The 144,179-nt window shown below is 41.3% G+C and overlaps 3 protein-coding genes across 6 annotated transcripts; 2 read left to right on the top strand and 1 right to left on the bottom strand.

Annotated features, from left to right (window-relative positions):
* Positions 1 to 36,971: 36,971 nt before the first annotated feature.
* Positions 36,972 to 70,279, top strand: snx16 (sorting nexin 16). 2 transcript variants are annotated; one of them, XM_080194338.1, is made up of 8 exons: positions 36,972 to 37,044; positions 39,229 to 39,678; positions 49,871 to 49,957; positions 51,712 to 51,860; positions 53,149 to 53,218; positions 65,026 to 65,162; positions 66,841 to 66,957; positions 68,726 to 70,279. In XM_080194338.1, the coding sequence occupies exons 2-8, from the start codon at positions 39,307 to 39,309 to the stop codon at positions 68,829 to 68,831; spliced, it is 1,038 nt and encodes a 345-aa protein (XP_080050464.1). In that variant the 5' UTR covers positions 36,972 to 37,044; positions 39,229 to 39,306; the 3' UTR covers positions 68,832 to 70,279. The 2 variants fall into 2 exon arrangements, with proteins under 2 accessions (XP_080050464.1, XP_080050463.1); XM_080194337.1 differs by having other exon boundaries at positions 36,972 to 37,089.
* Positions 70,280 to 80,984: 10,705 nt separating this feature from the next.
* Positions 80,985 to 115,061, bottom strand: LOC145346711 (charged multivesicular body protein 4b-like). Its single transcript, XM_080194339.1, has 5 exons — positions 114,787 to 115,061; positions 94,572 to 94,749; positions 92,106 to 92,220; positions 89,698 to 89,803; positions 80,985 to 85,722 (listed from the first exon to the last, which is right to left on the bottom strand). The coding sequence occupies exons 1-5, from the start codon at positions 114,998 to 115,000 to the stop codon at positions 85,655 to 85,657; spliced, it is 681 nt and encodes a 226-aa protein (XP_080050465.1). The 5' UTR covers positions 115,001 to 115,061; the 3' UTR covers positions 80,985 to 85,654.
* Positions 115,062 to 115,279: 218 nt separating this feature from the next.
* zfand1 (zinc finger, AN1-type domain 1) lies at positions 115,280 to 140,651 on the top strand. Of its 3 annotated transcripts, XR_013887727.1 has the most exons (9): positions 115,280 to 115,345; positions 119,594 to 119,636; positions 119,764 to 119,803; positions 122,285 to 122,409; positions 122,491 to 122,582; positions 124,317 to 124,435; positions 134,047 to 134,202; positions 139,767 to 139,990; positions 140,105 to 140,651. XR_013887727.1 is itself a non-coding variant. In XM_080194336.1 (8 exons), exons 1-8 carry the CDS (start codon positions 115,291 to 115,293, stop codon positions 139,920 to 139,922), a joined length of 786 nt encoding a protein of 261 aa, XP_080050462.1. In that variant the 5' UTR covers positions 115,280 to 115,290; the 3' UTR covers positions 139,923 to 140,651. The 3 variants fall into 3 exon arrangements, 2 of the variants coding, with proteins under 2 accessions (XP_080050462.1, XP_080050461.1); XM_080194336.1 differs by having other exon boundaries at positions 139,767 to 140,651; XM_080194335.1 differs by lacking the exons at positions 139,767 to 139,990; positions 140,105 to 140,651 and adding an exon at positions 135,498 to 135,821.
* The last annotated feature ends 3,528 nt before the right edge of the window (positions 140,652 to 144,179 follow it).

Genomic DNA, 144,179 nt, shown 5'->3' with positions numbered 1-144,179 from the left:
TTATATGGCCACGGTATCTGGCGGCTGTCACACACCTGTGTCATTTCCTTCAACAAGATCTGCAGCCACAGGTAACATTGCATTACCTCTTGCAGTCAAGGTTACCTCAGTCCATAAATTCTTTGCCCCTGGTTATTTCTAGACTACAGCGAATATCAGCAACATCACTCTGCCATTCATGCTTGCATTAAGCATAGGCTGATGGAATATTTAGAAAATCAAACAATTATAACATGATTCTGATGAACAACCAGAAACAGCAAGGAAGGACTCTACATTTTCTTGCAAATTTCAGGTTTCTCCAAGCATCAGGGTGTAATTTACTGTTCACAGTCTTGCAAATGAATGTGCTGCCTTTGTGGATGACAATAGGTCTCATTCCATTGAAGTGCAACTTCCATTAATGTGTAATCATCATCTCCAGTCTCCAATGCTCCATTATCCACCCTCTATTAACTATAACCTGTCAAAAATGTAGCTTGTTCCACATGAAGTCCAGTTTGTCATTGTTCCTCACTAACTGACATTGGCTTCCTTTTCTCAAAATATCTAATTTCAAGTTTGTGTCTTTGTCTTCAAAGCCCTCCACAATCTTTAAGTTCTCTATCTTCATGGCCTTTTCCAGTCATCTTTCTTCTGAATCCTGTGGTTCTTTGACTCTAACCTCTTCTCAACACACAATTGCTGACAGAACTTTCAGTCATGTCAACATTACGCAGTGAAAGATGTCTCTGCCTCTTTATCATCTGTGCACCATTAAAATTTTTGTCAAAACACATCTTTTCAACATACCCTTCTGTCATCTCTCTGAGCTTTCTTCCATGGCTCTGTGACCTTTCCAGATACTATTTTTCAATAAAGTGCCTTCAGACATCTTGTTCATTCAATATGCTACATAAATTGTTATGATCTCAAGGGACACCATTAAGTTTTAAAAAGAAATTCAAACTCCCAATTATTAAATGAAAGAATCATAGTACAAGATTTCACAATTTAAATGAAAACTCAGGTGGCCCAGTGGCACAGTGGTTAGCACTGCTGCCTCACAGCGCCAGGAACCCAGGTTCAATTCCGGCCTTGGGTCCGGCCACACTGTCTGTGTGGAGTTTGCACATTATCCCTGTGTTTGCGTGGATTTCCTCTGGGTGCTCCAGTTTCCTCCCACACTCCAAAGATGTGTGGATTACGTGGATTGGCCATACCAAATTGCTCCTTTGCAACAGAGGGATTCGCAGGGTAAGCACATGGGGTTATGGGGGTAGGGCCTGGCTGAGATTGTAGTTGGTGAAGGCTCAATGGGCTGAATGGCCTCCTTCTGCACTGTTGGGATTCTATAATTCTACGACCACGTAAGAATTAAACAAAGCAAGTACTACAAACTGAATACTATATTTCAAAACCCATTATTATTTAAGGCCAAAACTAAACAGACCACTTCTTGTTCCATTTATAATTCAACCCAAAATTTCCACTGTAGATTACAGGATCTTAAGGATTCCCTCATTTCTCCAGAACTCAAATCAAGCTGTGCCACGGGCCTTAGGAATTCATTTGGGCTCTCCTCAGTTTACCAAAATGGCACTTGGACTTAGAGCTGTCTCCTTCTGCCGATATCTCCACTAGCTTTGCCAGGCAGACTGATAATGTTACTCTCTGATGAACTTGGACTTCTTCATTTTGCGCACGGGTCCCAGTCACAATTTCTGCTTAGTGGCTCCAGATCAGGAACATTCTTAATCCCTAGTGCCCTCTGCACTCCTTGTTCTGACTACTGTCAGATACACAGCTGCCTGCTCACAATCTTCCAAGTTGGCTAACTTTTTATGAGAAAACACAGATGAACCCAAAACAAAAGACTGAATCCATCCAATTTATCGCCATGGGAATATGCCACATTTGAGATGTAACAAATAAAAATTTAAGCTAATTATCTCCAATAACATTCAGGAAGCTCAACACCATCCAAGACAAAGCAGCTTGTTTGAATGGCATCCCATTCATCAGTTTCAACATTCACTCCCTCTAACACAGTAGCAACATTGTGTACCATCTACAAGATTCACTGCAGTAATTCACCAAGGTTCCTTCACCAGCATCCTCCACCTAGAAGTACAAAGGTAGCAGATGTATGGGAATACTAAGACCTACAAATTCCCTTCCAAGCCACAAACCATCCTGATTTGGAATTATAAATCCATTTCTTCATCGCTCCATGAGATTGTTTAGTCTGTGGGTTAAGAAATAAAGCAATCCAGCGATGCTTGCTCTCCAAGCACACCTTAAGACTAAGAACAACTCTGGAAATTGCAGTCTCGATGGAATTCACAGCGAGATGAACTTCACAATTGGGAACCGGCGTGAGAGACCATAGGTTGCTCTCCATCCAAAGGAAGCTTACCCAACCTCAGGAGTGTCATTGATGTAACGGAACAGGGCATTCACTGGCTGACTGTTGGAGCAAGGACATCCAATGCAAGAATTGTGGCAATGTTAGCCACATTGCAAGAGTTTGTTGGAAGGGATCAGGATTCACTGAATAGAATGGTTTGGAAAAGAATCCAGACACACATAAAAAGAGGAATAAGACAAATTCAGCAAAAGGAATCGATATCATGCCTGATGAGAACAATAGCAAACAGGAAGAGACATTAAAGGAGTCTAAAGAGGAGCTAAGGTTGAACATGTTATGCATCCAAGGAGAATCACTCCAATTTTGAGTAATCCTTATGCTGAATAGGCAACCAATCAAAATGGAAATTGACACAAGATCTGCCAAGTTTTTAGTCTCAATGCTAGATCTCAACAGAAATTAAAGCATCCTCCCTTAAAGCCAGCAAATGTGATCTTAAGAACATATACGAAAGAAATGTGCCACTGAAAGGCTGCATCATCATCAATAAGAACATAAGAACAAGGTGAAACAAATGACGGCATTGCCTCTCCACATGGTCCAAGGTGAATTTCCGGCTCTCTTTGGTCGATTTTGGCTGGGGAAGATCAAGCTGGGCTGAAGCACTGTAAACAAATATCAGAGAGCCATGCTAACGTGAATGTATTACCATGGTAGTCCTTGCCTGCTGGCCACATACCATTGAGAAGCGTTCCCAACATTTTTCATTTTTCCCGAATAGATAATGTATCAGTGATATCATCACAAGTCCAACGACATACCAGGAATAATTCCATGATGTGGGAAGTCCCAGGTATGGTGTTAAAAAGGGAGGATAAACGGGAATGCACCCTGATCTAAAACCATGCATGCCACAGAGGCTAGAATTGACAGCCATAGAACATAGAATATAGAACACTACAGCACAAACAGGCCCTTCGGCCCACAAGTTGCACCGATCACATCCATACCTACCAAGCCATAGAACTATCTGTAACTCCCAATCCCATTAAATCCCATATACTCATCCAGAAGTCTTTTAAAAGACCCCAGTGAATTCGCCTCCACCACCACTGACGGCAGCCGATTCCACTCACTCACCACCCTCTGAGTGAAAAACTTACCCCAACATCTCCTCTGTACTTGCTTCCCAGTACCTTAAACCTGTGTCCTCTTGTAGCAACCGTTTCAGCCCTGGGAAATAGCCTCCGAGAATCCACCCTATCTATACATTTTATAAACCTCTATCAGGTCACTTCTCAACCTTCGTCTCTCCAGGGAGAAGAGACCTAGCTCCCTCAACCTATCTTCATAAGGCATACCTCCCAATCCAGGCAACATCCTTGTAAATCTCCTCTGCACCCTCTCAATAGCCTCCACATCCTTCCTGTAGTGAGGTGACCAGAACTGCGCACAGTACTCCAAGTGGGGTCTGACAAGGGTCTTATAAAGTTGCAGCATTACCTCTCGACTCCTAAACTCAATCCCTCGATTAATGAAGGCCGGTACACCATACGCCTTCTTGACCACATCTTCCAGCTGCAAGGCCGATTTGAGCGTCCTATGGACCCGGGCCCCAAGATCCTTCTGCTCCTAACACTGCTAAGACTCCTACCCTTGATATTGTACTCCTTCATCCCATTGGTCCTGACAAAATGGACCACTACACATTTATCCGCGTTGAAGTCCATCTGTCACTTCTCCGCCCAGTCATGCATCCTATCTATGTCACGATGCAACTTCTGACATCCCTCCAGACTATCCACAACACCACCAACCTTCGTATCGTCAGCGAACTTACTAACCCATCCCTCCACTTCCTCATCCAGGTCATTTATGAAAATGACAAACAGCAAGGGTCCTAGAACAGATCCCTGGGGCTCTCCATTTGTGACCGACCTCCATGCAGAAGAAGACCCATTCACAACCACACTCTGCCTTCTGCAGGCAAGCCAGTTCTGGATCCACAAGGCCAAAGCCCCTTGGATACCATGCCCTCTCACCTTCTCAAGAAGTCTTGCACCGGGGACCTTATCAAACGCCTTGCTAAAGTCCATGTAAACCACATCCGCCGTTCTTCCTTCATCAATGTGTTCAGTCACATTTTCAAAGAACTCAACTAGGCTCGTAAGGCACGACCTGCCCTTGACAAAGCCATGTTGACACTTTCTGATCATTCTAAACTTCTCTAAATGCTCATAAATCTTGTCCCTCAGAATCCTCTCCATCAACTTACCAACGACTGAGATCAGACTCATCAGTCAGTAATTTCCCAGGCTATCCCTGTTCCCTTTCTTGAAAATAGGAACCACATCCGCAATCCTCCCATCCTCCGGAACCTCTCCCGTCTCCATCAACGATACAAAGATCATCGCCAGGGGCTCTGCAATCACTCCCTCACCTCCCACAGTCCAAGGTGGGATGCTTGTAGGAGTGATCATCACTCCTAATGTGTGACACAAACTGTTGAAGCAGTTACACAAAAGACATCTACACAAAAGACACCTACACAAAAGACATCCTGGCAGAGTCCAAATGAAGGAACTTGCTTGGAGTTACTTTTGGTGGCCACGTCTGGATGCCCAGATGGAAGAAAAAGTGGGACAATGCCAGTCAGGTGCTCAGGTGAGAAACCCACCAATGTTGCCATCCTTACATCCATGGGAATGAAATAAAACACAATTTTGATTTTGTTAGTCCAGTCATGGGGTACATGCTGTTTGTTGAAGCTGATGCACACTCTAAGTGGCCAGAAGAGGCTTTGATGAAATCCATCAACAGAGAGAAAACCATTGAGAAACTGAAGGGGAAGCTCACAAGGTTTGGCAGGCTGGAACAAATTGCTACGGGCAATGGGCCACAGTTTACATCACAAGAATTTGAAGATTACTCAAGAGGAATGGTATCCAATATATCAAATTAATGCCCTATCACCCAACTAAAGGATTAGCTGAAAGATTTATGCAATCCCTGAAACACACATTTAAAGCTTTTTGAGACCAATGTTCATTACCTGATATCTTAATACCTTTGGGGCATTCTACAGGAATACTAGTGCCCAGGCAAGAGTTCGCCCACACTATCACTCACGAAGAGGAAGCTGAGAATAGCATTTGATCTTTTAATATCCCAAGAGACATCAGTGATAATAGAATGAAACAAACAGTTGCAAGGAGCCAGGAGACAAGAGAATGGTAAACAAAGCTTGTTTCAGCAAAGGGAGGGGATGTTGCCACATAGCTATACTACCCAAACAAGTGGGTACCTGCAATCGTATTGACTCAAACTGGCCCCATATCATACAGTCTAAACCAAGGATGAACTGCTTTGCTAACCAGTTGCTGGGTGCCCACAGTGGCTTGCCAGCATCACCTCAGGATGAATGCCCTCTCTCATTCCTGATATTGGGCTTGCTACTATAGGTGCATCAGTAAAGCCCAAAACCACTAGCAATCCTTTTGCTGATGCCAATTCCCCTATTATGAACAATACCAGGACTCCTCCAAGGGAGGTAATATTTACTAACATGCCTGACTGATGAATACAACCAGTGAGGGCTTGGCAGCCTCCCGATTGCCTCTTCTATTGATTGTGTTTCTTTCAGTCATGTTGCATTGCCTAATGTGTATCAAGTATTTGTGATGCTATGTGTGAACACCTTAGCAATTTGCCATGGGGCCTTAAATGTAAAAAGGAATGCTGTTATGTATTTGGGGTGTTACCATGCTGTGGCATGGCCCTCTTAAGAGAATGGTCATGTGATCACTGTGACATCATCAGGGTCGCCACACCTTAAAACAAAACTATCTGCTGTTCCTACAAAAGACCCTTTGTTGGCTTTCTCTCTAGAATCGGTTACTGCATCCCCAGCAACAATAAATGCTAGTCTAGCCAGCAATGCCCACATTCCCATGAAAGAGTTTTTAAAAATCTCTCATTTTAAACCAGCCCTTTGATCTGAAAAGTACATGGATGCTTTAGGGTCTTTGCTTTGAAACCGTTCTTTGATCTGGGACCCACACTGGGGGGGATACCTCCATCCAACCTAATATGTAAAAGTTTTTTTCAGTTTTTCCTCAGTAATTAATACTAGAGATTGCCATTGTGCCTCTTTTCTGTGCAGACTCCAACATTTGATTGCCTCCCATGTTTCTAAAAAAACTCCTATTTATAAAACACCTTTCATAACCACTAGATGGCCAAAGCACTTATAGCTAATGAAGTACTTTTGAAGTGTAGTCACTGTTGTGATATAGAAAATACAGCAGCAGCTGGTTTGCCTAGAATAAAACGCTCACAAACAGTGATTTGGTAATGACCAAGACCTATTTGTTTATGTGACACTGTAGAGGGCTAAGTATTGTCCAGAACATAAATTTGAAATTATCTGAAATAGTGCTGTGGAATCTTTTACACCCACCTGAGAGGGCAGCTAAAAGACAACACTTTGACGGTGCACTATTAGCTAAGTACTGCATTGTCAGCCCAGATTGTTGCGTTCAACTGCTGGAGTGGGACTTGAACCCACAACCTTTACTCATAGGTAGAAATACTATTATCGGAGACTCAAATGTATTTTTTTTAAATCACCAGAACGGGTCTTCATATTCAAGGTGTGGTCTGACAAGGGTTTGACTTTCTATTGTTTTTTCTTTGTCATTCTTATTGATTTTGTTGATTGCAGCTCTGCTTTGAATAAACATGTTGAAAATTAAGTCAACTGAGCCTCCTAGTTTTCTTTTAATTTCATCCTTAGATAGGTCAATACCATTCTTGAAGTAAATTAGTTATGTTTTTTCCCCCCCTTAACTAATTTATTTAACATCTGTTGAATTAAATTGCATCTGTCATTGTTCAACGCATTTGCCCCAGCTGCCAAGGAGGTAGAATGAAGTTGAAAATGGTAGGGCCAAAGATAGACCTTACAGATTCACCAGAGCTAATAATTTGAAAGCAGAAATAGAAGGCTTTTCAGATTATTCACTGGCTATGATGAGATGGATAAGAAAGAAACCAGCTGGACCACTGTGGAGAGGTGTTGAAGAAGAATTTTGTGATGAACTATGTCAAAGGCTGCAGAAAGTTTGTAAAAGACAAATGGGAATAGTTTACCTTTGTCACAGTCACAGTAATTTGTAACTTTGATAGCAAGATTTCAGAACTGTAGCAGGATGGAAACCTGATTGGAGGAACACAGAGTTCAGGGAAAGATAGGCACGGATTTAACAGGTGACAACAAATTCAAGGACATGGCGATATGAAAGGGAAACCGGAAATGGAACAGTAGTTTCAAGCTCAGAGGTGAGAAGTGTGAGTTACGAAGCTAAGCGAAGTGGCTAACTGGATGTTCTCAATCAAGAACAAAGAAGTAAAATCATTCAAACATTTGGGGGATATGAGGCAGATTTCAGTGGGAGATAGAAGAATATGGGGGAAAATTCACAATCTACTCCAATTAGTATGAGTTGTGCATTCAACTGATATGTTCCATTAACAGTTATCATGATTCTGAAGTGTAATTTTGAACTGAGAAAATGCTGTTTCTTTTTATTTCATGGGTGTGCCACTGGCAAAACCAGCATTTGTTGCCCACTCCTAATTGCTGTGGCTTGCTAGGCCATTTGACAGGGCAGTTGAGAGTCAACCAAGTTATTGTGGATCTGGAGTCATATGTAAGCCAGATCAGGTAAAAGTCAGCAGGTTTCATTCTCTAAAAGCACAGTAAGAAGTCTCACAACATCAGATTAAAGTCCAACGGGTTTATTTGGAATCGCGAGCTTTTGGTGCTCTGCTCCTTCATAAGGTGACTGGCGCTACTCACATGATGAAGGAGCAGCATTCCGAAAGCTCGATGTGCCTAATAAACCTGTTGGACTTTAACTTGGTGTGGTGAGACTTCTTACTGTGCCCACCCTAGCTCCAACGCCGGCATCTCCATATCATTCCCTGAAGAGTATTAGGGCATGAATGAATCAGATGAGTTTTTAAACTGCAGTTGATGATAGTTTCATGGTCACTATTACTAACAATAGCTTTCAATTCCATATGTATTAAATACATTCAAATTCTACCAGCTGCCATAGTGGAATTTGAACTCATGCCCCAGGGAATTACTTACTTTTCAATAATATACTTCATCATGGATTCATTTGTTCTTTTGTTAAATATTTTGATTACACAAAAATATAATGGTAAATTACCCTTTATTTGTGGAGAACACAGATTTGAAAGAATGCATCCATTCAAATAAATCCGATGGGTTTCCATTTTTATGGCTTTCACGTGAGTGTTTTTCACATACAATATAAGACTTGTTTGAAATGAGTACGATTTTCATTTTTATTACTAGGTGAGAAATAAATGATAGTGAATCAATTGCCTGTTTTATATAGGGCCTCATCTTTTCCACTGAAGCTAGGGCAATCCACTAGCACTTGTTTTTAGCAAGGCAGTAAAAGGTAGCATGAACTCCCAACACTTCCTCCACATCTTGAATGTGCTAAAAGTACCCTCTGACAGCTATTAATGGTGAATGTTAGTGATGAATGGCTGCAGTTACACAAGCTTTTGTGTTTTCTAATGACCCCGACTCAGCTTCAGTAAGTTAAATCTGTTGGGAAAGCTGTAAGTTTGACTTCGAGCTCAACTTCAATTAAATTTAAGTGTTTCAGACCTTAACGCTATTAATGCAACAACCAGCAAAATGCTTATTGCTAGTTATACATAAAAGGAAACATTTCATTTTCATTACTACCTTCAGATTCAATGAACATTTCAAATTTGCAAATGTCTTTCGGAATATTGCAAAGCATTATCACAACATCGAAGAATTTAAATTTAAAAAAAATACATATTTAACTCTTTTTTGCTAGCTGTATGATTAGTGGTTGTATCTGTTTTCTAGTTCACAATATGAGTTGTGAGTGATTGACTTAGATGTTTTGTGCAGCAAAGAATAATGCATGTAAAGCTATTTCATATCTTCAGCTTAGTTGCCTGTTCTGTAACTGACCCAGCTCATGGCATTAATCCAGTTTTTAAAAGTTAAATACTGCCATCTACTGTTCCATTTGATTCCTCCACTGATCCAGAAACTCTTCGTGTAACTGGAAAGAAATAGTTCAGATGGTCATAAGTTCTCCTCCATTATGATTTGAAAAACTGGATTTGGACACATTTTTGTCCATTCCAGACACTGAATCCAATATCAAGAAAGGTAGAATTATTTTCCAATTTACCCAACAATTAGAGTGGAATTAGTTAAACCACGTGTAGAGACGGTGTAGCCACTAGGCAAACCAGTAATCACCTAGAGGGGCAACATTTGGGAGGTGGTTGCAAAAAACAGAATTAACTATTTGTGAAATTATATAAGTAAACAAACAAGTCACGTGGCATCATGGCAAGTAGAAAGAAATTGTCTGGGGCAACATATTGTAAACGGAAGGCTGTAAAGGAAAATAAACTAGCAAAGCAAGAAGTTTCCTTTCTTAAAATCTGTCCATCCACAACATAAAGATGAAGATACGTTAAAGAATGAACCTGAAGTCAAAACAGAGGCAACCGTTTTGCCAACAGTTTCACAAGTTGAGGTAGAGATTGAGAAACATAATTTGAATGTAGAAGATGAACCAGACAGAGCCTGCCAGGATCAAGGCTTGAGAGGACATGAAAGTGAATATGCCACCAGTTTGAACAATGGTGACCCTACTACTTGGTCCAAATGTGATGATCGTGTGTGACAAATATTGGTGGAACATTGGCCAGAACATTTTAACAGTTCCATTTTGCTCATAATAGTAATTAAAGAATATTCCTAACAAATCATGACAAAAGGATATTTGCCAATGGAGAAGAAATGCATTGTCAGTGGCTAAAGTTTTCAATGTCAAAGGACTTTGTGTTTTACGTCTGTTGCAAGCTGTTTACAAGCCATTGCAGAAAGATTGCAGTGAGGTTTTCAGTAGAGAAAACATACTAAAATCTGAGTGTTCTCTCTCTCTTTTGGAACAAGTGCATCATTACCTGGATCAGGGGACAACTTTACTACAAATTTACCAGGTGAACCAAGATCTTGAATAATTGCGACATCTTCAGCATCTGACTGCATCCAAGAAAGCAGCCTACCAAATCAGCTGCAACATTTAAATATCTACACCTCATGGACAATCAAAAGACACTTAATCAAATAATAGTTTAACTTTTTTTACTGGACTCTAATACTTGCTTATTTGTGAAACCTGCATGCGTGTTGTCAATTTTTGATTACTTTTTTCCCTCAGGTTTAGTAGTTAATAAATTTGATCATTCCTTGACTCAAGAAAACAATGTTTGATTGGTTCCTTATTATTCACAGCTAAGATAGTTAAATCGATTTGGATTTGGAAAAGACATATCCTCGTGAAAAAGAAACTTAACCCTTTGCTGTGACTAAGTGAGGCAGTTGAATAGAGGGGAGCCCATTCACCCCTTCTCACCTGGTTGTAAGATCTGCTTCAATGGAACTTGGCAAAGGTAGTTTGGAAGTTAAAACCCATGCATCCAAAAATGGGTGTGAATGAATCTTTAGTATGTTATGTACATGTTTTTATTTTTGTCCAGAGATTAACAATTAATTCAATTACAGTACTGCTACTGGATTAAATGCAACTGCATGCTTCACGCCTATTTACATATCAGATAGATGGAAAACATTACACACATCAAAAATTCTAAAACATTTACAACGTATTTACAAAATCAAGTCATGAATCTTAGAAGATTAGACAAGCACTTGACAGTCTAATTTATAACACAGAGTTCATCAAAGCTCTTATCTGCACTCAGGTAATGTGTAGAGCAGTGTCTTGGAAAAAGCCAAGTCATTACTACTGACATACTAAATAACATCATGCTCTCCTCATGCCCTTTGGTAACAGGAAAAACCTTTTGAAGCATTTCTGTCAGAATTTAAGTGAAATTTCTAAATGGTCAGCAAGTTATTGGATCTGAATGGACTCTAAATTCCAACCAGAACTAAAAAAATGCAGATAGGCACTGCTTTAATTCACTGAATTTTTCTGAGTAAGGAAAATCAGCAGAATCCATTGAAATAACTTTGTAGCCGTAGAACATTCCATGGCCACTTTAGTATATGCCAAATAGTAATTTTGACACACACTCTCATTTTTTCTAACATAACACAACAATGGAATTCATATAATTCCTGAATCAAACATTTTAGGGACAATTAATGGAAACTCAATAAGGTTTCTGCCCATGCCACAGTACAAAAATACTTTTACCAATGTCACAAATTACATCCAATGTAATTGTGACAAAGATAAACTATCCATGTGTGTCTTTCTCGACCTGTTTTCAGTCTTCGGCATGTCCAATCAGATCATCCCTCTCAGATACCTCTCCACTGGCATCTAGCTGACTGAATCTGTATTCACCAATTTTCTCCATCTTTTTGTAAGCAGAGAATGACCATCAATGTTTTCTATTTCCACTCCTGTACTGTTAATTCAGGTGTTCCACTAGTATCTGTCCTTGGATCCCTCCTACTTCTCATCTACATGCTGCTCATAGATGACACCATCAGAAAATGCAATGCCAGTTTCCATCTGCATGCTGATGACACCCATCATTACCTCACCACCACCTCTCTTAAGCCCCCTTATTGCATCTATCAGTCTGCTTATCTGACATCCAGTTCTGGATAAGCAGAATTTTCCACCAATTAAATATTGGGAAGTCTGAAGCCAGTGTCTTTGGCTGCCATTGTAGACTCCACTCCCTTGCACTGAATCCATCCCTCTGCCTGACTACTGTCTGAAACTGATCAGATTGTTTGCATTGGTATCCTATTTGACTCTAGATGAGCTTTCAGCCACATCTTTGTGTCATTAATAAGATAGCCTATTTCCATCTCCAGAACACTGGCCAACTCCATACTTACCTCAGCTTTGCTATGCTGAAACCCTCATCCATGTCTTTGTGACGTCCCAAATTCACTATTAAAACACTCTCTAGTTGACCTCCCACATTCTGCCCACTATAAGCTTGTGGACATCCTCTTTCCTTATTCAGACCAAATCCTGTTCACCCATCGCCCTTGTTCTCTCAGACTTACACTGGCTTCTGGTTAAGCAATGTCTCAATTTTTCCATCCTTGTTTTCAAATCTTTCCATGGCCTGGCCCCTCCCTATCTCCGTAATATCTTCCGAATCTACAACGTCTGAGATATCTGAGCTCTACTAATTCTTGAGCCTCTTCACGACCTTAATCACTCCACCAAAAGTAGACATGGGTATCAGCTCCTAGGTCCTAAGCACTGGAATTCCCTCCATAAACCTGTCTGACTCTAAACATCACTTTCCTCCTTTAGGACATTCTTTAAAGCCTATCTCTTTCATCAAGTTTTGGTTGCCTGATCTAATATCTCCTTGCGTAGCTTGATTCTATGACTGATTCTTTTGGCTTTGTTCTATAATGCCTCTGTCAAGCATGTTGGGATGTTTTACTAGGTTAAAGGAGCTTTATAAGCACAGATTTCTGCCCCTCCTTTCTCTCATTCTATTCCATTAACATCTTCTGTCTCAATAAGTGTTGAGAGTAGACTGATTTTAAATCATAGAATCCCTACAGTGCAAAAGGAGGCCATTCGGTCCATCAGGCCTACACCAACAACAATCCCACCCAGGCCCTATCCCCGTAGTCCCATGTATTTACTCTACTAATCCCCCTGACACTGAGGGTCAATTTAGTATGGGCAATCAATTTAACCTGCACACATTTGAACTGTGGGTGGAAATTGGTGCACCCAAAGGAAACCCATGCAGACATGGGGAGAACATGCAAATTCCACACAGACAATCACCTGAGGCTGGAATTGAACCTGAGGGACTGCGAAGATCCTTTCAACAAACTTTAACACCGTTCAAAGACGATCATGCATTCACAGCAAGGCTTTTGTTTGGAGCGCTACTCCTTCATCAGGTGACTCCCCTGATGAAGGAACAGCACTCCGAAAGCTCGTGCCACCAAATAAACCCATTGGACTTTAACCTGGTGTTGTAAGACTACTTATTGTGCATCCTCACAGGAAGGAAGATACAGGAATATAGATAGATAGGTAAGTGAGTGGGCAAAACTTTGGCAAGTGGATGGGTTATAATGTTAGATAATGTTAAGTTGCTCACTTTGGCAAGAAAAATAGTAAAGCAAAGTATGGAGTAATGGAGAAACATGCTGGTTGCTGTAGTACATAGGGAGCTGAGTGCCCTTATCCATGAGTCAAAAAAAGTTAGTATGCAGGCCCAGCAAATAATTACGAAGGCCTCTATTTCAAGGGGATGGAGTATAAAAGTAGGGAAATCTTGCTGCAACTGTACATTGATGGGACTGCATCTGGGGTAGTGTGTACAGTCCCAATCTTCTTAGTTAAGAGAGGCACTGCTGCCTCACAGCACCAGGCACCTGGGTGCAATTCCCAGCTTGCACATTCTCCCCATGGCTGTGTGGGTTTTGCTCCAGTTTCCTCCCACAGTCCAAAGACGTGTGGGTTAGGTTAATTGGCCATACTAAAGTTTTGAGGGGTAAGTAAAGTGTGAAGGGTTACGGGGATAGGGTTAGATTGCTGTTGGTGCAGGCTTGATGGGCTGAATAGCCTCCTTCTGTAATGCAGGGATTCTATGAATATACTTGCAGTGGAAGCAGTTCAAAATTGCTATCAGATATGTTTGCTCTTTTGCCTGCACAAAATTCTTGTACCTTTCCCCTTGCTAACTTTACCAGATCCCATTTTCCTGAACTCTCCCCAAACTCCCTCTTTCCTCCTGTCTATTCCTCTCTCCAATCTTACTCTGTCTTTTTCCTCTTTCCCCCAAGCTCACTTCAATCAGAGGACCACCGTTCATCACCCCTCTCCATATGTAACACCATGGCATATTGATTAGTGAAATAAAATCAAAATGCTGTAGACAGAATATATGTCTTTAAAATAGGGGATTGAACTAAATCTGCTCATCAGATTTACCAGTTACTTCTTACCATCTAATCCTGCTTTATCTGCACACCATACTTGGTCTTGAGTACTCATCTGAAGTATCATGGGCTATTAACTGTCATATACTAAACACTTTCTGGCTTTTGTTCTGAAAATTTCCAAAGTTCCACAGTGGAAGTGAAATTTGAACTTTTTATTTGCATACAGCTGGCTTTGTTTCTTGACAGTAAATAACAATTTGAATTCAGGGGCAAAAAACAGGGTTCAGTAACATATGTAAAGAAAATGTGTAATACTCATGTTAAACCCATCAACAGATTCTTCAGTATATCCAAGATGAAAAGAATATCCACAGTTTTAAGCCATTAAGTATAATTAAGTAAAAGCTATGAGGTACGGTGACTGTAAATTGTGTTTATTCTGAAAATACAATAAATAATTTACTCCTTTTAAAAAGCACATTAATCATCTTGACAAGTTAATTAGCTTATTTTCCCACATTATATGATCTCTTATTTGCTGTTTGTGTTTTACTCAAGATTATATTTTTCCTTCTAATAGCTGAGAGGGCATTGCTAAATGAGATTAAACAACTGCACATTGTTTTGCCTCCTGGCTGGATTGAAGAAATACAAAAAAAGTGCAAAACATTGAAATGTTTCCAGTTATTTCACTGTTATATATGGGTGTATAAAAATTTAATTTGCAGGCATGTTTTTAATTGGTTGGTCATAGGCTCTTGCCCTGAAGCATTCAAAGATCTTTAGATTATGTTATTCTACTAAGAACATAAGAAATAGGAGCAGGAGTAGGCCAAATAGCCCTTCGAGCCTGCCCCGCCATTCAACAAGATCATGGCTAATCTTAAGTAGATCAGGTCCACTTTCCCACTTTCTCCCCATAACCCTTAATTCCCTGGTCTATCAGAAACCTATGTACCCGTGACTTAAATATATTCAGCGAGGTAGCCTCCACCACTTCAACGGGCAGAGAATTCCAGAGACTCACCACCCTCTGAGTGAAGAATTATTCTATTACTCTACTGAGTGCCCTATTAAAGCTGTATGGTAGTTTCTTAGTTTCTCAAGTCAGTACTAACTTAGGTATGTGAATCAGATATACAAGGAAACATTTATGGCACACAAGGAAGTCATTTGGCCTTTCTTATGCATGCCAGTTTAAAAAGTGATATCCAGTCTTATTCCACCTTCCACCTCTTGGTCTATAGTCCTATAGATTACAGCACTCTAATGCATGACTAAATGTTTATGACTTTGAGAAGTTTTGCATTAAAGTACACAATTCAGATTTATTTATTCATTCCCATGTAAAATGTTTTTTTCTCTTTCACTTCATTCCCACCTTTGAATAAAGTTTTGTTTAAAAATATTAGAGAACAGAAACGCAATACATGATAGGAAAATAAGATTCAGAGGGAGTAACAACAAATGATCTTCAAAATGATGAGAGGTATGGATTAGGTCAATTTTAGTAAAACAGAATTTGGTTTGATTTGATTTGAGTTTGATTTATTATTGTCACACATATTGGAGATGGTGAAAAATATTGGCTTGTAACTTCTGATCACTGGTGGAAATGTATGTACCGCCCAAAATATAAAGAAACTTTTGTGAATTTACCTTTCATGAGAAATTCTGCCGGAACTCCCGATGGGTACAGCAGCCTTCGATTTTCAGCGCAGCCATCTCCCCAGGCCCCAACGTGACACAAGCAAATCCTAACCATGCCCATTGAGGTCCAGGTTCCAAAAGGCAGTTTTGCATTGAAAATGGAAGGTATGTATTTGTATTTCTTTTGTTTTTGCTATTTATTTTAAATAGTTAGTCTGCCATTATTGGCTCACTAAAACTATAATTTTTGTTATTTTAATGCTTGAATATGAACATTATTTAATAAATAAACATATGTCTTATTTTATTTTGAATTTGTGAAAGTACTATTTAGAATCATGGCAAACCTAGAGTGCAGGAGGCCATTCCACCACCAAGTCTGCACCAACAACAATTCCACCCAACCTTACCCCTGTAACCCCATGAATTTATGTTGCTAATCCCCCGATACTAAGGGGCAATTTAGCATGGCCAATCAACATAACCCGTATATCTTTGGAGTGTGGAAGGAAACCCAAGCAGGCAAGGGGAGAACGTGCAAACTCCACACAGTCACTCCAAGGCTGCAATTAAGCATGGATCCCTATAGCTGTGAGGCAGCAATGCTAACAACTGTGCCACCATGTCACCCTAAATCTGCACTGTATTGTTATGTAACTTTTTAGTATGTGCTGCATGCTTATAAGTGTTTGTGTGCTATAATTTAGAATATGGGCACTGAAAGGCTTGCTGAGAAAAAAAGAGAACTCAATTTCTCTGACCATGATTTAGAAAACTTAATGTATGCAGTGAAATAGAGGAAAGTTCAAATTTTGGGCCATGGAAAATTACTATTTAAATCTGCATTATACATGCGTATAAATGGTCATATGTTTTAGTTTAGAATATTCTAAATGTGGAAAACGATTTAAATGTGCATTCTATTATTATAAAAGTTATATAAGTTTTTGTGTGTTTTAATTTAGATGATGGAAATTGAAAAGTTAATGGGAAGATGAGAGGTCTGAATGTCTTGAATCATTATTTGGACACCTGCATGAGATTGATCAAAGGAGAGTTTACATTTTGGGCCATGGAAAATCTAGATGTCTTTATCATTAGTAGTTCTCTGCCTTGATTACTTCATGTACAATTCCAATATTTAACTGTTCTGTATATTTCAATAAGGCATTCATATAATTTCATATTTAAGTCTTTAGTTTCAATAAAGCATTAGTAGAATTTTATAGTTTAATGGAAAATATTTATTAACAAAAATAATGTTAATCAAAACCTTGATACAATGTTAACATTTAATAAACATTGTACTTTAGCAGCTGAACTAACATGTTTATTGGCCTCGTCTTTTCAAATTTCTTACAAAATATATATTTCTCTAACAACAATCAATAAAACACCTATACGTTAACAATTCGTTAACAATCATGGTCAGAGAAATTGAGTTCTCTTTTTTTCTCAGCAAGCCTTTCAGTGCCCATATTCTAAATTATAGCACACAAACACTTATAAGCATGCAGCACATACTAAAAAGTTACATAACAATACAGTTGATTCTAAACTGGGAGGTGAGGGGGGGATGAGGAGGGGAAGAGATGAAAGGAAGGGGGGGAGAAGCATGGCGGAAAGCATGGGGGAAAGAGAGGGAAGGATTTGGATTTTACACATAACCTGACTCTTCTATGCCTATATCAAAGTCTGAAAAAGAACTTCAATTAAGAATTAGGCAAAAAGCATGATGTTCCAGCGATGGTGGTATATGGCTCCTGATTTTCAAGCTGCACTGGATTCTGTAAAACCTGTCAGAGAGGTAGTTCACATCATCTTAGAGAAGACTTGCAAAAATGTCACCTTAAGGGAAATGCTTTCTTAAAGCATTTGAACTAGTCAAGTTGCATAGAAATCAATGTTACATCAGGAAGACTCTTAAAATTGGGGTAAACATTACAGGAGAATTGTATATGCTATCTTAAGGGATACACTTTCCTGAAGCATTTAAACTAGTGAAGTTACACAAGGATCAACATTGCATCAGGGAGACTCGTAAAATAGGGTTAAAAACTCCTTAAAATATATTGCAAAATCCAAATGCTGAAATTAAATCCAGAACTAAAATCCACTTTGTTATATATGAACAAACTTTTTTTTACTGGAATTAGTTGTCATAACAAAGTTGTAAAGCAATTTTTTTTTAAATTCTTTCACTTTCTGTGCTTTACATATATGTTAAACATTTTTTAAAAATATGTACAAAAAGATTCACCCAAAGAATATCTGCTGTCTCTGTGCGCTGTAGCTAGCCCAAAAAATGAAAGTGCAAATAAATGAGGGCAAAAACTCACCTAACAACGCAAGTGACAGAGGTTTTGGCACAATTGCAGCTCAGCACTTCAATACCAACAGCTTTCAGAACCTCGATCAGAGGTTCCCATGTACACGTGTAGCGCACAATGAATTAATCCGGCATTCAGATTGGAAATTACATCCCATTGTTTCTTGCGCACTATACAGTCAAAACATGCCATTCATATGGGAGAAGGAAAGAATAGTGTTGCAGTTACAGGTAGGGTGAAGAGAAAGATCAACTTAACGTGTGTTAGAATCATTCAAAAGTCTAATGACAGCAAGGGAGAAGCTGGTGTGTATTTTGAGTTTTGCATCTTTTTGCTGACAGAAGAAGGTGAAAGAGAGTATGTCCAGGGTACGTGGGGTCCTTGATTACGCTGGCTGCTTTCCCAAGGCAGCGGGAACATAAGAACATAAGAAATAGGAGCAGGAGTAGGCCAACTAGCCCTTCGAGCCTGCCCTGCCATTCAATAAGATCATGGCTGATCTGTCATGGCTCAGTTCCACATTCCCGCCCTCTCCCCATAACCCTTAATCCCCTCTCTCATCAAAAACCCATCAACCCGCGTCTTAAAAATATTTAGCGAGGCAGCCTCCACCACTTCAACAGGCAGAGAATTCCAGAGATTCACCACCCTTTGAGTGAAGAAGTTCTTCCTCAACTCTGTTCTAAACCGCCCCCCCTTTATCTTGAGGCTATGCCCCCTAGTCCTACTATCCTTTCTGAGCTGGAAGAGTCTCTCCACCTCTATCCTATCCATCCCATTCATCATCTTATACGTCTCAATGAGATCTCCCCTCATTCTTCTAAACTCTAACGAGTACAAGCCTAATCTATTCAGCCTCTCCTCATAGCTCAACCCCCTCAACTCCGGCATCAGCCTAGTAAACCTCCTCTGCACTCCCTCCAAGGATAAAATATCCTTGCGTAAGTACGGCGCCCAAAACTGCACACAGTACTCCAGCTGCGGCCTCACCAATGCCCTATACAGCCGCAGCAAGACCTCCCTACTTTTATATTCAATCCCCCTCGCGATGAAAGCCAGCATCCCATTCGCCTTCCTGACCACCTGCAAGCTGGGTTTTTGCGACTCATGCACAAGGACCCCGAGGTCCCTCTGCACCGTCGCCTGCTGCAGTTTTTCTCCACGTAAGTAATAATCCTTCCTACATTATTCCTACCAAAGTGGACCACCTCGCACTTACCAACATTAAATTCCATTTGCCATTTCCTGGCCCATTCGCCCAGCCTATCTAGATCCTTCAGTAGACTCTCCCCACCCTCCGCACAATTTGCCTTTCCACCAATTTTGGTGTCATCAGCAAATTTCGACACCCTACACTCGGTTCCCTCCTCCAGATCATCTATATAAATGGTAAATAGCTGAGGCCCCAGCACCGACCCCTGGGGCACTCCACTAGTCACCATCCACCAATCCGAATAGCACCCATTGACCCCCCACTCTCTGCCTCCTATTTGACAGCCAGTCCTCTATCCACGCTAACACCCTACCCCCAACTCCATGCCCCCTGACCTTCTGTAATAACCTCTTGTGAGGTACCTTGTCAAACGCCTTCTGAAAATCCAGGAAGACCACATCCACCGGCTCTCCTCTATCCACCGCCCTAGACACATCCTCATAGAACTCCAGTAAATTTGTCAGACACGACTTCCCTTTAAGGAAACCGTGCTGCGTCTGCTCTATCAAGCAGTTCCCCTCAAGATGCCTCACTATTTCCTCCTTGATGACGGATTCTAACATTTTACCTACAACAGACGTTAAACTAACAGGCCTATAATTCCCCGCCTTTTGCCTGGCACCCTTCTTAAACAACGGCATAACATTAGCCATTTTCCAATCTTCCGGCACTTCCCCGGAATCCAGCGACGTCTGGAAAATAACCACCAAGGCATCCATTATCACCTCCGTCATTTCTTTCAGGACCCTCGGATGCATTCCATCCGGTCCTGGGGACTTGTCCACAATCAGCCCCTCCAGTTAGTGTAAACTGAGTCAATGGATGGGAGGCTGATTTGTGCGATGGGCTCGGCGACATTCAGAACCCTTTGTAGTTTCCTGCGGACTTGGCCAGGAGCCATACCAAACAGTGATACATCTGGATAGGTGCATCTGTAAAAATTGGTGGGAGTGGTAGTGGACATGTCCAATTTCCTTAGTCTTCTGAGAAAGTAGAGGCATTAGTGAGCTTTCTTGACTGTAGCATCAGCATGGAGGGTCCAGGACAGACTGTTGGTGACCTGAATACCTAGAAATGTGAAGCTCTCAACTATCTGCACTGTTTAAATTCTGAATTAAATTAATTAAGCTGTGAGCAGAACTCTAAATGTTACAAGCCTAATATGAGCAAACTTCAAACAAGATTAAAGATTAGGGGACTATTTTCCACAGCATAGACAAGCAAAAACAATACAACCTTTCTCGTCTCCCTCTATCCTGCAGCACAACTAGATTCTAATCTACTCTAAATTTTCTTGTTCTTACTTCTAACCTCCAAGTATCATCTTGAACATGTGCACTTATTTTGTAAATTCAGTCTTTCCCAGGATCTCAAACTATTGCAATTTTTTAAATTCCTTCAGTTTTTCCTTCCTCCTAAAATCTTCTATTTTTTAAAGCCCAAACTGTGGACTGTTTAATCACAGTCTACTATACCCCACCGCCACACTCACCCACCTCCCCCAGCTCATCTATGCTCCTCATTATTTTCTAGACCTCTATAAGAACACCCCTCAGCCTCCTATGCTCCAAAGAAAAAAGTCCCAGTCTATCCAGCCTTTCTTTATAACTCAAACCATCAAGTCCCGGTAGCATCCTAGTAAATCTTTTCTGCATTCTTTCTAGTTTAATAATATCCTTTCTATACTTCACATAGATCTGTGAAGGTCTTTGTGTTGCATGATGTACTGGAGTATATCTGACTGTTCATTGGATATTCTCCCCGTAGTCATTGTTGTAACAGTCACTATTTGTAAGCTATGGACCTGACTGACCCACCCTGTTCTATTGTGTATAATTCTTTATCAGGCTCATCTACTGATGTCTCTCCTATTGCCATCTATATAGCCTTGTTTTGTTTCTTTCTAAACAAACATGGGCACAAAATGATTTTGCTTCTAGTCATTAAAACAGTGCTTTCCCCACATTAAGCAATCCTTCTTTTCCTGTGTATGTTGTTCTCTGCAGTATCTGCACATTGTTTTTGTCTGTATTTGGTCTATGCTTTTGGCTTGGACTGTCACTTAGCAGATGTATCTCCTGGTCTGCCTGCCATATATGTGCTCCAGTTGACTTTTCACAACTTCCGTATTTCAACACGTCAGTTTTTCATCATTCAGTAGAACTTGCTGTCAGCAAGGGGTCTCTCACACCTAAGACGAATCGGTGCAGAGGGACCTCGGGGTCCTTGTGCATGAGTCGCAAAAACCCAGCTTGCAGGTGCAGCAGGTGGTCAGGAAGGCGAATGGGATGCTGGCCTTCATAGCAAGGGGGATTGAATATAAAAGTAGGGAGGTCTTGCTGCAGCTGTATAGGGCATTGGTGAGGCCGCAGCTGGAGTACTGTGTGCAGTTTTGGGCGCTGCACCTGCGCAAGGATATTTTGGCCCTGGAGGGAGTGCAGAGGAGGTTTACTAGGCTGATACCGGAGTTGAGGGGATTGAGCTATGAGGAGAGGCTGAATAAACTAGGCTTGTACTCGTTAGAGTTTAGAAGAATGAGGGGAGATCTCATTGAGACGTATAAGATGATGAATGGGATGGATAGGATAGAGGTGGAGAGACTCTTCCCGCTCAAAAAAGACAGTAGGACTAGGGGGGGCACAGCCTCAAGATAAAGGGGAGGCGGTTTAGAACAGAGTTGAGGAGGAACTTCTTCACTCAAAGGGTGGTGAATCTCTGGAATTCTCTGCCCGTTGAAGTGGTGGAGGCTGCCTCGCTAAATATTTTTAAGAAGCGGGTTGATGGGTTCTTGATAAGAGAGGGGATTAAGGGTTATGGGGAGAGGGCGGGAAAGTGGAACTGAGCCACAACAGATCAGCCATGATCTTATTGAATGGCGGGGCAGGCTCGAAGGGCTAGATGGCCTACTCCTGCTCCTATTTCTTATGTTCTTATGTTCTTATCTTTAATCAGATCACCTTTTAGCTGTCCAAATTTGTGTGATTTTGCCAACTGTATTACTGCTGTCATGTACTGTTCAATGCTCTTTTTTACTCAGAGTTCTAGTGTTGAACATATGTTGTTCATATGTAACATTCACTCAGCATGCATTTTTTTAAAGTAAAGTTTATTTATTAGTCACAAATAAGGCTTACATTAACACTGCAATGAAGTTACTGTGAAATTCCCCTAGTTGCCACACTCTGACACCTGTTTGGGTCAAGACACCTAACCAATGTGCACTCAAGGTTTTCAAAATCTTTGTTTTTTTTTGCTCACCTGTTAGATTTAGAGTGGTATGCACTTTGTAACAGTCCCTCCACAGCAGTGATAAAAATGTGGCTACTCATGCAGATTGCTCATTAAGTCTGTTGCAATCTCAGTTTTGCCATCGTATGTGGGAAAACAATCAATTTTGCCACGAATCACTTTTCATTTTTACTGGAGAGTAGATTGTAACATTTACAGAGTTTGCCATATTCACTCATCCACCATTTTTGCAGATTTGTATTTTTCTGTGCGTCTTTCTGAACAGGGTCTCACTTGCAGCCTTCGGCTGTTTTCTTTTCTCCTTTTCAGCAGCTTGTTTACATATTTTACATATTTCCTGAGTTCTCTTTGTTGCACCTTTTCGAAGGTTCAAAAATCTCTCTTCTCTCTACTTCTGTACATCATGTTTCATGTATAAATACAGCTTTACTTTTTCAGTGTGCACTCAGTGAGAGTACTGAACTGGTCATAAATGGTATCCTGCAGGCAGTCTGGCTCATGGCAGAGTCCCATGGCAATGGCAAAACAGTAGTACACTGATAATATACTGAGTAAGGTTGCATTTCCAAAACAGTGAATAACATATTTATCAATGATAAGGAGCACACATTAGCTGCATGATAACCAAGAGCAGCAAAAGGAATCCTTGAGAACCATATGGAAAACCCATATGAAATTTAAACTATATAAATTATATCAATTTGAAAGTTGAAAAAGGCTCAGATAATGTTCATAGATGACTTGTGTTTTATTCTCATGTTTTGTGACAGCATCTGCGCCCCCTGATTACTGTTTTATAACCATTCACTGGTATTTGCTATTCATGGAACAAGAAAAAAATAACAATTAGACATTGATAAACAAGTAAAAACGACTACTGGAATGCTACCCATAGGATATGCCATTACATTCATAAACATATACCCATTTGAGAAATAGAGCAGCTTAACAAATATAACTTAAAAGATTAAATAAAAATAGACAATGCTGAAAAAAATCAGCTGGTCTGAATTCAGTCACAAACTTGAAATGTTAACTTTGTTTCTCTCTCTCTGCAAATACTGCCAGACATGCTGAGTATTTTCTATATTTATTCAAGTTTCCAGCATAAGCAGTATTTTGCTATAAAGATGAAGCCACTAGCAGAGGATGGTGAGGTTAGGACACTGGTTTGCATATTCTAATACAAAACACATATCTACAGGTAAAATTTCTAGATTCTACTTTGTCAATTTTGCTCACAGACTAAGCCGCTGATTATTAACAGTACCCTGCAAATTGCTCCTGAACCACATTTCATAAGCATTGCAATCTTCTCCCATTACACAGCTGCCTGAAAGTTCACGTGGAACATTCTATACTTCCAAAGAATGCCATCATGTAATTTGTTCTGGGAATAGTGACACTGGTGCTTTACAGTTGTGCTATAACACTTCCCACAGAATCATAGATCATGAAACCACACGTGTCTTCTTACGTAGAATTATGGTGAAACCTTTGAAATGGATATAATGCATCCCTCAAAGAATATACCATCAACTTAAGCCTTCAATTTGCTCCTTGCAACACCAACTTATGTCTTATTCTAAAAGAACATATGTTCAGAAGACATAATAAAACCTGCATGCTCAATATGACAAGAAGGGATTTGGAGAAACTGAATGAGGTTAGGCGTAGGAATCACGTAGTTTGACCAGGAATCAATATAGGTCAATAAACATGGGGGTGAAAGGTGAATAGGACTTGGTGTGAGTTAAGATATGAGCAACAGAATTTGGAATAACCTCAATGGAATCTGGGAGTGCTTTTGAATAGTTGAGTCTAGACATAAAGACATGATAGAGAGCTTCAGCAACAGATGCGCAGAGACAGGATTAAACCCAATCAATGTTATCAAAATGGAAATTTTGAACGAAATGGTCATTGTGGCACATGTGGGTGCCAACGACGTAAGCAAAATGCAGACTGAGGATCTGGGGAGGGAGTATGAAAAGCTGGGAATGGAATTAAAAAGTAGAACCGACAAGGTGGTCATCTCTGGGCTACTACCTGAACCGAGTGCAGATGGGTGTAGGGTTGACAGGATTAAGGAAGTGAATGGGTGGCTCAGGGATTGGTGTGGGAGGAATGGGTTTGAATTTATGGGGCATTGGCACCAGTATTGGGGTAGGTGGGACCTGTTTGGGCGGGATGGGGTTGGTCTGAACCGTGCTGGGACCAGAGTGCTGGCGAATCGACTAAAGAGGACTGTAGACAGGGCTTTAAACTAATTAGGGGGGGGCAGGGTGCGAGGGTAGGTGATGTTATGAGGTCTAAAGTTAAGGAGAGGGTACAGGTAAGGGAAGAGGCCGAGGATGTCCCAATAATAGAGGGAGTAGGGGGCGTGAGTATGGTTGGTGGCGTTACGGCAAATAGGGTCCAGGTGAAGGCTGGGATGAAAGCGCTTTATCTGAATGCACGAAGCATTCGGAATAAAGTGGATGAGCTGGTGGCGCAGATCGACACAAATGGATACGATCTGGTGGCCATTACAGAGACGTGGCTGCAGGGTGACAGGGACTGGGAGCTGAATGTACAGGGCTATCAAGTGTTTAGGAAGGATAGGCAGGAGGGAAAAGGGGGGGCGCGTAGCTCTGCTGATTAAGGATAGCATCACGGTGGTAGCAAGGGATGATATTGGAGCCAAGGAGCAGAGGGTGGAATCGTTGTGGGTGGAGATTAGGAACAGCAAAGGGAGGAAGACGCTGGTGGGTGTCATCTATAGGCCCCCGAATAATGATCTGGAGGTGGGGCAGGCTGTTAACGCGCAAATAAGTGCGGCGTGCAGGAATGGGACGGCCGTAGTTATGGGGGATTTCAATCTGCATATTGATTGGTCGACCCAAGTTGGACGCGGGGGGCTCAAGGAAGAGTTCTTGGAATGCTGCCGGGATAGTTTCCTCGAACAGTGTGTGTTGGAGCCGACGAGGGAGCGAGCTATCTTGGATCTGGTGCTATGTAATGAGGCGGGTAGAATTAGGGACCTTGTGGTGAAGGATCCTCTTGGGGAGAGTGATCATTGTATGGTGGAGTTTCTGGTGCAGATGGAGGAGGAGAAAGTGGGTTCCCGGACACGCGTCCTCTGTTTGAATAGAGGGGAGTACGGTAGGATGAGAGAAGAATTGGCGAATGTGGACTGGGGGAGCGCGTTGGAGGGAGGGTCTGCTGAGGAGCAGTGGAGGATCTTTAAGGAGATCTTTCTTGGTGCTCAGCGGAAATTTATTCCGATGGTCAAAAAGGATAGTGGGAAGAGAGGTAATAAGCTGTGGATAACGAAGGAGGTGAAGGAAAGTGTTAAATTAAAAGCGGAGGAATTTAGAGTAGCTAAGAGTAGTGGGCGAGATGAGGATTGGGAGAGGTTTAAATGTCAACAAAGATTGACAAAGAAGTTGATAAAGAAGGGTAGGAGAAACTATGAAGCTGGGCTTGCGCTTAATATAAAAAAGGATAGCAAGAGTTTTTATAAATATATAAAAAGGAAGAGGCTGGCTAGGGTGAATGTTGGTCCTTTAGAGGATGAGAAAGGGGACCTAGTGGTAGGGGATGAGGATATGGCTAAGGTATTGAATAACTTTTTTGTTTCTGTCTTCACGGAGGAGGACGTGAATAATTTGCCGGGTGTTAGCGATGGAAAGGTGGTAGGACTGGAGGGTCTTAATGACATTACTGTTACTAGAGAGGCGGTGCTCGACAGACTGGAGGGGCTGATTGTGGACAAGTCCCCAGGACCGGATGGAATGCATCCGAGGGTTCTGAAAGAAATGGCGGAGGTGATAGTGGATGCCTTGGTGGTTATTTTCCAGACGTCGCTGGATTCCGGGGAAGTGCCGGATGATTGGAAAACGGCTAATGTTACGCCTTTGTTTAAGAAGGGTGCCAGGCAAAAGGCGGGGAATTATAGGCCTGTTAGTTTAACGTCTGTGGTGGATAAAATGTTAGAATCTGTCATTAAGGAGGAAATTGCGAGGCATCTTGAAGGGAATTGCTTGATAGAGCAGACGCAGCACGGTTTCATTAAAGGGAAGTCGTGTCTGACAAATTTACTGGAGTTCTATGAGGATGTGTCTAGGGCAGTGGATAGAGGAGAGCCGGTGGATGTGGTCTTTCTTGATTTTCAGAAGGCGTTTGACAAAGTACCTCACAAGAGGTTATTGCAGAAGGTCGAGGGACATGGAGTTGGGGGTAGGGTGTTAGCGTGGATAGAGGATTGGTTGTCAAATAGGAGGCAGAGAGTGGGGGTCAACAGGTGCTATTCGGATTGGCGGATGGTGACTAGTGGAGTGCCCCAGGGGTCGGTGCTGGGGCCTCAGCTTTTTACCATTTATATAGATGATCTGGAGGAGGGAACCGAGTGTAGGGTGTCGAAATTTGCTGATGACACCAAGATTGGGGGAACGGCAAATTGTGCAGAGGGTGTGGAGAGTCTGCAGAAGGATCTAGATAGGCTGGGCGAATGGGCCAGGAAATGGCAAATGGAATTTAATGTTGGCAAGTGTGAGGTGGTCCACTTTGGTAGGAAGAATGGTAGGAAGGACTATTACTTACGGGGCGAAAAACTGCAGCAGGCGACGGTGCAGAGGGACCTCGGGGTCCTTGTGCATGAGTCGCAAAAACCCAGCTTGCAGGTGCAGCAGGTGGTCAGGAAGGCGAATGGGATGCTGGCCTTCATAGCGAGGGGGATTGAATATAAAAGTAGGGAGGTCTTGCTGCAGCTGTATAGGGCATTGGTGAGGCCGCAGCTGGAGTACTGTGTGCAGTTTTGGGCACCGCACCTGCGCAAAGATATTTTGGCCCTGGAGGGAGTGCAGAGGAGGTCTACTAGGCTGATACCGGAGTTGAGGGGGTTGAGCTATGAGGAGAGGCTGAATAAACTGGGCTTGTACTCGTTAGAGTTTAGAAGAATGAGGGAAGATCTCATTGAGACTTATAAGATGATGAATGGGATGGATAGGATAGAGGTGGAGAGACTCTTCCCGCTCAAAAAAGACAGTAGGACTAGGGGGCACAGCCTCAAGATAAAGGGGGGGTGGTTTAGATTGGAGTTGAGGAGGAACTTCTTCACTCAAAGGGTGGTGAATCTCTGAAATTCTCTGCCCGTTGAAGTGGTGGAGGCTGCCTCGCTAAATATTTTTAAGACACGGGTTGATGGGTTTTTGATAAGAGAGGGGATTAAGGGTTATGGGGAGAAAGCGGGAAAGTGGAACTGAGCAGCGACAGATCAGCCATGATCTTATTGAATGGCGGGGCAGGCTCGAAGGGCTGGATGGCCTACTCCTGCTCCTATTTCTTATGTTCTTATGTTCTAAATAGATGGTCTGAATGATGGTGCATACATGAGGTTGAAAATTCATTTCCAGGTCAAATATGATATCAAAATTGTGAATTCACAGTTGTCAGGGAGAGGAATGGAAATGGTAGCTAGGGAATGGAATTTGGAGGATAATCGAAAACAATGATTTCAGTCTTCCCAATATTTACTTGGAGGAAATTTTTTACTCATCCAGTACCGATGTTGGATAAGCAATCTGATGATATAGCAATAGTGGAGGAACTGAGAGATCTGATGGTGCAACAGACTTGGATGCCATGATGCAAAAACTAACACTGGCTTTCAAATGATGTCACCACAGGAATAGATGAGAAATAGGAGGGTTAGATCATAGGGCTTTGGGAGACACTCAAGTAACAATGCAGGAATAGGAAGAGAAGACATTGCAAGTGATTCTCTGGTTACAATTGGATAAATAAGAATGGAATTGGGTGGGAGCAGTCCCATCCAGCTGAACAACACTGGAGAGATCTTGGAAGATGATATGGTCAACTATATCAAAGGCTGCAGGCATGACAAGAAGAATGAGGAGGGATAGTTTATCCTTGTCACATTTACACAGGATGTCATTTGTGACTTTAATCAGAGCTGTTTCCATATTGTTACAGGGATAGAAACTTGATTGGAGGAATTAAACTAGGGAATTCCAGGAAAATGGACATATATTTGGGAGGCCTGGAACATCAAAGGCCTAGAAAGGAAAGAGAAGTTGAAAATTTGAAGGTAGTTTGCACAATGGTGAGTCAATTATTTTTAGGGAGATGACAGCAGATTTAAAGGAGAGAGAAAGTCAACACTGAGGACATCCATTAACAATATCAGCTTTTGTTTACATGGGGAAGTTAGCTCAGTCGGTGCAAATTGGAGTAAAGGAACAAGAGGTGGGTCACATGAACAAGATGAGCTCAGACAGGGCATAAGAGAACATAGGGGAGTAACTAGAGAAAAAATGTGAGGTAAGGGTTAAGGGCAAGGAATTCAGGAAGTTTGGTCAAATCTACTAGTAAAAAGGAATACATCAGAAGCAGCTGATTGTATGGTCTCAATCTTAGTGAGAAGGAAATCCATCAAGTCCTAGAGATCAAACATATTGTTAGAGCTAAGGATGGAAGAGACAAGGGCGAGAGATATAAGGTGGCAATTTTCAGTGAAGATAAAAAACCCGGAGTTATCTTTGATTTCCAGTGTTATCCTAGAATAGTGAGAAGTTTCAGTAGACATGTTATATTCCCAATAGAGACTGATATCTTTTAAAAAAATGAGGTATTTCTCATTTCTCATATGATTTTTCTGTGACCAAAGTATTGCACTACAAGACTTCAGATTTAAGAATTTTATTATAACAAACCAACGAAAATCAACACTAACTTTACTTAGTAAGCTACACTAAACTACAGGAAAGGTATTAAAAAGCAGAACACTAAGGATTCTGATAATCTGAAGTAAAAGCAGAAAATGCTGGAAATACTCAGCAGATCACAGATGTATCTGTGGAGAGAGACATTTCTGGGAGACAGGTGGCAGTGAATTAGGCATTAATCACAGTACTTAAAGTGCTGGAAATCTGAAATAAAAACCAAAAAAAAATTAAGAAGCAATTGCTGCTTTTCAATTAGTGTATTGGTTGTAACTGAGTCTTTTGGTTTCAAATCAATGTTTTTCTTTTTTCCATCATCTGCTTTGAGTACTTCTGCTATCTGCACTGACAACCGTCTTGCTTTCATTCTGACTGCATATATATTTCAGACAGCCGTTAACCTTTTGTTGTTGCTCCAATGTCCCTTTAACATTGGCAGTTCAAGCTTTTGAGGCTTTGGACACTTCTTTAGCAGAAACAGTCATTTCCACACCAGGATTGCAGATAATTACAGATTTTTGTACATTTCTTGATTTCATCTCCATTTTTTCAGTTTTAACAACTTCAGTGGGCTTTTCTAACATCACTAGAGATGGCAGTACCTTAACTCCAACTGGGTAATTTCCGAATACAAAGTCAACACTTTAATAGGTGACGTTGGTACAATCCCTACAATAACTAATTGAAACTAAACCACATTTTAAATGAACTCTATGTAACAGAGTGGATTAACAACCTCCATTAATACCCTGTATCACTACACTTTTACGTAGCAAATTTTCTGGAGAGAAATTCCCGACATTAATCACCATCATAATTTCAGCTGACTTCATATATCTTCAACAGATGGAGTTAGAGTCAATCTTTATCAGGGAAGCAACAATCCCTATTTGTGTGCTTGGCCACGACTAGAAAAGTTACCTTGACAGTGGGTGGAAAAGGATTTGGAGGGTTAGCAGGGGAAGGGTAGGGGCAAATGGTTAAGTAAGGCAATGGTGCCTGGATTTGTTGCCCTCAAACTCGAATCAACTGGCATCATGGACAAAGGCACTCAAATTATTGTACAACAAATCTCCTTCATTGTACATCAAGTTACCACAAAATTACATCAGGCATCGATCTTCATTATGCACGAAGTATTTAACATCTGACTTATATCGTTACACGCTCTGTAACCAACATTTGACCTACCCTGTTATACACAAGAATATTCAAAAGGTATCAAAAGTTCACAAAATAACCAAAGGTTTGTGAATTTGATTAAGAAATAGTACCCATGGCAAGGCTAACTGATCAGATTCTCTGCTGAATGGTTTTGCTCCAATTTCTCCAAGTCCCAGACTCAGGGGACCCTATTTTACTATTTTGATTTTAGGTGCCGGGCGGACTTGAATCTAGGAGTGTTTCAGATCTGGCTTTTAGACCCGTTCTCTGGCATCCCCATACACACTCTGCCTGCAAAAATATCAGCACGTCCGAATCGCACCGCACAAGCCTGTGAGCAGGGCTTAACGCGCCCGAAACATTGCAACTCCTATCGGCGCCTCCGACTGCACATGTGCAGAACAAAAAAAGATAGAATAACACTTGCCTACCACTTCATTCCCGGGCTAGATAACAACTCCCCTGGCCCCCACAGACATTGCCACACTTCCACAACACTACTGGCCCCCTTATAACCCCATCCACCCACCATCCAGCACGATCCTGGGCCCCTCCTCCCATCTTGATCAATTGGGCCAGTGGGCTGACGAATGGCAGATAATGCATTTTGGCAGATTGAACCAGGGCAGGACTTACTCAGGTAATAGTAGGGCATTGGGGAGAGTTACAGAACAAAGAGATGTAGGGGTACATGTTCACAGTTTCTTGAAAGTGGAATCACAGGTGAACAAAGTGGTGAACAAGGCATTTGGAATGCTTGGTTTCATTGGTCAGAACATTGAATACAGGAGTTGGGGCATCTTGTTGAAGTTGTACAAGACATTGATAAGGCCACACTTGGAGTATTGTGTGCAATTCTGGCCACGCTATTAAAGATATTATTAAACTAGAAAGAGTGCAGAAAATATATAGCATTTTTGGTGCTTCATTCTATGTTCAATGGAGAAATGTGAATCATGTGTTTGGCATCCCAGATTCCTCTCCCTCCCTTGCACTGAACCTTGTGTCCTGTGTTGCAGGGACAGATCCGGATGCCCTAGGGCCTTCTGCCTACTGCAGCTCCTGCCCATCCTGATCAAGACAGCTCAGATGAGTCCTCGGAGGATATGGAGTGAAGGGACTTCCAAGAGTGGAACAGTTTTGCATCAGCTTCCACCTCACAACTCACCATCCCAGGTACTGACATACTGGTGGGTCCAGGTAGTGGTGAGGCATCTGGGTCACTCTCTAGCGAGCACAACATATCTCATAGTGTACATCGGGTGGAGGAGGGAATGTCCAAGACCTCTGGCATGTGGGGGCCTGCTGGAGGTGAAGACTCAGCTGGCCCCAGGCTACATGCTGAGCCTCTGAGTTCACTTATCCCTCAGCTGCTGGAGATGCAGCAGAGCCAGAGAATGCAGGAGGGGCTGACGACCACGCTGGCCCAACTGCGAGGCTGTTGGGAGGAGTCGCAAAGCTTTCAGGTGGACCAGCTACTGCCTGAATGCATATTTCCCAAGCCAACACTACAAGGGTGGCATCTGCAGTGCAAAGACTGGGGCAGGGGATCATCACAATGACTGGCAGGCTCCAAGCAATGGCCAAGTCACAGCAGGCCATAGCTGAAGGACTGAACAGTCTTCTTGAGATTCTGTGGCCCATGGCTGGGAGGCTTGAGAACTTGCAGGAGGCCCAGCTGGACAGGGCTGAGACAAAGCAGGCTGTAGCAGCAGCCACTGAGAATGTGGCCCAGTCTCAGAGGGTCATGGCTGAAAACTTGCAGAGTGTGGCCCAGTCTCAGAGGGCATTTGCTGCAGCCATTGAGAGGTGGCCCCCGACTCAAGTGGCCATTTCAGAGGGCTTGTCCACCATGGGTAAGACGCAGGTGGTCCTCCAGGACTGGCAGTGCCAGCTGGCACCACAGCTTCTGGAGCTCACTGCAGAAGCACCACTGTCCCATGGAGTGACCCAGGGGCCCACAAGAACTCCAAGGGAGAAGGAAGGGCTCAAGTCCATGCCAGGCCTTTCAGCCAGGAGACTGTGGCTGTGACTATACCTTCTGATTCCGCCCTTCTTGATACCAGGTCGGGGCAGCGGGTTGAAAAGGGTGTTATGGAAACATCCCAGACACCTGGAAGCAGGCCAGGACCCTCAAGGTGCAGAGCTTCCAGAGGATGCCCGCCACATGCATCACAAGCCACAGGGCATGTTGGGCAGTTGGTCCCCTCCACTTCCGATGTACATTCTGGGAAGTCAGTGAGACGTAGTAGTAGTAGGCCACATAAGATTAGGAAGTTGTAGTTGCACTGAAATGGCACGGGTGAAGGGCCACACTAGTTGGAAAGATATTTACATACCTTAACTTTTTCTGTTTCTCCTGTTCACGAGTTTTTATGTTAGAACGTCTTAGTTAAACACCTTTATTGCAATTAAATGTTTTTTCACCACCCACCCATGACTAATTTGTCTCAAATAGGAATCCTCTTCCATTGATATTCACCAGAGGATGCTTCATGTTGATGTAAGTTGGGGAGCCCCCCAACACTGTTCACTGAGAAAACGAAGGTTTTGGTAAAGGGGGAACTGTTGTGGACGCAGGCATGGATCGCGCTACTCGCCTCATGCCCGACTTTACCAAGTTTTCGCACCGCAATTTGATGGTAAAATTGAGTCCAGGGTCTTGCTTCTACAGTGGTTAATCCCAAGTTACGGCTGCCAACATCTTTGTATCTCCTCATTTTAGAGATTCTGCTGGCACTGATCATGCTTCCAGTCACGTACTCCAAGAACAAGCACTAATCAATCACTGTCTTTTTGGTCACAAATATTGAGAGTTGTGCCTCTGTTGAGGGATTGTAATTCTCTCAGGAACATGACACAGAGGGATCTGAGTTCAATCATTATCGTTCAAGACATAGCAACAGCCACTGTCCAATCAATTCCTGTGTTTGTTCTATTGCTGTACATCCTGTCCTTTACTGCTCCCACAGTCCTTAGCCTATATAGAGTTAGCCCATTTAACTATCAGGCTTTGCTGATGTCTTTATGAATACCCATCAAGGTATATGTTCATTTCTTCTTCAATGCGCTTACCTGAATATCATATACTTCTGCAGTCAGTTACTATTGTCAGTTCCTGTTTGTTCTTTCCATAATCTTGATCCTGATGGTTTTAATAATAGTTGTGTTTTCAGGTCTTCAATTCATTGTTGTTGTTTGATGGGGGTGTATTCACTTATTAAACTGTGCTTTTCAGCAAAGTTGTGACCATGTGGTCACACGAATAAAACTGACCGTAACTAATGCCTGTTTTTACCCCAAGAACCAGGGAGAAACAAGTCTATCTGTAAACAACACAGCAAGAAATAGCAGCAAACATCTATGTCTTAAAACTAGAAACTGTAACCTTGTAAGGTATCTAAGGCTGTGCATTTTCAAGGACACCGATACAAAATGTTGACCCCCTAATAATAAGACTACAACCAACCAAATTAATGAATGGAAAAAAACTCCCTTTTCCCCAGGCCTGCACTGGAGATGAACCAATCATAAAACTTAGAAATTACTCATTTGTTTGTAACTTGTAAAACTTCACTATTCTTGTTTAACTGTATTTTCCTCACATGTGTATATGTGGCTTGTGAATGATGCAGCATTATATTTTCAGTGTGAACATGTGAATAAATAATTCTTTTATTTGAACCCACAGAAAGCATGCTGCTGGTTATGTAAACTGACCATACACTCAATGGGTAAGAAGCACCACATCTTCCTTTTCAAAACCACACTAATTACAAACAGTAAGAAAAGGGAACAGGGGTTTTAGTTCTCTTTCATCCCTGTTCTTAGCACTATATATAAAAACGAGACAGACCAAGTCTAGGAAACTATAGGCCAACTAATTTTGGTAAGTGTAAGAAAAATAACACAATGTTTACTCAAAGATGTAATAGAACAATATCTAGAAATCTAAAATATTATAAAGAATAATCAGCATGGATTTCAAAAAAGGAAGGTCATGCTTAACCACACTTATTAAACTATTTGAAGTGAATAGAAAGAATAGATAAGTGTAATGCAGTACATGTAATACATTTGAGTTTCAAAAAACCTTCACAAAGGTACCACATAATAGATTCAAGACTAAGGTCAAAACATGAAAAATCAGTGGACAGTAGCAGAATGGATAGCAAACTGAGTACATAAAGCCAGAAAAAAAACAGAAGGTTGGAGTATTCAATGTATTCAAGAGGCAGCTCGAATAGCACTTGGAGCTAATGGGATCAAACGTTTTGGGGGGGGGGGGGGGGACGGGCGGGTGAAACAAGGATTAGGCTTTTGAATTGGACGATCAGCCATGATCGTGATGAATGGCAGAGCAGGCTTGAAGGGCCAAATGGCCTCCTCCTGCCCCGATCTTCTATGTTTCTATGTTTTAGGTTTGAATTGATAAATGATAGGAAATAGTATTCCACAAGGACCAGTGCTAGGATCCCTTTTGTTCACCATTTGGTTAAGTAATTTGGGCTTGGGAATCTGAAACACAATTTCAAAATCTATCAGCGATGCCAAATTGAGGGGGGCAGGGAAGGACAGTTAATACAAAAAATGACCATGACTAAATAGAGGAACATATAAACACTTTTGCAGAATGGAGTGTAAATATCAAATAAATTTCAAGGCAAGTGTGAGGCTATACTGTCACAAAGAAAGAATAAGGAGGCTATTGTTATGTTGTGACACATTGACATGATCAAAAGGTACTTATTAATAAGAGAAACTTGGTACAGAGGTTTGCAGCTCTCGACTGCCTTGGAGTCTAGAGCTGCAAACCCTGGAGTCCTTATATGTCTGCTCAATGATCCTGCCTCAGAGAGGACTCCAGCCTCTGGAGTAATCACTCATTCTCAATTAGTCCCTCAAGTCAAGTGATTCATTTCTGCTGTACTGTCTTAAAGAGACAAATACCACATACACAACAGCTACATACTGCTTAGGTAATAAAAGTCTAACTGTCGTAAAGAAATAAAGCAGTATGCAGACAGAAATCACTAAAAGTATTGATGCAAGGTTAATAAAACCAGTTAAAAGCAAACAAATCATATGGGCTGGGGGGATATAATTGAAAAACAGAGAAGTTATGTGAACTTACAAAGAATCTTGAATAGACTACACTTGGAACATAACGCACAGTTCTATTTTCCATCTTAAAACAGAAACACTGGAAAAAGTTGCACAAAGATTCACATGGTTGTTACCAGAACTGAAAGAATACATTTATCAGGAAACACTAAACAAGCTAGGGCTTGTTTCTGGAGTAAAGATTGAGGAGTCACTGGAGCAGCTTTTAATATGATGATAGGATTTTTTTCAAGTAGACATTGGAGAGTCCAAAACCAAATGTTGGTAAGGTAGCAATTCAGCAGGAAAATCAAGTAAAATTTATTTACTGAAAGAATGGTAAGGCCTTGGAACTCAAAACCACATGGAACAGTTGAAACAAATAGCATATGCATTTAAAGGGAATTTAGATAAGCACTTGAGAAAGGAATGAATGGATACATTATGTTAGAGAAAGAGTGGGGACGAAGAGAGGGAGTGGTTAATGTAGATCATCAGATTGTATCAGTGGTACCAAATGGCTCATTTATGTGCTGTAGATTCTAACTGACTATATATAGTTATTTGTATAGCTGCTTGGCAGCAAAGTTAGGCATCACCACGGCACAATCCAACCCCAGTATAACCATAATTTATTATGGATTTTTGTTTGTTAATTAGAATCCCCAACATTCTGGCGCTTTAACTACAGGATCTTTTACCTCCAAGCACCTAACTCAGACAATACCTGTTTCCCCCAAATATCTTTATGCATTTCCAACAATTTTTAAAAAGTTACATGGGTAAGATATGTATAGCAGGACAAGGGGCAAACACAGGCAATTGGGACTAACTTAGGGGCTGGAAAAAGGGACGGCATAAACAAGTTGGGCCGAAGAGCCTGTATCCATGTTGTAGACCTCTATGACATTCTTCCTATTTTTTTGATATCCTCGTGATGCTATTCGCAGCTGGTGTCCAGGTTAATCTTCAATTTCTGGGGACGCCAAGGAGAGTGAACAGTTGGGCAATACTACCGTGTGGTTAATAAACACTTTTCTCCAAAAAGCAATCAGCACTAATCCTTCGGGCATGAGTTCAGCATTTCATCACCAATTGGTTGGTTCGTGTGGACCTACCTACGGGTCACATGGGTGACTGGATCCGCCCGCTTTCCCAGTGCACTGTCTGTGGAGCGGCGGCTGGCGACGTGTTGACGTTGAGAGGAGTGAGGAGCACGGTGCTGTGGGGTTTATTGCTCTGAAGGGGTATGTGTGATAGGGTTGCTGCTTGTCTCGCAGTGCTGGACTGAGGTAAGAGAGGGTGTCGCCTGCTGCTTGGGGGGGGGGGGGGGTGTCGCAGTGATTCGCCGTTGCTGAGGATCGCGCTCAGGCTGCAGCCTCGACCAGCGCGTGATCCTGTTTGCTTCCACCGAAGGCTGCTGGCCGGGGGAGCGCCGCGCGCTGTTGTTGTTGCCCCCGGGTGCCGCGCGCCGCTGCCGTTACCCGAGTCCGGGTGCCTCGCGCCGCTGCCGTTACCCGAGTTCGGGAGCCTCGCGCCGCTGTAATCATCCTCACTCCAGGGGTCTCAGGCGCAGCTACTGCTGCTGCTGTGGACACCCCTGCCGCGCCCGGGAGGGGGGAGCGCTTCGCTGCAGTTAACATTGTGTCCTTGCTTGGGGGTGGCCATTTGAAGCCGGTTGCTCGTTGAGCGAGGGCAGGGGGTAGGAGGGAGCCGCAATGTTTCCAAACACGCCAGTAAGTTGGAGGTGGACTCGGAAGAAAAGAAACTGGTTTGCTTCAGGGAATGAATCCAGTTTATAATGTCTGTCCGCCTGGCCTCCATTACCGCAGGACGGCATCCAAGCGCCTGCGATGTGAAGCAATCGGCATATAACACTGAGAGATGCTGTGTGTTGTATACTAAATACCCGCGGCTTTTAATGTGTTACCTAAATGGCTTAAATTTCATGTAGGTACATTTCACGAACAGCTCTAACTGCCCCAAGTTTCACAAGTTTGCATAAGCCATTTGGACGGGAACGAAATTAATCAGTCCCTTTACTGGCAGGAAGAAAAGTTGAATTTTCCGTACTGAGACTTGAGAAGTGTCAGGTTTTGGCGAGTGTGGAAATATCTACACAACTGTGTCAGGGCTTAATGCAGTGGTGGAGGTGATGGATGGTTTATAGTATTTGGTGCTTAGAGCTTCTCTGCTGGACAGCATGGTGAGAAATGCACCTGGTGCTGAATCATTGGATTGGTTGGATACGTTGGTTTGGGGTGGTCGTCAACATAAATATCGCTGGCAGGTGGACTTGCGTCTGCTTTTTGACCCTGTGGCTCGATTTATGGATTTAAGATGTCAGTCTTTGCTCAATAATAGCATGCTCACATTTGAGTCAAAAGGGTTCAAGTCCCACTCCCAGGTCTTGAGCACAGAATCAAAACAGACACCATTGAAGGACTGGGCACAATCTTACCACAGTAAGAAGTCTCAGAACACCAGGTTAAGAGTCCAACCAGTTTACTTAATAGTAATCCCACAAGCTTTCAGAAATGGTGTTCCTTCATCAGGTGTGGAATAAATAATGACGAACTGGCAGCAAAAATGCAGATGGCACCATTAATGTTAGTGAAAATTATTGCAAGTCATGTGATATAAAGTAGTCCATTATCTCTTGAAATCACAACCCTTCACTATTGTCTTGCTTTACCTGCATAAGTTTATAATGACAATTAGTGCATATGCATCTGTATTGAGCTCCAATTCAGTCACCACTTTAATGAACAACAATATTTATGTTTTACCATTATATATAACAACATAGACAACCAACCCACCCACCTCTTTTGCCTTTCTCCGATTGTCTATTTAATGAATCCGACGCTCTAATTTTAAACTGCCAAGCCCAGTAGCTACTTGAAGCAGTGTAATGCTACTTGCATGATACTTCCTGGTATTTGCTCTAAAGTGGCACATTCACCTCCTCATCTTGCTTGGGTTGTGCCCAAGAGAGTAGTTTCAAATTTGTTTTCAACTCTTAAAGAACAAAGAAAATTACAGCGCAAGAATAGGCCCTCCAAGCTGGCACTGACCATGCTGCCCGACTGAACTAAAACCCCTTAGCCCTCTGGGGACAATATCCCTCCATTCCCATCCTATTCATGTAAAACTTCTATAACCTATGAGACAAAGGAGACCTTTCAGCCTTGAAAAATCTTTGTTCCTCAGCTCACTAACACTTGTTTCTGTTTCACTTCTAGTCATGTTCCTATATGAAAAATGCCAAAATAACTTTGTTAATTTTAAGGGGTTATGTATGTTTGGTGGTTTAATCATGAATTGTTTTAGCTCTCCATGAAATCAGTTCTGTTCCAGCGTATTCTGTTTGCCTTTCAGGTGTAATATTTCACTTTTTTAAAAAATTTGCGTATCTTTATGTTTTATAGTTTGTAAGGCAAAATTGATTTGCCACCTCTTATGCCTGACGGGAAGAAACTAGTTCCAGCAAGTGTGCCAATCGAAGGATGACCACTTCATTTGTTCCTGTGCCTATACCAGTAGGAAATTCCTCTTCTGGAACAGCTACAAGTAGAAGTCGGAGAAGTTCTTCACTTCAGTCTTTGGACAGTGTATCCAGTTCAAATTCATCAAAAGGTCAAGTTGGTAATTCTAATGGATTTAGAAAGACAGTTACCTCTGAGCACCTAGCTTCTACAGACTTGACAAATAATAGTCCTTTACTACGAACTAAGCTCAATGGTGCAAATTCATCGATTGAGTACTCTTCCAAACCTGTGGAGTCTGAGAAAGAGACTGAATCAGCAAACTGGGAAGAGAGACCTGCTACACCTACAATGTTGGGATATGAAGTTATGGAAGAAAGGGCGAAATTCACTGTAAGCTAACTTTGACTTTTGTACCTGGGTGCTGATCTGATCTGATCCTTGTGTCATTTGTGTACTTTGCATGAAGTGATTCAATTCATTTGGATTCACTGGGTTACTGTTGTCCCTTTTCCTGCTGACTTGTAAAACCTGCTTGTTTTGTTTTTGCTAGAGTGTCTTCAAAAATAATTAGCATTGCTCTGACTTTATAGTTGGTATTCATCCAACACAGCAAGTCCTAGGACTCCCCACCTACTTTGACCTCTAAGTGAGACATATCAAAGAAATAGGAACTGAAAGTACTGCTTGCTTGGGCAGAGCAAAAACTTCTGCAGCTATTGTGTATCTGTTTCTAATCTTTTGATTTCTTATGGTGGGTATGGGAAATTACTATCAGTGGATGAACCAAGTATGGGGGATTGATGAAGGGTGCTATGGAATACATGTTTGTTCTTCTCTTTTTGAAAGGATTCTAATACTGTTACCCACTTACAACTATAAAGTTACCTCTTGTGCAACCATCATGTAAGTTGCTTAGCATGCTTGTCATTAGAGGAACTCCTGAGAGGATTTTCACTCACTGCCATCAACTAAAAATGCCTGCAAAGGCAAAATAAATACAGCATGTAGCAGAATGCAGTTTGACTTGTGTTCTCTAAATAATGTCTAACCATGTAGATCAGTGCTTCTCGAACTTTTTCCCAATATGACCCCAATTTAATGCTTGAAAACTGGTACAATCCCAGAAAGAGCGAGAACGGAGCGGTGCCAGTGGCACTTATTGAGCAGGAAGATGGCAGCAAATTTGACTCTAACAGGGCCTAGGAGCTGAGGGATGTGCGTGTAGTGAAGCCTGGACACCAGTCCAGAATTGTCCCTGCAGAGTCGTTGCTTGAAAGTAACCATTGTTGCCTATGAGCTTGCAATCCTAAATGACTGTCCCATCCAATGTGGTCCCAGCATTTAGGAACCACATATAGACCTTCACTAGTCATTTGAAACTAAAGAAATCACAGATGGAAATTTCCTGCTTGCACAACTTGCCCTACACTTTCTTAATTCACTCTGTTGTATAAATCGTACACTTTTATGACTGCAGTTAATAATGTTGAGGAAGTCTTGGCTGAAAATTTTGAAAATGTATTGTAGAATATAGGATGGATAGCGACAATGTAACAGCGTAGCTCATTGATAACTTTTAGAATTTGACAAATTAATTTTTTATTAAAAAATGATAGTTTAGAAAATCTTACAAAACAACCCCAAACGTGCTTCACCAAAGGCGCACAAAGCTATATTTTCCGGCAACCGTTCTGATAGATTCTTAAAATCCAGGAAATATTACCAAAGCTAAGAAATTGCTTTTGCTTTAAACAGAAGTACAGTTCACAACTTAAGAATAAATCCATGCTGATGTGGTTTTCATGATGTGGAGATGCTGGCGTCGGACTGGGGAAAAAACAGTAAGAAGTCTGGCAACACCAGGTTTAAGTCCAACCGATTTATTTGATAGTAAACTCACAAATATCAAATAAATCAGTTGGACTTAAACCTGGTGTTGTCAGACTTCTTACGATGTGGTTTTCCACAGCGAAACTCAAAGCCAACTGTTTCTGTGGACAAACATCTTCCTGGCTGAAATCTAAATTGGTTTTCTTCAATTAAAAGATTTTAACTGCACATTCCAAACACAGGAGGTGGTTTTCAGCAGGACTCTGCACACCACTTGCTACAGCTGAAACCCTATTCCCATAAATACCCATTTTACCCATTTCATCTTAGTTCTTCTTTATCTTCAGATGTCCCTTTGAAAACTCAGGTTCCCAAATATTGAAACCTTGTTTTCAACACTATTTTTGGGTCTGTAAATTTTTAAAACACTTGCTCATATTTACTCATGAATCTCCTATAAAACACCACCATTCTTTGGCATCTTAGAAACTCCTGTGAAATACAATTGCTGCAGATCATTTCACATTTTTATGTCCAAATGCAAACGGAGAAAGTTCAAAACGGAGGACAGAGATCACAGTCTGCAGTTGAGTCCAGAATGCTGTAAAGTGCCTAATCAGAAGTTGAGGTGCTATTCCTTGAGCTTGCATTGGGCTTCACTGGAACATTGCAGCAGGCTGAGGATAAAAGCGCAGTTATGAATTGAAAAGTGACCTGGAAGTTCTGGGTCATGCTGGTGTTCTGCAAAGTGGTCACCCAATCAGCTTTGAAAAGGAGACCACATTGTAAATAGTGAATACAGTACATTAAATTGAAGGAATGTAAGAATGTGACTTGGATGTAGGAGTAGGCCATCCAAATTTGCTCTGACATTCGGCAAGGTCAAGACTTCCGGTTATGGTCTTAACTATACTCTTGCCTGCTCTCCATTACCCTGGATTTTCTTTTGTCTACCAAAAATTTGTCTAACTCTACATTGACTAAATTCAATGACTCACCCTTTGTTGTTCTCTGAGGAAGAGAATTCCACATCATAATGACCCTCAAGAAAAAAGCCCTTCATCTCAGATCTCTTTATTTTTAAACTGTGTCACTTAGTTGTAGTCTTTCCCACAACTAGAAACGTCCTTCCAATATCCATCCTGTCAAGTCCCCTCTGGTTCTTACATGTTTCAATAAGGATCACCTCTCATTCTTCCAAATTTTAATAGGTATTGTCCCAACATGTTCAAACTTTTGTTTAAACAGATTCCTTAGATTAAATGCGAATTGGAGATTTGCTAGAAAAAAATTAAAATGTTGCAGGGAATGAGCAGAAGACTGGAATTAGACTAGGTTTGTGTAGAAAAATGCCACTGCGGACTTGATATGTCCATCGATCTGTTTCTGAGGCATAATGTTTCAGTTCTATATTTCAGAAATCTGAAATTCATTTTTTTCTCTTTTCTACTCTAATATGCAGACCAGCTTTAAAAATAATTGTGTGGTTAAGGTCTGAAACCTTTGGAAAGTAAGCAGACTAGGTAGCAGTGCCACTGTGCATGCAGATGTATCCTGTTATGTAAATCTTTCTTGGTTTCAGTTACTGTTCAGGTTTTAATTTGAACTGTTTTTAATAAAAGTATTTTTGAGTGTCTCATGGCCCATCATTTGTCATGATCCCAGCCAAAACTACTGGACAATCGGGTCGAAGAGCTCAATAGGTCATAACTTTTTTGTTTAGAAACATGCATGAACAGAGTTGCATGACTGCTGATTAACTTTTAACAAAATAATAAAACATTATTAAACAGGAAAAAATTAACTAGAATGCACTACTCCCCATTTCCACTGCACCTTTTATAGATATGTACAGATTTCTAAGGATTACACAAGTTACAAAAAATATTAAACTCTAACATTCTCGGTAGGTACACAATCCATGTAAACCAACAGGCGAAATGTGGTCAGATACACCACACTCTGAAACCAAGTGACAGATGCCAGTACAACTTTCCCTTTTCCAAAGATGCTTAGCGCACTTTGAGCCAACTGGTCTCGCTGGAATCTGATACTACATAAATGTTTCTCAAGTCCACTCTTGAGGGGGAAAAAAACCTTTAGAATCTTCTCCCAAGCAACACTTTCTCTTGGATGCTTTCACCAAATAACTACTTCAGGATTTCAGTGTCTCCTTTCAGTATTCCTCTCCCTAGGATTGCACATACATTCAAGCTTCATTGCTATCTCCCCAGTATTCAGCCATGCCACCAGAAACCACTACTTCAAAGGGTATATTAAGACCATAGAATCCCTACAGTGCAGAAGAAGCCATTCACTCCATCAAGCCTGCACTAATTCTTTGACAGACTACCTTACCTAGGCCCTCTTCTCCTGCCCTAGCCCATATTTTCCCATGGCTCATCCATCTAACTGTATATTTGGACACGAAAAGCCAATCCACCTAACCTGCACATCTTTAGACTGTGGGGGAAACCAGTGGAAATCATGCAGACATTGGAAGAATGTGCAAGTGCCACACAGTCACCCAAAGTTGGAATTATACTCAAGTCCCTGGAGCTGTGAGGCAGTAGTGCTAACCATCGTGTCACCAAACTTTTGACTGACCTCGCATCTGATTTCTGAACTTTCTTTTATTCATTTGGGAAGTCTGCTCCCTGCAGCACTTCTTGTCCTGCCCAGCTCATCCTGGCTCCAGGTTAAAAACTAAACTCAAGTTCTTTGTAACCTGGAATCTTCCATGGTTGCTAAGCAGCAATCTAGTTTACCTTCAAAGTCTGCTTACTTTCAGAATGCAGGCACAGTTTAAAGTGATTAAAACTGACAGACATGCAGGAATCTTTTGATCCTTGTACAGAACACAAACTTGTTTACACTGCACATTGTTTCTAAAGCCACAAATACAAATATGGATTATTTAAAACTGTTTTCTGACTGTAGTTCTGAATTTTTAATTTTTGGTTTTAATTTCAGTTGAAGTTATGTACATATGTTTTCAGGTAACCAGTGTTGCATATCAACTTGATATGGACATGGTGCTGCTAACTCCTTTCCAATTTGGAGATATTGGGAACTGGAGAAACCACTGTTGAATTTGAATGACTGGAAGATAAAACCAGTAAAGTCATTTGAGAAACTTTGCAACTTTAGCATCATTTTTAATATTCTCTTAGAAATTAGTGATAATGTAGAGACAATTGTATGTGATTTTAAAATGGCATATGGTTTGATCTAATGACAATAGGTTTTGTCATGGAATAAATGGGACTTTTTCCAATTGGCAAACAGTGATTTATGAGGTACCGCAGGGATTTGTCAGGACCCCAACTGCTAACATTATCTCCCAATTGGCAGATGACAAAGTTGGATGGAGTGGTGAGCTGTGAAGAGAATGCAGAAATGCTTCAGCGTGATTTCAACAGGTTGAGTGAGCAGGCATATGCATAACAGATGTAGTATAATGTGGATAAATGTGAGGTAACCCACTTCAGTAGCAAAAGTAAGAAGGCAGATTATTATTATTTGGGTGTAAATTGAGAGAGGTGGATACTCAGCAACACCTTGGTGTCCTCGTGCTGAAAGTAAGCGCACAGTTGCAGCAGACAGTAAAGAAGGCAAATGGTATGTTGGCCTTTATGGTGTGAGAATTTGAGTATAGGAATAGAGATGCTTTATTGCAAATGGATAGGACATTGGTGAGGTCACAGCTGGAATATTGTGTGCATTTTTCTGTCGTTATCCTGAGGAAGAACGATCTTGCTACAGAGGAAGTGCAGCAAAGGTTTATCAGGCTGATTACTGGGATGGCAGGATTGTTATATGAGGAGAGATTTAAATCGATTAGAATTATATTTATTGGCATTTAGAAGAGTGAGAGGAGATTTCATAAAAACTTGTAAAATTCTAACAGGATTAAACAGGGTATATTCGGGAAAAAATGTTTCCAGTGGTGGGGAGTCCAAAACTGGGGGTCATAGTTTGATAAGGGGTAAACATTTTAGGACTAAGGTGAAGAGAATTTTTTTTTCACCCAGAGATGGTGAATTTGCTAATCACAAAGTAGTTGAGGCTAAAACATTGTAAGATTTTAAGAAGGAATTAGATCTAGCTCTTGGGGCTAAAGGGATCAAAGGATATGAGAGAATGGTAGGATCACAATATTGAATTTGATGATCAGCCATGAACATAATGAAGGGCAAAGCAAGCTAGAAAGCCAAATGACCTCTGCCTGTTTCTATATTCAATGTATGTGTGTCATCTTTACAATTGTATGAATTTGTATTTTTTTCAATAATAGTAACTTTATATTGTACCTTGAATATGGAATAAGTCCCAGGATGGTTCATAGAAAAATGAGGAAGTTTGTTGATTTAAAAAGTTAGAAAGTCAATGAAAATTGGTATTAAGAAAGGTCTTGAGGAGAGGTGGGGCTAGCAATTCTAAGGAGTGAGACCTAGGTGGCTGAAGGCATAATGAATAATATGCAAGAAGAGATGTCAGTCAGTGGAACTCAGCTCAGCAGGGGCTAGTGGAGGTTTTACAAAAAGGTGTAAAGAAATTTAAACATAAAAATTTTATATTTGATACATTTGGAGATAGACAAAAAGGGAAAGAATGGTTTGATTTGTGATGAATATGAAGCACCTGAAAGCCACTTACGATGTTCCGATGTGAACTGCATTGGTGTGTTATATACTTGTACTGACATAAGTAGCAGGTGAAATTGAGGTGATAATCAGAAATGAGTCCACATTGTAAATAAGGCAAGGAAATTGTTAATTTCAGTTTCTGGCAATCTAAGAAAAAGGTACAAATGATGTGAAATATTTTTGAAACATTTCCAGAGGGTAGGTGCAGATGTGGGAATCTCAATGTTTTTGTGTCAGTTGTGTAATTTTCAGCTGCTGGAAGCAAAGGGCAGTAGTAAACAGCTTGAATACTGGGAGAAAACATTAAAAATAGGAGTAGGATAGTGAAGTCTCTCCTCATTTCAGTCCTAAATAGCCTATCCAGTATCCTGAGACTGTGACCATTCATTCTAAAATCCTCTTCCCAGTCAGTTCTGCATCTAATCTGTCCACTCTTGTCAGAATTTTATGTTTCAATGAGGCCATGACTCCTCTTCTGAGTTCTCGTAAATACAGGATTAGTCGACCCAATCTCATGTGACAATCCTGCCATCCTGGGAGTCAGTCTGGGGAGTCTTTGCTACACTCCCTCTATGCAAGTATATCCTCCCTTGGGTAAGGAGACTAAAACTGTGCATGATATACTGAAACTGTAGTTTTTGTCAGCTGTTGAGCAAGGCAACTCAGTTTGTCCTAATGATGATGCTGGTATTCAGTGCTTGGTTTCTGAGTTTTGTTACTTATGGATAGCTGATATTGGTGCTGGCATTCACTACTCTTCTGCAAACCTGTGATGTAGAACATAGAACACTACAGCACAAACAGGCCCTTCGGCCCACGAGTTGCGCCGATCACATCAACACCTACCAACGTACAGACCTATCTATAACCCTCAATCTCATTAAACCCCATATACTCATCCAGAAGTCTCTTAAAAGACCCCAGCGAGTTCGCCTCCACCACCACTGACGGCAGCCGATTCCATTCACTCACCACCCTCTGAGTGAAAAACTTACCCCTAACATCACTTCTGAACTTCCCTCCTTGCACCTTAAATCTGTGTCCTCTCGTAGCAACCATTTCAACCCGGGGAAATAGGGTGGACTCTCAGAGGCTATCTATTCCTCTCAACATTTTGTAAACTTCTATCAGGTCGCCTCTCGACCTTTGTCTCTCCAGGGAAAAGAGTCCCAGCTCCCTCAACCTAACTTCATAAGGCATGCCTCCCAGTCCAGGCAACATCCTTGTAAATCTCCTCTGTACCCTCTCAATAGCTTCTACATCTTTCCTATAGTGAGGCGACCAGAACTGCGCACAATACTCTAAATGAGGCCTGACAAGGGTCTTATAATGTGATAAAGCACTGATCATGACAATGGTCTAATGCAGTAGAATGTGCCCAGCATTGCATTTACAGTTGTGCTGTAATTCTGTCTGTATATTCAGCATATCTTTGCAAGTGGTGATCTATTGAAAGTGTTAATTTATAGAAAAATATATATTATGATCTCAGAAAATTAGTCCAAGTTTTTAATCATAGAAATATTGCACTTTGAAAAGCTTACTAATTAAATCCTACAGTGGTGATTTCAGTCTCAGGTTAAAAGAGAAATCAATCAGAGTTGTGTTTCCAATATTGGTGGGATTGCATTATGCCTATGTAATAATCAAATAGTTCTTTGTGAGCTCTGACAAAGGTTTATCCAGACTTGAAACATTAGCTCTATTCCCTCTCCACAGATGGTGTCAGACCTGCTGAGATTATCCAGTAGTTTCTGTTTTAGTTCAGCTGTTAATGGATTTTGATTTGCATATGGTATTGCTACTTGGATAAGTTGCCAGACAGCCTCCAGCAAGAGTCTTCATCTTTGGGACAGAAAGACCACATGGAAAGGGAAAAAATATTTGTCTTATTAAGAATGAAAGTTCAAGATCTTTTTGTCTCAGGTTTAACTAGCTGACTCAAATTTTAACTAGGTACGACAATGAAGCAAACAGACCAGGAAGTTTCAAAGATTAGATTCCTTGACTTAGTCTGTTTGCTTAACATGGTCATGGCAACATTAGAAACGTTGTACAATTTTTTTTTGACTGAATATTTCAACAGGTCCGGCTCCACATCAGTGTTCATCCATCAATTCTTTCTGGAGTTTGATTATCTGGATCTCAGCTGAGGACAGGCTTGGATGTGGCTGTTCTTAAAGTCAATTTATTTATTAGTCTCACAAGTAGGCTTATGTTAACATTGCAATTAAGTTACTGAGAAGGCCCCCTTGTTGCCACACTTCGGCACCTGTTTGGGCATGCTGAGGGAGAATTTAGCATGGCCAATGCATCTAACCAACACATCTTTCGGATTGTCAGAGGAAACCCATGCAGACAAAGGGAGAACGTGTAGACTCCACACAAACAGTGACCCAAGCCAGGAATCCAACTGGGGTCCCCAGCATTGTGAGGCAGCAGTGCTAATCACCATGCCACCCTTACTGTTTTGTCATAGTCAAAGATGACATTTGGCTTACAAACAAATAGAAATAAATTACTTCAGAATGCTGGAATCCATAGAAACATAAAATCATTAAATCAACATATTTCAGACTATGGCTAGGCAAAGATTGCTAAAACAAAATTGGGAACATAGAGTCTTTATATGCTATTCTCTTTTTCCTGTAAATAAAAAGGAATATGACCAAAAGTTTCTCTTTAAGGACAGTTAACTGTTCGGCTGTAAAATATGTCCTTGTAACCTCTAGAAATGACCGTGGACATTACTTCTCTCATTGAACCAGATATATCGTGGAGCTTAAAATTCAGGCTTAAAGCTTGCTCTTAGTACTTTTGCTCTGACCAACTCAATTGCTGTAGAAATAATTGCAAGAATAAAACGCAGTAGACCGAATTCAGATCGCATAACAATTAGGACAATATTTATTTTAGATCCCTGTTTAAATGTAAGCATACATTTGGCCAAGTGTATAATATTCTTTTTCTGTAAGCAATCTTCATTGGATGGGAGAGGGGAGAAAGGCAAATTTATAGCTGTTTGAAATTGTGGATGGCTTTGATAGAGTAATAAGGAGAAATTTGTTTCTGGTGGCAGAAGAATTAATGACAAAAGGGCACAGATTCAAGCTGATTAAGCCATGGAAAAACAGTTTTACTGAGTTGTTGAGGTCTGGAACCCTGAAAGGGTGCAGAGCCTTTGCTACACTCCCTCTATGCAAGTATATTCTCTCTTGGGTAAGGAAACTAAAACTGCGCACAATACTCTAGGTGTGATCGCACCAAGACCCTGTACAATCCCTCCTTCCTCGCATTGCTGTGTGCACCTGCCTCCCCCTCGCGGTCGCGTGTGTGCAAGAGGGAAGCGGTGTTATTCTACAAGGCCACCCATGTATATACACGCCATGGTGAAGGTGGCATGCACAGGCGTGAGGGAGGAGTGTGTATTTGTGTTGCTTTTGGGTATGAGTCTGTGTGTATGCATGGCTGAAATGAGAATCCAGCTCTCTAGCAGTACTTCCAGTAATAAATAAATTTTCTGAGTACGAGGTCAGCATTACTCCTTCCTTGAAAAGTGACAAAAAGGTAAAACTTGGATGTGTTTGTTGAATACGAGAACTTTTTAATTATAATAAATGTGTGTATATTTAAAAGAGATAGAAAAGACTTATAGATTTGGCATGTTTGTGCCTTTGTACAATAATAACTTTTTTTGTGCTTTAACCCTTAAGTATAAGAATATTTCTTAAGATTCCATCTTTATTCTTGGGAGGTCACAAGTGTTCCATGGCTGGAAATGTTTGGGAAGCCCTGTTCTAGTATGGCACACAAGTTACTCATTTCACCCTAAGTGGAAGATAGCTGATCCAGACTCTGCTCAAGATTCAGGTGTGCACCTCACAGAGCAGGAACTCTTCTTCAATTCCTTTCCCACTTTGTCTCTCCAGTATAACAGAGCACACAAGATTGAAAAATGTTTGCTTTGGAGGAGAAGTTTGATTTCCGTTTTCAAATCAGCTTTAGTTTGTATTGAATATCTAAATATTAAACAGTTAAATTAAACATTTTTTAAAAACCTACACAATTTTTTATGCATACTATTGTTATCTTGTTAATCATAGGTTTACAAGATACTTGTTAAAAATCATCTAGATGAGAGCTGGGTGGTTTTTAGGAGATACACAGACTTTTCACGCCTGAATGACAAGGTTTGTAACTTTTTATTGTTAATAGAAAAATGATGTTAAAGTAGTACTAAAGACAAACTTATTATTGTAAAAATGGAGATGAAACATTTCTGCATATGTGCATACACTCAAACCTGTACGTCTCACCTGCAAAAGCATCACCCTAACTGAATAGCTGGCATATGAAATGCCTGGGCAAACATCAAAAAAAATCCCAAAATTGAAACTTTGTTTTTCAGCTGCACTCATGAGGTTTTTTTAATGATTTGAATTTTGACAGCTCATTCAGTATATGTACTGTCTGGTATGTTACTGAGCCAAACAAACTGTACAGCCATATGTACAGTCTGCTGAGTTTGGCTTCCATTAGGGCCAGTGAGCAGGTTATTGCTGAGTAAGTATTGTTTGATAGTAGTGTCAGCTACACTTTGTTGCTTTACTGCTGCAACACCAATAAATGCGTAGCATCAGACTAGGCTGAATATTTATCCATTGAGCTAGATGAATAAGGATGGGCAATAAAAATCACCCAGCAGCATTGCCCACCTGCTGGAAATACATATTTTATAAATCAGATGTTCTAAAGTTTTTTGCCCTAGATTTTCAAAATGATTCTATTGATTAAAGATAAATTGTTCTCTTGCAAATGATTAGGACATAATTAGGAAGGTAAATGTAATGTTGTCATCTATTGCAAGGGGAACGAAATATAAAAGCAAAGAAGTTTTGCTACAGTTGTGTTGCTGAGATCACATCTGGAGTAGTGTGCAGTTTTGGCCTCCTTATGAAAGGATATAAAAGCAGTAAAAACAGTTTGAAGACAATTCACTTGACCGGTTTTTCTCTCTTATGAGGAAAGGTTAGACACGTTGGGCCTGCACCTGTTCGAGTTTGGAAAAATGAGATGTGATCCTATTAAAACATATAAATTCCCAAGAAGAATTAACAGGATGGACACTAAGTGGATTTTTTTAAATTCTTTCACTGGATGTGGGGCTTGGTTTTAGGCAAGCATTTACAGTCCATCTCTAATTTCCCTTGACAAGATGGTGGTGAACTGCCTTCTTGAACCACTAGTCCATGTGGTATAGGTACACTCACGGTTCTGTTGGGAAGTGAGTCCCAGGATTTTGATCCAGCGACAGACTCTCACTTGGGGATAGTTTAAAAATAAGGGCTATCCCATTTAAGACAGATGATGAGAATTTCATGAGTTGTTCAATGAACTCTCTTTCCCAGGAAGCACTGGAGGCCAGTTCATTGAATGTTTTGATGGCTGAGTTAGTAAGATCCTTGGCTAACTAGGGAGTCAAAGGGTATAGGCTGTAGACAGGATAGTGGAGTCGAGATTACATTTGGTTCTTCCATGATTTTATCAGATGGTAGAACTGGCTCGAAGGGCCAAATGGCCTACTCTTAATTCATATTTTTGTATAAATGGTTCCTTTTTGACATGAATTGATTACATTTTCATTTTTATTAAGTGATATGATCTTACTGTGGCTCTAGCATGGTCAATGCACTTATCCTACATAGTTGTGGGCACCTTGAAGAAACCCACGCAGACATGGGGAGAACGTGCAAACTCCACAAAGACTGTCACCCAAGACCAGAATTGAACCTGGATCCCTGATGCTGTGAGATAACAATGCTTGCCACAGTGCTGTCCTACAAAAAAATTATTAAGGCTGATGTACTAGCGAGGATATGTTGCTGCCAAGGAAATTCCATTTTAACCAGTAAAGCAAAAAATGACATTCTTCAAATTTTTCCAGTTAAAGGAGATGTTTCCTGGTTTTCGTCTGGCACTTCCCCCAAAACGTTGGTTCAAGGACAATTATGACCCTAACTTTCTGGAAGACAGACAACTAGGACTGCAGGCATTTCTGCAAAATCTCGTAGCGCACAAAGATATTGCTAACAGGTATGTAAGCTTTCCAGGCATCATGCCTAATGTGCATAGTTTGTCCAACATCACAACAGTGACTAGATTACAAAAGTACTTTGCAACTTATATTTATATTGGTTGTGTTTTTCTTTAAGTAAGCGTTTTCCTGAGTAATCAGGAGATTAATTTATTTGTATTTATCTCCAGGAAAACTAATTGTCGAGAAGCCCAATTTTAATTAAGCAACTGAAGATGTTTTCCTGTAGGGCCATTTTTTTTAAAAGATGTCAAAAATATTCTACAGACTCGTAGAATATTTTGAAGGGAACACTAATTCCCTTAAATGTCGGGCTATGAATGTGAATATTTGTCCCATGAAAGCATGGTGATTAAAAACAGTGAGTTCAATTTCTTTGGAATTTGCTGAATAATAAGACATGCATGGCATATTCTGTTGTTATAAACACAGTGCCAATGCCGTTTGTAGCACCACAGTTGTTGATTCAAATTTTAACAGTGGCTAACATTTTAATTTGAGTTTTTATTTGGTTATAGCATTTTCGTCTTCTGTGACGAAATTGTGGGAACCTTAAGATAAAGGCAAAATACTGCAGATGCTATAATTTGAAACAAAAGCAGAAAATGCTGGAAAATCTTAGGTCTGACAGCATCTGTGGAGAAAGAATAGTTTTGAGTCTGGATAATCCTGTCAAACCTGCTGAGATTTTCCAGCATTTTCTTTTTGATTGTGGCAACCTTGGTTTTCTTTCAGGCCCAGTTGTAAGAGATGGATGCACCTTACTTTTGCATTCTATGCTTGCCAATGAGAAGTTATGGGAGTGGAAATCATCATGCTTTGCAATTAATTAATATTGACACTAAGCTGCTAAATAGCTTTAAGTAGATCTATACATTTTCTATTTTCCATGGAATTTCTTAATTGTTCATGATATTCTAAGCAAGTAGAAATTTTAATATATATTACCATGAGTTCTTACTGACTAAACATACATCAGAAATAAAAATGAAGCTCAGAATGAAAAAAATTGGTGCTGAGAAAGCGTCATTGTAGAGATTGAAATGGAGAATATCAAGCGGGGAAACTAGCAATGCTGAGTGAAAATGTAAATAATCATTTTTAACAAAACAGAATTTAAGAGGGATCCATTTGAAGGAATTGAGCCCACAGTAATACTTCTGAGGTTACTATTCCTTTTAAATGAGTCTTGGTGTCCAATTTCTCTGTACAAAATGTATGGAACTTCTTGGAAACTGATCTGCATCAAAATCCATCTTCTCTCCTAAAGTAACCTTGTCTTTTCAGCACTTCAGTGAGAGAGTTTTTATGTCTGGATGATCCACCAGGCCCCTTTGACAGCCTGGAAGAGAGTAGGGTAAGTTTTTACTTTCATTTTACTGCATAGAAAATTAATACAGCAAAAGAACAAATAGTTATATGCACAGTAGCCTCATTGTTTTTGTGGACGTTGAAACATTTGCTGAAGAAAGCAGGAATGCAAGGCATGGGTGAAGTTAATTAATGCAATTTAATGTTCAATATGTTTACACAAGATGACCTTTTTATGTTGTTGAACGTACATTTTTTTTCAGATGTTGCTTGACATTATTGAGCCTGGACCAGTAGTTAATCTTTTATTTGTAATTCCACCTATAACATTTTGTAGATGCTGTGTGAGCTGGATGAATATAATGCATTTGTGTTCTGGAAGAATAATCTTTACTTTATATCTCTAAATCTATCTTTCCACGCATGGTCCTCTTTACTGTTGTCACAGAATTGTTGCAACACAGAGCTGATTGTTTTCTGGTGCTAACTTGTATTGGTTTTGACTTGCGTTTTATATCTAAAAGTTGGGATAGATTCTTGGTCTTAATTTTCAAAATTTTAAACAATTCAGAACTTCACAATTGCAATTGTTGTCCTTTATGCCATTTTCTATATTTGAAAGAATGTAAAACTAATTTACTCAAGAATTTGAAGAATGCTCAATTGGATTCAGCATGACCTTTAATTTTGTCAATTTGGTATTTCCGATCACGTTATCTACATCCTCCTATTACTACAAAGGATACCACTTCATTGCCATATCCTTGAAAGAAGTATATGTAGCCTAATTGAGTTAACGGTTTCTAGGGATGCTATGTGCTGGATAAGCATGAGAATGTCATAATGTTGCAATTAAGTGGTGCCACACTTTCTGATCTCTTTCCACGTTGTATAAAACCCTGAGGTATGTAGCATTTCTTCAGTTTATTTTTGTTAAGTAGGTTTTCTTTGCTCCTTAAATACTTCATTGTTAAAGTTTGGGAAATGTTCTCCAGCCAAGCATATGGAAGAAATTTGTGCTCTTTAGGCCAAATGCTAAAACTAACAATCCTCTGCTTCTTAGGTAGCCATACAGAGAGCATGTAAAGCAGATAAAACCACCAAGCAAGGATATACAGCATAGAGATTGGAATGCTCGCATTTAACAATTTCCTGAGAAACCTACTAACTCTGGGGAGAAGCAAAAGAGAATATAGCATTCTTTGCTTTTCTTCATCATAGTTTTCATGCTGAGAAAGGATTGTCTGAACACTCTATTCTATGTCTTTGCTGAATCTGTAAGACATGATCACATCTGTAATTGGACGAGCCAGTACTGCACTGGAATTGGGAAATCTGTTCATCTGTTTTACTTCTGTCTAGCAATGGAAAGAAATGATTTGACACAACTGGATGGGGGATAAAAATAATTAAATAGTGCCTTTCATGACCTCCAGACATCCCAAAACACTTCGTAAGTCAATGAAGAACTTTTGAAATGGTTACTGTTGTACTTTGGGAAACATGGTAGCCAATTTGTACAGCTAGGTCCCACACAAAGTGATTGTCAATTTTTCTTTGAAATAATGCTACAAGATCTTTCACGTTCACCTGAGAGGCAGACAGAACTCGATCACATCCGAAGTATAGAACTCGTGTTCGCTGACTTACGTTGTCCTCGGCTCAGAAGTATCTTAGATGTTAAAATTCTAATCAAAACAAAATACTGCAGATGCTGGAAAACTGAAATACAAACAAAATGCTGGATAAACGCAGCCAGGTCTGGTAGCATTTGTGGAGAGAGAAACATAGTTAATGTTTTGAATCTGTAAGACCATTCTACAGAACAAATTTTTAATCTATTTTCAAGTCCCACCAAGGCTTTGTCCCTCCCTATCCCTGATCTTCTCCAGCACTATATTTCTCTACTTCTGACCTCTTGCATATCTCTGATTTTCGTCATTCCACCAGCATTCAGTACATTCAGCTGTTTAGTTCATAAACTTGCATTCTTTCCCTAAAACCCTGTTCTGTCAAGATGCTGCTTAAATCCAATTCCTTCCTTGATTTGAATTCAGCCTTCTAACTGCGACAAGATTGCTACCACTGATCCACTTCCAACCTTAAAATTGACCAAGTCAGAAGGGTTCAGTGAGACCATAGGATTTTTGAATTGTATATCACTCCTCATCTTGATTTTTTTTATTTGCTCATGTCTTACTCCATTCCCTTTTACTTGTGAGCAACTGCGCATCTTTCTGCATTATACTAAATTTGCCAATCATTTAATCAATATCTATATTTCTTTGCGGACTCTTGGTATTCTCGCAACTTTCTTTCCAATCTATCTTCTTATTGTCAGAAAATGTAGCTCCAATAGTCAGTCCTTTCATCCAAGTCAATAATATCATTCAAGCCGCTGCACTAATCCCTATTCTACTCCACTAGCTACAGATAATTATTGCCATCTGAAAAAAGATTAATTTATCCCAGTTCTGTTTCCTCTGTAACCAATTCTCTATTCATTCTAACATATCCCCATATTCTCTTGAACAGTAACCTTTTATATCACAGGTTACTGAATGCCATTTAGAAATCTAAATTCAATGTTTTCTGCTTCCTCATTATCTACCCTGTTACATCCTCAAAGAACTCAAATTTGGCAACACAAGATCCCTTTCACAAAACCATGTTGACTCTGTATAGGGTGGCATGGTGGCAAGTGGTTAGCACTGCTGTCTCACAGCACTGGGGGCCCGGGTTCAATTCTGGCCTAGGGTCACTGCTGTGCGCAGTTTGCACATTCTCTATGTCTGAGGGTTTCGTCCGAATGCCGGTTTCTCCCCACACTCCAAAGGTGTGTGGGTTAAGTTAATTGGCCATGCTAAATTGCCACTTAGTGTTAAGGGAACTTGAGGTTTTGTTTGAGTGTCCTGTTACTACCTCTTTAATAATGGATTCTCTCATTTCTCCAATGAGAGACATGAAGCTAACCAGCTTATGATTTGCTGCAGTACAAATGGGTATGATTTAGTGGCCGTTACAGAAACGTGGTTGCAGGGTGACCAGGACTGGGAACTAAATATCCAAGGGTATCAGACAATTCGGAAGGATAGACAGGAAGGAAAAGGATGTGAGGTAGCTCTGTTAATTAAGGATAACATCAGGACAGTAGTGAGAGAGAGATATGCTCTAAGGAGCAAAATATGGAATCAATGTGGGTGGAGATAAGGAATAGTAAGGGGAAAAAGTCACTGGTGGGTGCAGTCTATAGGCCCCCAAATAATAACTTCAAGGTGAGTGGGCTATAAACAAACAAATAACAGATGCATGTAAAAATGGAATAGCAATAATCATGGGGGATTTTAACCTCCATATTGATTGGACAACTCAAGTCAGATGTGGTGGACTTAAGAGTTCTTAAAATGCTGTCGAGATAGTTTCCTCAAACAGTATGTTACAGAACCTACGAGGAGCAAGCTGTCTTGGGTTTGGTCCTGTGTAATGAGACAGGTAAAATTAACGATTTCCTTGTAAGGGATCCTCTTGGAATGAGTGATCACAATATGGTTGAATTTCTAATACAGATGGAGGGTGAGAAAGTAGGGTCCCAAATCAGTGCCCTGTGCTTGAACAAGGGGGATTACAATAGAATAAGGGTGGAGTTGGCTAATGTAGACTGGGAATACAGACTAATTGGTGGGACAGTTGAGGATTTTTAAGGAGAATTTTCTCAATACTCAGCAAAAATATATTCCAGTGAAAAAGAAGGAACGTAAGAAATGGGATAACCAGCCATGGATAAAAGAGTATCAAATTAAAAACCAATGCATACTGAGTGGCCAAAATTAGTGGGGAACTAGAAGATTGGGAAAGCTTTAAAAAGTAACAAAGAACAACTAAGAAAACAATAAAGACAGGAAAGATTATGAATGTAAACTAGCATAAAATATATAAAATAGAAAAGAGTGGCTAAAGTAAATGTTGGTCCCTTAGAAGATACGGGGGATTTAATAATGGGAAACGAGGAAATGGCCGAGGTCTTAAACAAGTTTTTTTGTGTCAGTCTTCACAGTGGAGGACACAAATAGCATAACAATAATTGACAGTCATGGGACTGTAGAGGGTGAGGACCTTAAAATGATTACTGTTACTAAAGAGGTAGTGCTGGGTAGTCTAATGGGACTAAAGAGCACAGGACTAGAGGGCACAGCCTCAAGATAAGGGGGGGGCGGGGTGCAGTTTAGATCAGAGTTGAGGAGGAACTTAATCACTCAAAGAGTTGAATCTCTGGAATTCTCTGCCCGTTGAAGTGGTGGAGGCTACCTCGCTAAATATATTTAAGTCACGGGTAGATAGGTTTTTGATAGACAAGGGAATTAAGGGTTATGGGGAGAAAATGGGAAAGTGGAACTGATCCACTTCAGATCAGCCATGATCTTATTGAATGGCGGGGCAGGCTCGAAGGGCTAGATGGCTTACTCCTGCTCCTATTTCTTACGTTCTGGAAGGTAGACAAATACCCTGGTCCGGATGGAATGCATCCCAGGGTACTAAAAGAAATGGCAGAAGTAATTTATCAAAATTTGCTGGATTCTGGGAAGTGCCACCTGATTGGAAAACAGCTAATGTAACCCCACTGTTTTTAAAAAAGGAGGTAGACAAAAGGCAGGTAACTACAGGCTGGTTAGCTTAACATCCGTAGTTGGGAAAATGCTGGAATCTATCATTTAAGGAAAAAATAGCAGTACACCTGGAACATAATGGTTCAGTCAAAGACACAGCATGGATTCATTGAAGGGAAAGTCACATTTGACTACCTTACTGGAATTTTGAGGATATAATGAGTGAGGTTGACAGAGGGGAACCGGTGGATGTGGTGTATTTAGATTTCCAGAAGGCATTCGATAAGGTGCCTCACAAAAGGTTGCTGCATAAGATAAAGGAGTTGGGGGTAAAGTGTAAGCGTGGATTTGAGGATTGGCTACCTAACAAAGCAGAGAGTCGGAATAAATGGGTGCTTTTCCGCTTGGCAATCAGTGACTAGTGGCGTGCTGGGGCCTCGGCTATTTACCCTTTACATAGATGACCTGGAGGAGGGGACCGAGTGTAGGGTAACAAAGTTTGCGGATGACACAAAGATAAGTGGGAAGGCAAATAGCGTGGAGGACACAAAGTCTGCGCAGAAATTTAGATAAGCTAAGTGAGTGGGCAAGGATCTGGCAGAGATGCAGTATAACGTTGTTAAGTGTGAGGTTATCCACTTTGGAAGGAATAATAGTAAAATAGATTATTATTTAAAGGGTGAAAAATTACGACGTGCTATTGTGCAGAGGGACCTGGGGGTCCTTGTGCATGAATCACAAAAAACTAAGTTTGCGGGTGCAGCAGGTAATCAAGGCAAATGGAATCTTGGCCTTTATCGCGAGAGGGATGGAGTATAAAAGCAGGCAGGTCGTGCTGCAACTGTACAAGGTACTGGTGAGGCCGCACCTAGAGTACTGTGTATAATTTTGGTCCTTTTATTTAAGAAAGGATATATTAGCTGGATTCTGGGGAAGGGCCGGAAGGCTGGAAAACGGCTAATGTTACGCCACTGTTCAAAAAAGGTAGCAGACAAAAGGCAGGGAATTATAGGCTGGTTAGTTTAACGTCTGTTGTTGGAAAAGTGCTGTAATCCGTCATCAAAGAAGAAATAGGCACCTAGAGAAGAATTGTTTGATAGAGCAGACGCAGCACGGATTCGTTAAGGGGAAGTTGTGTTCAACAAATTTATTGGATTTCTATGAGGATGTGACTAGTGCGGTAGACAGAGGGGAACCGGTGAATGTGGTGTTTCTCAATTTTCAGAAGGTGTTTGATAAGGTGCCGCACAAAAAGTTGCTTCAGAAGGTTAGGGGGCATGGAGTTGGGGGTAAGGTGTTAGTGTGGATAGAGGATTGGCTGTCTAATAGGAGGCAGAGAGTTGGCATCGATGGGTGCTATTCTGATAGGCGGGGTTGGACTATGAAGAGAGACTAAATAGACTGGGTCTGTACTCGTTGGCGTTTAGAAGGATGAGGGGGGATCTTATAGAGACATATAAGATAATGAAGGGGATGGATAGGGTAGAGGTAGAGAGATTCTTCCCGCTCAGAAAGGACAGCAGGACTAGAGGGCACAGCCTCAAGATAAGGCGGGGACAGTTTAGATCAGAGGTGAGGAGGAACTTCTTCACTCAAACGGTGGTGAATCTCTGGAATTCTCTGCCCGTTGAAGTGGTGGAGGCTACCTCACTAAATATATTTAAGTCACAGGTATATAAGATTTTGGTAGGCAAGGGAATTAACGGTTATGGGGAGAAAGCAGGAACGTGGAACTAAGCCACTTCAGATCAGCCATGATCTTATTGAATGGCGGGGCAGGCTCGAAGGGCTAGATGGCCTACTCCTGCTCCTACTACTTATGTCCTTATACTTAGCTGTCCCTGAGGCCATTGAAAAATTTAAGTCTTTTTTTCAAACAGAGGTGGCAAAGGATGGCCCCAAGGTATTGTCAGTAAGAATAACATTATATTGGATAGACACAAATTCAAAACTACCGAGCAAAAATAGGATGAATTAGTTCACTCCAACATTGCGACTTAAAATTCTAACCAAAAATATGTATTTGGCACCCTCACTAACGAGCTTGCATTGTGTGTGGGGTCTGTAGTGATGTGCACAAGCAGCTTCTTCGTGAAAAATATCTAATGTTGCAATCAACCATCAGCACCTGTATGCTCAATGCATAGTCAGAAAGAACCAGCAAAGAATTATGGTGGCGGGAAACAAATGCTTTCACAGTATAGAGCAAGTCCTGTCCCAACTGTGGCAGCCGTCACACTCAGAATTACATGTTTAGCATTTAGTAAATGTTGCAACAAATGTGGCAAATAGAATCATTTTGCAAAATGATGCAGATCTAAACTACAGCAATCTGACTATGCCACCAGCCCAATTGCAGCCAGTCACTTCTCCAGGGTTTGGAACAAATTGCAACATACTGCCCAGGCTCGTACCGGAGATGAGGGGGTTAGCTTATGAAGAGATTGAATAGACTGGGTCTGTACTCGTTGGAGTTTAGAAGGCTGAGGGGGGATTTTATAGAGACTTACAAGATAATGAAGGGGCTGGATAGGGTAGAGGTAGAGAGATTCTTCCTGCTTAGAAAGGATAGCAGAACTAGAGGGCACAGCCTCAAAATAAGGGGAGGGGGTGCAGTTTAGAACGGAGTTGAGGAGGAACTTCTTCACTCAAAGGGTGGTGAATCTCTGGAATTCTTTGCCCATTGAAGTGGTGGAGGCTACCTCGCTGAATATATTTAAGTCACGGATAGATAGATTTCTGATAGACAAGGGAATTAAGGGTTATGGGGAGAAAGCGGGAAAGTGGAACTGAGCCATGATCTTATTGAATGGCGGGGCAGGCTTGAAGGGCTAGATGGCCTACTCCTGCTCCTATTTCTTATGTTCAGACAATTGCTAGGGGAAATGGACCCATATGCTGCGCCAGTTCCTAATACTGAGGGACCTTGTGGTATATAGCAGTCAAACTATCTGCACAGAAGATGTGGCTACTCCCCGTTGCACTCTGGGGAGCTTCCAGTTTCACATCACTGACCAAAATATGAAACCACTGGATCTTCAGGACAGCATCACACTGAGGCTAATCTACTTTGGTCCAAATGTACACACTAGATTCCAGAAGTGATAGGATATAAAGACCTAATCAACTGCAACCTCATTGGGAAGCCACCTGTAATGCAGTAAATGAGGCTAGATGACTCTGCACTGTTAGCAACCTTTTCTCCAAAGAGAGTATCATAGAATACTACAGCACAAACAAGCCCTTTGGCCCACAAGTTGCGCCGATCACATTTATACCTACCAAGCCATAGAACTATCTGTAACTTGCAATGCCATTAGATCCCATATACTCATCCAGAAGTCTTTTAAAAGACCCCAGCGAGTTTGCCTCTACCACCACCGACGGAAGCCGATTCTACTCACTCACCACCCCCTGAGTGAAAAACTTTCCCCTAACATGTCCTCTGTACTTGCTTCCCAGCACCTTAAACCTATGTCCTCTCGTAGCGACCGTTTCAGCCCTGGGAAATAGCCTCCGAGAATCCATCCTATCTATTCCTCTCAAGATTTTATAAACCTCTATCAGGTCACCTCTCAACGTTCGTCTCTCCAAGGAGAAGAGACCTAGCTCCCTCAACCTATCTTCATAAGGCGTGCCTCCCAATCCAGGCAACATCCTTGTAAATCTCCTCTGCACCTTCTCAATAGCTTCCACATCCTTCCTGTAGTGAGGTGACCAGAACTGCGCACAGTTCTCCAAGTGGGGTCTGACAAGGGTCTTATAAAGTTGCAGCATTACCTCCCGACTCCTAAACTCAGTCCCTCAATTAATGAAGGCCAGTACACCGTATGCCTTCTTGACCACATCCTCCACCTGCGAGGCCGATTTGAGCGTCCTATGGACCCGGACCCCAAGATCCTTCTGCTCAACCCAGCTAAGACTCCTACCCTTGATATTGTACTCCTGCATCCCGTTGGACCTGCCAGAATGGACCACTACACATTTATCCACGTTGAAGTCCATCTGCCACTTCTCCGCCCAGTCTTGCATCCTATCTGTCATGCTGCAACCTCCGACGTCCCTCCAGACTATCCACAACACCAACCTTCGTGTCGTCGGCGAACTTACTAACCCATCCCTCCACTTCCTCATCCGGGTCATCTATGAAAATGACAAACAGCAAGGGTCCGAGAACAGATCCCTGGGGGACTCCACTGGTGACCGACCTCCTTGCAGAAAAATCCTTGGCTATTAAACAGAAGGTAGTCGATGAACTGGACCAAATGACAACCCTGGGTGCCATAGCCCCATAGACAAGGTCAAGAATGGGTTTCAGCAGTAGTGGCTTTAGGAAAGACAGATGGCACAGTCAGATTTGCATTGGCACAGCTAAGATTTGAATCGGCTCAGTCCATCTAACAAGTCACTGCTCAGATCTCATCACCCTATGAAGATGGTTAACAGGTTATAGTTGACATGTCCATGCTTGAATCTTTCAGCATCTTGAATGTGAAATGCAAGTTCTGGCAAATCCCATTGAAAGAAGAATCATAAACATACTATATTCATACCTCTGATAGGCAGGTACTGTTTTTATTTTCTGCATGCCCTATTAGATCTCCATTGGCAGTGAGATTTTCCAAAAGTGCATGGAACAATTCTTTACAGGACAGCCCTGCAAAGTCAATGATATCTTGGACTGGGGTCATACGATACAAGAACACAATGCTTGTTTGTGTTGAATCCTCAACAGAATTAGAACCATATACTTAAAGTTCAACTCTTAAGTGCAAATTTTGGGTCAGCCAGATTCCATAGATAGCTCTACGACAGATGTCCATTCCTGTGGACATGCTTTGCAGCAATTCCTTGGTACAATGAATTACACTTCCAGTTCATTCCTTGCTAAAATGAGATCACAGGACCCCATCATATGCTCCTCCACCAAGATGTCAAATGGTGCTGGCAGGAGCACAAACTCAAGCAAGGATTTAGCCCCTCTGGTGCTACAATATGTTTGAGCACCTATTCTCCATCCACAGATGTCTCCTAGCACAGACTTGGTGCAGTCTGCAACCAGAATGGCAGAACAGTAGCCTTTGCATCATAGGGCACTGACACTGAGACTCAGTCTTCAGGTTGAGAAGGGACTGCTTGCCCTAGCTTTTGCCAGTCAGAAATTGCATGATTTCATATATGTTAAGTGTTGAAACTGATCATCAGACACTCATAACTAAGAAGCCTGTTCTGCATGGTTGGAATACATGATCCTCAAGCTGCAATGCTGCAGTTTGTGTCATCTACTAATGCAGTAAGAAGCTGTTGGAAGTTGTCAGGATGGCCATGGTCTAAGGTGCCAGGCTGAAGGAGTGTGATTCCTTGCCTTACGTACGCCTGGTGAATTCTAGTCCCTTTCTAGGGATGTGGGTTCAAATCCCAGTCCTGACATTTCTATTGCAAGTGGCACAGTGGTTAGCGATGCTGCCTCTCAGCACCAGAGACCTAGGTTTGATTCTGGCTTAGATCACTGTGCAGAGTTTGCACTTTCTTCCCATGATTGTTTGGTTTTCCTCCGGGTGTTCCGGTTTCCCCCCTCAGTCTGAAAGTCGTGCTAGTTAGGAGCATTGCCCATGCTATATTCTCCCTCAGTGTACCTGAACAGCTGCCAGAGTGTGGTGACTAGGAGATTTTCACAGTAACTTCATTGCAGTGTTAATATAAGCCTACTTGTGACACTAATAATAAACATTATTTTACCTGGCTGATGCCCTTCCCAGGGCGTTTCTGTCTTCCACTGACAAGACAAGTCATGAGGGGGACATCAACATCATGACTGTGGAGGTGTTTTCCTTTTGTCGAACCCAAGGACTCGATGCCCTACAGGTGAATCTCATCTGCAGACAACATCACAATGTCATCATGAAAGACTGGTTCCAGTCCTGAAGGGAACTTCTGCATGAGCTGCATACATTTTCCTCCATGAGAGATGAACTAACTATATAAGCTGATCCATGCTTCTGCAGAAGTAATATGCCCAGCCGTTCCACCAAGAGCACCCGACTGGAAGGATAGAGCAAAGGCATCTATACTGGCTCCTGATGTATACGATCATGGAGAGGGAAATATCTGGTGCACCGTGTAATGTCACATCAAACCAAAAAGCCACTGCAACTACACGAGGTCCCAGACCTCCCATGGTCATTCAAGGTGGCTGATATCTTCAAATGGAATGGTAAACAACACTTGGTCCTAGTTGACTCGTACTCTGGTAGGTTTGAAATCAACCACCTGCTGGTCACGAAGGGCAACGCTATCAAACTCCAGAGAAACTTGCCAAATACTGCATGCCTCGGAAGATAACGATGGGCAGTGTACACCAGTTCATCTCTAGCGTGTTCAAGGACTTGGCACACACGTGGGACTTGGAGCTGTGCATAGAGGGGACTACATGTGATCTGCTCCAATGGCCTGCAGAACAGGCGATACATTCAGCCAAGCACCTACTTGAGAAATGTGCCTGAGACCACATGTATTTCTATGCTGCCATGACAGGGTCCATCTTCATCAGCACAGCCCTGTTCTCCAGGTGCACCAGGATCACAAATCCCATTGCCAGGGTCCTCTTACAACTGACCAGCAAAACCAAATGAGCAGTGCCTTCATGGAGGGCTGCCTAAGGAGAAAGAGATTATGATCAAAAGACAGTGGCTGATCTTATAAAATAAATTCTATGTGCCAAACAAGCATGAAAACTGGAGAGAATTGCACCCTTTTTTTTTGGGCGATTGAATGGCATTGAGATAAAAAGAGAGCCCAAATGTGATTCTTGCCAGCACAGGGGGGGTGGGGGCACTATTCATGCCAGGATGCTAGCTGCTGAGCTCTAGGGATACCATTGTGCAGGCATCCTGATCTCCCAGTGCAGAGTATACACAATGCACTGGGAGATCTCACTACCCACACCTGATATTTTTTAAATAATAGTAAAATGATTTTAGATGTTGGAACTACCCCTGGCTGGTATCTAGGAAAGAGAGGGGTTATTAATATGGGTGTAATTCCTTCAGAAGCTAGTTGACCTAACCTGTTTAATTTGCAGATAAAAATGTTGGAAAAAATTAATGTCTCATCATACTTTTGAAAGTTGCAATATATTTATAACATAGTTATGATTATTTAAGGCATCATTTCATAATCACTTTATATTGAATAATTTGGCTCAATGGAAGAACCAGCGTTTTACATCTAGTTATGGTTTTCCATCCAGGCTTTCTGTGAAACATTGGAAGAAACTAACTACAGACTGCAGAAAGAACTTTCTGAAAAACAGAAGGAAATTGAGGCTTTGAAGAAATTACTAGAAGAAAAGCATCTTCATATAGACGTTTTAGAGAATAGAATCAGGTATTTGGCGATACAGTTTTTGTGGAGTTTCTTTTGATTTGCTAAAATGAATGCCCTAAGTTGCTTAATCAATGACTTGAGTTGTAACAGTTCATCCATTCCAATGGCAGTTACTATAAGGTTGTTCTGAGTTAAATTATTTAATTGCTGCCTCCCTTTGAAATATTCAGATGACTGCTGTCATTGGGACATGATGTTTGAGATAAAATCTAGTCAGCCAATGGACTAATCTCTGGCCAGCTATATTAGAAGGAAAATAAGGGGACAATTGCAATTCTTGGTCTGTCCCAGCACTAGTTAAAAGAGGCTTTGGTGACACTTTTGGAGCATTATTCACGTGGCCTCTTGAATGAAAGATTACATAAAAAGCTTGCCCAAAAATTACAAAAACACAGCTTTATAATTAATTTTGGTAGGGCTATCACCTGGAATACTTTTTTATAATTTTACTGATTTTCAAAAAGGTAAGGAGCAGCCAAAGTACAAAACAATACGACGCAGCTCCCCCTCGCCCCACGAGCAAATAAAAACTACAAAACTGGAAAAAACACCATTTAAATTAACAATCAACAGTATTAAGGTTTGTGAGATGTGAAAACACTTTGGAATGCTTCACTGGACCACTCAACCTACAACATTCCATGTAATTAGCCCGATTGAAAGCCCCATGCCACCTTGAGCTAGTCATATGATGCTGTCATTCCCTATAGCCAGAGTATGGTGCAAAATGAAAAACTGGTCCACAGATTCACATTCAACAGGTCCATCTTCAATAATCCTGAGTGTAAACAACAATGACCAGGTATTTAAAGTCATAATTTCACGTCCTTACTCCTGTAAAATCTACCGAGGACTACCCAGTCAAGAATTAAGTAGTATGTGCCACTGAAGGAAAGAAACTGCTTCACCTGGTGTGTCAAAGAAGTGATCTTCTACATAGAAAATGAAAAGTAACTTGAAAAAAATCGTCAGAAGTGCCATGTATGTGTCCTCTATATTCCTCAGAAGTTCCTGGAATACTTTTCATAGCAAACTAATACTGCAAAATAGATATTACAAAAGCTAAGGAGAGGTAGTTTGTCAGACACAAGATAATTCTGGGTTGTTGGAAAATTATCAGCAGTGCTTTGGACATCGCAATAGGAAATTGTCCACTGAAGTGCCAAATAATGTAACTGCTTATTTGTGAAATGTAAACTATGCTGGTCTGTGTATGAAGAACATTATACTGCAGTTGACAGTCTGATTGTTTTCCTGATATTGCATTATGTGAACTTTATTTCAGACTTGAATGTGTGTGCTGTTTCTGCTTCCTGGATATTCTTTCCTGCTTATCTGCAACTTTCCTGATACCAGCCATTGAATGTCGTATGGGTTGTTCAACCATAAATATCACCATAACCTAACATGTCCTCATGTAGCATTGTCACAGCAGAGCAAACCTCTCTGGCAGCAATGTAAAGAACATTTGATCAGTTTCTGTTGAGAGTTTTAAGATTGCCAGTTCTTTTTGCAAGTACTCTTTTTCTTTTCTAATTTTCTCGATACTAAGACTGTAATAGAGCCACAGAATGTGGTTTTATTACAGTGTGAATATATGCATATGTGTGTCTGAGTGTGTGTGTGTTGTATAATTTTGTATTAAAATATGGCTTTGCATTCTTGGACTGTTTTGTAGGGAAATATCCTTGGAGCAAGAGAAAACACGTAGACCATCTGGACAAGAGAGTGAATGTAGTGGAGAAGTTGAGTCTTCTGCAGTAGAAGCTGACCAAGCTGTAATAGAGGATAATAGGTAGAATTGAAATCTCACAGACTAAATCATGGGGGATAATGTGCAATTTTTTAAGGATTATAATAAACACATCTCCAATTTACTTACCAATATATTTATTACCTATGAGAACTGTGTCTGGAGACTGCTCTAGCTTCAGTTACTTTATTTTGTCTGTTAGTTTTCTTCCTTCATGCACAAGAACAAAATAAATAAAAGCAGGAATAGGCAGTTCTATCCCTCAAGCCTGCTCTGCCATTTAAGGTTGATCTGATTGTCACCTCAACTCCAACTATTGTTTGCGCCTCCCATAAGACTTGACCTGCCTGTCCATCAAAAATCTCAACCTTGAATATATTCAATGACCCAACCTCTATTTCTCCCTAGGGAAAAGAATTCCAAAGACTATTAACCTTCTGAACAAAAAACACAGTGATATACATTTGTGTATCTTGTGTCTGAATGGTAGAAAGGGCCAAGGAGCTAAACAACCTATTCATTTTAAATGCTTGTAGGTCTCTCTTCAGTAATTATTTTACTTCTGTACAGTTCTAGTGACATCGACCTTTTTCCAATGAAGGCCATTACAAATTATTAATTTTGTCATGCCTTACCAGTTATTTATCTACTTTTCAGGGATTCATTTTCTTTGCCATCTCTTTCTTGGTTTACTTTGCTGTTATAATTAATACTAGTAGCAAGTTTTTCTTTCATGCTCCAGGAAAATGATCAACAACAAATGCGATGCATTTTGTTCCATTTTCTAACTCTGCACCTGTTTATGCCTGCTTCCTTCGATCTTCCCTTTTATTTGTATTCTCCCTCTGTTAAATCTGACTACAGAAACCTTTGTAGACCCCATAGTGCATCATGATGGAAATACCCTAATTGCTCTTTATGGGTATAGGTCCTGTAATCTATTAGTGAGTTATGCTGTTGATCAGCCAATTTCTCCTTGTTTTTCCAGTGCCTAGTTTAAATCAAGGATCTTTTCTTCTGACATCTCTTTCACTCCTTTAAGCTCAAGTGAAATTCAGCATCTTATCATTGTTGATGCTGCTCGATACCAGATTGTCTGTTTATCCTGGTTTCTGACCCATAACTACCATGTATGGATTGAAGCTTTTCTGCTTTAGAAAACTGCATTAATGTATGTGATAATTTTAATTATTTTCAATTTTTATTCCACAACAAACATTTTTTGTTCTTATAGACTTGCTAATCTGTGTGACTATCTTGGTGCAGTTTCTAATGCACATAATCTGAGACTGACTGAGATTTAAATATTTAACATGCTTAGCAATATTAATCAAGGACCATAAAGGCAAAGAGGGAAAGTAAAATATCATGTGATGGGGCAGCTACTTTTCTGGCCTATTTCTGTATGTGACTGTTCGTAAAGCAATTTGAATCTCCTGAGGGTGCAAATGATACCATATTAATGCCACTCCTGTCTTTCTTTCTTGAAGGTCTGCTGGGAAAGCACCCTGGAAACTGAAAAGTATTATATGGGGACTAACTTGAGATAGCTTTGGTGTGTGGCCTAAGGTGGATAGGTGAGAAGATAAATTTGGAGTCTGTATAAATGCCCATATAAATGAGGAACAGCATTAGTGAACCTCAGGACTCCCAACTTGCACTCCTTTATTTACACCACCACCGCTACGCCAGTCTGGATTTTTATTTAATTCTCTTGCTCAATTGGGTAGCGGGTGATCTCAATTTTATTTAAGTGAAAACAAAATATAAATGCAAGATGTTTGATTTTTTGTTACTTTATTTATTTTAGTTCTGGAATGGAGTCTGATAAAGAACAAGGTACAGCCTCCTGGAACAGCCCTGTAACTGAAACATCTATGTTTGTGGAAGAAGCCCAAGCTGCAGAAGAAGACTGATGGAACACCCCTTTGTTAATGCTGATAATTATTCTTGGTAATAAATTGCAATAGCTGTAGCTGGAATACAGCTCAAAGCTATGAATCAATATGGTTTTGACAATGTGTATGTTTTTAGGATTCATCATTCCTGAAGTAACCAAGGAAATTGCTCTTCCTGTAAATAAATATTTCAGTATATTTTTGCCTGATGCAATGAAGTAGATTTTATTAATTCAGCTTTACTGGGCTCTGAATTTTGCAAATTTGTGCTCTTAATTGTAGGTCCAAACTATCACTATGCAGACAAATTGAGCCATTGATTTTATGGTGGAGCCATTCAGTTTTATTTGTACAATATTTTTTTCTGTAAGCTGCACTCAATTTCCATCTAGAAGTACATACATGAAATATTTGGCTAAAATGCATTACTGGTAAATTCAAGCATGATATGGCCATTTCACTAACTAAGCTGTATTTGCCTAGTGACATGAAAGCCAATTTTTTTTCCCCTGCTGTTAATTAAACAACTTTAAATGTTCCACGTGATGTTTACTTTTGAATATCATTCGGTTTCTCCAAAACAAAACTAATGGCTTGAATGGGCATCATTACAGCTTGGATGAAAGCAATTGAGCTTTAAGATGCGTAAGTTCGTTTAATCTAATGGGCACAAATACAGCATTTAATCTCATTTAGATCAGAAGCAAAAATATACCTGTTAATTTTGTCAATTCTACAAACTAGCTAAAGTGATGATTTCAATGGGGTCTTTGCTGATTTTGGCTGGCCAGTAGTGTAGACAGTAATTTAGTTTACTACCAGCTGTGACTAGAAAGAAAACACAAATGTTCACTAGATTGTGGTATAGACCGTACATTTGAACTTTTGTCAAGTTTCATTGGCAAATGTTTTAGTTTTTGAAATGCTTTTTTATCTTATTATTACAATCAAATTGTGATGTTGGTTCATCAAAGTTACATGTCTTGATTGCTCTAAGTGCCTTGTTTTTCTAGATTTGCAAAAGATGTAACATGTCAGTTGTTACTTCATCATCAATATCTTAGAGTTTGTGGCAAGTGGGTTATGAAGTTTGGGAGACAGAATTCTGAGTATTTATTCCAAAACTGCCTGATTTCATATTCAGAATCTCTTAATTTATGCTAGTAATTCAGAGTGAGATATATTGCCCCTAAAGAAGATATTTAACAGATCAGATGCTTTAACTTTCCACTAGAAGCCTTGCCTAGGTGTTTTGTTATATATAAGTATGCATTGTGTGCTGTGCCAAATTTATGGAGGGTTTATGCATGATTTAAATTGCAGCATATTACCATGGGTCTACCCCACCACACTAAGAACTTTTGCATAGAAACAAATGCAACTTACTGAAATGGGGAATATACTAGTTTTAATTTGCATGGTTTCATTTGTGGAAAAATGTTTTTTAAATAAAGTTTTTTTTCCCCATTTGTCATTTAGTACTGTGTTCTTCTTGACATTTGATGCTAAAAGCAATGATTTGTTTTGTGTAATTTATGTATTTTCTCCTAGACAGGATCATCAGCTGACAAGGCTCCAACCCATTGCCATGATAAATGATCATTTAACCTTCAACAACTTCACAACTATTATGAAGTGTGCTTCTAACTTGGTAAAAATATTTCACATTTCTGTACAGGGTAGTTTTGAAAATTTGTTGGCAGTGATTAAAATGTAGTCTACAAAGCCATGGTTGGCTTTACTTTAAAAATAACACTTCTTAGTTAGGAAGGAGCTAGTCCCTAATGTATAGAGATGTAGCTAAAATTTATTCTATGAAAAAGCATAGACAATAGGAGGAGACCATTTGGCATTTAAGCCTGCTCTGCCATTCATCATGATCATGGCTGATCATCTAACTCAGTAGCCTGATCCCATCTTCCCCTCTATCCTTTGCTTCATGTTCACTTATCTTGGCAGCACCCTCTCCCAAGCAGTGACTATTGACACAGAAGTTAACTGCAGAATAGCAAAGGCAAGTTCTGCTTTCGGTAGACTGCACTTCACTGTATGGGAATGTAGAGGAATCAGCCCAGCAACAAAACTGAGTCTACAGCGCCATGGTACTCACTACCCTCCTGGATGCCTGTGAAACATGGACCATGTATCAAAGGCATGCAAGACAACTCAATCATTTCCACATGACTTGTCTTCACAGAATATTACACATCCAGTGGCAAAACAAAGTACCAGATATCAAAGTTCTCTCTAGAGCAAGTCTACCATCAGTCCACATACTGCTAATGAGAGCGCAGACCTGGTGGGCAGGTCATATCATCTGTTATGGCAGATGAGCACATACCCAAGCAGCTCCTTTTTGGGGAACTCTCTGCTGGAAGACATTCCCATGGAGGGCAGAAGAAATGTTTCAAAGACACACTCAAGGCCTCCCTGAAGTTGCTTGACATTGCCAACCACCTGGGAAACACTGGCACAAAACTGCCCTACCTGGCACTACCTCATCCACAAAGGCTGTCAAGCTCACAAAGCAAGGTGCATTGCTGAAGCACAACTTAAGCATGACCTGCTCAATTCCAGAACAACCAGTGCAACAACTAGTGTCTACACAAGTCTGTCCACTATGTGCCAGGACATTGTGCCCAAATTGGCCTGATCAATCATCTTCTGACACACCAAAACCAGCCTCAAAATGACTAATGGTGTTGTGGTCTTCATCAATGATGGATGAACAACATACCTATAAATATTTCTTCTACAATAATAAAGGATAGATTGATAAAGATCTTTTGAGGACATAGTAATGTACAGCAAATACTTAAACTATAGAGACTCCACAAATCCTAGAGTTTGTTGCTTTAGTTTAATTAGCTGACCTTTGTTTGTTGGTTGCCTTGAATGTACTGATTTAGGGAGAGATGGAAAATTAGTTAGGATTCTGGTTTCCAGCTGCTGCTTATCAGCTCTGCTAAAATACACATGTGCACAAAGACATGATCAGTCCCTGCTGTGATGCCATTGTATTGAGTGCTTTGCTATTACTACGGTCAAGTTGAACAGCAAAACTGCTTAACTTCCAAAAATGTGCCAACAAAAATTGTTTTTAGGTTTTCTTAATGCTAAATAAAAATAACATTCAACACAGACATTTGGTTACATGTAAATTAAGTACTTTTATTTACAAAATGTTCTTGTATTTTACCATCTTACTGGATGGTTGCTTGAATGGTAGCATTTTTCTTCAAAGAACAGCTATACAAATACATAAATACATGATACAAGTTCTATTTGAAGACTAATAAACTTAGAAATGTTAAAACTAAATTTTAATAAGACTTTCTTGCTTACATACATTTCAACTGTAACAAAATTATGCATTTAAGCAGATTTTCCAATGAAAGCAAAGTTACTTAAGACCTATCTGAATTTGATTTTATCCCTCATTTGAAAGTACAGCTTAATTAGACCAAAAACAGAATCAAGTAGTTTAACAAAAACAGTATACAGTAAATCAAGTAATCAACTATTTTAAATAATATCCAAAATATTAAGGTGCAAGAGAAAAAAAAGTGCAAGGAAAGCCTTCATTTTTTTGTGGTAAGTTATCAAGCCAGTGTCATGTATTTTTTTTTGGTCATATAGGTATGAGCTTTAAAAAATGTTTCAATTAAATAAAAATACAATTTCTTAGTGTACTAGCCTAGACTTTAAATCTAATTTTCACACAAGTTCCTGATCTTGGCTGGTTTGTCTTAATATTAAGTGAGACAGTTCACACAGAATACCTCCAAGGCTTGCGTGAACTTAGAAAGCAACATTGTTTGTACTGTGGGAATATTTGGTTTTCCTGCATGCTGCTATTGCATTTTATGTATAATTACAGGATAAAATCTCAAGTTCCACGTGGGTTCCCCACTCTGCAAAAGTCTCAAAATACCCAGGGTTTCTGTAGGTCCTTCAAGTTAGTGGATTCGGTGGAAACTCAATCCATTTTTGCTAATATAATAGAGGAAGTTTATAAAGATAGATGTGAATTTAAATAGTTGGCAAAAATAAGTCAAGATTTTTGTTACATTATATTGATATGGTTATGATTTTTTTGATCAACATGCATCTATTTTTGACAAGATTTCACCTGTTTTATACCATATATTTAACATAGAAAACATCTCAATCCTTACAGATGTAATCTGGAAAAATGGGTACTGAGACAAGATAGATACATATTGGGAAGGATGACCAGAAACTTGGTCAAAGATGTGGCGAGACATAGGAGTTTGAGAGAAGGAATTCTACAGGGTTGGACGTCTACAATTGATACCATAGCTGTCAATGGTGGGGAATGCACAAAGTCAAAGAAACAGGAGGCAGAGGGTGTCAAAGTACAGCTGGAGGTCAAATACATCACAAATGTAACTAGAACACCATTTTTTTATAGCATGCATGAGGTTGCATTGCCACATCTATTCTGACTCATAAGCAGTTTATAATATGCCTTATCCCACTTCTTTTTACAAGGCACACTTACTTTCCTTTCTCCTTCCTTTCCAAAGAAGCAATTCCTTGCTGACACTCCAATCCTCAGGTGGTAAAACAAGCATATGCTCTATAGGTTGAACAGCAGCAGCTTTGGACAACTATCCCATTTTGTCTCAAACAACAACTTAAGGAAAGATCAATATTTTCAATGTACCTCCCAGGACATTCACTATTAATTACATGAGCATTTTTATTGGAGTTCTTATGTGTATATGCTTCAATCATAGAATAATTAGAGCACAAAAGTGAATGTGATTTGTTGAGTTCACACAGACTCTACAGCAGCAGTATTTCAGCTTGTCTCACTTACCTGCCCATAACACCATTTTTCTTGATCTTCAGATATTTGTCCAATTCCCTTTTTGGGAGCCACAATTAAATGCATCCAACACTCTTAGGCAGCATATTTATGATCCTAACCCCACACTAAAAAAACTCTCATGTCATCTTTCTTTTTTTTGTCAATCACCTTAAATCAATATAGTCTGATCAAAGACCCATCACCAGTAGGCAGTTACTCTTAATCTAGACTAGATCCCTCACAATTTTGAGCACCTAGCAAATCTCTCAACAAAAACAAGCCTTCCAATAAAAACAAGGATAACTTTGTTGGGGTCTACTGCATGTGATAGCAATAGGAAGTTACAAACCTTGGACTGTGATTGTTTAAAACATGGGTGGGCTAAAAATTGTTTTAAATGAATTCTCTTATCTGGTGCTATCCCCTGTCAATTAGTTCAGTTATCAAAATACTTATGGATCAGGAATTTTGAGACAATCCCTTCAATTTAACTCAAATTTTCCAACTTATAACAGGAAATGACAGTCATTCAGTCAAGTTCATTTTTTAAAAATTATTTTATGGGATGTGGGCAGAGCTGGTCTAGACCAGCATTTATTGCCTATCCATCCCTAGTTACCCTTGAGAAGGTGGTGGTGAGCTGTATTCTTGAACCACTGCAGGATGCAAAGGTTTCTAAAATAAAAGAAATGTAAGCAGAAAACGACCACATGGCCCCTCAAGCCTGCTCTGCCATCTAAAAGAATTATCGCTACGTGGAGTGATTGAAGGGAAATGATCTCTGCAATGGGTGGATTTAGATGATGACAAATGGAAAGAAGTTTGAGTGGAGTATAAATAACCGGTTGGGCCGAATGGACTGTTTGTCATATCCTACGTAATGGCTGGTTTTCAACCTCAACTCATTCCTGTATTATTGAGTCTTGCTCATTGTAAACAACTGTGGGGAAAGCCAGCAACACTTGCACAAATATAGTCCCATAGTAATTTGGTTAATAACCAGAAAATCTATTTTAGTGATACTGGCAGAAGGATAAATATCCATGAAACTGTTGGCAGTGATTCCATGTGTTTTTTTCATCTAAGAGCTTAGTTTAACTTTTCATCCAAAAGATGATACTTCTTAGAACATAAAAACTAGGAGTAGGCCATCTGGCCCCTCAAGCCTGCTTCACCATTCAGTAAGATCATGGCTGATCTTTTCATGGAATGAGGCCCACTTACCTGCCCGCTCACCATAACCCTTAATTCCTTTACTGTTCAAAAAAGTATCTATCCTTGTCTTAAAAACATTCAATGACGCAAAGTACAGCATTCCCTCAGTCCCGCATTGAAGTGCCAGCCTGGAATATGTGCTCATCTCTAATTCAGACTTAAACCCAAGACCATCTCAAGCAGAGGCAAAACACTACCAATGAGCTGACTCCTATTTTGTTTGTAAACACCCAGGTTTTTAGTGTCATTTAAAGTTATAAGGTTCTTCTCATCATAACTTGAAATTTAATTCTACTGATGCCAGCTAACATTCTCACCACTCCAATGAGCACCTAATGCAGCAGAATTGTTTTTACTTCAGCTTCTGTGCACTCCAGATCTTCACCCTTGGTGCCCTCTAATTCTTCATTTACATGCAATTGCTCAGTGACATTACTCACGAGCATGATGTCAGCTTCCAACCCTCCATTGGTAATACCCAACTCCATCTGTCGACGGACAAAAAGTCCAAGACTGTTTCTGCATATCCAGCTTCCTGTCAAACACAATCTTGGGACATGCCACTTTGTTAACAAACTGAAGTCATCCATTTTTGTTTTCCAGCATCAGTGTTACAAGCTGGCTCTCAGTCTAAAACTACAGCAATGTTTGAGTATATCCGCATTCTGCGATCTTTCTGCCGCATTTTGTCTCAATTGTTGTGTTTATGGACACCTTCCATTTGCCAAACATTACCTAAATGTATACTTCTTGACTTGCTATCTCACCTTATCATTGCTGCTGAAAACCAGTTAGCTTGAGGACTAACTCCTTGAATGCCTTTTACTCTGCTCTATCAAGCCATTGTAGATGTAATGTTGGGAATTGCATTAGACAGGAAATCAGATGCATGTGATAAAGGAACATCTGTAATTATGCATAACTTTAATGTGCATATAGATTGGGGGAGTCAATCACAGTGCAATAGAGGAGGAACTTCTGAAGTGTATATGGGATGGTTTTCTGGAGCAATATGTTGAGATGCCAACAAGGGTACAGGCCATCTTGAACTGGGTATTGTGCAATGAGCAATGATTAGTTGGCAATCTAATTGTGAGAACACCCTTGGGGATGAATGACCATAATATGATAGAATTTCAAGGTGAACAGTGAGGTCGTTCTGAGACTAGGGTCCTGAACATCAATAAAGGTGAGTATGATGGTATGCAGCACTAGTTGGCTATGATGGACTGGGAAATATTACTGAAAGAAAGGACAGTGAATAAGCAATGGGAGGCATTCAAGGAATGAACTCCAAAAGCTGTGTATTTCTATTTGGTGCAAGAGTGGAAAGGAAACTACGACCAAACCATGGCTTACAAGGGGAAGAGATAGTACGAGATTCAAAGTACTACACAAATTGACAAGAAAAAACAGTGGACCCAAGGACTGGGAGCAGTTTAAAATTCATCAAAGGTGAACCAAGGGATTGATTAAGGGGAAAATAGAGTATGAAAGTAAGCTAGCGGGGAACATAAAAATAAGTAAAATTTTCTATATGTATGCAAAGAGAAGAAGATTGATAAAAACAAATGTAGACCTCAGAGTCAGAAACTGGAGAAATTTGTAAAAGGGAACAAAGAAATGACTGAGGAACTAAATTCATACTTTGCTTCTGTCTTCACAAAAGAAGATATGAATAATGTACTGGAAGTTCTGAGAAACACAAGTTTTAGTGAGGAGCTGAGCAAAATGAGTATTAGTAGAGAAGTGATTTTGGGAAAATGAATGGAACTGAAGGCGGGTAAATCTCCGGGGCCTGATGATCTTCACCACAAAGTATTAAGGAAGTGGCTCCATAAATAGTAGATCCATTGGTGGTCATTTTCCAAACTTCTTTGGACTCTGGAATGGTTCTTACAGATTGGAGGGTAGCTAATGTAACCCCACTTTTCAAAAAGGGAGGTAGAGAGAAAACACTGAACTATTGACCAACGAGCCTAACATCAGTAGTGGGAAAGTTGCTTGAGTTCATTATCAAGGATTTCATAGCACAGCACAGCATTTGGAAAACAGTGGTATAATGAGACAGGGTCTGCATGGATTTTAGAACATAGAACACTGCAGCACAAACAGGCCCTTCGGCCCACAAGTTGCACCGATCATATCCATACCTACCAGGCCATAGAACTATCTGTAACTCCCAATCCCATGTATTCAACCAGAAGTCTTTTAAAAGACCCCAGTGAGTTCGCCTCTACCACCATTGACGGCAGCTGATTCCAGTCACTCACCACCCTGAGTGAAAAACTTACACCTAACATTTCCTCTGTACTTGCTCCCCAGCACCTTAAACCTGTGTCCTCTCGTAGCAACCATTTCAGCCCTGGGAAATAGCCTCCGAGAATCCACCCTATCTATACCTCTCAACGTTTTATAAACCTCTGTCAGGTAGCCTCTCAATCTTCGTCTCTCCAGGGAGAAGAGACCTAGCTCCCTCAACCTATCTTCATAAGCCATGCTTCCCAATCCAGGCAACATCCTTGTAAATCTCCTCTGCACCCTCAACAGTAGTGAGGCAACCAGAACTGCGCGCAGTACTCCAAGTGGGGTCTGACAAGGGTCTTATAAAGTTGCAGCATTACCTCTCGACTCCTAAACGCAATCCCTCGATTAATGAAGGCCAGTACACCATATGCATTCTTGACCACATCCTCCACCTGTGAGGCCGATTTAAGAGTCCTATGGACCCAGACCCCAAGGTCCTTCTGCTCCTCAACACTGCTAAGACTCCTACCCTTAATATTGTACTCCTGCATCCCATTGGACCTGCCAAAATGGATCACTACACATTTATCCACGTTGAAGTCCACCTGCCACTTCTCCGCCCAGTCTTGCATCCTATCTATGTCACGCTGCAACTTCTGACATCCCTCCAGACTATCCACAACACCACCAACCTTCGCATCGTCGCCGCCGAACTTACTAACCCATCCCTCCACTTCCTCATCCAGGACATTTATGAAAATGACAAACAGCAAGGGTCCCAGAATAGATCCCTGGGGCATTCCACTGGTGACTGACCTCCATGCAGAAAAAGACCCATCCACAACCACACTCTGCCTTCTGCAGGCAAGCCAGTTCTAGATCCACAAGGCCAAAGCCCCTTGGATCCCATGCCCTCTCACCTTCTCAAGTCGTCTTGCATGGGGGACCTAATCAAACACCTTGCTGAAGTCCATGTAAACCACATCCACTGTTCTTCCTTCGTCAATGTGTTCAGTCACATTTTCAAAGAACTCAACTAGGCTCGTAAGGCACGACCTGCCCTTGACAAAGCTGTGCTGACTATTTCTGATCATACTAAACTTCTCTAAATGCTTATAACTCCTGTCCCTCAGAATCCTCTCCATCAACTTACCGACCACTGAAGTCAGACTCACTGGTCGGTAATTTCCCGGGCTATCCCTGTTCCCTTTCTTGAAAATAGGAACCACGTCCGCAATCCTCCAATCCTCCAGAACCTCTCCCATCTCCATCGACGATGCAAAGATCATCGCCAGGGGCTCTGCAATCACTTTCCTCACCTCCCACAGTAACCTGGGGTACATCCCATCCAGTCCCAGCGACTTATCTATCTTGATAGAATTTAAAAGTTCCAACACATCCTCTTTCTGAACGTCCACATACTCAATCTTTTCAGTCCGCCGCAAACCTGTAGTACAACCTCCCTGATCACTTTCCACTGTGAATACCGAGGCAAAGTGCTCATTAAGCACCTCTGCCATTTCTTCCGGTTCCACAGACTTCTCCCCCTTCACCTTTTATAGGTCCTGTCCCTTCACTCTTTTACTCTTCGCATTTGTAGAACGCCTTGGGATTTTCCTTAATCTTACCCGCCAAGGCCTTCTCATGACCCCTTCTGGCTCTCCTAATTTCTTTTTTAAGCTCCTTTCTACAAGCCATATACTTCTCTAGATCCTTAACATCTCCTAGCTCTCTGAACCTTTTGTACGCCTTACTTTGCTTCCTGACTAGGTTCATCACGGTTCCCACGACCTACCAAAACCTCCCTGTCTCACTGGAACGTTGTCGTGCAGAGCTCCAAACAAACATTCCTCAAAAATCCGCCACCTTCCTTCAGTACTTTTCCCCAAGAACACTTCCTTCCAGTTTACTCATCCAATTTTCTGCCTGATGTCTTCAAATTTCCCCTTACTCCAGATAAACACCTTCCTAGCCTGCCTGATCCTATCTCTTTCCAATGCTATCGTGAAGGAGATAGAATTATGATCGCCATCCCCGAGATGCTCTCCCACCAAGAGATCCAACACCTGTCCTGGTTCATTAGCCAGCACTAGGTCAAGTACAGCCTCTCCTCTTGTAGGCTTATCCACGTACCGTGTCAGGAAACCCTCCTGAACACACCTAACAAACTCCTCCCCATCCAAACCCCTTACCCTAGGCAAATTCCAGTCGATGTTTGGGAAATTAAAAGTTTCCCATCACAACAACTTTGTTATTACTACATCTCTCTAGGATCTGTTTCCCTATCTGCACCTCAACTTCCCTGTCACTATTGGGTGGCCTATAGAAAACACCCAGCAAAGTTATCGACCCCTTGCTGTTCCTAACTTCCACCCACAGAGACTCCATAGACAGTCCCTCCATGGCATTCACCTTCTCTACAGCCACGACACTGTCCCTAATCAACAGTGCCACTCTGCCACCTCTTTTGCCTCCCTCCCTGTCCTTCCTGAAACATCTGAATCCCAGCAGCTGAAGTACCCAGTCCTGTCCCTGAGACATCCAAGTCTCCGTAATGGCCACCACATCACATTCCCAAGCAGCAATCCACGCCTTAAGTGCACCCACTTTATTCACTACACTCCTGCCGTTAAAATAGACACACCTCAGACCCCTGGTCTGGGCACTTCCCTTCTCCATCACCCGTCTAACCTCCTTCTCATACCGTCTACAGTCCTTCTCTACTTGGGAGCTAACCTCCTCGCTCTCAGTCACATCTCGATTCCCTCCTCCCAACCCTTCTAGTTTAAAGTCCCCCCAGTAGCCCTAGCCAACCTTCCCGCCAAGATATTGGTCCCCCTGGGATTCAAGTGCCACCCGTCTTTATTGTACAGGTCACACCTACCCCTAAAGAGGTCCCAATGATCCAGGAACCGGAATCCCTGCCCCCTGCTCCAGTCCCGCAGCCACGCATTCACCCTCCACCTCATTCCATTCCTGCTCTCACTCTCCCATAGCGCAGGCAGCAATCCTGAGATTACTACCTTCGCGTTCCTCTTTCTCAGCTGTCTACTTAATTCCCTACAATGCCTTTTCATGACTCCTTCCCTCTTACTGCCTACGTCAGCGGTACCTATATGTACCACAACCTCCGGCTCCTCACCCTTCCCTTTCAGGATGTCTGGGACACATCCAGAGACATCCCAGATCCCAGCTCCAGGGAGGCAAACCACCATCCGTGACTCCCATCTGCGTCCGCAAAAACGCCTGTCTGACCCGCTCACAACGGAGTCCCCTATTAATACTGCCTTTCTCCTCTTTTCCTTACTTTTTTGAACTACTGGGTCAGGCTCAGCTCCAGAGACCTGGCCACCACTGCCTCCCCCAGGTGAGCTGTCCCCACCCCCAAGCAGTACTCAGTCGGGAGTACTTATTACGAAGGGGGACATCCACCAGGGTGCTCTCCATCACATGAGCTTTCCCCTTCCTAACAGTTACCCACTTGCCTTCCTCCTGTTGCCCCGGTGTGACCACTTGCCGGTAACTCCTGTAAATCGCCTCCTCATTCTCTCTAATGAGACAAAGGTCCTTGAGCTGCAGTTCCAGTTCCTTAACACAGTCCCTGAGGAACCGCAGCTCCACACACCCAGCACATATACAGACATCTGGGAGACCAGAAGCCTCCAGGACCTCCCACGTATTGCACTGGCAACAACATACTGGCCTCACACTCAAAATTGCCCTTTCTAGAAATACAAGAGAGAAAAAAGTAATTAAAAACTTATAAACTTACCTTGCCTCGCCCTTTTCGCTTAAGCCCTTACAGCTCACAAAAAACAAACTTACCTGCTCTAACTCCAAGTCTCTCTTTTTTTTAGGTTGGGGGGGGGGGGGGGGGGGGGTGCGGGGAAAGAGTGGGATACTCTACCTGTGTACAGTATCGGGATTCCTCACTGTTCCAATTTATGGTGAGGGAAAAAAAACTACCCAGGCCTTTTTGCGAACTCCTTCCGGTTTCTGGTTTAAAATATTAAAAAAACTAGAAAAGTTAGTTAAAAAAAACATTGTAGCTTACCCTCAAGCTCTCCTCTCACGAATCGCTCAATCTCTGCTGTGCTCCCAAGGAACAATGAGGTCGATTCTCTAAGGTGAGTAACTTTTAAAGGGAAAAAAAACTACCCAGGCCTGTTTGTGAACTCCTTCCAGTTTCCGGTTTAAAATTAATAGAAAAACTAGAAATTTTTGAGAGGGAAATCATGCTTCACAAATCTACTGAAATTCTTTGAGGATGCAACTAGTAGAATGTATCGTAGGAGACCGTTAGATGTGATTTATTTAGACTTTCAGAAGGCTTTCAACAAGGTCTCACATAGCAGATTACGTAAAAAAGCGCATGGGATTGCCGGTGCTGTCTTGAGATGGCTAGAAAGCTGATTAGCAGACAGAGAACAAAGAGTCCTAATAAATGGGTCTTTTTCCAATTGGCAGTCAGTGAATACTGGAGTACAGCAGGGATCTGTGCTTTGACCCCAAACATTAATATTATATATCAATGATTTGGATAAGGAAATTTAATGCATCATCTCCAAATCTGCAGTTGATATAAAGTTGGTGGGAGGGTGAGCTATGAGGACATAGAGATGGTTCAACATGATTTGAACAGGCCGAGTGGATGGGCATATGCATGGCAGAGAGAGAGGTTATCCGATTTAGTAGTAAAAATAGGTAGATTATTATTTGAATAGGGTAAATTGAGAGAGGTGGATACTCAGTGAGAATTTGGTATGTGCGCTTACATTCAGTGACCGTATCAAGGATAATATCACTGAACATAAGCACACACATACAGCAGGCAGTAAGGAAGGCAAATGGTATGTTGGCCTTCATTGTGAGAGAATTTCAGTAAAGGAATAAGGATGTTTTATGACAATTATATTGGGCTTTGGTGAGGCCACACCTGGAGTAGTATGCAGTTTTGGTGTCCTATTCTGAGGAAGATGTTCTTGCTGCAGAGGGTGTGCAGCAAAGGTTTACCTGATTGATTCTTGGGGTGACATGACTGCCATATGAGGACAGATTAAATCAGTTCGGATTATATTCATTGGAGTTTATAAGAATGAAAGGGGATCAATCAGAAACTTATAAAATTCTAACAGGATTAGACAGGGCAGATTCAGAAAAAATGTCCCCAACAGTGAGGGAGTCCAGAACTAGGGGTCATAGTTTGAGGATAACAGGTAAACCTTTTAGGACTGAGGGTGAGTAAAAATTTCTTCACCCAGAGAGTGGTGAGTTGTGGAATTCATCACCACAAAGTAGCAGAGGCCAAACATTGTGAGATTTAAAGAACAAATTATCTCTAGCTCTTGGGGCTAAATGGATCATGGGATGGGGCGGGGGGGGGGGGGGGGGGGGGGTGGGATTAGGGTATTGAACTTGATGATCAGCCATGATCATAATTAACGGCTCAAAGTGCTGAATGGTCTACACCTGCCTCTATTTTCTATTTTTGTTTTTATGTACAAGTTTAGAATAACAATGCAACAGAGTACGCCACGAGAAAGCATTTTTAGATGTGTTGAGTGATAATAATCCAGAACCTGCTGCCCATAAGGATGGTGGAAGCTGAAGTAATCAATGATTTCAAAAGAAAATTAGATTGGCATTCAAAAGGAAATAAACTTAGAAGATTTCTGTGATTGCACGGGAGATTGGAACTGACTGGATTGCTCTGCTGGGAGCCAAAATGGACTCAGTGGATTGAATGGCCTCCCTTCATGCTGCAAATGGCTCTAAACTCCATTTTCCCACCCAATCCCCAAATCCTTGGATGTGCTTGAAGTCTTAATGTTTTCTTATTATGACACTATGCCACCTCCACCCTTCCAGTTCTAGACTATTCAGCCAGAGGAAATAGTCGCTCAGCATCCACCCTATGTTCCAACGAGGCTCCCCCATCATTCTAAAATTCAGAGACAACAGACCTATTCTACTTAAGCTGTCATTATGCAATAACTCTCAATGTCAAGAATCAACTTAGTGAAACTTTGTTGCATTGCCTTCAAGACATACCTTCCTTAGGTATGGAAACTAAAACTGTATACAGCACCCAGCTGTGGTCTCACTAAACCCAAGTACAATTGCAGCAAGGTTTCTTTAGTCTTGTGCTAAAAACATTTTGCAACTTGCCTTCCTAATTGTTTGTTGTACCTACATGTTAACTGTGGCGTGCACAAGGACACCCAAAACCCCCTGAGCACCTTTTAATAGTTTCTCACAATTAAAATATTCCACTCTTCTGTCTTTCTACCAAGGAAACAATCTCTCATATTCTACCTGCCACCTTTTTACCTGCTCACTTAACCTATCTGTAACTCTTTGCAGACAACGTGTGTCCTCCTCAGAGCTCAAGCCTCCTATCTGGTTCTGTATATTTGTTAACATTACGAACAATTCTTTTATTTAAGTCATTAACGTAGACCGTAAATCATTGAGAACACAGTTCTGGTCGTCACGACCTGTTTATTTCTATTGTTTTCCCTTTAACCAATCCTCCATTCACTTCATTCAGGTGATTCACTTTGGTAAGAGTAACAGGAGTACAGAATATAGGGCTAATGGAAGGACTCTTAGTAGTGTTGACGAGCAGAGAGATCTCAGGGTACATGTGCATAGTTCCCTGAAAGTTGGCACCCAGGTTGATAAAGGTTGTTAAGAAGGTGTACGGTGTGTTAGCTTTTATTGGTAGAGGGATTGAATTTCAGAGCCGTGACGTCATGTTACAACTGTACAAAACTCTGGTGCGGCCACACTTGGGGTATTACGTACAGTTCTGGTCGCCGCATTATAAGAAAGATGTGGAGGCATTGGAAAGGGTGCAGAGGAGGTTTACCAGGATGTTGCCTGGTATGGCGGGAAGGTCTTATGAGGAAAGGCTGAGGGACTTGAGGTTATTTTCATTCGAGAGAAGAAGGTTACGAGGTGACCTAATTGAGGCACACAAGATGATCAGAGGGTTAGATAGGGTGGACAGTGAGAGCCTTTTCCCTCGGATGGTGATGGCTAACACGAGGGGACATAGCTTTAAATTAAGAGGTGGTAGTTATAGGACGGATGTCAGAGGTAGGTTCTTTACTCAGAGGGTAGTAAGGGCGTGGAATGTCCTGCCTGCAGCAGTTGTGGACTTGCCAACTTTAAGGGCTTTCAAATGGTCAGTGGATAGGCAGATGGATAACATTGGAATAGTTTAGGTTAGAGGGTCATTAGATTGGTTCCACTGGTCGGCGCAACATCAAGGGCCGAAGGGCCTGTACAGTGCTGTAATGTTCTATGTTCTATTCGTGCTAAATATATTAGTCCCAACTCTGTAAGCCTTAACTTGCATTAACCTGTGTCTAGTTCCCCATTTGAAAATTAGGGAAAAAGAATAAGAGGCGGCATTGGACAGAAACAAAAAAAAAGCCTAGGAATACCAGGCAATATCACTGAAGTGAACAGGCTCAAAAACAATTTCTGGAGACAGGATAAATTGCAGCTAAATACACTAAGTTAGGTGTAATTATTTGTTATCTGCATGTTACATTCCTTATCGATTACGTTTTACTAGCTTTTGAGCTGTACTAAGTTGTGTGGTCATCAATTTGTTGTTTGTTTGAAGCAGCTTGTCTTTGTCAGTGTAAAGTTCATTCAGTAGAAAATCCTGAATGACAGCATATGTAGTGCAGCACTGTTTGCTTTCAGGGTCTTCTATTTCACCTCCTTTTAATTTCCTTCTGGACAAGACTGTTTGATTCCACTTCTGTAGTGTATTGCATAGTGTGCTGATATTCAGTCCTGCAAGCTGCAGTAACTGAAATTTTAAATTTAGTGCTTCGAGTTGAGAACAAATGTGTGTAGGTTTTGTGGGTTTCTAATTAAAGGACAGTTGCTTAGCTACAAAAGTAGCTTGTTAGGAATGAATCAGATTCAACGAATATGCAGACCTGTATGTAATACAGAACAGATGCCAAGGAAAGTCAGAAGTATGATAGGTAAGTGCATGGGGTTATGGGGATAGGGTTGGGTCTGGGGAAGATGCTATGTTTCAGAGAGTCAGTGCAGACTCGATGGGCCAAATGGCTTTTTTCTGCACTGTAGGCATTCTGTGGTTCTATTGCTTTCAAATTAACCATCAAATCTGTTTTGCTTTTGTGTGATTGATTTCTTGAAGTCAAGATATAACTATCTACTGGAGGGGATATTTCAGATTTGGAATCCGTTCACTTTTTTTTTTAAACATGCATTCGTTATGGTATTTGACCATAGATATTTCCCAAACATGGTCTAATTCAAAAAGCATGTAGAGATTTAGCATATGCTAATGCATGAGAAATGAATGATTTGCTAACAGTGATTTGAAAAACATTCCAAGTGAATATCAGCATTTACCATAAATGCAGAACTGAACCCCAGATACCTCAGAACCACAGTACATCAACCTTTTGGAGGAGCATTTACCAATCATTCAAATACAAAGTAACCTTCATGTCCCTTAAGATTATCATCCTTCCTTCCTTTGGCAATTCTACAATGCCCAGGCTTTTAGATGCTTCAAACTTGCATCTTCTTCCTTTGTTTTCTTCTGTGTTTTAACTAGAAAAGAGTAAGTTATACAAGTATTTCATTACGTTCTGTTCATTATTTCTGTTCACACAGAAAAAGTACAAATCTTTAAAGGAACACAGAGGCTGTCTGAATAAACTATAGGTTTAAACTGAACGAGAGCATCCCGTTATAGATAGCTGACTCCATATATTTCACCAAAGTAAGCCAAAGACAGGAGGGTCAGCAATGATAATCTGCAAGCAGAATTCCTATCAATTTTGCATTAGGTGGCTAATTCGATTTTAGTCACTGAAGTAAAATAAATAAAATGAGGATGATCAACCAACAATACTCAAGTTAGTTAACAATGCAGAAGTTTTATAAGTATTTATAAAATGGTTGTATTAACAAACACCATCAGACAAGGGATCTGTACTAGATCCACACATTCTGATACATGATTGGCAGAACAAAACATTCAATGTTAGGTCAGAGGTTTACAGCATGTAAACAGGCCATTTGGCCCAACTTGTCCATGCCACCCAGTTTTTAAGGACTAAGCTAGTTCCAATTGCTTGCATTTGGCCCATATCTCTACCAATCTTACCCATGTAACTGTCTAAATGTTTTCAAAACACTAAGTTGAACCACCTCTACTGCGACCCCTGGCAGCTTGTTCCAGATACTCAGCACCCTCTGCGAAAAAACTGCCTTCTGGACCCTTTTGTATCTCTCCCCTCTCACCTTAAACCTATGACCTCTATAATTAGACTCCCCTAACTTTGGGAAAAGATACTGACTATCTAGCTGATCTATGCCCCTCATTATTTCATAGACCTCTATAAGATCACCCCTCAGCTTCCTACGTTCCAGGGAAAAAAAAGTCCCAGTCTACCCAGCCTCTCTTTACAACTCAAATCAAACCATCAAGAGCCAGTAGCGTCTTAGTAAATCTTTTCTGCACTTTTTCTAGTTTAATAATATCCTTTCTATAATAGGGTGACCAGAACTGTACACAGTATTCCAAGTGTGGCCTTACTAATGTCTTGTACAACTTCAACATGACATCCCATCTCCTATATTCAATGTTCTGACCAATGAAACCAAGCATGCCAAATGCCTTTTTCACCACTCTTTCCACCTGTGATTTCACTTTCAAGGAGCTATGAACCTGTACTCCTGGATCTCTTTGTTCTATAACTCTCCCCAACACCTTACCACTAACTGATTAGGTCCTGCCCGATTCAATCAAAATGCATCACCTCACATTTATCCAAATTAAACTCCATCTGCCATTCATTGGCTCACTGGCCCAATGGATCAAGATCCCGTTGCAATCTTAGATAACTTTCTTCACTGTCCACTATGCCACCGGCCTTGGTGTCATCTGCAAACTTATTAACCATGCCTCCTAAATTCTCATCCAAATCCCTAATATAAATAACAAATAATCATGGACCCACCACTGATCCCCGAGGCACACAGCTGGTCACAGGTCCCCAGTTTGAAAAACAACCCTCGACTGCTATCCTCTGCCTTCTGTCATCAAGCCAACTTTGTATCCAATTGGCTACCTCACCCATGGATCCTGTGAGATCTAATCTCATGCAACAACCTACCATGTGGCATCTTGTCAAAGGCCTTGCAAAAGTCCATGTAAACAACATCGACTGCACTGCCCTCATCTACTTTATTAGTTATCCCTTCAAAAAAACTCAATCGAGTTCGTGAGACATGATTTTCCATTCACAAAGCCATGCTGACTGTCCCTACTCAGTCCTTGCCTCTCTAAATGCCTGTAGATCCTGTCTCTCAGAATACCTACTGACAATTTCCCCACTACAGACATTAGGCTCACTGATCTGCAGTTCCCAGGCTTTTCCCTGCAGTCCTCCTTAAATAAAGACACAATATTTGCTACCCTCCAATCTTCAGGAACCTCATCTGTGGCTGTCCAAGATTCAAATCTCTCTCCTAGGGGACCTGCAATTTCCTCCCTAGCCTTCCACAACGTCCTGGGATACACTTCATCAGGTCCCAGAAATTTATCTACCGTGAAGCACTTTAAGACTTCCAGCAACATCTCCTTTGTAATATGTACACTCAAGTCATCAATATTTATTTCCATGCCTTTCTCAACAGTAAGTACTGATGAGGAATATTCATTTAGGATCTCACCCACCTTTTGTGAATCTGCACATAGATGATCTTGTTGATTCTCAAGAGACCCTACTCTCTCTCTAGTTATTCCTTTGCCCTTTTATGTATTTGCAGAAGCTCTTTCGAAATTAAAGCACCTTCATTTGTGGAAAAAGTTTGGTATAGGAGATTTGAACACTACTCTCACCAAGCGAAAATTGAACCAACTACAGGATGAAAACTTCCTTGCACTGTCAGAAAAGGTCTACATGGAATGAGTTTGAATAGTCACAATCCAGAGCCGAATGCAAGAGCCCATAACCACAGAACTAGTGAAAATCAACACAAAAATGACATCAATCGTCAATCTTCTTCAGAAGAATCAGACAGATGATTAGTGAGACAACAATTTGGAACAAAGAATAAAAAACAAAGAAAATTACAGCACAGGAACAGGCCCTTCAACCCTCCCTCCAAGTCTGCACCTACTCAACTAAAACCCATTACCCTTTTGGGGACCATATCCCTCTATTCCCATCCTATTCATGATTTGTCACCCCTTGAAAGTCACTACTGTATCTGCTTCCACTACCTCCCCCCAGCAACAAATTCCAGGCACCCACCACTCTGTAAAAAAATCTGCCTTGTACATTTCCTTTAAACCTTGGCCCTCCCACCTTAAACCTATGCCCCCTAGAAATTGATTCTTCCATCCTAGGGAAAAGCTTCTTACTATCCACTCTGTCCATGCCTCTCAATCTTGTAGACTTCTATCAGGTTGCCCCTCAATCTCCATCAGTCCAGTGAGAACAAACCAAGTTTCTCCAGCCTCTCCTCATAGCTAATGCCCTCCATACTAGGCAACATCCTGATAAATCTTTTCTGTATCCTCTCCAAAGCCTCCACTTCCTTCTGGTAGTGTGGCAACCAGAGTTGAACACGATATTCCAAGTGTGGCCTAACTAAGGTTTTATAAAGCTGCAACATGACTTGCCAATTTTTAAACTCAATGCCCTGGCCAATGAAGGCAAGCATGTCGTATGCCTTCTTGACTACCTTCTCCACCTGCATTGCCACTTTCAGTGACCTGTGCACCTGTACATCCGGATCCTTCTGCCTATCAATACTCGTAAGGGTTCTGCCATTCACTGTATATTTCCTATCTGTATTAGTCCTTCCAAAATGCATTACTTCACATTTGTCCAGATTAAACGCCATCTGCCATCTCTGCCCAAGTCTCCAAACAATCTATATCCTAGTATAGTCTGATGGCCCTCATTGCTACCCGCAAATCCACCAACCTGTGTATCATCCGTAAACTTACTAATCAAATCAGTTACATTTTCCTCCAAATCATTTATATATATAACAAACAGCAAAGATCCCACCACTGATCCCTGAGGGATACCACTTGTCACAGCCCTCCATTCAGAAACACACCCTTCCACTGCTACCTTTTGTCTTCTTTGACCGAGCCAGTTTTGTATCCACCTTGCCAGCTCACCTTTGATCCCATGCGACTTCACCTTCTGCACCAGTCTTCCATGAGGAACCTTGTCAAAGGCCTTTCTGAAGTCCACGTAGTCAACATCCACTGCCCTACTCTCATCAATCATCTTTGTCACTTCCTCGAAAAACTCGATCAAGTTAGAAACACACAACCTCCCCTTCACAAAACCATGTTGCCTCTCACTAATATGCCACTTATTTCCAAGTGGGAATAAACCCTGCCTTGAAGAATCCTCTTCAATAATTTTCCTACCACTGATGCAATATAATTTACACCATTCTTTTCCAAATGGATTTTAATTAATCCTATGGTACATTAACTTCGAAAAATAGCCTATATATTTTAATTCTAACAGCAAGCTCATTTTAGCTCACCTTGTCTTGATGGGAGTGAGGTAGTTGGAACTTTTGGCAGTACTTTAGTCATTTTCTTAGTTAACTCTTCTTGTTCCAGTTCCTCCAATTCTGCTAGCAATTCATCCTGAAAACATGAGCAAATAATTCATGTCAGCCTACAAGAACTTTTGAGTTACCACAGCTGTTAAAAAAAATTGTCCCAGTTCACTAGTCTCTCATGCCCTGCTACCGCTCAGCCAAAAGAACTGGAGAATCCCAGCTGCGGGCGAGGTCAGCGAATTCATGCCATTATTTCATAAAAGACAGAAAAGCAATACACTCAATACAGAAAGAATCTCAAAAAATACATGAAATAATTTGTATCATCACATTCAATTGTATATAAAAGAACTTTCCTTATGGCCATACAGAATTACAAATTTTAATGAAAACAAGGATAAACTGTTTTAATCGAACTAAAAACAGAAAATGCCAGAAATACTGAGCAGATCAGGCAACATTCGAGAAAAGAAAGAATTAGTGCTTCAGGTCAATCACCACTGACATTAATTTAGTAATAGCTTTCTCAGACTACTCCAATAATTGTATGCTTTTTATGCTTTAATTACTTCTGTCCCTTAAAAATTATATGAAAATATCACCTGGGTCATCCTTGCGGATGATACTAAGATTGGCGGAATTGCGGATAGTAATGAAGATTGTCAGAGAATACAGTGGAATATAGATAGGCTGGAGAACTGGGTGAAGAAATAGCAGATAGGATTTAATCCGGACAAATGTGAGGTGATGCATTTTGGCAGATCCAATTCAGTTGAGCACTACAAAATAAATGGCAGAATCATCAGAAGCATAGATACAGAGAGATCTGGGAGTACAGGTGTAAAAGGTGATGAAGAAAGCATATGGCGTGCTTGCCTTTGTTGGACAGGGTGTCAAGTATAAAAGTTGTCAAATTATGTTACAGTTGTATAAAACGCTGGTTCAGCCACATTTGGAATACTGTATCCAATTCTGGTCACCACACTACCAGATGGACATGGATGCTTCGGAGAGGGTACAGAAAAGATTTACCAGGATGTTGCTCGGTATGGAGGGTATTAACTATGAGGCCAGATTGAATAAACTGGGATTGTTCTCCCTGGAAAGACGGAGGCTGAGGGGCGACCTGATAGAAATTTATAAAATTATGACAGCTACGGACAGGGTGAACAGTTGGAAGCTTTTTCCCCAGGGCGGAAATGACAATTACAATGGGACATAAGAACAAAAAAAAGTCAGCAGAAGAACAGGCCCTTCGGCCCTCCAAGACTGCACTGACCATGCTGCCTGACCGTTCCCGGGGCCTTATCAATAAGTTCAAGAGAAGGAGGGAAAGGTTCAGTGAAGATGTGCGGGGAAAGCATTTTTGTTTTTACAGAGGGTAGAGGAGGTCTGGAATACACTGCCAAGGTTGAGGCAGTTACATTAGCCACATTTAAGACTTATCTTGATAGACATATGTACAAATGGAGAATAGAGGAATAAAAGCTGTTGGTCTAAATAAGTACATGTGATTGTACAGGCTTGAAGGGCTGAAGGGCCTGTTCCTGTGTTGTACAATTCTTTGACAAGTTGCCAGTGTGACCAGCAAAGGACTGACTGATTGAAAAACAGCATTTTCTGACTAGTTAGAAAGCAGTAAGAAGTCTCACAATACCAGGTTAGAGTCCAACCAGTTTAACAGTGTCCCTTTGTCAGGTGTGTGGAACCTTCCACACACCTGATGAAGGGACACCATTTCCGAAAGCTTGTGGGGTTACTATCAAATAAACTGGTTACACTCTAACCTGGTGTTGTGAGACTTCTTCCTGTGTTTACCCCAGTCCAATGCCGGCATCTCTACATCATACTTAGAAAACGACAGTGGAAAGACAGTGATGAATACATTTTTAAACCCCAAATTCAAAAATTCAATCTATCACAATATCCTGGGCGGCAGGGTAGAGACTCATGAACCCAAAATGAGCTTATAGAGTAGAAAACGAAGGGTAAAGAAGCAAGATCCAAAGTACTAAAAGGATGGGAAATGGAGAACAAAGCCTGGGCCAAGTATAATGGCTTGCTAGTCGCAGTAGAGTTTTTGAGATGCAGTCCACAGGTTCCATCTTGAACAACTGCATAGTTTAAGAATAGAAGTTTGAATTTCATCACTGGAACAAATAACTGATGTCTAGGAGTAAACGATAATAAACAAGAAAGCTCAAATTTGATTACAGACTGCTTTAACCAACAATTTGAGACAATTTTATCTTTACTGCTTCTGATTAAAGTTTAACAAAATGCATTAATTAATAATTTTGTAGATTTCAAAAAATTCTACATATTTCCTCCCTTTTGCACATCAATGCCAAGTTTGTCATCTATATTTGTTTAAGTATTTTATGTACCTCATCAAATTCTGATCCAAATGCAGCTGGATGGGAAATTGCATCAGAAATTTCTTGTGCTATTTCCTGCTGTTCTGTGATATCTTGCATCATCTCATCAATTTTATCTAAATCTCTGAAGAGAAAATATAAATTAATACTCCCAAACATTCAGTTCAATTTCACCAACTCAATTTCTTGCAAAAATTACTTCAGACATTGACAGTAACAGTTTTTTTTTGCAGGGTATAATTTTATTCAAGGATTTAAAGAAACTGTAATTTAGTTTTGATCGTTAATAAAGTAACCTGATAAATGGCTGATTTCAAGTCTTTTTGATTCAATTTCCAGACCCTGCTCATTTTTAACATTTCAAGGCTGACTACAATAAATCACAATTGCATTATTTGTGTATAAGTAAATAAATATAAACCGAGCAGAGCAAAGATGGAAATAACCGAATGGTCTGAAATACAAAAAGGTTCCAGGTTTCAACCTTATTGTGTACCAATTAAACCAATATTAGCTGGTGTGACAATTGAGATATGACTATTTGTTGTAACCTTCTGATTTGGGACAGGGATAAAATTCTACTCTCCATTTTTTTTTTGTTGTGCACCTCTCTTCTATGCACAGGCTCTTTAACTGTTTATCAGGTCTGCACAGTGGCAAAATGTTCAGGAGCTGACATCTGTTTGGCCTGTGCAAAGCCATGCAGCTTAGAGGGACATTCAATAACAAGTGATGCATTTTAGATATGCATGTGTGATACTTGAGTGAGGATTACATCTAATTCAGTTATTTAGGCCCCCTCAGGTTGAATAGCTCACCCAAGTATTACACAAAGTCATACAAAAGACATACAGTTCCAAAAGCCTACACCACATCCATTTTCCAGGCACAAAAGGGTGCCTACGAGAGAACATAATGGGCAAATGCTCATTATCTGCTAGAAAAGTGCCACCCGCCGAACTGGTACAAAGACCCTTGTGCCAATTTGGTTGCCCTGAGCATATCTGAAACCAGGACAACAAGATCTACGTGCAACCAAAAGAAGGTGGTCCTTAATTTCTAAAAGCTAAATTTGGAAAAAGTACCTACTTGAGTGTACAACAGCAAGAAACACACACTACATTAAAACCATGGGCCACCCGTTGACACACAGGAATACGCCACACAGTTCCTTGAGCCTGCTCCACCATTCAGTAAGATCATGGCTGAGCTGACTGTAACCTCAATGTCAGTGTTTCCCTCTGAAAATGTTTCAGCCCCTTGTTAATCAATAGTCTATCTAGTTCTGCCTTACAAACATTCAAAGATTTCCATTGCCTTTTGAGGAAGTCAGTCTTGACCTTCAGAGAAAAGATTTCTGCTTATCTCTGTCTTAAACTACTGCCCCCTTATTTTAAAACAGCGATCCCTAGTTCTAAATTCTCTGACAAGGGAACATCCACATCCACAATATCAGGACCTTAAAGGTTTTGATCAAGTAATCTCTTATTCTTCTAAACTGGTGAATACAAACACAGGGCAGCATGGTGGCACAGTGGTTAGCAATGCTGTCTCACAGCACCAGGGACCCAGGTTCGATTCCAGGTGATTACCTGTGCAGAGCCTGCACAGGTTTCCTCTGGGTGTGGTGGTTTCCTCCCACAGTCCGAAAGATGCACTGGTCAGGTGCATTGGCCATGAGGCTTCGGAATATAGCGACTAGGGGATTTTTCACAGTAAAAGGGTTAATGCAAGCCTGCATGTGACACAAATAAATAAACTTAAACTTAACTTCTCAGGCTACTCACCAAACCTCTGACTGTCAACTGATATTCAAATACTTTTCACCAATGAGTTGCCTAGGAGTGCAAGCAGATGTCTGTATCTCACTAGTTATACTTAAGGCCTAACGCCCAATTTAGGGACACATTCAGTACAAGGATTACAGGCTGGCAGCAACGTACTTCTGCACCATAGCACTCTCATTTATTACATTATTCCAAAAACAGTAATCTTAAGGTGTTATAAAAAATTATGGTTCAAGATTGTCTTCCTCAATGTGCTAAAATATAACATCTGTTTTGAATGTTACACAACTATATTATAATTTTAGTGTTCAGTTGTCTCTTCTTGGTCTTTTGACTAAGATCAAGCATCAGATGAAGCCCAAGATGGGATACACTGACTTGTCTGTCGCTTTTGTGGGGATCTTGAATTAGATTCAATTGGAATTTGAATTTAGTTTTTGGAGCAGGCAAAGGATGGATTTGCCCAGTCCACTCAGAGCACTAGTTGTGTAACTTTAAGGATGGTGTAATTTTTAAAAATATATATAAATATATATTATAGGGTTCAGACATATCTACCAAAATAATTCACAACTAGCATAATAATAAATTGAACATAATGTGGATCCAAAGAAATATCAAATATAATAGACCAGACTTTGTTGGGACGCAACATCTCACTGATACTTGGTAAAAATGAATCACTTACATGTGTTCGTGAACAGATTTTATGGCTTTTGCAGCATAGCCCATAGATTTCAATACTTCTGTGTTTGTGTGTGCATTCTCTAATGCTTCACGCTGGAATTCAATTGTAGAGAGTGTACCATCAATTTGTGTTAACTGCTTTTCAAGTCTCTTCTTTCGTTTGAGTGCTTGTAGGGCAACTGGGAATAGAAAAAAAAATGAATATAGTCAATTCAATTGAGTATAACGTGCACGTCAAGATTTTTTATAACATCTATTACATTAAGGTCATCAAGAAAAACGACAAAAATAAGAATACCCAACGTAACAGAAATGATTGACGAGGAAAGATCTCATTGAGACGTATAAGATGATGAATGGGATGGATAGGATAGAGGTGGAGAGACTCTTCCCGCTCAAAAAAGACAGTAGGACTAGGGGGGCACAGCCTCAAGATAAAGGGGAGGCGGTTTAGAACGGAGTTGAGGAGGAACTTCTTCACTCAAAGGGTGGTGAATCTCTGGAATTCTCTGCCCGTTGAAGTGGTGGAGGCTGCCTCGCTAAATATTTTTAAGAAGCGGGTTGATGGGTTCTTGATAAGAGAGGGGATTAAGGGTTATGGGGAGAGGGCGGGAAAGTGGAACTGAGCCACGACAGATCAGCCATGATCTTATTGAATGGCGGGGCAGGCTCGAAGGGCTAGATGGCCTACTCCTGCTCCTATTTCTTATGTTCTTATGTTCTTATGCTTGCCTTTATTGGATGGGGCATAGAGTATAAAAGTTGGCATACGATGTTGCAGTTATATAGAATGCTGGTTTGGCCACATTTGGAATACTGCAACCAGCTCTGGTCGCCATACTACCAGAAGGACATGGAGGCTTTGGAGAGAGTGCAGAAAAGGTTTACCAGGAGGTTGCCTGGTATGGAAGGTCTTAGCTATGAAGTGAATTTGAGTAAACTAGGGTTGTTCTCCCTAGAAACAGAGAGGTTGAGGGGTGACCTAATAGAAGTTTATAAAATGATGAAAGGCATAGGTATGGTGAACAGTTGGAAGCTTTTCCCCAGGTTGGAAATGACAGACACAAAGGGTCACAAGTTCAAACTAAGGGGAGCAAGGTTCAATACAGAAATGCAGGGGACTTTTTTTTTTAAAAACACAGAAGGTGGTGGGGGCCTGGAATGCACTACCAAGCAAGGTGGTTGAGGCACACTAGCATCATTTAAGACTTATCTAGATAACCACATGAACAGACTGGGAATACAGGGATATAAACAGATGGTCTAGTTAGGTACATATGATCAGTGCAGGCTTGGAGGACAGAAGCAAAGAGCAAGAAGGGTCTCTAGAGCAGTATGTAACTAGTCCGACTAGGGGAGAGGCTATACTGGATTTAGTGTTGGGTAATGAGCCGGGGCAGGTGGGAGAGGTAGAGGTAGGCGAACATATGGCTAATAGTGACCACAAGTCCGTCTACTTTAGGATAAAAATGGAAAGGGACGAGTGCCGGCCGAACGGGAGTGTGCTGAACTGGGGAAAGGCGAGCTATAGCAGGATTAGGAGGGAGCTGCAGGACACTGATTGGGAAGGACTGTTAGCTGGCAAGTCCATGGTTGGCAAGTGGGAGGCTTTTAAAGGCAAAATGAAATGGTTGCAGGGGAGGTATGTTCCGGTTAAGAGGAAGGATGGGAAAGGTAGGATTAGACAGCCGTGGATATCGAAGACTTGGTCAGGAAGAAGAGGGAGGCGTATGTTAGATCGAAACGACTGGGTACGGAGAGTGCGCTGGAGGAATATAGAGAGAGTAGGAGGGAGCTAAAAAGGGGAATTAGAAGGGAGAAGAGAGGGCATGAAATGGCTTTGGCTGGTAGGATTAAGGAGAATCCAAAGGCATTTTATTCCTATATTAGGAGCAAGAGAGTAGTTAGAGGGAAAATTGGTCCTCTTAGGGACAAAAGCGGGGAGTTATGTATTGAGTTGGAGGGAATGGGGGAGCTCCTGAATGAATACTTTGCATCGGTATTCACAAAGGAGAGGGGTTCGGAATCGTGCGGTCTGTTAGAGGGAGCTGAGGATCAGCTGCAGGAAATATCTATTACGAGGGAGGAAGTGCTAGGGCTTTTAGGTAGCGTAAGGACGGATAAAGCTCCGGGGCCTGATGGTATTTATCCCAGGCTGCTTAGGGAGGTGAAAGATGAAATTGCTGGGCCTCTGGCGCAAATCTTTGTCTCTTCTTTGGACACAGGTGAGGTCCCAGAAGACTGGAGGGTGGCAAATGTGGTACCGCTGTTCAAAAAAGGTAGTAGGGATAACCCTGGGAATTATAGGCCGGTGAATTTGATATCGGTGGTAGGGAAATTAATGGAAAAAGTACTTAGGGGTAGGATGTATGAGCATTTGGAGCATTGCGGTCTGATTGGGGATACGCAACATGGCTTTGTTAGAGGGAGGTCTTGCCTTACGAATCTGGTGGAATTCTTTGAGGAGGTGACAAAAACGGTTGACGATGGGCAAGCCGTTGATGTCATCTATATGGATTTCAGTAAGGCGTTTGACAAAGTCCCTCATGGTAGGCTGGTAGAAAAGGTTAAGGCGCATGGGATACGGTGTCAGGTAGCTAGGTGGATTGAGAACTGGCTGGGCAATAGGAGACAGAGAGTAGTTGTGGAGGGGACTTTGTCCAGCTGGAGGCCAGTGACCAGTGGTGTGCCGCAGGGCTCGGTACTGGGAACTCTCCTCTTTGTAGTCTACATAAATGACTTGGAAGAGAGCTTAGGTGGTGTGATCAGCAAGTTTGCTGATGACACCAAGATGGCAGGGTTGGCAGGTACTGAAGTGGATTGTCAGGTGATACAACAGGATATAGATAGGTTGGTGCATTGGGCAGATAGGTGGCAGATGGAATTTAATCCTGACAAATGCGAGGTGATGCATTTTGGAAGGAATAATGCAGAGAGGAGCTATGTGATTAAAGGTAGGCAAATTAGGAGTATAGAAACACAGAGGGACCTGGGAGTGCAGGTTCACAAATCCATGAAGGTTGTGACACAAGTGGAGAATGTTGTCAGGAAGGCTTATGGAATGCTAGCCTTTATAGGAAGAGGTATAGAGTTTAAAAGCTGCCGTCTAATGCTTCAGTTGTATAGAACGTTGGTTAGACCGCATTTGGAGTACTGCGTCCAGTTCTGGTCACCTTACTACCGGAAGGACGTGGAGGCTCTGGAAAGGGTGCAGAAGAGGTTTACCAGGATGTTGCCTGGCATGGAGGGGTTGGGTTAAGAGGGAAGGTTGGAGAAACTGGGACTGTTCTCTTTGGAAAGACGGAGATTGAGGGGTGACATGATAGAGGTATATAAGATACTGAAGGGAATAGACAGGGTCAATAGTGAGAGACTGCTCCCTAGATTGGTTACGAATACAAGAGGACATGATTTAAGGGTGAGGGGGGAGAGGTATAATTTGGATATGAGAGGAAGGTTCTTTATGCAGAGAGTAGTGGGGGTATGGAACGCACTACCGAGTGGGGTGGTGGAGGCGGGAACGTTGGACTCGTTTAAGGTTCAGTTAGATAGGCACATGAGTGAAACGAGGATGGAGGATTATGGTAGGGGTTATTGAATAAGGGTTAGAACCTCAGGAGACACCGGAAAGGCAGGCTTGTGATTAACGTTTTTGTCTTTTCACTCCGTAGGTGGAGGTCCATCTCGTTGTCAAACGAGGGGCATGCACACGGTGGGTCGTGCGTGGGCTTCTCCTGGAAGTTCCGGGAGTGGCCTAGTACTTCGTGTCGGTGTGTGTGCTTGATCCTGGACCGGTAGACGGGCGCCGCAACAGCTCGGTGACTAGCACTGCTAGCTGTGCAGATACATGGATTTGGGCCTGTGTCTGTGGGAGTTTGTGCATTCTCCCTGTGGTTGCGTGGGTTTCCTCCGGGCGCTCCGGTTTCCTCCCACACCCCAAAGATGTGCTCTTAGGCTGATTGGTTTTACCAAATTGACACTATTCTCCCCTGAATCTGGCTAAGTCAGGGGTTCTAATTGTAGATACGCAGGGTAGAATAGGTGTAGGGTGATGCGGCGGCGCGGGCTTGTTGGGCCGAAGGGCCTGTTTCCCGTGTTGGGTTGTTCTTTGTTTTGTTTTAAACAACTGTAAATTAAGATACATATTGATGAGTAGGAAACATTGCTTCAGATGGATGAGGTATATGCCCATTCGATGGTAAAAAAGTACAATAATCAGAAACAAGATTGACAACAAGATTGGTAGGCACTCTGCAACAACTGGCTTTAAGATAAATTTTACTAACTTCAACCTTAATGTAGCTTCCATTTTGCAACAAAGGGAGTTGCTAACAATGTGGGAGACATTCTACAGAGGGTAGTCTAAAGAAAAGGATGAATTGTTAGCACATAATCTCCATCTATGTCTAGCTTTTTGGAAGTAGCACAAAAATAGATGTGCGTCACAATTTATAAAAGCATTTGTATCCTGATCCAGCGAAACAAATGTAAAATAGCTATCAATTATATTAGAAGCAATTAATAAACTGAATTTACTGTTAAACTACTAAGTACTTATTGGCAAATTCCATTTTGCAAAGTAGGTCCCAAAGAGCCGCATCATTAAGACAACAATAAAATGCTTTAGGAACTAAGTTTTTCAATTCACGGGCAGCACAGTAGTGCTGCTTCACAGCTCCAGGGACCTGGGTTTGATTCCTGGGTCGGGTCACTGTGTGTGGAGTTTGCATGTTCTCCTCATGTCTGCGTAGGTTTCCTTCAGGTGCTCCAGTTTCCTCCCACAGTCCAAAGATGTGCGGGTTAGGTTGATTGGCCATGCTAAAATTGCCCTTTAGTATCCTGAGATGTGTAGGTTAGAGGGATTAGCAGGTAAAATGCGTAGGGATATGCAGATAGGGCCTGGATGGGATTGTGGTCGGTGCAGACTCGATGGGCCGAAGGGCCTCTTTCTGCACTGTAGGGTTCTATGTTCTAACTCAATCATTTGGCTTAGACAAAATAGTTACAACAATGAGTGAGACACAAGCAGAGAGACAAAGGCAGAAAGAGCAATACGAGGCTTACACCCACTCCCAAGCATGGCAATGTCACAATCATTCTGTTTTACAAAAGAAACCTCTATAATATCGTTTTATTATGTGTTTATAGAAGGGTTTATTATACACAGAAATACATACAAGCTGATAATAACTTCAAAATCCAACTTCATAAACCTGTAAATTTAGATGGAAAAATCTCAAAACATTCATACATAGTTAAACTTTTCTGGTGCGAATGAAACAAATTAAATACCAATTGAAAAAAATTCAGACTGGCTGGCAGTTTCAGTTTTTTTAACTTCAGAAGTTCATTATAAAAGTCTGAAAATTTTACAAGTTTCTTTTTCTGTGATCACAATTTAACAGTGCAGCAGTCAAAATAATTTTTTGAGGCATCTCCAAGATTTGAGGGCAACTTTTTGATTTTCAGATGTTACTTTTTACATTGTCACTAACTGCTAGTTTAGTCACAAGTAACATTTACAAAATTACAAATGCATAAACGTTTTCCCTTCTTTAGGCTGATATGGTCGCAGAAATACCAAAGATTATTATATTAATTTTTTAAACTTGAAATCTATAAACATATTGTTGTTCATCATAATGAAATCTCCTATTTAGCATTTGCAAAATGAAAAGTCTTACTATCTGCAACTGCACAACTTAGGACAGAGTCCAATTTTGCCTGCGCTCTCTATGTGAGCATTCACCTGGGGGGTCAATCTACAAGTGTTTTAACATCAAGAAATGATGAACAAGACACTTGACGATATATTTTTGTTTATAAAATATGAGCATTAAATTAGATAGGGAGAAATTTAAAAAACTAAGCAAGCTACAGTTGGTCAAGTGGTGGGGGTAAGGAGGTACAACAACTTACCAGGATATCACCTACGCAGATAAACTCTCCAGTTGAGTGAATATTTTTATGGCTGAGGTAGATAGGTTCTTGTTAGGCAGGGGAAGGGGCAGATGGGAATGTGAAACAGATCAGCCATGATTTTATTGAATGGCAGAGCAGGCTTGAGGAGCCATATGGCTTGGTTTTGCTCCTATTTCATATGTTCAATGTTCTTGGCTTCTTCGTTACACTTTTGCTTACCCCAGATGCAAGCATATGATCTAGTGAAAACTGTTACAATGACAGAAATATACACTTGTAGCACACAAGGGAAAAAAAATCAACTCCTGATACAAAGCAAAAGTATCTGATAGAAGTCGGTGTCAAAACCACTTAGCACATATGGAAACTGAATGGCAAGCAGTCACTGTTCTCCCAGCAACAGCAGAAACAAATTGGTTCAAAACAGTTAGCCTAAAAGAATTACTGAAGCAACTGAAAGGAAACAAATTTGTGTCTCTGTTGTAAAGGTAAACTTTTCTTCAAAAATCAGAAATGATCATCATATACGGATGACATTGCCAAAATCTTGCTTGGAATTACTACACAACAGTGCATTGTATTATATCAAATCAGCAAACTCCAATCTAGTGTGATGTAATTAGCTTGAATTCTTGATAGCATGTTAGTCATCTTGCAGCTTTGCAAATACTCTGTTTTACGTGCACCTAAAACTCGTTACATTAAACAATGAGGAACATTGGAAAACAATACTTAATACTCATGTTATAGAATCCCTACAGTGCAGAAAGAGGCAATTCAGCCCATCGAGTTTCCACCAATTCTCCAACAAAGCATCTTATCCAGGCCCTATCCCATAACCCCATGCATGTACCCACCAAATTCCCTAATCCACACATCTTTGGACTGAATCAAAAAGTACGAGGTAATGAAACATTTTCTCATTTCAATGCAAGGCTTATAACTTAGAAATGACTTCTGTGGGCCTTTTCTCCAAATGAAATTTGTAAATTAATGCATGACATTATGAGTTTTGTTTGGCTCGTTTCAGAACACTTTCCATCAGATATATTATTTTCTCAAAATGTGAATTTTTATTTGCAACTTGTAAATTATTGTCCATCAACTCAAAGATGATAGCTTGTAAACTACAAGTTTACATCCAAAATTTCCTGAACTCTTTGGAGGTCAACACCATGTGTGTTCTGCTTGAAGGCAGGTCCTTGGCTCATAGTAGTCTTTCCATATCTATCCAATGCTATTCTTTTCATTTGCCAATAACTTCCTTCAATCTTCAAGCCATCCAACATTGATATTCTTTTCCTTCCTCTTTTTCCTAGAGATTTTCCCACCATAAATCTATTTCCCTTAAAGTATACCCTACTCAAACTTCCTGTCTTTGGGGAATTACTAGGCAGGAAATAGTCTTCCCACAAGAAAAAATGGGAATTAGAACATGCTGTTGTTCTCAGCTAGCTGGACAGCAATATCATTTTATATGGGTCTGTGAAAACAATGCCTCTCAAACCATTTGACCTACAGTTGTTGCAAAATTTAGGGAGGGCGGAGAAAATATTTTAAAATGCAGCCAAAAACATATATAACTTCATACTGCTTCTTTAAGAATTTTTGTTTCCTCTCACATTCAAATGCCATCCACCATTCCCAAAACTCCTTAAAGACTGTGGGACCAAATTCATCTAAGTAACATGCTGACTTATTATTCTATTGCACATTCATATTTAGAGACAGAAAAGAAATTTTTAGGAAATGGAAAAGAACAGCCCCAGAGTTTAAACCATTCACCAAATGAGACTTACAGGTGTCAAGATGATCTAACAGAAAGAAGCATTACAGGTTTACGTAGCACTTATCACAGATCAGGCCAGAGAAGATTGAAAGGTTTGGAGGTGTTCCTTCTGCAAGCATGAAGAAAGTGAATAAACTCGAGATGATCTGTCAAGAAAAACACATGTACCCAATTAACACATGCAAAGTAAGATCAGAGGGAAACCATGCATTCAAATAAAAATGTCCAAGAGCAGCCTCATCTTCTTCTCATACATTTAGCAACTAACAAAAATTTATAAAATCAACTTTAAGAAATGAATAACCATCAACCCTGGGCTAGCAGCTCATTACATATTTAAAATCAGAATATTCTTTGAAATGCACTACAGTAATTCCCTTCAAATATTTAGCATCACACAATAGGTTTGCTGACCAGAATGTAATTTTTGCAAGCTATATATTTCATATGATATGGGTAAAAAGGCACTAAGTAAAGGCTGAACAAAAAAGGACTATTTAAATATTTTTTAAAAACTTAGGTGACTTAATTTTATTTAAGTCTTATTCTCCATTAGTTAGTAAGTAGATTTTAGGAATAGAAAATTACTTAGCTTTAAACCAAGCACAAATATGGTATATTGTAATTTTTAATAGCAGAGGCAAATCAAGTAGTGCCTTTAAGAACCTATAAGCAACTCTTAAAATGCCCCAGTAAAAAGACATACCACACGTTCAAACATACTAGAAATGTTCAATTCCTACACAGTCAAATTTGGAATATAATAATTGATCTTGCATTATTATTATCCATGAGTAAAATGTTGGATTTGTTTCCAAGTGAGATTTGAGGATAGCCAATAAAAAACATTATTAATTTTAAACAGGAATCATCACGAGTCTTTACCATAACTTCAAATGCTGTTGATCCTATCAGAGGTCCACTTTAAAATGTTGCTGCTACATAACCTTGCATTTTTCAATATGCATCAGAGAACAAGAGAGAATTTCTACCCATTTAAAATTGATCATTATGCCCTATCACAATTGTTACATTCTCTTGCAGAGTTCACTTCCTTACAATTCTGCTCACTTGCCTTTTCTGCAAACAGGGATTCTTAACCATGTCTGAGAGTCCACCCCACCCCAGAGTGAACAACAGGGTTTTAAGAGGTCTGTTGCAATTCACAACTTCTACCAATACCAGCAATTTGTCTCTAACTAGCTCCGTTCTTACTGATGTATGAGCAGCCTTCCAGTCAGTGCCACAACAGCCCATCCTTGGCCTCAGCAACATTATCTGAAAAAGCAGCATCAGTTTTCATATGTATGCTGTCATCACTGAGTTCTACCTCGACATTACCTTTCTTGATAGTTCGCTGTCATTTGACATCTCATTCTGGTTGACCAGAGATTTTGTCCTGTTATATATTGAAAAGCCACTGCCTTTGGTTCCTATTACAAATTCAGTTTCTGACCACTGAGTCAATCCAGATCCTGGCAACTTTCTCAGCAATCTGTCTGCAACCCTAGTGTCATATATCTGATCGCAAGATGGTGTTCTAAGCACATAGTGAGACTATCACAAGATCACCTATTGTCCCTCAATAACATTGCTCAATTCTGTCCCCACCTCAGCTCATCTGCCACTAAAAGCCCTATCCATGCCTTTAGTTACTTATAAAGTTGAATATTTCAACATCAGCCTCCCACATTCTACTCTTCAAAACCTGAGAAACTCTGCTGTGTGTGCACTAACTCATACCAAGTCCTGTTTACCTATCATCCCTGCCTCCTGGTATGTAGCACCTAGACTTTAAAATCCTGCCCTCATTTTCAAATCCCTCCAGGGCCTTCCTTCTCCCTATCTCTGCAGTCTCCTCCAACCATAAACCCTCCCAACATCAAAGTATCTGCAGTCTTCTAAATTTGGCCTATTGAACATGCCCCAATCTCAATTGTTCAACCATTGGTGGACATGGTTTCAGTTGGACTTCTATCCCTAAATTTTGCTACCTCTGCTCCCTCTATTTATCATTTAAATACTGTCCCTTGGCATCATCCGAAGGTATGGCATTCATTTTCAAATTCACGCTGATGCCCAACTCTATCTTACTTCACAACTGCCAAATCTCCAGTTATTGAACCGTAAAGAAATAAGTTTAAAGCTTGCAGCTAAATGAAGCAGTCACTATTTTAGGCATCCAGTAAGAGGCAGCTGACAGTTCCAGACAGGCGAACGAGGTGGTGAGAAAATCCTAAAGAATCAATTCCTTCAGGGCTATTCCACTGAGTTCATTACAGCCTTGGTCCAACCACAGACAAAAGTGCTGAACCCAAGTGTGATTAGCTGCCCTGACATCAAGACAACATTTGATCAAGTGTGGCATCAAGGAACCCTATGAAAATTGAAGACAATGGAAATCAGAGGAAAACTCTCCAGTGCTGGAATCACACCAAGCACAAAGGAAGATGGTTGTGGTTTATCATAGCCACAAAACAGCACAGCACAAGCTAGTGTCCTATACCCCAATCATCTTCAGCTGACTCACCAATGACGTTTCATGGCTGTATAATGTTCAGCAATACACACAAACCCCAATAACAAACCATTTTACCAAATGCAACAAGACCTGGTAAATATTCGGGCTTGGGCTAATAAGTGGAAAGTAACATTCACACCTAACAAGTGCCAGGCAATAATCAGCTCCAGTAAGAGAATCTGCCCATTTCCCCTTGACATGCAATGGTATCACCAATACCGCACACCCCCAACAATCAAAATCATGAGGTTACCATTGACTCTATTGTGGCTACAAGAGCAGAGGCTGGAAATTCAGTGGCACTCCTGAGCCCCCAAAACCATTTAAAAGACAAGTCCAGAGTATGATGCAATATTCTCCACTTGCCTGGATGAGTGAAGCTCCAAAGACATCTAAGCAGCTTGTTACTTTACAGGACAAAGCAGCCTGCTTGATCAGCACCACCATGAGCATTCGCCCTCTTCACCAATATAAATGGTACAAGTGTGTACTATCTATTGGATGCAGTGCAGCAACTCACCAAGACTCCTTTAACAGCATCTTCCAAACCCCTGAACTCTAGCACTTAAAAAGGACAAGGGGACCAAATGTATAGAAACACCATCACCTGCTAGTTCCTCGCCAAGCCGCAAACCATCTTCACTTTAAACTATATCACAGTTCCTTCACTGTCAAAATCCTAGGACTCCTGCCCTACATCATGTGGGTGTACCTATACTAGCAGCTCAAGGCAGTGTCTCACCCATCTTCTCAAGAACAATCAGGGATGGACGATAAATGCTGATTTTTCCAGCAACACATCCCATGAATGAATAAAAAAAGATTCAATAGGCTGATGGCCTTCTGTGCTGTACTATCCTATGCATCTATTCTTGCGGACAGTGAGGGCCGTGGACACTGGAGAGAATGAGGGCCCAGGTGTGAAAACTCCGATTAATACAGCACTGCTTCTTCTTCAGTACTTAAATGTTGGTCCCATGCAGTAGAACCTACTTCTGTGAAGTTGGATTTTCAGCAGAGCAATGCAACAATATTACCAAGCCGGACTGAACAATGATCATGACATGCACTTGTCAAAGACATCTCCATGTCATGACAAAATTGTTGCTGAAATGCAACAAGTTTCACCTTGAGTAAATAAAACAAAACATTACAAAATATTATCATGCATTTAACTTCTACACAGAAAAAATACCTGCGTTCTGTAACAGGAAGTCTGTGGATTTTTTAATAACGATGTGGAGATGCCGGTGTTGGACTAGGGTAAATACAGTAAGAAGTCTCACCAGGTTAAAGTCCAACAGGTTTATTTGGTAGCATAAGCCACTAGCTTTCGGAAAGCTAGTGATTCACTGTTTCTCATTGCTGTTTGTGAGAACTTGCAGTATGAAAAGTGGCCACAGCTATTCCCAAATTATAATGATTACACTTTTGGAATACTTAATTAGCTGCAAAGCACTTTGGGATTAAGCTTTCTTTAAAACAGGATTATTTCTCAATGACTTCCCATCATGGTCGCATTCCAATCATTATTTTGTAAACTGAGATTGTGTCTTTATATGCCCTGTTTGTGAACTGAAATCCCACTCACCTGACGGAGTGGTGCTCCGAAAGCTTGCGCTACCAAATAAACCAGTTCAACTTTAACCTAGTGTTGTGAGACTTCTTACTGGTTTTTAATATCAGAGAGGGCCGCAGAAACAAAAATTCATGCTCTATAAAAGTTAACTCTATAAGAGTTAAACAAACTCTTCCAATGAGATGAAGTTTATAATAAGCAGGTCTTGTAGAATATACATTCTATGCTGAAAAAAATATTTTTGGGATAGACACGTTCTAACATCTCACCAAGGATATTTCAAATGTTATCACTTTACTTAATGCACTTTCCAGAAAAAGAATAACACAGCACGGGAAACAGGCCCTTTGGCCCAACGAGCCTGCGCCGCCATTTCAACATTGTGAATCCCTCTTCCACCCATGACCCTTGCCTACGCTAATGGCACTCCATATTGGAAACCAGATTGAGGGGAAGTTAATTTAGGGCCAAATTGTTACACCAATTAGCCCAAGAGCTAAAAAAAGTTTATTTATTAGTTACAAGTCAGCTTACATTCACACTGCAGTGAAGACTGTGGGGGGAAACCTGAGCACCCGGAGGAAACCCATGCTGACACAGGAAGAATGTGCAAACTCCACACAGACAGTGACCCAAGCGGGGAATCAAACTCAGGTTCCTGGCACCGTGAGGCAGCAGTGCTAACCATTACGCCATCTTGCAGCTCAGTGGTTAGCACTGCTACCTTACAGCGCCAGTGACCCAGGCTCAATTTTGGCCTTGAATGATAACCTGTATTTTGCACAGTCTCCCCATGTCTGTGTGGGTTTTCTCCAGCTGCTCCAGTTTTCTCCCATAGACCAAAGATGCACAGATAGGTTGACTGGTCATGCTAAATTGCCCATTTGGGTGTCCCAAGATGTGTAGGTTAGGGAGATTGGTGGGGTAAATATGTGGGGTTTACAGAGATAGTGTCTGGCTGGGATGCTGTATTGGAAGGTAGCTGCAGGCTGAATGGCTTCCTCCAGCACTGTAGGGATTCTATGAAAATATTTACACAAACATATTCTGTCTCTTCACCCAAGTCATGACATAAAATTGAAATTTGAGAGATGAATTGTGCCAGGGTTAAAATACACGGGGGTTAATAAACTAAATCAATAAGGGTTTGCTGATTATTTCAGTATGGAACAACTGTACCAATATACCGTTCAACCTCACACTGTATTAGAGTCAATGTATGATAAGCCAATTACAATAGGCAAAACTGTTTAAAAAAGAAAAATAGAAATATAGGCAGCAAGCAAATCCACAGCATTTTTAACAACCTCATAATTGCAGTGTACTAGGGGTCCTGACAATGCAGTTGTCGTGGTGCAACATAAAATTACATAAGCATTCACAAAATGTCAAGTTAATCTAAATTAGGAGGTAATTACACTCAGAAATAGCTAATTTCTCCCTAAAAAATATATATAAAATTAAGAAATTTTAAATCAGATCAAAGCTAATTTAGATATTTCCGTTATTTGTGTTTCAAAAGAAAACACTTCGTTCTAACTTGCAACTCCAAAAAGGAAATTCTATGTGCTTTAACAGTGCTCATATGGATTATGGCTGATTGGTATATTAAAAAAAACTGCAGGCAATAGAAATGCAACAGCATCCTGCAGAAATGTTTCGTCTTTATACACCTTTAACATAACAAAGCATCCCAAGGGATGTAACATGAGCACCATGAAATGAAATTTTACACAAAGCCATATAAAGGGATAAAGATAAAGGGATAAATGTTAAGAAGTGTCTTAAACAGTGTCAGATGTGGTTCAGTTTCTAATATTCCTGCCCGAGTCAGAAGATTATGGGTTCAAATCCCACTCCAGCACACAATGAAAGATGCCAGTGCAGTAATGATGGAGTGTTGCATGGTTGAAGGCGTGTTCATTTCAATGAATCATTAAAGCAAGGCTCTTAATGCCATTATTTCAAGAGTGGCATATGTGCTGGTCAATATTTATCCCTCAATGAACATCCCAACATCATATTTGCTGTTTGTGGGAACTTGTGTGAAAAGTGGCCACTGTTATTCCCAAATTATAATTAATGATTACACTTTTAGAATACTTAATTAGCTGCAAAGCACTTTGGGATTAAGCTTTCTTTTAAACAGAATTATTTCTCAATTCAATTTCACTAGTCAGTCTCAACATAAGAATTTGACAAAATGGTTGAAGACCATCACTCACTTGATAGTATGAATTATGTTATTCATATAAATATGACTATTGTTATTTGAGTTGCAAGATATTGATTTTGGTTTGTTTCCCATAATTGTTACACCCCCATTCAGGAGGGGGCATTTAGACTTTTTAAACAGGATTGGAATTTGCTCAATGTCACTAACAGATCACTAATCAATCATTTAATGAAAATGGCATTATTAACTTGTGGGAATGTATTGCATTTAAAACAGCCAGAATGCACGTGACATTCTGGCATCACTTGAAGAACAACAACCATCAGATATAATCTGTTTTTTATGTTTAATCCAACACCTATTGCATCATTGGTTGTTGGCTGGTTCATGATGCAGAGTGATGCCAATAGCATGGGTTCAATTCTCATACCAGCTGAGGTTATTCATGAAGACCCATCTGCTCAACCTTACCCAAGGTGTGGCGAACCTCAAGTTATATCACCACCAGTCAGCTTTCCCCCTCAAAGAGGAGAGCAGCCTATGATCATTATGGAATTATGGGACTATATCTTTTATATTTCATGTTGGCTCAATGGCCATAATGCACAGGAATGGGTTCACTTTCTCAACGCCAAAATAAACAAGAAGGGATATCCAGTCCACAAAGGACAGATTATTATTTATCTCAGACACTAGAAATTTTGCAGATGTTTCCTTGAAGCACACTATAATCAGATAGGCTTTCACCAAATCTGCCACATTCTTTAGCACAACTAAGATGGAATTTTAAATGTGGGTGATGCTATACTTGTTTCACTAAAGAACACAAAACCTTCTGTATACCATGAAAAAATGTGATGTCCTTTTTGTGGCAACTAGAATCAAATAGTATAGGGTCAGTCTAGTTCTAGGACATCTAATCAATTTTCAGTATTGTCCTGAGCAGTTATTTTTCTGCAGCTATTCTGAATTCTTTATAAAAGCAAAGTCCAATTTACATTTTAGTAAAAAGTTCAAGAAAGCATTCCATAGGAAAATGGTAGATCTATGAGAACAGCAAACAATTGGTAGATCGAGTTAATACTCCCAATATAGATATGAAGTCACGCATTTAGATATACAAAGCTATGGAGTGCAATCATATGATTAGGATGAATCAGCACAGGGCCCAAACAGTTAAAGATGAACTCCACAATGTATCAAACCAATATCTGGCTGCTATCAAGAAACTAAAAACGTTCGGTTTGAAAATAGGTGAACTCAGTATAGATCAAAGGAGATTAGCCTGCCACTTATAGAATGCAGGCCAAGCTTCTGAAACCTTTTTTTTGAGAGGGTTTGCATTCACTAATTAAAGTACAAAGAGTTTCTAGAATGAGAAGAAAATGTATATGGTAGATTCCTAGAAATGGGAGTCTGTATTGAAGATGAAGAGACTGATGAGGATATTGAGATATAAAAATTAGTAAAGCTTAGAAAATAGTCAGGGCATTTGAACCCCTTGTAGGCAAACTAAATACAGAACAAGTATAAGTTGATTCAAGTGGAACATAATACATTACTTTCACTGACTAATTTTGGTATTGCTAAGAGTATAAAATAGTCATCAACTGTGCTGTGATTTGAGAATGACTTCTACTCAGGGTTATAAGTTTTGCATAGGTCATCAAGTGACTGAGCAGGCCGATTCTCAACGTGTTGATCTTTGGGCACAGGGGAAAGAGGTCACAGAGGTAGTGCAGGATTTGCCTCCTTTTTTCCTTCCCCTGCCACCATCTGCCTTATTCTGAAGACGTTGTGACTCAAAGTATTACATAGCTTGATGGACAAGCTGTCACCATTCTGAGCATTTGGCAGCAAGCTACTCAATCATTAATATCAATGCTTCCATGTTTTATGGAGAGCTTCTGTGTGTCTTTGAATTGTCTTCTTTGTCCTCTCCTGGAATGTTGGCCATTTTGGAGTTCAGAGAACAAGAATTCTATTAAGAGTTAAACAGTAGTTAGCTGCCTTGAGCTAGAATTCTATATCTACCCAATTAAAGTTTAAAGTTAGTGTCACCAGTACGCTTACATTGCAATGAAGTTACTATAAAAATTCCCTACTCGCACAGTCTGGCACCTGGTCAGGTACTCTGAGGGAGAATTTAGCATGGCCAATGTATCTAACAAGCATGCCTTTCGGACTGTGGGAGGAACTCGGAGGAAACCCACACCGACAGAGAGAACGTACAGACTCTGCACAGACACTGATTCAAGCCAGCAATCGAACCCAGGTTCCTGGTGCTGTGAGGCAGCAGTGCTAACCACTGTGCCATCCCTCATTACTGCTAAACAACGTTGCAGTTCAATTTACAGTGGACAAGAAATGGAAAATGCGATCAATTGCGACAGAGTCACTTGCAATTAGAATACTTGCTAATTATTGGACATGCTATAATCCAGTGGTGCATCTTCCATATTTTAGACACAAACACCCTTATAAACTCTCACCATAAATCTTTTTGCATTAGCTATTTCTAAATTAATTCTGATGCATCCTCAATTCTGCACTCTTGCAAAGCACAAAATAAAACTAATGTAGTTTGAGTGTATGAAATATTTATATTTCTTTTACTTTCCTAAATTTTGATGTGCTACACAATACTTGGAAGCATAAAAGCAGGAAGAGACCAACTCCCAAGCCTTTCATAATGCAACTTCTAAGTCCGTGACTAGAAGCACAAAACGATAACTCTATAATAATTTGGTCTGAATTTTCACCCACATTGAAGTGAGCATAATTAGGAAATTGCACTGCATCACTATTCCATTTTATATATTTCTCTGTCTCTAGCGTTATCTTACACCACCTCGATCAACACACTTCTTTCAATTTTGGGTTATGGGTCCAATTTTTATTACTGTAATTCAATGATGTAGTTATTCAATTATTCTATCATTCTTCCTTTTCTGATGCTGCTCTTTATTGCAATTTCTTGTATTAGAGATAAATTTTATATGTATTTGCATTTCAGTATATGGCCTATAATGTACTATCCTAAGTTTGCCCTGTTCAAGTCAATCTTAAGCTGTGGTTCCAGGTAATCCAATTTTAGCACTATATCCAATGTATGCTGTTTGCTGCAACTTCTCAGACAATCGTATTGCTCTTCATTTAACATTACAGTAATATTTCATAAAGGTTAATGTGCTTACGTTGCCACATTTTGTCTATCCACACTTTTATCAGGACTCTTATCAGGACTCTCATCAGTAACAATCCCCACCAGGCCCTATCCCCATAATCCCACATATTTACCCTGCTAATAGGACCATAAGATATAGGAGCAGAATTAGGCCATTCAGTCCATTAAGTCTGCCCCGCCATTCAATCATGGCTGACATGATTCTCATCCCCATTCCTCGTAACTCTTGATCCCTTTATTGATCAAGAACCTGTCTTTAAGATACTCAATGAGCTGGCCTCCACAGCCCTCTGTGGCAATGAGTTCCACAGATTCCTTCTCATCTCAGTTTTAAAGGGATGTCCTTTCACTCTGAGTTCTAGTCTCTCCCACTAGTGGAAACATCCTCTCCATGCCCACTCTATCCAGGCCTCTCAATATTCTGCAAGTTTCAATTAGATCCCTTCCCAATCCTTTTAAACTCCAGAGTATAGACCCAAACTCCTCAACCGCTCCGCATATGACAAACCTTTCATCTCTGGGGTCATTCTTGTGAACTTCCTCTGGACCCCCTCCTAGGTCAGCATATCCTTCCTTAGGTATGGGGACCCAAAACTGCTCATAATACTCCAAATAGGGTCTGACCACAACCTTATGCAGCCTCAGCAGTAAATCCTTACTCTTGTATTCCAGCCCTCTAGAAATGAATGCTAACATTGAATCTGCCTTCCTAACTACCAATAAACCTGCATGCTAACCTTAAGAGAGTCCTGCAATAGGACTCCCAAGTCCCTTTGGGCCTCAGATTTCCAAAGCAGTTCCCCGCTTAGAAAATAGTCAACACCTCTATTCTTCCCACCAAGTGCATAACCTCACACTTTCCCACATTGCATTCCATCTGCCACTTCTATGCCCACTCTCCTAGCCGGTCCAAGTCATTCTGCAACCTTCCCACTTCCTCAACACTATCTCTTTACATGTCTTTCTATCATCTGCAAATTTAGCAACCATACCCTCAGTTTCATCTTCTAGATCATTAATGTACATAGTGAAAAGTTGTGGTCCCAACACTGACTGACCCCTGTGGAACATAAGTCACTGTTTGCCATCCTGAAAAGGACCCTCTTATTCTCACTCTCTGCCACCTATTAATCTACCCATGCCAGTACCTTGCCTCTAACACCATTGGCTCTTGGCTTATTTAGCAGCTTTCTGTAAGGCACCTTATCTAAAGCTTTCTAGAAATCCAAATAAATCACATCTGCTCGCTCTCCTCTAACTTCTTTATTACCTCCTCAAAGACATGACTTCCCTTTGACAAAGCCTTGCTGACTCAGCCCTACTTTACCATGCATTTCCAAGTACTCATCCTTAATGATCTTACCCACGCCCAAGGTCAGGTTAACAGGCCTATAATTTCCCATCTTTGCTTTCCCCCTCCTTAGACAGGGTGCTACATTTGTCTTTTTCTAGACCTTTGGGACCTTCCCCGACTTCATTGACTCTTGAAAGATCACCAATGTCTCCACAATCTCCTCGGCTATCTCCTTCAGAATCCTGAGGTGTAGTCCATCCAGGTTGTAGTCCATCCTTTAGACCTTTCAGCATCCCTATTGCCTTGTCCTTAGTAATGGCCACTATATTTACCTCTGCCCCCGGCTCTCAAAGTTCTGGCATGTTACTGGTGTCTTCCACCATGATGACTGCTACAAAGTACCCATTCAATTCCTTTGCCAATTTTTTGTCTCCCCATTACTACTTTTCTGGCCTCATTTTCCAGTGTCCATTCTTGTCTCTCTCCTACCTTGCATGTATCTTAAAAAAACTCTTGCAATCTTCTTTTATATCACTAGCTGGTTTACCCTCATATTTCATCTTCTCCACTTTTTATTTTAAGTTGTCCTCTGCTTGCTTTTAAAGGCTCCCCACTATTCCTCACCACACGGTATGCTCTTTCCTTTGCTTTTATGCTATCCCTGACTGCCCTTGTCAGTCATAGTTGCCTCATCCTCCTTTTAACATGCTTCCTCTTCCTTGGAATGAATTTATGTTGCACCTTCTGAATTATCCCCCAAAACTCCTACCACTGTTGTTCCACTGTCTTTCCTGCTAGACTCCCTTGCCAATCAAATCTGGCCAGCTCCTCCCTCATGTCTTTGGAATTTCCTTTCCTCAATTGTAGCACCGTGATGTCCAATTCCAATATCTCCTGCTCAAACTGCAAGGTGAATTCTATCACATTGTGGTTCCTCTAAGTTATGCATCCCAGGACACCAAGGGGCAATGCACCTAACCCACACATCTTTGGACTGCGGGAGAAAACCAGAGCACCCAGAGGAAACCCATTTAGACACAGGGAGAACATGCACTATTGTACTATTACTTGTATCCAGAGCCAAGATGGTTCATGGCTCTCATCTTCCACATAATGGAAGATTTATTTCAGAGACGGGAGAGTTAAGCATTTCTTGCATTGTGGTCAGGAATAATGGGCAACACAGTGGTTACTGCTGCTGTCTCACAGCATCAGGAACCCAGGTTCAATTCCAGCCTCGTGTCACTGTCTGTGTGGAGTTTGCACATTATCCCCATGTCTGTGTGGGTTTCCTCCTGGTGCTCTGGTTTCCTCCCACAATCCAAAGACGTGCAGGTTAGGTTGACTGGTCATACTAAATTGCACCTTAGTGTCAGGGCACTTACAGGGTAAATATGTGGGGTTACAGAGATAGGGCCTGAGCTAGATTGTGGTCCATGCAGGCTCCATGAACTAAGTGGCCTCCTTCTGCACTGTAGGGATTCTATGATAAAGGGCCCTCGGCTGGTGTATGAATGGGAGGGAGGCAATAGTTGTCTTTCTATCCCCATGTTGCGAATACTCAGGAGAGAAAAGCAGTTCTCTTCCCACCCCAGAATTGTGTACACTTGGGAAAGAGGACAGGTTTCCTCCTGTCCCCAGGTTGTGTACACTCAGGAAGGGACACTTCTCTCCCTGGTCCAGGCTGTGTACACTCGGGAAGGAGGCAGTTTCCCCCCCCACCGGGTGTATTTGGCCGGAGCTCCTACCTCTCTTGTTCTTCGTGCCGCTTCTTCGGGCCGTCTCCAGCTCTCTCTGGATCCTGTTTTCCAAATATTCCTGCTTCTTGGTTAACATCTCCTCGGTCTCCCGGAGCCGGTGGAGGGCCTCCTGGGGAGTAGGACCCTGTTTTCTGGAGCTGGAGTGGGACCGGGACGAGCCAGAGCTCGATCCACTCTTGAATATGTTGGAGAATTTGTTCATAACTACTGTCCACCGTGTCGAAACCAACCCACAAACACACCAAACAACCACGACTGTTCACTTCCGGCCGTGGCTGTCAATCACCCGGGGGTGGAGCCAGCCCGGGAGACCGCGGCTCACTTCCGGCCGAGGTTGTCAATCACCCAGGGGGTGGAGCTATTCCGGGAGACTGCAGCTCACTTCCGGTTCAGAGGCTGGCAATCAGCCAGGGGGAGGAGCCAGCTCGGGACACAGGTGATCACTTCCGGCCGCGGCTGTCAATCAGAGGAAGGGGCGGGGCTGAGGACAAAATGGCCGAGTTGGAGATCGGGCAACAGTGTGCAGTGCAGCATTGTCGGCAGTTAGGTAGGAATCTGGGAGGGGCGGTTGTAAGTCACGCTCGTTCTTGCAAATAGCACCCAACAAAGTTTTTCTGTGTCATTTCAATAACTGTGTGGGGATATTTTTAACCGCATGAAATTGAAATCCCATCTTTCAGAAGAGATGAATATCACTCATTGCTCTTGCCATGATTGTGAAGGTGATTAGGGGTGAGGGAGCCCATGAAATCTCATCCACCCAGGATGAGCTTAATGAGTATTCTCTAAACTCCATTGTGGGTATCGAGTGTTTTCACCCCCAGGGTGCAATAATTTAATTAGCAATGATCCACACACACTTTGGTATTTTCCAGTTTTGCCCTCTCCAGTTGTTAAAATCTTGCATATTTTGAAAGCTTTAGCTGTTAGATGCCCCTTCCAGACCAAAAGCCCAATTTGCTGCACTGTCTTCGGTACTGAACGTGGTACTGAAGCCATGTGTGGTCAACTGCTTGCTCATGAAGTTTCAACAATTTGCTCTCTTTGTTGCATTACATTGATTATTATTATAAGGGTCTGGTCCATTTAGGATTAATGTGGAACTGAATAAAATACCAACAGCACGGTGATGTAAGCAAACACATGAATCCAGGATCAATGAAGAGTAGGACAGCGCTGTGTGTACCAGCAAGCATGGAAATGGCTCCTAGTTTGTATAATTACAAATGATTCTAAGAGTCAATAAAGACTTAAAGATAACCTATGTGTATAACTACAAAGACTTCTTCAGGCATATGGAACTGTAAACAACACCCTGCAACAGATTAAATAGGACATAGAAAAACTACAGCACAAACAGGCCCTTCAGCCCACCAGTTGCGCCGATTATATCCCCACCTACTAGGCTTACCTATAACCTTCAATCCTATTAAGTCCCATGTACTCATCCAGAAGTCTCTTAAAAGACCCTATCGAATTTGCCTCCACCACCACCGAAGGCAGCCAATTCCACTCACCCACCACCCTCTGAGTGAAAAACTTACCCCGACATCTCCCTTGTACCTACTCCCCAGCACCTTAAACCTGTGTCCTTTCGTAGCACAGTAAGAAGTCTGACAACACCAGGTCCTCTCGTAGCAACCATTTCAGCCTTGGGGAAAAGCCTCTGAGAATCCACCCGATCTATGCCTTTCAACATATTATACACCTCTATCAGGTCACCTCTCATCCTTCGTCTCTCCAAGGAGAAAAGACTGAGTTCCCTCAACCTATCCTCATAAGGCATGCCACCCAATCCAGGCAACATTCTTGTAAATCTCCTGTGCACCCTTTCAATAGCTTCCACATCCCTCCTGTAATGAGGCGACCAAAACTGAGCACAGCACTCTAAGTGGGGTCTGACTAGGGTCTTATAAAGCTGCAGCATTATCTCCCGACTCCTAAACTCAGTCCCTCGATTGATGAAGGCCAGTACACCATATGCCTTCTTGACCACATCCTCCACCTGCAAGGCCAATTTAAGAGTCCTATAGATCGGACCCAAGGTCCTTCTGATCCTCTAAACTGCTAAGAGTCTTACCCTTGATATTATACTCCTTCATCCCATTTGATCTGCCAAAATGGACCACTACACATTTATCCGGGTTGAAGCCCATCTGCCAGTTCTCCACCCAGCCTCATATCCTATCTATGTCACGCTGCAACTTCTGACATCCCTCCAGACTATCCACAACACCACCAACCTTTGTGTCGTTGGCAAACTTACCAACCCATCCCTCCACTTCCTCATCCAGGTCAGTTATGAAAATTACAAACAGCAAGGGTCCCAGAACAGATCCCTGAGGCACTCCACTGGTGACCGACCTCCATGCAGAAAAAGACCCATCTACAACCACTCTCTGTCTTCTGTGGGCAAGCCAGTTCTCGATCCACAAGGCAACAGCCCCTTGGATCCCATGCCCTCTCACTTTCTCAAGAAGTCTTGCATGGGCGACCTTATCAAACGCCTTGCTGAAGTCTGTATAAACCTCATCTACCGCTCTTTCTTCGTCAATGTATTTAGTCACATTTTCAAAGAACTCACCCAGGCTCGTAAGGCACGATCTGTCTTTGACAAAGCTGTGCTGACTACTTTTGGGTGCACTAACCTCCTTTAAATGTTCATAAATCCTGTCCCTCAGGATCTTCTCCATCAGCTTACCAACCACTGAGGTTAGATTCACCGGTGGGTAATTTCCTGGGCCATCCCTATTCCCTTTCTTAAATATAGGAACCACATCCGCAATCCTCCAATCTTCCGGAACCTCTCCCATCTCCATCGACGATGCAGAGATCATCGCCAGAGGCTCTGCAGTCTTTTCCCTTGCCTCCCACGGTAACCTGGGGTACATTCCATCCAGTCCTGGTGACTTATCTATCTTGATGCTATTCAAAATTTCCAACACATCCTCTTTCTTAATGTCCACATATTTAATCTTTTCAGTCCACTGCAAGCCTGCAGTATGTAAATATGTAATTTCCTCCTAGGTCTTTCTCAGCTTCACCCTTAACTATTTCAAAATAGACAGTGTGACAGAGTGAGCAGCTGGGAAGTTGTTGAGTGAAGGCGTAATGGGAAGGAGGTGCTCATTTTTCTTTTTCTGCCTTTTCCATGCTCTTCCTTTGGTACGGGGAAGACATTGATTGGTGAGTAACTGGTAAGTTATTCTGTTTAATCTACTCTAATAAATAGTTTGTAAAATTAAGGTATGGCACATCTGCAAGGACAAATGGATCATTTTCATGGTGGTAAGCTGTCTCTACTGGGTACTGCAAGGTTTGGTGTTGGGCCACAGCTGTTCACAATCTATATAAATGACTTGGATATGGGGACCAAATATAATATTTCCAAATTTGCTGATGACACCATGTTTCAAGTTCAGTCTGACTCTTATTCGGAACTCTGTTAACCTGAAAAGTTAACTCCATTTCTCTCTCCATAGATGCTGCGAGTCCTGAGTTTTTTCAGCACTTTCAGTTTTTATTTCTGATATCCATTATCTGCAATATTTTGCTTTTATTTTATTGACTGATTTGTGTTGAGTTTCAAAGTTTAAGTTATTGATGTAACTGAGATATAGTCGTGGTCCTCACAATAACCCTTGGGGTACCTCACTCAGTGCTCTTATCACTTCATCAGTGCAACTCCTAAATACTTATTATTTTCTATCCTTCAGCTAATTTCTTAATATATTCCAAGATTCAGCTAGAATCCCTACAGCTTGAAGTTTAATTGATAGCTTTCAATACAGAATTTTGTTCGATTCCTTCTGGAAGCCTAAACAAAGAACTTTTGTTGAGATTACCATAATGCATTTGGGATGTTACATGTTTCGTGAAGTTAAGGAATAGCTTTGCCTTTTGAATTTATGTTGATCTCTGCTGACTAAATTATTGCTCAGATTCAGTTAATTTATGCACAACTGAAATTGGTGCTGCAGCTACTTGAAGCTGACTTGTTAGTCATTTTGAATTTGGTTATGGCCTATTTCTGCTAGAATGTTGTTTTCTGTCATATTGTCAATCCATAACAAATCCTCCCTCATCTCCTTTAGCGTTTAGTTAAATAAATATCTGACCCTGATAACTTTTAAGCCTTTTCACCTTGTATGAAACTTTTACCTTTCATTACGGGTTCATTAATTTTGACTGATTGGGGATAACATTGTTGCTTCCTATTTCCCTGTGAATACCTCAAGGAAGAAGTAATTCAGAAAAGTTTACTGCTTTCATTAAGTTAAGTCTGATCATTTTATGGCTAATGTCCCCAGGGATGACACAAATTCCTTTTTTGTGCTTTGAGTTATTTGCAAGTGTCAGGTCAAGATAAGCAGTCAACAAAAAAAATGCAAATCCAGGGTGGTGAGGGAACGTTACGATCTAAATGTCAGCACACAAGTAGAGTGAAAGTCCAGTACCAAGGCAGTGGTGAAGTTTTGTCAGCATGTGTGTACACAGACATGATCCCAAACAAGAATAAAGATTTGTCTACAAACTAGAAATTTATGAAGTATGCTTATAAAACTGGTTTATTGGTAATTTAGTGCCAAATCAGACTCATTATATATGTTATTAAATGTTTCTTAATACTACTTTGTGGTATTTGTTATGGATCCATTTTGAACTTTGAGAACTAACTTTTTTTCCTTATCAGTATAATTGTCAAATGGCCATTCCAGTAATTTTAAGTAAATAACAGCTATGCTATCAAAATAGCAGAGCATTGTTTAACCAACATACTGCTCTCCTTTTTCAGATTTTCTTCCATTTGTTTGTGATGGGTGTTCAGGAATATACTGGTACAGTATTATTCATTGAAATAAACTAAGAAAACAAGCTCTATAAATATACCATTATCTCTTTATTACTTATAAACTCTTTTAAAAATATTAATTTGCTGTACTATATATTCTTCTTTTCCTTTAGTCTTGAACACAGAAGCAAAGATGCCCATGATTGTTCTGAGGTGAGTTTTTGTAGATATGTGCATGTAGCACTTTGTCTAATGTGTTAATATCCTCTCTGTAGTATGGTGCCCAAAAATGAACCCTCCGCCCAAACAGCCAGCATTCCCAGCTCCCACATCTGCTCCCCCCACCACCACCACAAATAAATGAATTTGCCGTGCCTCCATTCCTGTGGATGCCGAGAGTAGGCTCAAGATCGCTTCATTGTTTTTTAAACCTAGCAATTTGAATTGGGAAATTGAAATAAAAGAAAAAACTTTACATGTTTACAACCATCTACAGGATGTACTGCAGTTAATTCACCAAGTTACTTTGACAACACTCACTTCCCCCATATGATCTGCACCACTGATCAGGGGGGATGATAATGTCATGGGATCCTCACCATGCCACACTAGCTTCGACGTGTAACTTGCATTGTTGTTGAGAGAATATGCTAAAAATATTTGTGTAAGTGTCATCAGCATGAGGACTGTAAAGAGTCAAAAGAATCTTTGAGAGGAACTGTGGCACATCAAGGCAGATAGGGATGGGTAATAAGTGTAGCTTTACCAACAACTGTGTCCCAAAAAGGAAAATATGAGCTTTTTAATTACTGATTTCTTTGAGATAGAGACAAAGGAAAGGGACAATCTCCAAAAATTCATTTGCAAAAAGTACCATATTTATAAAGCACCAAATTTGATGTTTGTCTATATATTTTAGAAAGTTACAAACCAATGTTACCAGCTATGGATTAATCCATCTCTTAACCTCACAGCTGATAGATAGCAGGACTCCGCCAATGAGACAGGTTTCACAATGCATTCCTTTTCTGTCAAACTTTAGTTTCCCTGACCTCCATGGTAATATAAGATCAAAGGATCTCTTACAATGCTGGAAAGCTCCATTTTGTCTACTTCGGGCTCCATGATTCTGCTTTCAGTTCTCCCAAAGCTTTGCACCATCATCTGGTATTACTGAAGGGTGTTAGCGTGGATAGAGGATTGGTTGTCAAATAGGAGGCAGAGAGTGGGGGTCAATGGGTGCTATTCGGATTGGCGGTTGGTGACTAGTGGGGTGCCCCAGGGGTCGGTGCTGGGGCCTCAGCTATTTACCATTTATATAGATGATCTGGAGGAGGGAACCGAGTGTAGGGTGTCGAAATTTGCTGATGACACCAAGATTGGGGGAAAGGCAAATTGTGCGGAGGGTGTGGAGAGTCTGCAGAAGGATCTAGATAGGCTGGGCGAATGGGCCAGGAAATGGCAAATGGAATTTAATGTTGGCAAGTGTGAGGTGGTCCACTTTGGTAGGAAGAATGGTAGGAAGGACTATTACTTACGTGGAGAAAAACTGCAGCAGGCGACGGTGCAGAGGGACCTCGGGGTCCTTGTGCATGAGTCGCAAAAACCCAGCCTGCAGGTGCAGCAGGTGGTCAGGAAGGCGAATGGGATGCTGGCCTTCATAGCGAGGGGGATTGAATATAAAAGTAGGGAGGTCTTGCTGCAGCTGTATAGGGCATTGGTGAGGCCGCAGCTGGAGTACTGTGTGCAGTTTTGGGCGCCGCACCTGCGCAAGGATATTTTGGCCTTGGAGGGAGTGCAGAGGAGGTTTACTAGGCTGATACCGGAGTTGAGGGGGTTGAGCTATGAGGAGAGGCTGAATAAACTAGGCTTGTACTCGTTAGAGTTTAGAAGAATGAGGGGAGATCTCATTGAGACGTATAAGATGATGAATGGGATGGATAGGATAGAGGTGGAAAGACTCTTCCCGCTCAAAAAAGACAGTAGGACTAGGGGGCACAGCCTCAAGATAAAGGGGGGGCGGTTCAGAACGGAGTTGAGGAGGAACTTCTTCACTCAAAGGGTGGTGAATCTCTGGAATTCTCTGCCCGTTGAAGTGGTGGAGGCTGCCTCGCTAAATATTTTTAAGAAGCGGGTTGATGGGTTTTTGATAAGAGAGGGGATTAAGGGTTATGGGGAGAGGGCGGGAAAGTGGAACTGAGCCACGACAGATCAGCCATGATCTTATTGAATGGCGGGGCAGGCTCGAAGGGCCAGATGGCCTACTCCTGCTCCTATTTCTTATGTTCTTATGTTCTTATGTTCTTTCCTTAATGCAGCTAAACTCATTCCGTCTGCCTGGTATTACTAATTATCAGTTACCTAACTTATATATCTTTGTAAATCGTGCAGTTTCTTTTTAAAAATTAAATGATTTGATAAAGTATTGATAAGACCACCCATTTACAGTTTACACAGGCGAATGGACAAAATGATTGAATTACCATTGTGCGAAAAGAAATGCCACATGTAAATTAGTAAAACAGAAATTAGGATTATTTATTTAATCAGTCGTCGCAATGCTTTTCCTTATTTGTTGTAAACATACGTATTCACTGTGAACAACAGAAAGGGAAATCTGCAAGTAGTCAGTAATATTTAGAGTGCTAAAAAGTGATGGAGTTTAATATTTAAAGTCTACAATTCAAATTCCAGGTCTGTTTAAGAAAACCAGTGAAATCTGAAGGAACTTCTTCTTATAAATGTACATACAAAAACTGTAAGATGAAAGAACTCTTGCCAGTAAATTGCCCGCATTGTGAGAAAAACTTTTGTCTGGGGTGAGTACCTGTTTAGGCAGAATTCTTGGTACTGGTGTTAGTTAAGGTTTACACTTCAGAATGTTGATGTTTCTGTTACAGGCATCGGCACCAGTCAGACCATGACTGTGAGAAACAAGAGGTGCCTAAATCACGTTTCGTTGTCCCTCAGCAAGTAGTTAAAGAGGCTGTTGGCAAGTACTATGTTACCTTTCATAAACAGCCTAATCTTTCTCCAGACCATAACCTGGCTACTAGTAAATTAATATTTGGAACATAATCAAATACACAGAAATCAGAAGTTGGCTGAGTAAAAACTAAAATACCAATCACAAATTGTGTGTTCCTTGCCCTACAACAGGAAATTGTAGAATTTTGTAGATGTTGTTTTACTTGTGTGCTGATTCCTAATCCAAGGGTGAGGCCAGACACTCCTTTTTTCCAAAGTTACTGTAATCATCTCTTCCTAGGTTTGTGACATTGGTGGCAGATTAACACTTTCCCTACTATTTTGGATGAACATTTTATCTCTCCTACAAAAACAGGAAATGCTGGAAAATTGCAGCAGGTTTGCTAGCATCTAGGGAGAGAAAATAGAGCCAACTTTGAGACTAGATGACCCTTTGTTAGCTCTGATGAAGGGACATCCTGACTCAAAAAGTTAGTTCTTTTCTCTGTCCCTGATGCTGTCAGACCTGCTGTGATTTTTCCAGCATTTTCTGTTTTTGATTCCAATTCCAGCATCCGTAGTGTTTTGTTTTTATCTCTCCTTGCTGAGATGCTTAATTCACTGAATAGTTGAGGCTAATCGTTCAGGTATGACTCAGCAAGACAAATTGCTTCTCTGCTTTGCTATTATTATTACTAAATTGCTGTGTTTAAGCAGCTTCAGGTGGTAGAACCGTCACCTCTCACCCAAGTTGTGGGTGCATGTCCCATACCAGGTCTTAAACATAACTATTACTGAATAAGTGTGTTAATTGCTAATTGTCTTATCTTTTGGATGAAGCATTAAACCAAGGCCTCATTTACCCTCTGAGGTACATAAAAGATCTCAGAAGATTATCTGAAGAAAAACAGAGAGGTTATCCCCTGTGCTCTGGCCAGTATTTATCCACAGTAAGAAGTCTCACAACACCAGGTTAAAGTCCAACAGGTTTATTTGGCAGCACTAGCTTTCAGAGTCTCAAGCTGCTTCATCAGGTGAGTGAGGGGTTGTGTTCACTAACAGGGCATATGAGGACACAAACTCAATTTACAAGATAAAGGTTGGAATGCAAGACTTCACAGGTAGTCAAGTCTAAAAGATACAATGTGAGTGATGACTGAGACACTCAATTAAAGCTACAGACAATGTAAGATTTGATTACCTGTCAAGATTCGCATTCCAACTTTTATCTTGTATATTGAGTTTGTGTCTTTATATGCCCTGTTTATGAACACAAGTCCTCACTCACCTGATGAAGGAGCTTGAGACTGCGAAAACTAGTGCTGCCAAATAAACCTGTTGACTTTAACTTAGTGTTGTGAGACTTCTTACTGTGCTTAATTCAGTCCAACGCTGGCATCTCCATATCAATATTTATCCTTCAGTCACCATTACAAAAATAGATAATATGTTTATAATCACATTTATGTTTGTGGCAGCTTGCTGTGTGCCAATTAGTGGTCACATTTCCTACATTAAAACAGTGACCACTACTTTAAAAGTAGTTTATTGACTTTAAAGCACTTTGGCATGTCCTGTGGTCATGCTCTATAAATGCACGTCCTTTTTTACGATATGCGTGTTGCAGGGATAGGTAACACTTAAGTTGCACCTCAAGAATAATCTTAATAATTTTGAAAAAGCAGGAAAAATTATTAGCTTGACCATTATCGATATTGCATTTGCATTGTTTGAATTCGTTTTTTTATTAACTCAAAAGCCACAAATGCAGTTCCACTGAAGAAGAGTAGAAAAGGAGCAAGGAACAATGCAACGGCTGCAAAAGTAGCACTTATGAAGATGAAGTTACATGCTGTTGGAGACAAGTCCATTCCACAGGTTGTCAATTTATTTAAGATGAAATATTAACTGAAAATCCAATAACAGGAATAGTGTACATTGTGATAGGTTTCCTATTTTTAAATCATATCTTGAGGCTCATTTTTATTCTGTACATGCCTTCAAAACAGGTGCAGAGGAATTGTTAAAATTGCCGGAGCTCTTTTCCTGGAGGTCTCTTAACCATTCTGCATTCACATTTCTGTATTGGTTGGGCAGGCAGCAGTTTCATGATATTTAAATGAGCAGTTAAGTATATCACTTAGATGTTATGATTTAGCATAGTTGACATTATTACCCGTGTTCCTCACCATGCCCACAGCACCTCAGCATCCAAAATACACCATTTTGAGTGTCAAAGCATTTAAAGAAGCAACAGTTATTTTCTGAATTTATTGTATGAACCCATTATATGAAATGAAATTTCTGTTACCATTCTCTCTGCAGTATGTAAAAGGACTTTGTGCATTTTGGTGACTGTGCATTTTGGTGACTGATTTTGAAAAATTCCTGCACTGTTACTCGACACGTATCTGTATTTGGCTTACTTGAAGAAAGAGAAAGGATGCAAGGATCATAACCAATAATGCACAGACACAGCCTTGTGCTCCCAAATGACTATACAGGAAAAGGCATTCATCAGAGGTGCAATGTATGTGAAAGCAATATTCCGTTGAGGAAGAGCGATAATTATGTTGCATGTGCTGTAAAACCTTCCTTATAAATCAAGAAGACCTTCCCAGCAGAGGCAGTGATCATCAAATTGGCATTTTGTTCAAAAAAGTCCCCTGATTCGATGCTGCAGTGTATTCTACTGGGACTTTGAGTCTGACTTCCACCAAAATATGCAGTGCAGCATCATTTGAGGAATTCAGGGTTGGACAGGAATATAATCAGTGGAAGAGAGGACGTGCTAGCTTTTTACAACTGCCCTATGTTAAGTTAAAATGGATCAGTGGATGAACAATTGAATGGGGAGGGGAGTGGTTGCAGTTAGGTGGGTAGTCAGGTTTGGGCATGGTCAGGTGGTGGAAAATCAAGATGGTGGAGAGAGGGGTCAATTGTGCAAGTAACCAGGTTCTAGAGTAGATTTTAATCTAACAAACATTTCCAAGTAAGTACCATGAATTTTACAAATTCTCGGACTCTAACTCACAGTTGGAGATGTTCACAACGGATCCGGGAAGCAGGGAAATTCCCCATCAGAAGTTGAAATTTCCTGGGCAATTCCCATGGAATGCATGCAAAAGGTTTCCACGGTTCCAACGCACATCTTCAATCATGTGTCCAATTTCTGAGCAACTGGAAATCAGATGAAAATATAGAAGGCACCGTCCATAAGTTTGCAGATGACACCAAGGTGGGTGATATAGTGGACAGTGAAGAAGGTTCTCTCTGATTGCAGCAGGATCTTGATCAATTGGGCCAGTGGGCTGACAAATGGCAGATGGAGTTTAATTTAGATAAATGTGAGGTGATGCATTTTGGTCAATTGAATCAGGACAGAACTTAATCAGTTACTGGTAGGGCTTTAGGAAGAGCTACAGAACAAAGAAATCTAGGGGTTCATGTTTATAGCTCCTTGAAAGTGGAGTCACAAGTGGACAGAGTGGTGGGGAAGGCATTCAGCATGATTGGTTTCATTGGTCTGAACATTGAATACAGGAGTTGGGACATCTTGTTGAAGTTGTACAAGACATTGGTAAGGCCCCACTTGGAATACTGTACAGTTCAGGTCACCCTATTAGAGAAAGGATATTATTAAAATAGAAAGAGTGCAGAAAAGATTTACTAGGATGCTACCAGGACTTGACCAGGACTAGTTATAAGGAGCAGCTGGATAGACTGGGACTTTTTTCTCAGGATCGTGAGGGGTGATCTTATAGAGGTCTATAAAATAATGAGGGGCATAGATCAGCAAGATAGTCAGTATCATTTCCCAAAGGTAGGTGAGTCTAAAACGAGAGGGCAGAGATACAGAAGTGTCCAGAGGGGCAGTTTTTTCACACAGTGGTGAGTGTCTGGAACAAGCTGCCAGAGGTAGTAGTAGAGACAGGTACAATTTAGTCTTTTAAAAAGCATGGGTAAGTTACATGGATAAGATGGGTATAGAAGGATATGGGCCAATTGCAGGCAATTGGGACTAGCTTCAGGGTTTAAAAAAAAGGGCGGCATGGACAAGTTGGGCCGAAGGGCATGTTTCCATGCTGTAAACCTCGATGACATTCAGATCCTTGATATGCATATCACATTGCCTGCAGTGACTATACAGTATGTTTGTAAAAGTCGCTGCAGCCCAGAATCTTTGGGCCTTGGATTCCTTTCAGGCTGCTACTGGGGATATTCATAACATTAGTCCTGTAGTCCATACATGTGTGAAGCAGATGACATATGTGTTGTGTACAGAGTATAAAATTTTGTCACTTCCTTAATAGCCAGAACTAGCAAGAGGGCATGGGCTTGCAAAATTGCACATTTTACTAAAGTTCGGGACATGGTAGATTGCATCAATTTTGCACTGAGAAGAGGACTGTCGTATGTTTACACTAAGTTTAGCCTCAGAATAAATGACTAGGACACAAGTATTGATTTTTAATTTTATTCTACTGTATTATGATTTTATTTATTGCATTGTACCTATTTGTACTAGAAATTATTTAAACCAGTTTCCTTGGTGTCTCTTAACAGTGAAACAGCTGGTAATAGGTAATATAGATGTGGTTAGATGTTCTCTAATTTCCTCTGACGGTTGGGCTATTGTGCGAGTTAAGACAAGATACATTAGAACCAAATAGCAAGAGATCAACCTTCTGATTTCCAAGGGACTTGGAGTTCGGCCATAGAATTTGGTCTTATTTTGGTTGGACAGAAATGTTGATTTTCAATAATTTATGTGTGAAGTGAGTCAGCAGAGTTTTGATTAAGAGTTTGGTGTGAATGGGTAACATAATCAGGCAGTCAAACGTTTGGTCAGAATACAAAGAATGGCAGAGAATAATGAAAAGATTAATTGGAGAAGGAATTTAGACTGAGAGGAAGCTAGCTAGAAATGTAAAAATGGATAATAGTTTCTATGTTAGGTATTTAAAAAGGAAGAGAGAAGTAAAGTGAGTGTAACTGAGCAATCTGTTGGAGCTGTGCACTGACAAGTCTCCAGGTCCTGACAACTTCATAAGAACATAAGAAATAGGAGCAGGAGTAGGCCATCTAGCCTTTCGAGCCTGCCCCGCCATTCAATAAGATCATGGCTGATCTGTCGTGGCTCAGTTCCACATTCCCGCCCTCTCCCCATAACCCTTAATCCCCTCGCTTATCAAAAACCCATCAACCCGCATCTTAAAAATATTTAGCGAGGCAGCCTCCACCACGTCAACGGGCAGAGAATTCCAGAGATTCACCACCCTTTGAGTGAAGAAATTCTTCCTCAACTCTGTTCTAAACCGCCCCCCCTTTGTCTTGACGCTGTGCCCCCTAGTCCTACTGTCCTTTCTGAGCGGGAAGAGTCTCTCCACCTCTATCCTATCCATCCCATTCATCATCTTATATGTCTCAATGAGATCTCCCCTCATTCTTCTAAACTCTAACGAGTACAAGCCTAGTTTATTCAGCCTCTCCTCATAGCTCAACCCCCTCAACTCCGGCATCAGCCTAGTAAACCTCCTCTGCACTCCCTCCAAGGCCAAAGTATCCTTGCGTAAGTGCGGCGACCAAAACTGCACACAGTACTCCAGCTGCGGCCTCACCAATGCCCTATACAGCTGCAGCAAGACCTCCCTACTTTTATATTCAATCCCCCTCGCTATGAAGGCCAGCATCCCATTAGCCTTCCTGACCACCTGCTGCACCTGCAGGCTGGGTTTTTGCGACTCATGCACAAGGACCCCGAGGTCCCTCTGCACCGTTGCCTGCTGCAGTTTTTCGCCACATAAGTAATAGTCCTTCCTACCATTATTCCTACCAAAGTGGACCACCTCGCACTTGCCAACATTAAATTCCATTTGCCAGTTCTTGGCCCATTCGCCCAGCCTACCTAAATCCTTCTGCAGACTCTCCACACCCTCCGCGCAATTTGCCGTTCCACCAATCTTGGTATCATCAGCAAATTTCGACATCATACACTCGGTTCCCTCCTCCAGATTATCTATATAAATGGTAAATAGCTGAGGCCCCAGCACTGACCCCTGGGGCACTCCACTAGTCACCAACCGCCAATCCGAATAGCACCCATTAACCCCCACTCTCTGCCTCCTATTAGACAGCCAGTCCTCTATCCACGCTAACGCCCTACCCCCAACTCCATGCCCCTTTACCTTCTGCAATAACCTCTTGCGAGGTACCTTGTCAAACGCCTTCTGAAAATCAAGACAGACCACATCCACCGGCTCTCCTCTATTCACCGCCCTAGACACATCCTCATAGAACTCCAATAAATTCGTCAGACACGACTTCCCCTTAACGAAACCGTGCTGCGTCTGCTCTATCAAGCAATTCCCCTCAAGATGCCTCGCTATTTCCTCCTTGATGACGGATTCTAACATTTTACCTACAACAGACGTTAAACTAACCGGCCTATAATTCCCTGCCTTTTGCCTGCCACCCTTCTTAAACAACGGCGTAACATTAGCCGTTTTCCAATCTCCCGGCACTTCCCCGGAATCCAGCGACGTTTGGAAAGTAACCACCCAGGCATCCGCCATTTCTTTCAGAACCCTCGGATGCATTCCATCCGGTCCTGGGGACTTGTCCACAATCAGTCACTCCAGTCTGTCGAGCACCACCTCTCTAGTAACAATAATGTCATTGAGACCCTCCAGTCCTACCACCTTTCCATCGCTAACACCCGGCAAATTATTCACGTCCTCCTCCGTGAAGACCGAACAAAAAAGTTATTCAAGACCTCAGCCATTTCTCCATCCCCTACCACTAAGTCTCCCCTCTCATCCTCTAAGGGTCCAACGTTCACCCGAGCCAGCCTCTTCCTTTTTATATATTTATAAAATCTCTTGCTATCCTTTTTTATATTAAGCGCTAGCCCAGCTTCATAGTTTCTCCTACCCTTCTTTATCAACTTCTTTGTCAATCTTTGTTGACATTTAAACCTCTCCCAATCCTCTTCTCGCCCACTACTCTTAGCTACTCTAAAAGCCTCCGCTTTTAATTTAACACTTTACCTCCTTCGTTATCCACGGCTTATTACCTCTCCTCCTACGGTCCTTTTTAACCATCGGAATAAATTTCTGCTGAGCACCAAGAAAGATCTCCTTAAAGATCCTCCACTGCTCCTCAGCAGACCTACCTTCCAACGCGCTCCCCCAGTCAACGTTCGCCAATTCTTCTCTCATCCTACCGTACTCCCCTCTGTTCAAACAAAGGACGCGTGTCCGGGAACCCACTTTCTCCTCCTCCATCTGCACCAGAAACTCCACCATACAATGATCACTCTCTCCAAGAGGATCCTTCACCGCAAGGTCCCTAATTCTACCCGCCTCGTTACATAACACCAGATCCAAGATAGCTCGCTCCCTCGTCGGCTCCAACACACACTGTTCAAGGAAACTATCCCGGCAGCATTCCAAGAACTCCTCCTCGAGCCCACCGCGTCCAACATGGGTCGACCAATCAATATGTAGATTGGAATCCCCCATACTTATCGCCGTTCCGTTCCTGCACGCCGCACTTATTTGCGCGTTAACAGCCCGTCCCACCTCCAGATCATTATTTGGGGGCCTATAGACGACACCCACCAGCGTCTTCCTCCCTTTGCTGTTCCTAATCTCCACCCACAACGATTCCACTTTCTGCTCTTTGGTTCCTATATCATCCCTTGCTACCACCCTGATGCTGTCTTTAATCAGCAGAGCTACGCCCCCCCTTTTTCCTCCCGCCTATCCTTCCTAAACACTTGATACCCCTGGACATTCAGCTCCCAGTCCCTGTCACCTTGCAGCCACGTCTCTGTAATGGCCACCAGATCATATCCATTTGTGCTGATCTGCGCCACCAGCTCATCCACTTTATTCCGAATGCTTCGTGCATTTAGATAAAGTGTCTTCATCCCAGCCTTCACCTGGACCCTATTTGCCAGAACACCACCAACCATACTCACGCCCCCTACTCCCTTTATTATTGGGACATCCTCAGCCTCTTCCCTTACCTGTACCCTCTCCTTAACTTTAGACCCCGTAATGTCACCTACCCTCACCCCCCCCCCCCCCCCCCCCGCCACCGCCGCCGCCGCCGCCAATTAGTTTAAAGCCCTACTTACAGTCCTATTTACACGATTCGCCAGGACTCTGGTCCCAGCACGGTTCAGACCAACCCCATTCCACCCAAACAGGTCCCACCTACCCTAATACTGATGCCAATGCCCCATAAATTCAAACTCATCCCTCCCACACCAATCCCTGAGCCACCCATTCACTTCCTTAATCTTATCAACCCTACGCCCGTCTGCACACGGTTCAGGTAGTAATCCAGAGATAACCACCTTGTCGGTTCTACTTTTTAATTCCATTCCCAGCTTTTCATACTCCATCCCCAGATCCTCAGTTTGCATTTTGCCTACATTATTGGCACCCACATGTACTACAACGATCGGATTCTCACCCTCCCACTTCAGGTTCCTCTGCAGCCCGGATGTGACATTTGCTAGATTCTGGAAAGGTCCATCAAACAGCATGGTTTTGTAAAAGGAAATCATGTTTTAAAAATTTATTGGAGTTCTTTGAAGGCATAACGTCCACTCTGGATAAAGGGGAGCCTGTAGATCAAAGGATATGGGGGAAGACAGGATCAGACTATTGAATTGGATAATCAGTCATGATCATAATGAATGGCAGAGCAGGCTCAAAGTGCCGAATGGCCACCTCCTATTTTCTACGTTGCAGTGTGAATGGCATTAACAAAGGGCATGAAGGTCTGGTAGCTAAATTTGTAGATGGCACAAAGATAAGTAAAAAAGCATGTTATGAATTTAAGGAAGGGTGTAAATTCGTTGGAGGTGCAGTTCAGAGGTTTGATTGGCAGTGGGAATGAGCAAGTGGTCTTATGAAGAAAGGTTAGAAAGACTGTGCTTGTTTCCACTGCAGTTTAGAACTGTAAGGAGTGGCTTGATTGAACTATACAAGATCCTGAATGGTGTTGATAGGTGTACATGGAAAGGATATTTCCTCTTGTATGTAAGTCCAGAACTAGCAGGTACCATTTTAAAAGTAGTAGTTGCCCTTTTAGCAGATGAGTTTTTTTATTCTCTCCCTGAGAGTTGTTTAACTTTGGAACTCACCGCTTCAAAAAGCGGTAGGTGGAGATTAGGTGGATTCCTGTTAATCAGGGTTTATCGGGCAGGAAATGGGAATATAGAATTTGAAATTCAAGAGATCAATCACAATCTTATCAAATGGCAGTGCAGGTTTGAGGGACTGAATGTCTGCGTACATATTCTACATCTTTAAGTTAGAGGCAGAGGAATGATAAGTGCTGGGAACCCTTGGGGCATGTGAATGGACATGGACACATGAAAAGACAATAGAAAAAGACCTCCTGGTTCATAAAGTTTGTCTCATTCAGTTATAAAATGTAACTTGGAAATATTGTTATTGGGTTAAAATCCTGGCACTCCACACCCACCAACTAAGGGAGTATTTTCACCACAGACTCCAGTGGTTCACAAAGTGGACTCACTGCTGCCGCCTTATGCACAATTAAGGATGGGTAATTAAAGCTGGCTTTGCCAGCAACGCCCATATTCCATGAATGATGTTTTTTAAATCCTGTTGCAACAAAGCAACGCGACTATTAATGCTCTCCACCCATATAGCCATATAATCTTGGCGATGCAAAAAATAAAAGACTTAAAAAAAAAGATATTTCACACAAAGTAATTGTGAAATTCCTCTCAAATCATCAAAACCAAGTTCCAAGACCTAAGTGACCACAAGATTAATCACCCAAAATCCTATCTACCTCTTGTATGTGGCAAATATCAGCTTCCCCTAGAAACTGGTTCAGCTCCCTTTTGATCATCTGCACGAGCCAGTAATATATTACAGTAGTTGATGTCACTTGACGAATAGAAAAATATCCAGACAATCAGGTTGTGTTTGTGTAATTTTAATACACCCCTCATTCTTCTGAGCTCCACAGATAAAGTCTAGTTCTTTAAACCCAGCTTGCAGGTGCAGCAGGTGATCAGGAAGGCGAATGGGATGCTGGCCTTCATAGCAAGGGGGATTGAATATAAAAGTAGGGGTCTTGCTGCGGCTATATAGGACATTGGTGAGGCCGCAGCTGGAGTACTGTGTGCAGTTTTGGGCGCCGTACTTACGCAAGGATATTTTGACCTTGGAGGGAGTGCAGAGGAGGTTTACTAGGCTGATGCCGGAGTTGAGGGGGTTGAGCTATGAGGAGAGGCTGAATAAACTAGGCTTGTACTCGTTAGAGTTTCGAAGAATGAGGGGAGATCTCATTGAGACGTATAAGATGATGAATGGGATGGATAGGATAGTGGTGGAGAGACTCTTCCCGCTCAGAAAGAATAATAGGACTAGGGGGCACAGCCTCAAGATAAAGGGGGGGCGGTTTAGAACGGAGTTGAGGAGGAACTTCTTCACTCAAAGGGTGGTGAATCTCTGGAATTCTCTGCCCGTTGAAGTGGTGGAGGCTACCTCGCTAAATATTTTTAAGACGCGGGTTGATGGGCTTTTGATAAGACAGGGGATTAAGGTTTACTAGGCTGATACCGGAGTTGAGGGGGTTGAGCTATGAGGAGAGGCTGAATAAACTAGGCTTGTACTCGTTAGAGTTTAGAAGAATGAGGGGAGATCTCATTGAGACGTATAAGATGATGAATGGGATGGATAGGATAGAGGTGGAGAGACTCTTCCCGCTCAAAAAAGACAGTAGGACTAGGGGGCACAGCCTCAAGATAAAGGGGAGGCGGTTTAGAACGGAGTTGAGGAGGAACTTCTTCACTCAAAGGGTGGTGAATCTCTGGAATTCTCTGCCCGTTGAAGTGGTGGAGGCTGCCTCGCTAAATATTTTTAAGAAGCGGGTTGATGGGTTCTTGATAAGAGAGGGGATTAAGGGTTATGGGGAGAGGGCGGGAAAGTGGAACTGAGCCACGACAGATCAGCCATGATCTTATTGAATGGCGGGGCAGGCTCGAAGGGCTAGATGGCCTACTCCTGCTCCTATTTCTTATGTTCTTATGTTCTTATGTTATGGGGAGAGGGCGGGAATGTGGAACTGAGCCACGACAGATCAGCCATGATCTTATTGAATGGCGGGGCAGGCTCGAAGGGCTAGATGGCCTACTCCTGCTCCTATTTCTTATGTTCTTATGTTCTTTCATCATTAAGTGCTTCAATCAAATCACCCCAAAGTTGAAACTTTTCAAGAGTAAAGTGGACAGTAGATAGTTTTGATTCTCAGACTAGAACCTTCTTGGGATTTTTCCCCACTAAATCTTTTGCAAATAAGGTAAACTTTACAAAAGGAATCATTCACAAATCTTTGGGTTCCTAGTTGTAAATCTGCAGCAGAAACAGATGAAAACTTACAGAAGTTTTCTCAAATGTACAAAATGGCCACTAAATTAAAGTTGTTATTTGCAGGATGAGCGAGTCTTTTTTCAAGTGTTCTTGCCAAAAGGAAACAAAGAAAAAAGCAGACCGATGTTCTTCTGTTCGAAATGGAGTATTGGAAAAGTGATTGATAACGCAGCTTCACTGTTGAACCTTAGGAATGATAACAATATTTTAGCAGCTAAGGTAATATTTGATAAAATAAATGGTTTTGCCTTTACCTTCTGCAAATATGTACCATTGCTGCCTTTACATGTGGCTTATGCTCATAATTTAACCAGTACGTGATATTATAATCTGTTCAGTATTGATAATTTGGGTTTATCCACCATTTCAAATGGAAAACTAGCAATAGAAAGTGGTGCAGTGCTGAAGAACAGATATAAAATATTCCAGTACGATGAGTATGAATGAAAATCCCCTGTGGTGCTGAGCTCGACAGCAACAAATTGCATTTATATAGACCTCAACATTTTCTGCAAGAAGCAAAATTGTTAAAAGAAACATTAAGAGCCAAAACATAACATTGAACCTAACTAGGTGACCTAAAACTTGTTCAAGGAAGTAAACATGTTAGAGGAGGAGAGAGATTTAGGCAGGGAATTCCAGAATTTGCAGCCTTAACAGCTGAAGTCACATCAACTTCAGTGGACGATAAGAGAATTATGGAACCAACAGCCAAAATTGGAGGAAAATAAGATCTTGTTGGGCTGGATAGATGAGGAGGAATATGGGTATGGAGAGATTTGACCAGAAGAGTGAGAAAACAAACTCCTTCTTAATTTCTGGCAGCCAAACACAAGTAGTATTGGCAATGCCCTAGAGGGTGACACAAAACTGAAATAAATGTTTAAAACCAAGAAGGTTTAATGAAACAATGTAATATTTTTAAGTAAAAAGAGAGAGGATTCTGCAAAGATTTGCAAACGGTTAAGATTAATTATAGCGTTAGGCAGACAAATCGTAAATTCAACTAAAATTGATGAATGTAAGATGGGATGGGGGTATTCAATGAATTGGAATTGAAGAAGAATTAGGAAGTAGCTTTCAAACTGTAGTTTACATAGCTGTTGTTTGCTATGGCTTTACAAAGAAGAAAAGGTGCAGAAAAGTACAACAGGACTGATCCCACATGGAAGAGGATTGAGATATGTGAAATGATTAATGAAACTAAAGTGCTATAGTTTAGCAAAAGGTTGATTAAAATCTATAAAATATTAATGCACATATGATAAACAGTACTTCAAAGTTTACCAAGAATGTAGAACTGGAGGACATTTGGAAATTATTGAAACATAAATTTGCAATAGCTATTAAGAAAATCATTTATGCTTAGAGTGGAAACATTTTGGAATAATCAAGTAAGGAAATAAATTAGGCTTTATTAATAGTTTTCCTTCTAATGCAGCTAATGTAGTATTTGGAAAAGCTTCAATGGGACAAATTACTTTTTGCCTTCATTCTTTTTTTTTATTCCCTAGAAGCTGAGATTGTGTCACAGTGAATCAGGAAGTGCATTGCCCATGGGCCAAACATTGGAATTATGGATAGCAAATACTGACTGCCCACTGATTAATGGAGGAATGATTATCCTTGAATATTTAGACAATGATTGTGTGAAATTAGAAAACACAAACTCCTACATAGAATGACAGTTTTTTAAATGAACCAAAACTTAATTGCTTAATTGGAAAATACTCTGAAGAGAATTTGTTCTGTTGATGTATTTCATATATTACAACCTGCGCAAAATGCTGTGTAAATAGTGGTCTTGTTATTAAATTTAATAAAATCTTTAAAATCTATCCAGTGTCACTGTTACCAACTTAATCCATGGTTATCGATGACTTCAAAGCTTTATTTAGAGTTGAAAATGTATTTTTAAAATGATCTTTTTTATATTTCTTTTTTAAAATCAAGTGTAGCTTCCCTTCTGTGCCACTGGGCACAGTAAACTCATGGTACTGGATTAGTGGTGATGAGTTTAAACTCCAATAATTTCTGGAACTGATATTCAATATTTGTGATCTGACACCAGGAAGATGATCATGAAAGCAGATGGGCATTTGTAAAAATGAAACTGTTTCATTAATTCCATGCAAACCTGCCATTCATCCCAGGCCTGATTCAAGTCCTCTCCAAAATAACCCATCTGAGCCAGTCACAAAGTGCATTTTGGTAAAAATGCCAGATATTTCAATGTTATATTCTATCATCCTATGATAATTTGTTGCACTGTTATTCCATCAGACCACCTCTGCTAAATTACATATCTCTGTTAATCAGTGGTATTCACTCAATGTAGACCTCAAATCACAGAATCTTCACAGTGCAGGAGGAGGCCATTCAGCCCATTGAGCCTGCACTGGCTCTCTCAGAGCATTCTATCTAGTCGCACTTCCCTACGTTATCCCTGTAATCTTGTACATTCTCTCCTATCAAATGGCAATCCATTGCATTTTATATAGTCTATTCAACCTTCCTCCACCACCTCACAGGAAGTTTGTTTTGGACTCAAACCACTCTGTGGAGTGAATAAAACTTTCCTCACATCTCTTGTATTCCTTTTGCCAATTATTTTGAATCGGTGTCCTCCATTTCTTGATGCTGTTGAAATGGGAACAGTTTCTAACTACGCTATCCATACCCCTCAGGGTCTTGAATACCTCCTCCTGGCCTTCAAGGAAAACAGTCCCAACCTCCACCTATCCTCATTGCTACAATTCCTTATCCCTGGAATCGTTCTTGTGACTCTGTACTCCGTCCAATGCTTTCACATCCTTCCTCAAGCTTAGCGCTCAGAACTGAATGCAGTACTCCAGATTAGCCCTAACTAGTGTCCTATGCAAGTTCAACATGACCTTTTTCTTATACTCAGGCTTTATTAATAGATGCACTAAGATGTATGGTATTAAATGCTCAACATGCCTTGCCAACCTAAGTAACTTTTTTAATTCATTCTGGAGGTGTTGGCATTTCTGGCTGGGCCAGCATTTATTTCACATCCCCAATTGCCCTTGAGAAGGTAGTGGTGAACTATCTTGAATCACTGCAGTCCACATGGTGTAGGTGCACCCACAGTGCTGTTAAGGAGGGGATTCAAGGATTTGGACCCAGCAACAGTGAACAAGAAGCAATACATTTCCAAGTCAGGATGGTGCGTGGTTGGAGGGGAGCTTCAAAGTGATAGTGTTCCCATCTGTCTGCTGTTCATGTCCTACTAAATGGTAGAGGTTGTGGGTTTGGAAAGTGATGTGCTGGTAATGAGGAAGAGGAGACTTTGTGAGTTCCTGCAACGCATCATGTAACTGCAGGAACAGAGGTACTTTAATGTAACTCTACATAAGCTAGGGGATCAAACCTTGTTTGATGAAGAGAGCAGGAGGGCTTACTAGGAACAACACCAGGCATACCTAAAAGTAAGGTGTTAACCTGGTGAAGCTACAATACGCAACTACTTGGATACCAAAGTGCAGAAGTAGCAAGCAACAGACAGAGCCACACAATTGCACAATCAAAGGATCAGATCTAAGTGCTGTAACACTATTACATCCAGTCGTGAATGGTAGTGGACTACTAAACAACCCACTGGAGAAGACGTCTCCACAAATATTCTCATCCTCACTGATGGAGGAGTTCAGCACTTCAATGCAAAAGATAAGGCCAAAGCATTCACAACAGTCTTCAGCCAGAGGTGGATAATCCATCTACGGCTGCTTGTAGCGGTCTCCAGTATCACCGATGCCAGTTTCATCCAATTTGTTTAATTTTGCATGATATCAAGTAGTGGCTGAGGCACTGGATACTGTAAAGGCTATGGGCCCTGGCAATATTCTGGAATAGTACTGAAGACTTGGCCCTAGCCAAGCTCTACCACAACAGCTACAAAACTGGCATTTACCCTGCAATGTGAAGAATTACTTGGGGATGTCTTGTACAGAAAAGGCATGACAAATCTACCCTAGCTAATTACTGCTCCATTAGTCTAGATCATCAGTAAAGTGATGGAGGGGGCATCAACAGCACTATCAAGTGACCCTTGTTTAGCAATAACCTGCTCACTGGCACTTTCTGCTAGGGCCTCAGCTCCTGACATTGTAACCTTGGTTAAAACATGGACAAAAGAGCTGAACTCCAAAGATGAGATAAGAGTGACTTCCCTTCACAGCAAGGCAGCATTTAACCAAGTATGGCATCTACATCTCAAGGACTTTCATTCCTTTGAAATGCCTCAGTGGTTCAAGAAGGGAGCTCACCATCACCTTCTTAAGGGCAGCTAGGGATGGGCAGTAAATGCTGGCCCAGAAACGCCCGCATCCCTTAAGTGATTTTTTTTAAAAACGTGATATTAAGCTGAGACCGTACATTCTTGTTCAGTGAATGTAAAAAATCTTTTTAACATCATTTAAAACAGAAAGAATAGCTGCAATTAACATTAATCATTGATCTTATAATCAAAAAATAACATCCTAACACATCTTGTCAGTTCTGCATTCATTTTATATCCAATCAAATCAATATCATAATAAATGAGCAGATAGCAATCCCAATCTCAAACAGAGTGTGATTAATCCACTTCTGATGCAAGCAGCATGCCAATGCCATGCTACCTCCTCACTAACATGATATTCATGTAATGCAGTCATTGCAATTGTATGACTCTGCAGGGACTCAATTGTCAACATTTAACACCAGTTAAAGCTAGCCTGCACTACTTAAGTCCACTCTACACCTAGAACAAAGAACAAAATCAGCCCGGGAAACAGGCCCTTCGGCCCAACGAGCCCACGCCGCCATCTCAACACCACCAGTCCCCCTCTCCCCCCACGACCCCTGTCTAATGTGCGCACTGGGGCTGGAACAGATAATGGACGTTTAACATAGAGTGTATTCTGACCTGACACACCAGAAGAGGGCATGGGCTTCAAAATGTTTTGATCCTGTACTGGGAGGCCTTAGTCAATGAGGTTACAGGCAGACCAATGTGCTCTATCTACAAGAGGCATGGAGAATCCCCATTCAATCTGTCAGTAGACAATGCCAGGAGTCAAAAAGGCCACATAAAGTTCATTGATTTCACATGAATGACCAAGGTAAATTAATGCACATTCCAATATCATCCTAGCTATTGAAATAGCCTCAAGCTCAATTCACCACACCCAAAGATGAGAGGTATTGATCAAGTGGATTCTCAGAGGCTTTTTTCCGGGGCTGAAATGGTTGCCACAAGAGGACACAGGTTTAGGGTGCTAGGGAGCAAGTACAGAGCAGATGTCAGCGATAAGTTTTTCACTCAGAGGGTGGTGGGTGCATGGAATTGGCTGCCAGCGGTGGTGGTGGAGGCGAATTCAATCTGGTCTTTTAAGAGACTTTTGGATAAGTACATGGAACTTAGTGGGGAGCTGCCCCTTTCACTTTGTCCTAATTTAATTTGAGTTTGTCTATTTGGTTTGACCTTAAAAGAGGATATGGAACTTAGTAAGATAGAGGGTTATAGGTTGCCTAGTAGATAGGGACGTGTTCAGTGCAACTTGTGGGCCGAAGGGCTTGTTTGTGTTGTAGTTTTTCTGTGTTTCTAACCATCAAATGCTTTCAGTCAGAACTCAAACATTCATAACTCCCCCTCACACTCCCATGTTTCATCCTACTGAAAACCTCAGCTTGCATTAACTGTTAGCTATCCAACCATGACAGATGCATCATCTGATCAGATTGCACTATGCTCACTAACACACTGCCTTCTCTCACAGGACAAAGTGGATCAAAGCCAGAGGAAGTGGATGTTTATAAGTTTGGGAGAAACCATGTACTTGAAAGAAGAAATCTTGCTTGCCGACAGTGAAGCAGCCATGGCTGAGGCCATGGTCAACGCTGGAGCTGAAACTATTGAAGGAAACTGTATTTAACCCTTCGTCTCGCATCCCATGAGATTGTTCATCCGATAATCACTTCTAAATTGCAAGCTGCAAATGATGTAAGCATATACAGTTTAAAGTTTATTTATCAGTGTCACAAGTAGCTTACATTAACGTTGCAATGAGGTTAAATGTGAAAATCCCCTATTCACCACACTCCGGTGCCTGTTCAGGTACACTGAGGGACGATTCAGCATGGCCAATGCAACCTAACCAGTACGGCTTTCGGACTGTGGGAGGAAACCGGAGGATCCAGAGGAAACCCACGCAGATACAGAGAGAATGTGCAGGCTCCACACAGACAGTGACCCAAGCCGGGAATTGAACCCAGGTCCCTGGCACTGTGATGAGACTATAAAAGCCATAAGGTTTATGTATAGTTTGTAATCTCATGCTGTGAACATGCTGTCCTGCACGTATGAAGAAGTGCCATTAATCACAGTCTGTAGTCTAGCTGTACCTAGTACCAAGTGTTTTAACTATCGTGTAAGGATTTATTGCGATGAAAGTATGTACAGATTTGATTGGTTTTCAGAACATTATAAACTGTGCATGCAGCTATACTACCGCTCTATTGGTGTAAAAGAGTCAGGGACAAGTTGTAATAGGCTAAAGCTCTGGAAGCCCGCCTACAGACTGGGATAAGTGTTTGGAAAAAGTAGAACAAAAAAGTTAGTTTTGCCTGGGTGTGCGGGACCACTGACACCTACCCACCGTAAGGAAAACTAGCTCTGATGTCGTAAAAGAATAAAGGTATAAATCTTCTATCCGGAGTTGACTTGATTATTATCAAACCAAGCTGAAAGCAGAGCGCTGAACCTTAGAAATTGTCAGTCAGGCAATAGCACCAACCACTGTGCCACCCTCATGCTCTCCCCTCCTCCACTCCTCACTCCTAGCTCTGCTACTTGGCAGATGACAGTGCTGTTGAAGAAACATTGGCCCAAATCTTCTGGTCAGCATCTAAACTCCTCTGTCCAAAGTTGATCAGACAGAAAATGGCCCACTTTCCTGCACACAATTTTTCTGTTTAAACCTCCAGTGGGAGGATCTTGCAGAATTTGCTCAGCACAGGAATTCATGGAGACAGCAACAAAGAGAATCTGTGCAGAAGCCACACACCTTCAAATGGCACTAGCTGTCGTATTCTGATGAGTGTTTATAGGTCCCCACGCTTCACTGCATGTTTGTTAATATGTGTATGAGTGAAAGGATAAGTGAATTGGTGAGTATGTAGGAAGATAAGATGGATGAGTTAAATGGGTGGTATTTGGGTTGGATGGCATCTGGTTAGAGTGGTAGATGGGTGAGATAGGTAGGGTGGGTGAATAGGTGGATGGATCAGGAGGAAGTCTGGGGAGATCACTGTGAGTGGCTGGGAGTCTGACAACACCAGGTTTTAGTCCAACCGATTTATTTGATAGTAAACTCACTAGCTTTTGGGTTAGTCCCTTCGTCAGGTGAGTTTCAGGTGAAACTCACCTGACGAAGGGACTAACCCGAAAGCTAGTGAGTTTACTATCAAATAAATCGGTTGGACTAAAACCTGGTGTTGTCAGACTTTTTACTGTGTTTACCCCAGTCCAACGCCGGCATATCCACATCGTGGCTGGGAGGTCAATGTGCCAGGACAAATCCACCCCAGGAATTGGAATAGGATTTTTCTGTCTAGTATTTTTTGGGCAACTATTCAGATAAGTCAGAACTGTCTGAAGTCTCCATTTCTAACTTAGAGTTGGGGATGTTTCACAGGGTTGGGGGGAGCAGGGAAATTACCCATCTGAAACTTTCTGGGCAATTTCCACAGAATCAGAGGACTTCTGCAGGTTCCCAACACATATCTTGGGTTGTACAATCCAGACACTGGACAATCTGGTCATAGTCACTCTCTCCCTCTTTCTCTCACTCACCCACAGCCACCAGGTAAGACATTGACACAGTGCATATTGTAGAGGGTAGCTTGGAGCAGGAATCTACAAATGGTGAGTCACTGGGTGTGAGTGGCCTCCTACTAGGACAGGAGTCAAGGGGAATGCAGAGGCCAACTCAGCAGGAGACAAGACGAGGTTATGCATGAGTTCCATTGTAGAGAATTCAGATAAGCACTTTGATGTAGCCTCTTTCACTTTCCCAGATTGGTTCTTCAACAGTCCTAGTAATCTGGTAGAGAACAGATTGCTGAATCGCTTTGACACCATGCAAATCCCTTTGAATACTGATATGGCGATGATGGTAGCAGCCAGAACTTGCATGGTAGCAAGCCAAAACCCACTGTGCATGACATAAGACTGAGTTTCCACTGCATTTTGTTGGGGTAGGCTTAGTAGAAGGCAGTTGAGTTTGTACAATGAAATGTTGATGCGATGGCAAGACTGCCAGAAAGCCTGTTTACCAGGTCAAAGAGCATACAACCATCTGACAACAATTTGCAAAGGGAATTGTGCAGAGCTTGGAAGAGGTGGCCAATTCATGAGCACATTTGATCCAGCATTTATATAAAATACCTGAGCTTTCCATTACTGCTGTCAATCTTCTGTCATGCAAAGTCAGACTGCCTCATGAAAACTTAGCTTCAGCTTGCTAGCTTGCAAACTCAGACTGCTGCCATCAAAGCCATATCGCATTCAAAGGGCCTTGCAGGGTGTCAAAGCGATTCAGCAATCTGTTCCTCAACAGGCCACCAGGTTTGCTGAATCTGAGAAAGTGATAGAAAATGCATTGAATATGAATGAACCTGTTGCCCTCTTTCAGGATGACAGCATTTGTCCTCCCACCCTGCTACTCCACCAGTTATCTTCCCCTTGGCTATCAGGACTGCTGTCACCCATGATAAGATGATGGTGCACTCTGCAGCTGGGCCTGTTTTCGGCAGATTTGTTTGTCCTTCAAGATTACCTGCAGTCTCTTCCACTGAAAGACAACAACCTTCCATCATGCATGCTGCAACCACTGGGATAGCACCAAATAGGAATGTTAGGACAGGCAAAACAGGCAGAAGACAAGGACCAAAGGAATACACAAGGACGATTAGGTGACTTTTGTACACAAGCTGATATAATTTTATTAATTCGTTTTTGTGCTGTCTTTATTTCTACATTGCAGGTAAGTGGATGCTGTGATAGTCAGTGACAGAGCGAAGGTAAGGTGGGGGGCTGTTTGGTAATTGGGAGTTGGTGTTGTGATTACTGGTATTGGAGTTGGACGAATTGTTTACAGACAGCCAGAGCAGAAAGGGGATGTTTAGGTTGTCTCCTCCCTTCCTCTTCCTTTTCCTCCTCCTCCTCAAGTACTCAGCATGCAGCTAGTGACACAAAATCACATGCTTGCTTTGCCCACTATTCTCAGGCTAGAGAGAATAAAGTGTGTTTCGATTTCATTCACTCATTTTCATTTCATTCTTCAGAGTATCAATCACCTCCCTTATGCATCTAACAGAAAGTGTGAAATATTGTGAATATCTGCATTTCCAGCCTGGGAGGAGCCTGATGCATTAAATCTTCGGTTAGCTTCACGACCACTGGCAATGTGGCCTTGGCTTGCTCTGCGGTTATAATTGTGACAATACAGGAGGCAGATTTCAGTGCAGTGAGGACATCCTTACTGATGTGCACACATCTTACACTTTGTCCTTCACTGAGGTTCAGGTCAGGAAAATGATCCTTCACCATTCTGGGCGGGTGGCCTACTTCTGCACGTATTTATCCTGCTAAACCTTCCTCTTTTAACAACATATCTTGTCTGAGATCCTCTGTTCATTCTCTAAGTCAGGCTGCATTCTAAGGGAATGTCTACAACTCCATCCATGTCTTGGACGAATAAACCTGGAAGTTAATATCAACTCCTCCAGCACCTGTTATACCATTTCTCGTAGACTTAGGGGTGGCATGGTGGCACAGTGGTTAGCTCTGCTGCCTCACAGTGACCAGAGATGTAGGCTAGCTTGAGGCAGCAAAAGATTAATTAATAATTTCAATAGATGGTGTGTTTAGGCATTTTCATGGAGTTGTTTTAAGACTATTTACATTTTAACTGAGTGAAAAGCACTCATTCACAAGCTGTAAGAAGTCAATGAAGTGTGAAAAGCCAGGTGAATATGGAGTTTAGTTTTAGTGAGAATAACTGGGACAAGAACACTTGAAGTTTTATTTACTTTACTATATTTTGAGTTTATATATTTCAGTTGATTTAGATTTGGTTGGGAAGAGCAAAATGATGAAAATATTGAAAGTGGCCAGCAGTTCACGGCAG

This window comes from Carcharhinus amblyrhynchos, chromosome 8, assembly GCF_965287045.1.
Source record: "Carcharhinus amblyrhynchos chromosome 8, sCarAmb.v2.hapA, whole genome shotgun sequence".
NCBI lineage: Eukaryota > Metazoa > Chordata > Chondrichthyes > Carcharhiniformes > Carcharhinidae > Carcharhinus > Carcharhinus amblyrhynchos.
Note: the sequence above shows the minus strand (reverse complement) of the source record. Positions and strands in the feature narration are given on the sequence as shown.

What these genes read in the sequence shown, in the direction of transcription:
- snx16 (XM_080194338.1), top strand. Translation starts at nt 39,307, where the DNA reads ATGACCACTTCATTTGTTCCTGTGCCTATACCAGTAGGAAATTCCTCT. An exon ending in TTTCACGCCTGAATGACAAG is followed by an intron (nt 49,958 to 51,711) that starts GTTTGTAACTTT and finishes AAATTTTTCCAG; the next exon opens with TTAAAGGAGATGTTTCCTGG. An exon ending in CACAAAGATATTGCTAACAG is followed by an intron (nt 51,861 to 53,148) that starts GTATGTAAGCTT and finishes TTGTCTTTTCAG; the next exon opens with CACTTCAGTGAGAGAGTTTT.
- LOC145346711 (XM_080194339.1), bottom strand. Translation starts at nt 115,000, where the DNA reads ATGAACAAATTCTCCAACATATTCAAGAGTGGATCGAGCTCTGGCTCG. An exon ending in CGGCACGAAGAACAAGAGAG is followed by an intron (nt 94,750 to 114,786) that starts GTAGGAGCTCCG and finishes TTCTATTCCCAG; the next exon opens with TTGCCCTACAAGCACTCAAA. An exon ending in TTGGATCAGAATTTGATGAG is followed by an intron (nt 89,804 to 92,105) that starts GTACATAAAATA and finishes TCATGTTTTCAG; the next exon opens with GATGAATTGCTAGCAGAATT.
- zfand1 (XM_080194335.1), top strand. Translation starts at nt 115,291, where the DNA reads ATGGCCGAGTTGGAGATCGGGCAACAGTGTGCAGTGCAGCATTGTCGG. An exon ending in GGGTGTTCAGGAATATACTG is followed by an intron (nt 119,637 to 119,763) that starts GTACAGTATTAT and finishes CTTTTCCTTTAG; the next exon opens with TCTTGAACACAGAAGCAAAG. An exon ending in AGTAGTTAAAGAGGCTGTTG is followed by an intron (nt 122,583 to 124,316) that starts GCAAGTACTATG and finishes TTAACTCAAAAG; the next exon opens with CCACAAATGCAGTTCCACTG.